General features: G+C 47.4%; 6 protein-coding genes, 1 long non-coding RNA gene and 1 pseudogene across 13 annotated transcripts; 6 read left to right on the top strand and 2 right to left on the bottom strand.

Moving 5' to 3' along the window:
• Window positions 1-488: 488 nt before the first annotated feature.
• KRI1 (KRI1 homolog) lies at window positions 489-23,150 on the top strand. Its single transcript, XM_081894071.1, has 19 exons — window positions 489-635; window positions 1,853-1,926; window positions 3,150-3,255; window positions 3,424-3,526; window positions 4,353-4,404; window positions 4,806-4,840; window positions 5,432-5,528; window positions 7,549-7,626; window positions 10,410-10,540; window positions 11,142-11,262; window positions 11,477-11,572; window positions 13,443-13,613; window positions 14,996-15,071; window positions 16,425-16,537; window positions 17,451-17,592; window positions 19,055-19,185; window positions 20,766-20,830; window positions 21,303-21,398; window positions 22,562-23,150. Exons 1-19 carry the CDS (start codon window positions 551-553, stop codon window positions 22,989-22,991), a joined length of 2,202 nt encoding a protein of 733 aa, XP_081750197.1. The 5' UTR covers window positions 489-550; the 3' UTR covers window positions 22,992-23,150.
• An 848-nt stretch (window positions 23,151-23,998) lies between these two features.
• Window positions 23,999-33,997, top strand: LOC309360013 (galactose-3-O-sulfotransferase 3-like). Its single transcript, XM_081894519.1, has 2 exons — window positions 23,999-25,076; window positions 31,804-33,997. Exons 1-2 carry the CDS (start codon window positions 24,958-24,960, stop codon window positions 32,942-32,944), a joined length of 1,260 nt encoding a protein of 419 aa, XP_081750645.1. The 5' UTR covers window positions 23,999-24,957; the 3' UTR covers window positions 32,945-33,997.
• A 1,333-nt stretch (window positions 33,998-35,330) lies between these two features.
• On the bottom strand, window positions 35,331-48,170 carry ATG4D (autophagy related 4D cysteine peptidase). The gene is made up of 11 exons (XM_081894422.1): window positions 48,012-48,170; window positions 46,236-46,537; window positions 43,694-43,777; window positions 42,385-42,558; window positions 41,579-41,912; window positions 40,568-40,632; window positions 40,278-40,426; window positions 39,204-39,282; window positions 38,230-38,306; window positions 37,358-37,477; window positions 35,331-36,758 (listed from the first exon to the last, which is right to left on the bottom strand). Exons 2-11 carry the CDS (start codon window positions 46,453-46,455, stop codon window positions 36,576-36,578), a joined length of 1,485 nt encoding a protein of 494 aa, XP_081750548.1. The 5' UTR covers window positions 46,456-46,537; window positions 48,012-48,170; the 3' UTR covers window positions 35,331-36,575.
• A 21,554-nt stretch (window positions 48,171-69,724) lies between these two features.
• S1PR5 (sphingosine-1-phosphate receptor 5) lies at window positions 69,725-95,486 on the top strand. Of its 2 annotated transcripts, none has more exons than XM_081894578.1 (2): window positions 69,725-69,923; window positions 93,187-95,486. In XM_081894578.1, exon 2 carries the CDS (start codon window positions 93,410-93,412, stop codon window positions 94,568-94,570), a length of 1,161 nt encoding a protein of 386 aa, XP_081750704.1. In that variant the 5' UTR covers window positions 69,725-69,923; window positions 93,187-93,409; the 3' UTR covers window positions 94,571-95,486. The 2 variants fall into 2 exon arrangements, with proteins under 2 accessions (XP_081750704.1, XP_081750703.1); XM_081894577.1 differs by lacking the exon at window positions 69,725-69,923 and adding an exon at window positions 76,189-76,628.
• LOC309360438 lies at window positions 82,962-86,881 on the bottom strand. The gene is made up of 3 exons (XR_014164149.1): window positions 86,518-86,881; window positions 85,869-86,316; window positions 82,962-83,096 (listed from the first exon to the last, which is right to left on the bottom strand). It is a non-coding gene; the product is annotated as an uncharacterized lncRNA (long non-coding RNA).
• A 2,447-nt stretch (window positions 95,487-97,933) lies between the features above and the next one.
• ILVBL (ilvB acetolactate synthase like) lies at window positions 97,934-115,707 on the top strand. 5 transcript variants are annotated; one of them, XM_081894230.1, is made up of 16 exons: window positions 97,934-98,040; window positions 104,012-104,172; window positions 105,048-105,249; window positions 105,332-105,459; window positions 105,691-105,829; window positions 106,766-106,877; window positions 107,275-107,374; window positions 108,008-108,105; window positions 108,441-108,577; window positions 108,795-108,929; window positions 109,126-109,240; window positions 109,358-109,527; window positions 110,339-110,409; window positions 111,519-111,590; window positions 112,402-112,507; window positions 114,457-115,707. In XM_081894230.1, exons 2-16 carry the CDS (start codon window positions 104,035-104,037, stop codon window positions 114,633-114,635), a joined length of 1,902 nt encoding a protein of 633 aa, XP_081750356.1. In that variant the 5' UTR covers window positions 97,934-98,040; window positions 104,012-104,034; the 3' UTR covers window positions 114,636-115,707. The 5 variants fall into 5 exon arrangements, with proteins under 5 accessions (XP_081750356.1, XP_081750354.1, XP_081750357.1 ...); XM_081894228.1 differs by lacking the exon at window positions 97,934-98,040 and adding an exon at window positions 98,426-98,568; XM_081894231.1 differs by lacking the exon at window positions 97,934-98,040 and adding an exon at window positions 99,587-99,650.
• LOC309360018 (phosphoglycerate kinase pseudogene) lies at window positions 100,869-102,695 on the top strand (annotated as a pseudogene). The gene has a single exon. The product of its transcript is annotated as a phosphoglycerate kinase pseudogene (transcript).
• A 5,740-nt stretch (window positions 115,708-121,447) lies between the features above and the next one.
• On the top strand, window positions 121,448-138,172 carry SYDE1 (synapse defective Rho GTPase homolog 1). The gene is made up of 8 exons (XM_081893959.1): window positions 121,448-121,901; window positions 126,195-126,911; window positions 129,536-130,255; window positions 132,025-132,242; window positions 133,355-133,481; window positions 134,974-135,131; window positions 135,669-135,897; window positions 137,174-138,172. Exons 1-8 carry the CDS (start codon window positions 121,811-121,813, stop codon window positions 137,608-137,610), a joined length of 2,697 nt encoding a protein of 898 aa, XP_081750085.1. The 5' UTR covers window positions 121,448-121,810; the 3' UTR covers window positions 137,611-138,172.
• Window positions 138,173-140,322: the final 2,150 nt, after the last annotated feature.

The raw sequence follows: 140,322 nt of genomic DNA, 5'->3' as shown, positions 1-140,322 counted from the left end.
AGTAGTAATTCATAATGTGTTTCCGTGAGTGAGTTTTTTTAGAGCATCAGACTTGCAGGTGGAGAAGGCAGAGACTGAAAAGTTTTAAGACTTGAATAGCTCTGCTTCGTTAGTCACTGCAAAACTATATAATTACATGACAGTTTGACATACAGGCACACACATACATAGTGGGATAAAATCATTATGATTTTATTTACTGCACAACATTTATACTTAAAACGAGAAAGCAAAGAAAAAAATCCGAAACCATACTTTTAAAGCAATCGAAGGTTAAAAATATTTCTGAATCGGCCAGTGTTTGCATGCGTTTTCCTCCACGCCCCAGATCCTCGGCGACGAACCGAATATTGTTTTCCTGACTCCAAGCCACGATTCGAGACTTTTAAATCGGAATTAGCAGAAGCAACCGCCCGATCTGCAGAGAGTTCTTCTCCTCCTGCTTTCCCTTTAACGGGGTGGGCGGAGCAGAACGCGCGTTCCGCAGCCGCGCGCCTTGACCCGGAAGCGCCCCGTGCCCACGTGCGGGAAGACACGGGGCGGAGGGAGCATGTCGGCGCAGCAGGAACTGAAGATCAACGCGGCGTTCGCGGCGCGCTACGGGCGCTACCGGCGGCGAGAGGAGCTGCAGCGGCGTGAGTGGCGGGCGGGGAGGGAAGCGGAGCGAGCCAGAGCAGCTAGTGTTGCTTGCACTGGCCGGCAGCGGCTCCGCGGGATTTCAAGGCAGGGGAGTCTCTCCCAGCGCTGCCTGGGCTCGAACCAGTGCCGGATTTACGTATAAGCTAAACAAGCTATAGCTTAGGGCGCCACTCTCTTGGGGGACCCCCAAAATATTTAAAGGGGGGGGGGAACTGGATGTACATTTCCAAAATATAAGATAAAAAACAAATAAAATAAAACCTACCTACAGCAACAGTGTTTTGTGTTGTGTAGGCTCCTATTTGTTATGTGCAAATGGCTTTAGATACCTATTAGGTCCATAAATTACCATATAGCATATAGTCAACACTTAACATCTTTCCGCAAGGACTGCAAGACAGAGCTGTTCCGCCTGGCCTTGGGTTTGGACTCATCTGACCCTTATGTTTCTTCCGCTTATGGTTTTGATCTATGGGCTACTATTAAAATGAGGCTGCATTTTAAATTGTATTTTTAACCTGTATTTTAAATTGGTTTCCCCCCTCCCTATTATGTTTTTTATTGTAATTTTACTGGTGTTGGGTGGTGCTGTGGGTTAAACCACAGAGGCTAGGACTTGCCGATCAGAAGGTCAGCGGTTCAAATCCCCGCAACAGGGTGAGCTCCCGTTGCTCGGTCCCTGGTCCTGCCAACCTAGCAGCTCGAAAGCACCTCAGAGTGCAAGTAGATAAATAGGTACCGCTCTGGCGGGAAGGTAAACGGCGTTTCCGTGTGCTGCTCTGGTTCGCCAGAAGCGGCTTAGTCATGCTGGCCACATGACCCGGAAGCTGTACGCCGGCTCCCTCGGCCAATAAAGCAAGATGAGTGCCGCAACCCCAGAGTCAGCCACAACTGGACCAATGGTCAGGGGTCCCTTTACCTTTACCTTTACTGGTGTTAGCTACCCTGAGCCCGGCTCTGGCCGGGGAGGGCAGATTATAAATAAAAATTTATTATTATTATTAAAAAACAGTGACAATTTGTTGTTGACAAGAGACAGCTGGACATATAAAGGGCCCCCTTACCTTCAGTAGCTTAGGACCTCATCAAACCTAAATCTGGCCCTGCTTCTGCCTGGGCTTGAACCCAGAACCTTCAGGGGCTGGAGGGGGGTCGCCCTTTGCTGCTCCTCTAACATCCTGCCCGGCTCCTTCTCTCCCTTCCACCCCTGCAGTGCAGGACCGCTATGGGGATGCAGGCGAAGGCGACGGGTCGAGTTCTGAGTCTGAGACCAGTTCCGAAGATGAGGTGAGTCCTCCTTCTGTTTTCAGCTGTGAAGAAGTTTCTGTTTTCTGTTTTCAGAAGTTCTGTTTTCTCTGCTGGGAAAACTTCTGGGTTTTTTGTTTTTTTAAAAAATGGTTTTTCATATTAAAAATTTAAAGAGATTTTTTTCAAACATAAATCATAAAAACAAGACTCCAAGGATTCTCCTGGACTTACATCCTCCCCTTTGTGGGTCCTATTATTAATCGAGAGTTCCGGAGGGTGGCAACACGAGAACAGGGCCTTCTCTGCAGTGGCTCCCTGTTTGTGGAATGCTCTCCCCAGAGAAGTTCACCTGGTGCCTTCATATCTTTAGGCGGCAGGCAGATATGTTCCTTTTTAACCAGGCCTTTGGCAGACCAGATTGACATTCAACACCCTTTTAGACTTTGGGGGAGGGGGCTGTTATTGGGTTATTGCTTTTGGTTTGATTTTATATGTTGTGTTCTTGTTGTGAACCTCCCGGAGACCTCCAGGTATAGGGCGGTGTATAAGTTGAATAAATAATAATAATAATTCCATCCTGCATCTTCTTATGATAAGCTAAATCTTTTACATCTCCATTGTGTCCAGAATTCACCCTACAAGTGATACGCCAATCCCACTAACAATTTTAACTGTTTACAATGTTTATAAATTTCCCCTGTTCCTCATTAAAATTTTGGTCTTCCTGATTTCTGACTCTTTCAGTCATTTTAGCCATTTCAGCATGGTGATGGACTAAGTTGTAACTTGGGGTCTTCTGGTTTATTAATCAACTGTTTCTCAATAACCATGATATTTTTTTAATATCTCCTCTTTGTTTCTGTCTTTTTTCCTCTTTAATATGCTATTCTGCTGCAGAAAGCAACCCCTCATCACTGCCTTGCTGGCGTCCCAAACTATGCCAATATCAGTACCTTTATTTGTAATCAAATCAAAATATTCTTTAAGATATTTTTGAGCCCTTTCAAAAGTCTCCACATTATCTAATAAATTTCCATTTAATCTCCACCTAAAGGATGTTTTATCCTTACCTTTAAAGGCAATTAGTACCGAATTATGGCCAGATAGGGTTTTTGGCAAAATCTCAGCTTTTGTAATTCTTGGACTAAGTTGATGGAAATATTTGGGTTTTGTTCTTATTGGAGGCGGCCAGGCAGGCAGATTCCCCTGAATATCTATTTCAGAATATATCCAATTTTAATTGCGCTCTTCTCCTGCGGCAGGAGCTGGACCCCAGATTGGATCGCGCTTTTTACAGCACGCTGGCGTTGCTGAAAACCAAAGATCCCCGGATTTATCAGAAGGATGTCACGTTCTACCACGAGGAAGGTAATCACTCATCCAGGTTATGATTTCTTGCCTTGGGGGCAACTGTGGAACGTTCTGGCTTGGCCCAGGGAGACTTTTCGGAGCATTTTCTGATCTAGTTTGGGTCCCGAGAGCAGCTTTTTTTCTGGAATTGTCTGTTGGGTCACCTATGGTTGCTTCTGCCTTCAGATTCTTCTTCAGACAGCGAAGGTGAGAAGCCACCCTCCAAGAAGAAAGAAAAGCCCATGTTTCTGAAGGACTATGAGAGGAAGGTCATTCTGGACAAGGCAGGGTAAGATTTACCAACCAAAAGAAGAGTGGCAGATGAAATTACTGGACTATGCCAAACTGGCCAAACTGACCGGAAAAATCTGGCACCACCAGGATCCGACTTTTCTGAAAGTCTAGAATAAATTTGTGTTATATTTGAAAGACAACTGCAAACAACTAACATCGCTAGTAGGGTTACAAGAAGTTTGTAAGGTTAAATTTATTACTTATTACAGTTTATTTAGTATGCAAACAAGATTATGATCTAACAGCAATAAGTTATACAAGAAAATGCAGTACATAGAGAATAGGTTTGAAAACCATCAGTCAGGGAGGGGGGAAGTCGCAGGCTGATGAAGCCAAAACAAAAAACAAATATCTCCTCCCTCTGTCCGTCAGTTCATCTCCAGCAGAGATTCAAAGATAGAGGGAACAGCATCCCTCTCCTCTGTGTGAGACTTGCTTTGGAGGGGGCGCTTGCCTCGCCCCCCGACAGATTATTCTTTTGCCTGGCCTAGATACGTTTCCGACTGTCCCTTTCGCTTGATTTTTATTTTGTTGGTGATGATAGCATTTGATCTCATTTTATTCTGATGCGAGTTCCCTGCCACCGCTCCATGTTTATTTCTTAATATTGAAGGTGAAGAAGATGACGCAGACAATCTCTGCACTTCACTCAGTCCCAGCTACAGTTAGGGTCGCCCCCCCTTTCCTCTGATTTGTACATCTTGCTGACTTTTTACAGCTGTCGTCTCAAAAATTAATTAAGATGCATTTTAAAAAACACACACGCTTCCCTGTGTTGTACAGAATGGAACTATCATCTCACTATCCCTCTTTTCCTACAGCAAATATGAAGATGAAGAAAACGATGAAGGAGAACCAGTTAAAAACAGAAAGGTGAGTCTGGGAATCTGGAGATCCCCGCCTGAGAAACAGTTTTTATCCAAATGTGATTTTGGTTTTAAATGCAGTGTAAGGTAGTCTCTGTAGCAGTATATTGTATTTAATTATGGGGTATCAGAGTTTTTAGGGGGTTAACCAGGCTGGGATAGCAGGGATAGTAGGCTTGTTGGTTTTTGAATGTTTGATGTAGATTTTTTTCAATTTCGTTGTTCTGTATGGGACAATGACAATAAAGATTATCGTATCGTGAACTGGGGCTTGGTGCGGCAGTTGCTGTGCAGTTCTTGGAAAATTGTGCTGTTTCTGGCCAAGGGAATTCCTGGCCCATTCTAGGAAAGGTGCACAGTTGTGGCACGGGGTATTAACCTTCTCCCTCCCCCCCCCCAATTTTTCAGAGTTACGTAGAAGAGCAGAAGCAGCTTAAGGAGAGGTGAGCTGAGAACTGTGTCGGAGGGGAGATCCAGACACGTCAACATAACAGGCTTGCGGACAATATCTCCCCACCCCACTTTTGACATTCCTCTTTGAGTGTGCCATCTTTTTCCAGCGATGAGGTGCATAAGGGATCAGGCCTCATTCCCAAATACCATACATGGGGAGAGTATGCTGCCATTACATAATGTGTGTGTTGGGGGGAATCACTGCAAGTCCACAGCAGCCCCTTGTTGTTGTTGTTTTCAGAAAACAGATTCTGAGACTGAGAATAGACTCCTTCCCTTCTCCTGAGCTGGGCTTTCCCCATCATCCCAACTCCCATCATCCCTAGCTAACAGGACCAGTAGTCAAGGATAATGGGAGTTGTAGTCCCAAAACATCTGGAGGGCCGAGTCTGGCTATCCCTGATCTATGTTGACTGTCCCTGTGCGCCATGCGCACGCACAGAAGCAACACCTCTAGTTACATATTTTTTGGGGTGCGCATGGCACCCCAAAATGAATTAAATCTGTAACCAGCGGTACCACTGTATATCTGAGTTTTTAACACTCTTTCTAAACCTGACTTTGCCCCCCCCACTATGCAGCTTCCAAAAGTTTGTGGCCGACAGTGATGAAGATGATGATGAAGGTGGAAGCTTGACATCCTTGCTGCAGAAACGGCCCAAAAGTAAAGAGGAGAAGGTGTGTGTGTAATAATAATAATAATAATAATAATATTTATTTATACCCCGCCCTCCCCAGCCAAGGCCGGGCTCAGAGCGGCTTACAAGCAATAATAAAAACAAGTAGAATGATTACAACTTAAAAACAAAATTAAAATACAACATTAAAATATTGAAACATTAAAATATTAAAATGTAGCCTCATCCCAGGAGGAGAAGGAAAGGAAAAAAGAAAGAGAGGGAGGGAATCAAATTGGCTCCAAGCTAAAGGCCAGGCGGAACAACTCTGTCTTACAGGCCCTGCGGAAAGAAATCAGACCCTGCAGGGCCCTGGTCTCGTGAGGCAGAGCGTTCCACCAGGCCGGAGCCAGAGTTGAAAAGGCCCTGGCTCTGGTTGAAGCCAAACTAACTTCCTTAGGGCCCGGGACCACTAGGGTGTTGCTATTTATGGACCTTGAGGCTCTCCGTGGGGCATACCAGGAGAGGCGGTCCCGTAGATACGAGGGTCCTAGGCTATGAAGGGCTTTAAAGGTCAAAAGCAGCACCTTAAATCTGACCCTGTACTCCACCGGGATCCAGCGCAGTTTGAAAAGCGCTGGATGAATATGCTCCCACGGCAGAGACCCCGTGTAGAGCCTCACTGCAGCATTCTGCACCCTCTGGAGTTTCTGGGTCAGCTTCAAGGGCAGCCCCGCATAGAGCGAATTACAGTAGTCAAGCCTGGAGATGACCGTCGCATGGATCACTGTGACCAGGTCGGGGCGGGAAAGGTAAGGGACCAACTGCTTGATGCAGCAAAGGTGGAAAAATGTCGCCTTGACTGTTGCTGTAACTTGCACCTCCATGGAAAGGGAGGCGTCAAGGATTACACCCAAACTCTTAACGGAAGGCAATGGCACTAATTGGGCCCCCGCAAGAGAAGGGAGATGTAAAAGAGATGCTTCAAATTGAAAGGCTAAGGGTGGCAACTTCTTCACCGTCCTATAGCAGTAGAAGTTGCTTTGCTGGCGATGCTCCAAAATTCAAGCTTGAGCATTAGCAGGCATGCTGTAAGATGACCCTGGTGATACCTGGCTTTTGATGGCCCTGTTGAAGACATCTTTCTTAATGGGAGCAGGAGGTGAGGGGCTGAACGATGGGTATACATATTTTAATAGCCACTAAACTTTGAAATGGGGGACGCAGGTGGCGCTGTGGGTTAAACCACAGAGCCTAGGACTTGCCGATCAGAAGGTCGGCAGTTCGAATCCCTGCGACGAGGTGAGCTCCCGTTGCTTGGTCCCTGCTCCTGCCAACCTAGCAGTTTGAAAGCAAGTCAAAGTGCAAGTAGATAAATAGGTACCGCTCCGGCGTGAACGTAAATGGCGTTTCCGTGCGCTGCTCTGGTTCGCCAGAAGTGGCTTAGTCATGCTGGCCACATGGCCCAGAAGCTGTCTGTGGACAAACGCCGGCTCCCTCGGCCTATAGAGTGAGTGTGCAACCCCAGAGTCGTCCATGACTGGACCTTACGGTCGGGGGTACCTTTACCTTTAAACTTTGAAATTTTAATGTTCAGATAAATGTAGCTGCCTTTAGTCAAGGTCAGGGTGGTGTGTTTTGGTTTTGTTGTTTAGATTTATATACTGCGCTTCGTCTTAAGTTCTTGGGGTGGTTCACTGAATAAAATACAGGATAAAAACAAGCACATAATCTCACGTTGCCACCCTCTAGACCTCATGTGGAGGAGGCACACAAAGAAGGGCCTCGGATGATAAACAGAGAATCTGGAATGGTTTATATGGGGACAGGTGGACCTATAGGTATTGGGTTCCTGAGCTGTTTAAGGCTTTATAGGTCAGGACCAGCACTTTGAATTGGGACCAGAAGCTAGTTGGCTGCCAGTGCAGTCAGCCAGGATCGGTGTTCTGTGCCCAAGCCAGTGAGCAACCTGGCCTCCAGATTCTGTACCGGGTGAAGATTCTGAATAGTTTTCAGAGGCAGCCCTGTGTATAATCCATGACATTGTTGTCTCGGTTCTACTGTCTCTTCTGTTCTCTCAGGAGCACGAGGAGGCAGACTACATCAGTTGGTTAAAAGGTCAGGAGAAGCCACAAGCAGAGGAATCGCTCCAGGACTTGGTATGTATTATTATTATTTTTTAATATATATATTTTTATTTATATGCTGACAAACAAACATAAAACACATAGATGTACAATATATTACAAACAAAATACAAATGCTATATAAATGTAAAAATAAAAATAGAAAAAAGAGCAAAAAGGGAAAAGCAAAGAACGTATCTCAAAAATAAGATATGTATTAACCTAAATTTGAATCCATTTTCTTTGTTGACTTCCTTCGTCCTCTACATGGGTCTAATATCCACCATGGTAATCTGCTTTCTTTAATCTTCTTCTTAACTTACTTTCTATTTTGATTGTCCTTGTTCTAACCATACATCAGTGTACAGAAGTTAATTAAAACAAGTCCAAGAAGTAATATGTGGGCATTGCTTCTTCAGATAATCACTATATCACTACAAAAAAATCACTACAAAAAAATTGTACCTAAAGATTTTCTTCATTTCTTCAAAGACCAAGTCCCAGAAGCCCTTAACTTTTTCACATTGCCACCACATGTGTATAAGTGTGCCCTCTGATCTATTGCACCTCCAGCATAAGTTGGATTTAGTTTTATACATTTTTCAGATTTTTGTAAGGTGTCAAATACCACCTGGTATGCAATGGGCTTGGGGACCCGTCACTTTGGACGACACTGAAAAATGGGCTACAATGATTGGCAGCCCTATCTGGCTCTGTATGACCACTCTCTGGTTTGTGGCTTCTTCCTAATGAATTAAGGCACTGTTTCCCTCAGACCTAGACAAGATTTTTGCAACAGGCTCCAGGAACAGCTGCGACTCCCAGAAATGCATGATTGGGGTTGCAGTGCCTCTCCCAAGACGCTCAATGTGCTGGTCTTGGTCTTGAGAGTCTCAAGTTAGCTAGGAGAAGGGATCCGACCATTTGCTGTTTCCTTAAAAGGTAAAGGGACCCCTGACCATTAGGTCCAGTCGCGGATGACTGGGGTTGCGGCACTCATCTCGCTTTACTGGCTGAGGGAGCCGGCGTACAGCTTCCGGGTCATGTGGCCAGCATTACTAAGCTGCTTCTGGCAAACCAGAGCAGTGCATGGAAACGCCGTTTACCTTCCCGCCGGAGCAGTACCTATTTCACTAGTTGCACTTGACGTGCTTTCAAACTGCTAGGTTGGCAGGAGCGGGGACCGAGCAACAGGAGCTCACCCCGTCGCGGGGATTTGAACCGCTGACCTTCTGATTGGCAAGCCCTAGGCTCTGTGGTTTAACCCACATTTCCAGCCGCCTCAATAAAGTAACGGAACAGAAACAAGCATCTTGACACAGAAAGGATTGGGCTCCGTTAATTCCTGAGTCCTGCTAAATCCACACCTCGAGCTGTTTTCTGCTAGTCTGAGGCTAGCAGAACATTTTTCTGCGTGAGCAGGCGCTTCCCCACGTTGCTCCAGGAAAGCATGTGTCTGCCCCATTGATTGATTGATTGATTAATTGATTGATTGAATTTATATATTGCCCTATACCCGGAAGTCTCAGGGTGGTCCACAGAAAAGGTCACAGTATTTAAAATTAAAATAAAAGCAATAACCCCATAACAGCCCCCCCAAGAAAGATCCACATTTTAAAAGGGTATGGGATGTCCATCAGGTCAAAGGCCTGGTTAAAAAGGACCGTTTTTTCCTGATGCCTAAAGGTGTATAATGAAGGCGCCAGGCGAACTTCCCTGGGCAGAGCATTCCACAGACAGGGAGGCCACTACAGAGAAGGCCCCGTTCTCATGTTGCCACCCTCTGCACCTCTCGAAGAGGAGGCACACAAAGGAGGGCCTCATAAGATTATCCCAGGGTCCGGGCAGGTTCATACGAAAAGAGGCAGTCCTTGAGGTATTGCGGTCCTGAGCCGTTCAAGGCTTTATGGGTCAAAACCAGCACTTTGAATTGGGCCCGGAAACTAATTGGTAGCCAGTGCAGTCAGACCAGGATCGGTGCAGTATGCTCAAACCGTCTTGTTCTGGTGAGCAACTGAATTCTGCACTTGCTGAAGTTTTTGAACCGTCTTTAGAGGCAGCCCTACTTATAATGTATATCACACACCGTTAGGATGAAATGGTCCTTTGTTCTGAAGAAACCAGAGGCCTTCCTTCTGGGCATTGTCGGCCAATTGGTGTCAAAGAAGGACAGAACTTTTTTTATGTACGCTACAACAGCAGCAAGAATACTTATTGCAAAGTATTGGAAGACACAAGATCTACCCACTTTGGAAGAATGGCAGACGAAGGTGATGGACTATATGGGATTGGCGGAAATGACTGGTAGAATCCGGGACCAGGGAGAAGAGTCGGTGGAAGAAATTTAAAGACTATCTACAGAAATATTGTAAAATTAATGAATGTTAGATTGATGTTGGATAGAAATTAAGTGATTTCCAGCTGTAATGCTTTAAGAGAATATGAAAAAAGGGTTATAAACAGGTAAAAATCTAATGGTAAGGATTTGCTGAACCTACAATTTGAAGTGGAATACAAAAAAGGGAGGTATGAGGAGGTCCGGGAAACAAGCTAAAGGAAAACTAGCAATAGAAAATCTGTGTGTTTTTAACTATTTTTATTTTGTATTTTTGTTATTTTTTTCATTTTTATTGTAATACTTGAAAAAAATCTTAATAAATATCCTATTAAAAAAAAGGATGAAATGGTCCTTTGGGGGGTTTCTGCACTGTCCCTGTCTTCCAGAGGAGTCTTTGGGTGTGGGCTTGATGGTATGGTGAGCCTTGCTCGGGTCTTGAGGCGGGTGACTTCATTTCGGGTTCCCTCTGTTTCCCCAGGCTCCCCTTAAAGAATACTGGAACGACCCACAACTCGATGAGGGGGAGCGGTTCCTGCGAGATTATATCTTGAACAAGCGCTACAAGGAGGCAGATGATGGAGGGGAGGAAGAGGAGGAGGAGGACGATGGGTGAGTGCCGAAGGATGGATTTTTGAGTTCCTTAAGGACAGGGCATAACTCTCCCTGGTGTGTCTCCCCCTGTCCCCAATCCAGGTGAAGGTAGATGGAAAGGAAATTTAATTTGTTTAGCTCCCCTCTTCCCCCATTCACTAATAGTGCACCTTCATGGGCAAGATCTAACACAATGTCACTTAATGGAGGTTGATAATCTCTGGGCATGCCTTCTATAGTGACACCAGGATAACCTTATTCTTCCCATCTTTATTGGTAGAAATTAATTTTATTTTTTAAAAAATAACTCATCCATGCTCACATGGTCTAGAGGGTGGTGTTCATGGGTCCATGGGCTAAATTATTTGCACAGTGTTCTTTCCTCTTAAAGTTTTTTATTTTCCCCAGCAATACCAGGAAAGATCATGCTTACTAGCTGCTTTGCTTCTCAATATTCTCTGGTTGGCCTCTGTTATTTTCTCCTACCGATAGAGAACCTACCTCAGGACTCTATACAGGCTCTTGGGTACCCCATAAGGGATAAAGTAGCAGTTATTTCTTATAACACTGTCCTTGCGCTATATTCCCTCTTCCTGCTCATGTGCTTCCGTCTCCACAGGCTCCCCGGAGCGCAGCTGGCTATATCGGATTCGTCGGATGAGGGCGAGCTGTTCTTCAAGAAGCAAGAGGATTTCGAGCGCAAGTACAACTTCCGCTTCGAGGAGCCTGAGGCCCAGTTGGTGAGGGGAAACGTTCTCTGCCTGCACAGGCCTGGGAAGTTAGGCTTTCTTCTCGGTGTCCTGGCGCCATTACGTTATGAGTGACAAGAGGGACGTCCTCTCTCTGTGAGGAGACTGGGGTGATGAAAGGGGGTGCTGCTGGGATCTCTGCTCATCTGAAGAACGCGAGGCTGAAGAGTTGTTATTTCCTTTTCTCCGATACCTGTACCGCCAGATGAAAACATATCCCCGCAACATTGCAACCTCGGTGCGCCGGAAGGACGAACGCCGTAAAGAGAAACGGCAGGAGACTCAGGAGCGCAAGAAGAAAGTGAGTTCTGCACAGCTACGAGCAGAGGATGTTCAGCACTATTGGGCTGCCTAGGAGGGCTGAAACTTTTGCCTATTATTATTATTATTATTATTATTATTTGAATTTATATACCGCCCTATACCTGGAGGTCTCAGGGCGGTTCACAGAACAAAATCAAAATATAAAACCACAAAATATATAATCAAAACGAAAACAACAACCCAATAACACATCCCCAAAACCCCCACATTTTAAAAGGGCATAGGGCTTGGGTAGGCAACCTAAGGCCCAGGGGCCGGATCCGGCCCAATTACCTTCTCAATCCGGCCTGCGGACAATCCGGGAATCAGCGTGTTTTTACATGAGTAGAATGCGTCCTTTTATTTAAAATGCATCTCTGGGTTATTTGTGGGACCTGCCTGGTGTTTTTACATGAGTAGAATGTGTGCTTTTATTTAAAATGCATCTCTGTTTATTTGTGGGGCATAGGAATTCGTTCATTTCCCCCCAAAAAATATAGTCCGGCCCACCACATGGTCTGAGGGACGGTGGACCGGTCCACGGCTGAAAAAGGTTGCTGACCCCTGATATAGAGTGTCAAATCAAATCAACCAAAGGCCGGGTTAAAACGGAACGTTTTTGCGTGGTGCCTAAAGGTCTATAATTAATCATTTCATTTCTGTACCGCTTTACATTTTTCAGAAAAGAGCTCAAAGCGGTTTACAGATCTACAATAAAACATCAAAAAAAGTAACCCAGAATAAAACGTTACTGAAGAAAGTCATAGATAAATTATACATTCCAAGCAACATACCGTATTTTTCGCTCCATAAGACGCACCTGACCATAAGACACACCTAGTTTTTAGAGGGGGAATGCCAGAAAAAAATATTCTTTAAAGGGAGCGCTGAGCAGAGCCTGTATGCATCCCAGACTCTGCTCAGCGCTCCCTTTCAAGAGCTCCCTTTCCCTTTTTCCTCGGGGAAAAGCCCCCAAGAGCCGCACACACACTCCCTTTAAAGGGAGCGCGGCTCTTGGGGGCTTTTTCCGGGAGGTGGGCGAAGGGACTGACGGGCTAAGCCAGAAGCTAGAACAGCAAGAGGAAGTGCTGCGCAGCGGGATGAAGGCTCACTGCTGCCCTGCAGAAGCTTCGCGTGGCTAAGCCAGAAGCTAGAACAGCTGCGCAATGATCCCTCTTGCTGTTCTGGCTTCTGGGATAGCTGCATAGCCTGCATTCACTCCATAAGATGCACACACATTTCCCCTTACTTTTTAGGAGGGGGAAAGTGTGTCTTATAGAGCGAAAAATATGGTAAATAATGGGAAACTAAAATATTAAAGATTTCAAAATAAAATATTGCAAAGAAGGTAAACTACGGAGCACACGTTTAATGCAGCAAAGTTAACCCCCCAAAAATCTGAAACATTTCAAAAGGAAACATTACTAAAGGAAGTCCAGTATAAAATGCACACTTAAAACAGCATAATTAGCAAGGAAATAAAATATAACCATAAATGTGGAGCATATCTGCTGCTTTTGCTGCCATTTCTGCCAGTGGTGGTTCATGGTGGGCGACAGCAATGGAAGCTCAGGCTCAGTGACCTGGGTCTGCACTCAGACAGCCAAGGTGATCTCTGGTCTCTTCAGCAACCTCAGCTTTTGTAGCTGGAGTCAGTCCAGACCCCGCCCTCCCAGGTCAGGTGGGAAAAGTCCTGCAAAGCGGGGAGCAGGTCTCTCAGGACTCCCAGTGAAGTATAGGTGGGTTCAGGCATGAAGGCGCCAGGCGAACTTCCCCGGGGAGAGCATTCTTCAGACGTAGATCTGGGTGCTGGATGCGCCAAATAATGGCCTCCTCCCATAATACTGTGCTTTTCTTCACCCTAATAGGAGAAGGCTCAAAAACAGGAGGAGCTGAAGCAGCTGAAGAACCTGAAGCGCCGGGAGATCCTGGAACGACTGGGGAAGCTGCGTGAAATCACCGGCAGTGCAACCAGCACCTTCCAGGAAATGGACCTCGAAGGGGACTTTGATCCCACCCAACACGACCAGCTCATGGAGGTGGGTGCATGTTGTATACCAGTGCCAAGGGTTCTGGCTGGCAGCCAGAAGACACTGCCCCAGCCCCTCTCCAAAATGGTAGGGCCATGTCAGCTGAATCCCCTTCTCCTGCCACAATGAGAAATTGAGGGAAGTAGATTTGGCTTGTCGTTTAACAACAGCTCAGTGAATTGGTTTGAAAATGGGGCAGTGCTTTTGCCCTCTAGGCAATAGCCAACTCTTCTTTTTTTTTAGAAATCATTTTTATTTGTTTTTACAAATATCAATTTATAGCATTCCAAATGCATATCCATGTATAGAGATTACTCTGAATCTCAAGACTTCCCCCTCATCCCCTTCATGGGCCCTGTGGTCAACATTTACAACTGCATATTCTTCTATGCAGCCGTACCTTGGAAGTCGAACGGAATCTGTTCCAGAAGCCCATTTGACTTCCAAAACATTGGGAAGCCAAAGCGCAGCTTCTGATTGGCTGCAGGAGCTTCCAGCTGTTTGGGGACAACAAATCTCATCATCCGTGTGCACTGGGCCTGTTAGCCAGGGATGATGGGAGCTGTATTCCCAAAACAGCTGGAGGGCCAAGTTGGGCCATCACTGCTTTAGGCAGTAGCCAATGCTTGAATTGAATTGTAGAGCTGGAAGGGACCCTGAGGACTGTCTAGTCCAGTGTTTCCCAACCTTGGGCCTCCAGCTGTTTTTGAACTACAATTCCCATCATCCCTGACCACTGGTCTTGCTAGCTAGGGATGATGGGAGTTGTAGTCAAAAAACAGCTGGAGGCCCAAGGTTGGGAAACAGTCTAACCCTTCTCCCGGTATGCCCCACGGAGGACCTTAAGGTCCACAAATAGCAACCTTAAGGTCCATAAATAGGTCCCGGGCCCTAAGGAGTCAGATTAGCCTCAACCAGAGCCAGGGCTTTTTCAACTCTGGCTCCGGCCTGGTGGAACGCTCTGCCTCACGAGACCAAGGCCCTGCAGGATCTGATTTCTTTCCGCAGGGCCTGTAAGACAGAGTTGTTCTGCCTGGCCTTTGGCTTGCAATCAACTTGATCCCCTCCCCCTCTTTCCTTTCTCCTTCTGCGATGGAACTCCTATTTGGGGACTTCCCTGGCTTTTTCCTGGCCCACGTAGGACCAGTCTGGATAGTTGGCCTTGGTGAAGACTTGATGTTTTCATCCCCCCAAAAGTTTTTGATTTGAGTTTCTACTGAAACGAGGCTGCATTTTAATGTTGCATTTTAATCTTGTTTTAAAGTTGTATTTCAATCGTTTTTATACCTGATGTTAGCCGCCCTGAGCCCGGTGGGGTGGGGAGGCCTGGGTATAAATAAAATATTATTATTATTATTATTATTATTATTTTATTATTCTGTTTCCTACAGAAATTATTTGGGGACGAGTATTACGGAGTTGGTGAGGAAGAGAAACCGCAGTTTGAGGCAGAAGAAGGAATTGACGGTATGTCTAGAAGATGCCCTGGCACATGGGCAGCTTGCCCTTGGTCTGAAAACAAATTTGCTTGTGAGGTCAGCATTGGGATCCCCAATTCTAGAGCAGCCCCCCCCCCCGCCCCTTGACCTGGTGCTGTTCTGGGTGAGGATGGCAGGATCTGTTTGTCCAAACCATCTGGAGGGCACGAGGTTGGGAATGGCTGCTTTAGACGGGCACCTGCTCAGGTGGCTTTTAATGATGTGTTTGTGGGGTGTTGCATGAAACTGGATCTACTCTGGCTTGATCCAGCAAGGTTCTTGTTAGTCTTCATTTTGGCACATGGAAAATTGTTGCAGAACCGGGAGATGTTTTTGGCTGGGAGAATTTTTGCTGAAGAAAACATGACTTGGGGACATGAAAGGAGAAAGCAAAAGAAGCCGGGAGTATTTTGCAGAAGCTGCCCACGTAATCTGGAATCCGCCAGGAATGTTAAAATGACTGCTGTGCTTTAGATATCCTCAGGAGTCATTTGGTGTATTCTTGCATGACACTTGTTTCTTTTTTTTAATTTATATATAATTTTTATTAAATTTCTGATTTACATTTCAAAATATTCATTTAAACAACCTTAAATCAATGTCTTCTCTTCTTCTCTTTCCATGGTTCATTTTGCGTACCACCCATCCTTCATATTTTACATAAACTAAACCATTCAGTAATCCATTGTTACATCCACCAGAACTTATTTTCACTGTTGAATTTATCTTAATGCTACCAGCATTCTTTACTTAATATATGGGTGAAAATTGTGTTCATTTAACATTTTCCAGTCTTTTTCCAGTCTACATTCTTTTTGTTCCCTTATTCTATATGTTAAGTCTGCAAGCTGCATGTATTCCATCAGTTTAAATTGCCATTCTTCTTTGGTTGTTACCTTCCTGGTTTTCTATTTTTGGGCTGACAAAACACGAGCCGCAGTCGTAGCATACATAAATAGTCTTTTTTGACGCCTGGGAATTTCCCTCTGAATTATTTCCAGCCAAAAGGACTCTGTTTTTTGTTTGTTTTTTGGAAAAGTACTTTTAAACATTTTTTTCAATTCATTATATATTTCCCAATACTCTTTTACCCTTTTACAAGTCCACCACATGATAAAACGTACCCTCAACCTCATTACATCTCCAGCACGTGAAGCTCATTTCATGCCTACAGATGCCTTAACAGGGGGACGCTATTTCTTTATCCATCCCAACTTTGGTTGAGGGATTCTTGGGCATTACTGCATGCCGGTTCCTGGGTGAGGTTCAGAAAGCAATGGGACCAAAGGAATCGTTAGCTTAGAAAGCAAAAATGTCTTTTTCGTCTTCATCCCGAATGCAGATGAGTGGAATTGGGACAAGTGGACAGGAGGGGATGGAACTGAAGCAGAAGCTGACCTGGGGCTGCAGGACGACGAAGAATACTACCCCCACTGCGAGGATCCTGACTTTGTGGTATGTCTGGCTTGCATTCTTAACCAGGGGGCCCAGCTCTGGTTGCTGAGGTGGTGCGGGTCTTAATAATAATAATAATAATAATAATAATAATAATGATGATGATGATGATGATGAAGCGATAAAACATCAAACATTAAAAACTTCCCTAAACAGGGCTGCCTTCAGATGTCTTCTAAAGATAGTTGTTTATTTCCTTGACATCTGATGGGAGGGCGTTCCACAGGGCGGGCGCCACCACCAAGAAGGCCCTCTGCCTGGTTCCCTTTAACCTCACTTCTCGCAGGGAGGAAACCCCCAGAAGGCCCTCGGCACTGGACCTCAGTGTCTGGGCTGAACGATGGGGGTGGACATGCTCCTTCAGGTATACTTACGGGACCGCCTCTCCTGCTATGCCCCGCAGAGGACCTTAAGGTCCATGAATAGTCATAGTTTACAGGTCCCAGGCCCTAAGGAAGTTAGATTATCCTCCACCAGGGCCTGGTGCATTTCCGGGGTGCGTACTATCCTGCACTATCTCTGCAGCTTTCTTATGGCACCTGGAAGCATAGATTTGATCCAAGGTGGGAAGAGTGCACCCAATTATTCTCTCCACAGTCTTTACAACCCTGGACAACATTGTTTTTTAACTGACCGTGCAGCTCCCAAACCACACACACAGACCATAAGTTAATACACTCTCAACAGTACAATGGTAAAATGCCATCAACAGGTCCTTTGAGAGGTTATTTTATGAGGGCGGGGGCTTATTGCTGTATGTCTGGTTGTGTTCTGGTCTTGTTTTCCCTGCATGACTTTTGGCACCAGGGGAGAAGGGAGGCTGGCTCTGCTCTCCTCCCGGGGTTTGCGACGCCTGCGTGAAATGACCCTTGCTTTTCTCCTCTCTGCTCCCTTCCACAAACCACCTCTTCAGATGGATGCCGATTATGACCCCACCCAGGAGCCAGGCCCCTCCAGAAAGCAACGGAGGCTGGAGGTTCCCCTTCTGGGCAAGAAGAAACGCAAGTCGCATTTTGCAGAGGCTGTCAGTCGGGAGAAAAAACCCTTTGACCCTGGTAAGGGTGGTAATAATAATAATAATAATAATAATAATAATAATAATAATTATTATTATTATTATTATTATTATTATTATTATTATTTATTTATACCCCGCTCTTCCCAGTTCAGAAAACCGGGCTCAGGGTGGCTAACAACAAATTTAAAACACTTAATTGATGCAACAAAAAACAGCATAAAATACAGTATAAAACGTGAATAACAATAAATTCAGAATTCAAAAATCAGTTTAGGGGGGAAATCCATCCAATAAACATTAGATGGTCACCAGGGCTAGCTGGTTAAATTAGTCCTATTTGGGCCAGCGAGGAGACCAGGGGAGAATTAGCTGTGGGATCCCAGAGCGGGTAAGATGGGCAGGCCTTACTTGCATGGCGACTTTTGCCCATAGAACCTCTCCCAGGCCAGGTGGCGTCAATTGCATTTGAGAATTGTTGGAACTGAGAGAGAAGGGGACTCTCTCTCGCTCTCTTTGGGTGATGGAGGCTTCAGTGAGAGAGTGAACGCTTCTGGGCATTTTTCAGCTTCCCCATTTAGTGAAAATCTCCTTGCCCAGCCAAGCTTATTTCTCTCTTCCCTCCCCCCGCTCTCTCTTTTTAAAATTATTTATGCTTCTCAGGTTTATACATTTCATTAATTTCACAATCATTTTAACGTTTCAAAATTTGACTTCCTTTGGTTCCTTAAATTTATTTTTAATACCTTCTGCATATCCAAATTCACCTTAATTTGCTCGATTATTTATCTACTTTAAATACTCTTATAAAACTGCAGCTTATTACAGTAATCCTGCCGATGTTCTTATCTATTTAAAATTTATCTGTAAATATTCAATAAACCATTTCCATTCTTTTATAAGAAGTTTGCTATCTTGATTTCTTATTATTCTGGTAAGTTTCGCCATTTCTGCATATTCCATAAGTTTTTGTGTCCATTCTTCCTTTGCTGGGACTTCTGCTTCTTTCCATTTTGGTGCGGGTAACATTCCTGCTGCTGTGGTAACATACATAAATAAGTTTCTTTTTATTTTATTTTAAAAAATATTTTTTCTTAAATTTTATTTAACAAATTTAAATTCAAACATTAAACATCCACATCATCATTTAAGTTTCTCTGAATCCTTCAACTCTCCTCCGCCCTTCCATGGTTACAGTTACCAATCTTTTTTCCAACTGCTTCCCTTATATTCTTTATTTTTTAAAAAAAGAAATAATCCGTTTTTTACCATAGTTTTTCGTACATTACAAGCATTATTGCAATCCTGCCAAAGTTTTTAATTGTCAACAGTGTTCTCTTAAATACATTGTAGATTTTTTACATTGGGGAAAAATACGCATCAATAAGTTTCTATACAATTTAGGTATTTCTGTCCTTAAAATTCCCCAAAGAAAAGCTTCTGGTGTTTTTGTTTTGTTTTTTACAAAAATTATTTAAAACTAACTCTCTTTCTCTTTGCAGAGACAAAGACCTTTGAGCAATACCTAGATGAATTCTACCGCCTGGACTATGAAGACCTGATAGGGGACCTGCCTTGCCGTTTCAAGTACCGAACCGTGGTCCCCTGCAGCTATGGCCTCTCGACCGAGGAGGTAGGTAACTTTACCCTTTGGCAGAGACTCAGAGACTGAGGCGGATTTCTTTTCTCCCGCTGGGGTGGGGAGGACCGTTTTCTGTTTTGGTAATACAGGGGTACCTTAGGTTACATATGCTTCAGGTTAAAGTCTCCGCTAACCCAGAAATAGTGCTTCAGGTTAAGAACTTTGCTTCAGGATGAGAACAAAAATCGTGCTCCAGCGGCACAGCAGCAGCAGGAGGCCCCATTAGCTAAAGTGGTGCTTCAGGCTAAGAACAGTTTCAGGTTAAGTACGGACCTCCGGAACGAATTAAGTACTTAACCTGAGGTACCACTGTATATTAGACGAGATCCAACAAACTGAAGCTCAATCCAGAGAAGATTGAGGCACTGTTTGTGGGCGGTTTGGTAGACTGGATGGATGGAAGATGACCTGCTCTTGATGGAGTTACATTCCTTTTGAAGGAGCTGGTATGTAAGCTTGGGGATACTTCTGGACCCATTGCTTGAGACTCAGGTGGCCTCAGTGGCACGGGGTGCCTTCTGTCTGCTTCGGCAGGTGACCCACAGATGCCCCTGTTTGGACAGGGATAGCCTAACATCTGACATCTAAGCTCACGTAACCTCCGGGCTAGATTATTGCAATACGTTCTACATAGGGCTGCCTCTGAAGACGATTCAGAAATTTCAGCTGGTACAGAATGCGGCAGCCAAGTTGCGCAAGACCAGGGCTATGGGCCAGTCCACCGTCCCTCAGACCATGTGGTGGGCCGGGCAATATTTTGAAGGAAAAAATGAACGAATTCCTATGCCCCACAAATAACCCAGAGATGCATTTTAAATAAAAGCACACATTCTACTCATGTAAAAACACCAAGCAGGCCCCACAAATAACCCAGGGATACATTTTAAATAAAAGGGCACATTCTACTCATGTAAAAACACGCTGATTGGTGCAACATTCGGACTACCTCACCAGAGTGGTGCATGCTCTGGTTATCTCTCACTTGGACTACTGCAATGCGCTCTGTGTGGGGCTACCTTTGAAGGTGACCTGGAAACTACAACTAATCCAGAATGCTGCAGCTAGACTGGTGACTGGGAGTGGCCGCCAAGACCACATAACACCGGTCTTGAAAGACCTACATTGGCTCCCAATAAGTTTCTGAGCACAATTCAAAGTGTTGGTGCTGACCTTGAAAGCCCTAAACGGCCTCGGTCCAGTATACGTGAAGGAGCATCTCCACCCCCAACGTTCTGCCCGGACACTGAGGTCCAGCACCGAGGGCCATCTGGCAGTTCCCTCCCTGCGAGAAGTGAGGTTACAGGGAACCAGGCAGAGGGACTTCTTGGTAGTGGCACCCGCCCTGTGGAATGCTGTCCCACCAGATGTCAAAGAGAGCAACTACTACCAAACTTTTAGAAGACATCTGAAGGCAGCCCTGTTTAGGGAAACTTTTAACGTTTGATGCATTACTGTATTAATATTTTGTTGGAAGCCTCCCAGAGTGTTTGGGGAAGCCCAGCCAGATGGGCGGGGTATAAATAATAAATTATTATTATTCAAATAAGAAATGAATGATTCTTTCTCCCTAGATCCTGGCAGCTGATGACAAGGAGCTGAACCGCTGGTGTTCTTTGCGGAAGACCTGTATGTACAGGTGAGGTGCAGGAAGGATGTGGTGTCTGTCTACACTGGAAACCGAATAAAAGTGGGGATCCTGCTGTGTGCAGTGTGGCTTGGGGACCAGGACTCCTGGGATCTAGCCCAGTCCTGGTTGCGCTGGTCACCGCGACTCGTGCTTCAGTTTTTTCGAAGAATTCAAGATTTTCTGGCAAGTGACAATGAACAAAGGGGCCTGCAAGTTTGGGAATGGGGCGGAGGTGTCGGCTTCTGAGTCATAGAGCAATCCACCGCAGCTCCAGTCTCTAGCTAAGAGGAATCTTTGCAAAACCTCTTGGCTTTTCGGGGGTTCTGCACCTGCACAAGGCGTCATCCACTACCTGCCATGCTGTTGTCTACGATGAGATGGTTTTGTTCCTTGCTCTTCCCCTCCCACCGCCATCAGGGTGGGAAGGCAAGGGAGGAGGGCACCTTTCATGTGGCACCTGACAGGTGTATTCTCCATGCAGGTCTGAGAAGGAGGAACTGCGAGACAAGATGGCCTATGAGCAGAAAGGCCAGAATACTTGGAAGAAGAAGCAGGTTCTCAAATCCCTTCAGTCAGAGTACGTGCTCTATTCTATATCTATCTATATTACTATTTTATTTGGTTTCAAGATTGCATTTTAACACTCAATAATTATACTCTTTCAATGCTAATGACTTTCTGCTTGTCCATCCTCAAAGTTCATAAATATAATTTCACGTAACTGCATTTTAAAGTACCCTCATGTCAAGCTTCATCCTCTTTAACAGGTTTCTTAATATAATCTACTATTTTTTTCCCTTAAACTTCAAACCCCACTGTGGACTTCATGTATAAAGAATTACTTTTTAAGTCAGGCATGTCTAAAGTCCGTTTTGAGGGCCTAATCCCGTCCACCGGTTGGTTTAATCCAGTCCCTGTGGCAGTTTATTTCCTGAGGTAAAATCCTAAAAAAGGCCAACAACTTTGCTCGGCCCTCACAGCATCATCAAATCTGGCCCTCTTTGAAAAAAGTTGGGACACCACTGTTTTAAGTAAACTTGGCAAGGGTTTTCCTGTCCTCTTTGCAAGGATCTAAGCTTGAGTCTCTTATCGGTGCCATCAGTTTGGTCATATCTGCGTATTCTTTTATTTTTGTCAGCCATTCTTCCTTGGATGGTATTCTTTCCTCCTCCCCCTTATGAGCATAAAGATTTATTGCCACTGTGATTACTGTATTTTTCGCTCCATAGGGCGCACCTAGTTTTTAGGGGGGGGGGAATAAAGGGGAAAAAATTAACCCCCCCTCCCCAGCCCCCAGAACAGGCTGCTATCCGCAAGCCTTCAGAGCCCGAAGGCTTGCGGATAGGTGCCTGAAGCCCGGGGAGCGCAGCAGGAGTTGGTGCTGCGCTCCCCGGGCTTTAGGCTGCAGGTTGCTCTCTGCAAGCCTTCGGAGCCCGGCGGGAACTCCCACTGTGCTCTGAAGGCTTGCGGATAGCTGCCTGAAGCCTGGAGAGCGAGAGGGGTCGGTGCGCACCGACCCCTCTCGCTCTCCAGGCTTCAGCGAAAGCCTGCATTCGCTCCTTAGGACGCACACACATTTCCCCTTCATTGTTGGAGGGGGAAAAGTGCATCCTATAGAGCAAAAAATACGGTACATTCCCTCCTGAGGCCATCTCTTTCACTCTGCAACGCAGCAGTAGCCCTCCGAGATCCGCACAATGTTTTCATCCTATTTCATTCATCCGTTTGCTCCCCTTTCAGGCCGGAGGAGCTGGAAGGCAAAAAGAAAACACCAGGCAAGAAAGGAAAGAAGGGCAGGGACAAGGCCAAGCGCCAGGAGCTGCCTGCTAAAGAGCTGCAGCCGCCCAGCGCCGAATGCGAGGAAGAACGGCTCCTGCTTCCCAAGGGAGATCCCGGACCGAAACCAGCGCCAGCCACAAGCAGCAGGGTGGAGACTGCCACGCCACAGGACCCCCCTCCTGCCCTCCCCAGAGTCCAGAGGCCGAAGAAGAGAAGCAGGAAGGGGGTGGCGCGGGTGCGTGTGGGCCGCTTGGAGTTCAGCCGCCAGCGACTCCAGGCCTACGGCCTCAACGCAAAGCGCCTGCACTTCCGCCAGCTTCTCCGCGAGAAAAGGCGGAGGAAGCCTAAGGAGGGCACTCAAGACCACGCCAAGAAAGCAGCTCAGGCCTGAGCTATCCTGCTGTGGCTCATCTTCGGAGCAAAAGTTTTCTTTCCTTGGACAAGCGACCTGTTTGATGGCTGCAAGCAATGGCCCAGAAGGTAGCGCTTGGTGCCTCTGGGCTTCAGGGCAGGATTTGTGCAGAAGAATGATTCAAATACATTGTCGGTTGATACCTTTGTCCCTCTTGGCATTTTGTATCGGCTCAATTGCGTCCTTCTGTTCGTCTACCCCAGTGTTTCCCAAATGGATCTCCAGCTGTTTTGGACTACAGTTCCCATCATCCCTGGTCGCTGGCCCTGCTAGCTAGGGATGATGGGAGTTGCAGTCCAAAAGCAGCTAGAGACCCAATATTTGGGAAACCTTATTGTAGCCTTGTAAGTCTGGGCTCATCACAGTGTCTGTTTTCTCGTCAGTCCTTATACAGCATCCAGACCATTTCTTTCCAAGACCTGATTGGGGTTGGTGAGTTTCCTGTAAAATGCAGTTGCAGAACCAGCTGGGTCACATGTGGATTGGCAAAATGCTCTCGAAACTTTTCAGAGCTCCTGTGACAATAATGAAGCATTCCTCTCTTTTTCTCTTCTTCCTCTTCTTCCTCATCAGTATGGTTGTTGGTGAATAGCTCATTAATTTGTCCTTTAATATCTCTTGAATTCCACTATCTCTTTCTGCAGGGACGTGGGGGCCTTTAATTCCTGGTTTCTTTTTCCATTTTATTTTTTGGATAGCTGAATAGCAGTATTTTTAAAAGTGGGGGAAGGAACCGTGAATTAAAACCCACAGAAACTGATGCTGACATTGGGGCAACGGAGAGGCTGTCACCAATTGGTACCTAGCTACTTGTTGGGAAGCAATAAAACCAGGCTGTGAACATCACCAAGGCTTGCTTGAGAGTTAAAATTACAGAAGGCTCATGGTTGTGAGGGAAGGGCATTGCTGGATGATCTGCTGAAATAAGTACTATGTGGAGCCTTCATTTTAAATTTGCTTTCACCTAATTATAGAAAATAAATTCATGGGCAGTGCAAAAGTGAAGCAGATAGTATTAGATATCTAGTTTCAAGTTGCAAGCAAGTCCTGCAAGCTGTTCTCCTTTTGTAATTTGTTCCAAAAACCATTCAAGAGGAAACTATTTATGTACGCAGCCACGGCTGCAGGGACTCTCTTAGCCCAGAAATGGAAAGATGAGAAATGGAAACTCTGATCAAAGAAGAGTGGCAAGACAAAATTGATGAACTATGCCGAGTTGGCAAAGCTTACAGCAAAAATTGGAAACCAGGAAGAGGAGGTCTTTAATAAAGAATGGGGAAATTTATAATTCATTTGAAAAGCTGCTGTAAACAATTACATATGTTGGTAGGATTGACAGAAAACTTGTAGTAAAGAATTGAACTATGGATTGACAAAGGATTTATAAGAAATAGAGTTATGCTAGAGGTGCAGAGGGGAAAATTGTTACATTAAGATCCACAGTTGGGGGGGGTGAGTCAGAAGGGCTTATATGTTTATGTGTTTAACTCATTTGTTTATGCAAAATAGAAAAGGCAAAAATAAAATTTGTTTAAAAAATCAAAAACCATTCAAGAGGCTATGCTCAAAATAAGATGTACATGTTTTCTTTGCGGGAAGGCCAGGAGGGTCCAGAATTGGCTTCCACAGTCACTTGAAGACTCCCTGTTAAGACCGTGATCACGGAAGACAATCTTGCTCGGCCACGAGTGGTCACCAAGGAAAAGAAAATATAGTTAATGAGAGGCGAGCAGATCAGGAGCTGTGTGCCCTGGACACTCGATCACTCATACACATACAATCTGCAAAACAAAGATGGGATTCAATCTAGACTCTGTTCAGCCCATCTGGTTGGCTGGACTACATGAAATCAAAAGAAATCTTTTCTTAACAAACCACAGAAGGCAGGCCTCTCCCGCTGGCTTCTCTAGTTTGTGACCTCGAGAGAACTTGCTAAGGCAGCTTGATGCTGGCATTAAACATGTCCTTGGGATCTGTAATCCTGAAGTGGGTGTATTGCTCCACAGGGGGAGGCCAGGGCAGAATGCAGAGAGGAAAATGCCACGTAGATGGGACCCAGAACAGGTCAGTTCGGTTCTTGAAATTCAACACGTAGCATCTTTTATCGGAGGGCTGCTGTGCGCTGCTTTTCCCTGAGCGTGTTCTTATGCTGTGGTTAGACCACTAAGTCTTTTAACTTGCCTACAGCTATGCATTTTGTGTTTTTTATATTGAGATGTGCTCTTGTGCACCACCCTGAGGCCTGCAGGTATAGGGCGGTATACAATTTTAATAAATAAGAAGAACAACATCTGGACAAGCTTCTTTTTAATTCTTAGTTTTATTTTGACAAAGTAATAATCATAAATGAGAATAAAAATGTGCACCTCACCCCCAAGACCATTCCATTGTAACCAACCTCCCAAAATTTCAACACCTCTTGCAATAGTTTTACCCCTTTCCATTTTAACGGTACAAATTCTACAAACGCCCCCTAAACCTCCTGAAAATAATTTCTCCTGCATATTCCCCCGTCTTACCTTAATGGCACATGTTAATTTATCATTAATAGCTATATTCCCCACCTCTTTATGCCATTCTTCCCTGTTATATTTTGCTTGCCCCTTCCTAGCTATTATAATCCATGCAGCTGTGAATAAATTTGTGAGCAAGTCCTTCATAGCCTGTGAACCTTCCACCCCATCGTAAACTGATGATAATGCTACCTCTGGACTTTTGGTCAGCTTTAACCTACCAACTTCTGAAGCGTTTTGAGAATGTGCATCGGAATCAGTTCTGCTTTCAGGGAGCTGGGCAGCTGTGGGATCCTGAAGCTTGTGCTGACATGAAGGTGGAAACTGGGTGTGGTGCTTGGGTTTGGCAACAGGAATGGGGAACTGGTGACAAGAACCTTCCCCCCACCCAGCTGCTGTTGGGCTCCAGGCCCTATTCTCCCAGACCATGCTAGCTGTTGGGAGTCTGTTGGGAGTCTGGAGGACCACACAATTCCCACCAAATCTCTCTTTTATATATATATATTTATTAAATTTTCATTTTACAATTTAAAATACCGTACTCATTTTACATCCTTAAGATATCAATGACTTCCCTTCTCTTTCCACGGTTCATTTTACATACCATAAATCCCTGCATATTTTACAAAAACTATACCATTCAGTGCGACGCAGGTGGCGCTGTGGGTTAAACCACAGAGTCTAGGACTTGCCGATCAGAAGGTCAGCAGTTAAACGGGGTGAGCTCCCTTTGCTCAGTCCCAGCTCCTGCCAACCTAGCAGTTCGAAAGCACGTGAAAGTGCAAGTAGATAAATAGGTAAACGGCGGGAAGGTAAACGGCGTTTCCGTGGGCTGCTCTGGTTTGGCAGAAGCGGCTTAGTCATGCTGGCCACATGACCCGGAAGCTGTACGCCGGCTCCCTCAGCCAATAAAGCGAGATGGTCGCCGCAACCCCAGAGTCGGTCACAACTGGACCTAATGGTCAGGGGTCCCTTTACCTTTATACCATTCAGTATTCCATTATAGCATCCATCAAAACTTGTTTACGCTGATGAATTTATCTTCATGCTGCCAGCTTTTTCAGCTGTACACTGTTATTTCCCATATATTCAATAAACGTTTTCCAATCTTCTCTAAACGTGTGTTGTTCTTGTTTTCTTATTCTATATGTTTTAAGTCTCTGAGTTGTTCATATTCTGTCAACTTAAGTTGTCATTCTTCTTTGGTTGGGATCTCATTCGTTTTCCCCTTTGGGGCTAACAAAACCCGGGCCCCAGTACAGTCGTATCTTGGAAGCCGAACGGAATCCATTCCGAAAGTCCGTTTGACTTCCAAAACGTTCAGAAACCAAAGCGCAGCTTCTGAAGCTCCTGCAGCCAATTGGAAGCCACAGAAGCCGTGCCGGATGTTTGGCTTCCAAAAATAGTTCTCAAACTAGAACAGTCACTTCTAAGTTAGTGGTGTTCGGGAGCCAAAATGTTCGAGAACTAAGCTGTTCGGAAACCATACATAAATACATACATAAATAACCTTTTTTGATTCCCACCAAATCTCAGCACTCTGGTTTTTTTTTTGTTTTTTTTTTACTGAAATCATTTCTGTCGCTTGCAGCCTTGCAGGTATTATTTTCAGGGCACCTTTTCCAGGACCTGGGGCGCCTGTTCCCTGAACTGCCCATCTCCCTTTTCTGATGCCTTTCAGATAACACGAAACCCTCCTCACCCAGGGAGGCTGCGTTACTCCTTTGCAACTCAGTCTGCATTTTATTCAAAACTTGGGGCAAGCTGCTGGGTTATTTAATAGCTTTTGGGTACCGCCTTGCCATGTTGGGTGAGATGTGTCATTCCTTAGCCTCTCACGAAGGGGGCCAGGCTGCTGTCCTGTCCTTTGGGTCCCCCTCCTTAAGAAGCCTCGGCCCCCTGTGCCCAACAGCTGCTCTCCTGAGGCCAGGAGACTTTGACGTGTCAGATCTTCCATCTGCTTGTTTGGCTGCTTCGTATCTCGTAATAGTCTGTGGAAGTTCTGAGCCGCTTTAGGGAGGTGAGGCGAGGTAAGACACCCATTGACTGAGAGGCTTAACTTGGCCACTGGGCGAAAAGCGTGATTTGGTGACTATTCGGAGCTGAGCTGCGCTGAGCGTGGGGAGCCTCTACCCCAGGCCCTGAAATTCCAGAGGGGTGCTGCCCTGCCTAACCACTGCTCTGAAGATGAACTGCTTTTGCCTCTCGGTTGCCATCTGGAGACACCGCTCCTTGCTCCTGGGTGCCATTTTCCTGCTTCTGCTGCTGCTCCTCAGGCAACTGACCAAGCAGTGAGTATTGGTATGTGGGGTACAAGGGAGCTTTGTAGAGAGAACTGTCTTGGTAGTGGTACGATCCTGACCTTGAAAGACCATTGCTCACCTCTCTGCTTGATTTCTGAAAAAGGGGTTCAGAGCCAACGCAGAAGAGATGTGTTTTTGAGCAGGTGTTGCGGAATAACCACAGCCAGCTCCTTGAATCTGGTCCCAGAGGGAAGGATTGCCAATCTGCAAGAAATGTCTTCCATCCTCACTTTTGTGTGTGTGCGTGTTTAATAAATACATCCCTATCCTGCTCTTCCTCCCAAAGCAGCTCAGGGCACGATTAGAAATTAAGCCTTGTGTAAGAAAACCGACAAATAAATTAGTCCTTGGTACTGAGGTATCCTTAACAGTTGCCCTCTGCAAAACTGCCTTTTGGGTTTGTTGGTTCTTTTGCATAGCTCTAGAGATGTGCTCTAGAGATGGCACTCTGTAATTTTCGGTTCCAAGCGTCCAGATGGTCTCTTTCTGGTCCATGTGTGGAGCTGGTTGTTGGCCCAGCAGTTCTGTAAAAGGCTCTGCAATTTATCACTAGGTCGATTCATTACCTGCTCCATCTTTCCTTGAACAATATTGTTTCTTTTTAAAAAAGTGTCAAATAAAAATATGAACTTCCAGTTGATAGATATAGATGATAGATAGATAGATAGATAGATGATAGATAGATAGATAGATAGATAGATAGATAGATAGATAGATAGATAGATAGATGATCGATAGATAGATGATAGATAGATGATTGACAGATAGATATAGATAGATAGATAGATAGATAGATAGATAGATAGATAGATGATAGATAGATAGATAGATAGATGATAGATATAGATAGATAGATGATAGATAGATAGATGATAGATAGATGATAGATAGATAGATAGATGATAGATAGATGATAGATAGATAATAGATAGATAGATGATAGATAGATGATAGCTAGCTAGCTAGATAAATAGATAGATGATGATAGATGATAGATGATAGATAGATAGATAGAAAGAAAGATAGATAGATGATAGATAGATAGATAGATAGATAGATAGATGATAGATAGATGATAGATAGATAGATGATAGATAGATAGATAGATAGATAGATAGATAGATAGATAGATAGATAGATAGATAGATAGATAGATAGATGATAGATAGATGATAGATAGATAGATAGATGATAGATAGATAGATAGATAGATAGATAGATAGATAGATAGATAGATAGATGATAGATAGATAGATAGATAGAGATGATAGATAGATAGATAGATAGATAGATAGATAGATAGATAGATAGATGATAGATAGATAGATAGATAGATAGATAGATAGATATAGATAGATAGATGTAGATGATAGATAGATATCTCAAAGGGTTTCAACCTTTTTGGGTCCACAGCTCCCTTGACCAACTCCATTCTTTCTGCGGCACCCCTGTGGGGCTCAGGAGCCCAGTTATGTCACCCCTTTCCTGCAGAGCCGGCAGCCTCTCACACCTTTTTGAACACCCTCCCTCAGCCTCCTGTCCCCTCTCCTTGGGAGTCTTCTGGGCAGCTGCCCTGCCCCAAAGAGAGGTGCCTCCTCACACTGCCCCACAGGGGCCTGGGAAGCTCCCCCTGGCCAGCCCCAGGGGCACCATTCACCTGGGAAGCTTGTAGCCAGTGCTGCTGCAACCAACAGCTCTGCAAGCCTTTGGAGGAGAGAGACGCAAGAGGGCATCAAAGGAGGGAGGGAAGGGAAGAGGGACAGAGGTCAGTGTTGCCAGCGGCGCCCCTGACCATCATTCAAGACACCCCAGGGTGCCACGGCACACTGGTTGAAAACCACTTATATATAGATCAGTGATATTTGCATGTCATCCTTGTGCAAGGGCCACGCTGATCTTCTCTGTATCCTTCCAATTTTATTATATGTGTTGCCGACGTAAGTAGCAGTCTCAAGATAATTGAAAGGAAGATGCACCCAGCAGCTATTGTAATGAGCACAACAAGCCTTGTGTTGGGCGTGCCACCATTCTCTCTGCAACACAGCTCCCTGCCTGGGTAGGGCCATCTGAATATGGGGAGAGCGCAGTGTCGGAAGCTAAAGTTTCGCAGATCACTTCCCCATTTAGCTTAAAGTGGCATAAAATAGTTCTTTTTTAAGAGACGTTATTTTTGCCTTTTCCCCTTAGGGTAAATTACAATACTAGTAAACTACTGGAGAGCATTGTAATTCACCCCAGCTCTGTTCCTGGGCTCAAATTTCTGTCTGTGGAGGAGAGCAATTGCTGTCAGGAGCAATTTCTTCATGTGAAACCCAGTTTACCCAACTACCAACTTCTAGATACCCAGTAGATCAGTGATAGGAAACGTGTGGCCATCCAAATGTTGGTAAGCTCCATCTCCCGTCAGCCCCCTCCCCACCATGGCCAAAGAGTTGTACTAGATGAAAATAATTTTGTGTGATAAGATTTCCAAAATCCTCCGCCTTAGGGTTTGCTTAACAAGAGATTGATTAAACGAGGCATTCCCAACTTGGGTCTCCAGCTGTCTTTGGACTGTCAGGCTTTTCAGGAATAGAAATGGAGCTGCACATGGTATCTGTTGTCATGGATACGGGGAATGGAAAGTATCCAGGTAGGATTGTCCAAGGCCTGTAATGTACACAAGGGGCTAGTTTAGAAGCATTTAGCACACACCCTCCTGAAGGCATTTCCCAGTTAATAGTAGATCACAGAACTGTAACACGTGGCATTGTTCATTCCTGACCTAGGAGCCAGAAACATTTTCTGTCTTTCTTTGGAGATCATTTGTAGCAGAGTAAAGATTGTCTTCCATGAACACAGGTTTAACAGTGAGTCCGTAAGTGACTGTGGAGGCCAATTCTGGATCCACATGTCCTTCCACAGTGGGGACATAGGTTTCTGGGTGGGAGTCAATCACAGTGAGGGTTTGCCAAGCGTTCCTTCCTCTTAGCACGTTTCTTCCCTCCCGAGTTTGAGCATCTTCAAAGCCCATGACACCTTTGGTAAAGGCTGTTCTCCAATTGGAGTGCTTGCAGGCCAGTGTTTCCCAGTTGTTGGTGTTTATACAGTTTCTTAGATTTGCCTTGAGTCTTTAAACCTCTTTTGTTGATCCACTGACGGAGGAAGAGGAGTGCGGGGAGAGCGCACTGCCCCCGGCAGCGCGATCCTGGGGGGGTGCCATTGTGGCTGCCCTCCCCCATCCCTGCTGGATGCACACCTCTGCAGGTGGCGTGCCACAACGCCAGGACACGCGTCAGCCCCGCCCCCGCCTGCTCTCTGCCCCCTCCCCCCCGGTGCCAGAGCTTGAAGCTCCACCACTGTGTTGATCACCAGCATTACGCTTTCCATTTCAAAGTTTTCTCTCTAACCCACTCAAGACAAGCATCAGATCATTTCTGGTATGTACAGCAAGGAGTTTGGTCATTCGGCCATCACCGAGGGGCAGAGTAGTGTAAAGTAATCCCAAGGCTGGCCCTACTTATACATTATCCTTAAAACGACTAGACAGACGATTACAAAAATATCCTAATACCCCAAAGATCCCTACCCCAAGCTGTGCTGCTGTGGCCTCTTGCTGTGGCACTTGTGGGTAGCACTGCGGTCTAAACCACTGAGCCTCTTGGGCTTGCTGATCAGAAGTTCGAATCTGTGCAATGGGGTGAGTGCCTGTTGCTCTGTCTCAGCACTTGCCAACCTAGCAGTGCAAGTAGATAAATAGGTACCACTGTGGTGGGAAGCTAAAAGGCATTTCTGTGCACTCTGGTTTCCGTCACGGTGTTCCATTGTGCCAGAAGAGGTTTAGTCATGTTGGCCACATGACCCGGAAAGCTGTCTTTGGACAAACACCAGCTCCCTTGGCCTGAAAGCGAAATGAGCACCGCAACCCCATAGTCGGCCTTGACTGGACTTAACCGTCCAGGGGTCCTTTACCTTTGTTTAAACCTTACCTTTCAGAGAAATATTGCGGATCAGCCCTGCAGAAGAACTGCTGAGTCTGCATCGGAAAAACGCATCCACTCGCTCTCTGGCTGTTCAGCAGCTGCAGGGGAAGACGGACTCAGAGGAGCCGGCGGGCCTTAATGTTGTCTTTCTGAAGACCCACAAAACAGGTGGCAGCACGGTGCAGAACATCCTCTTCCGGGCTGGAGAGCGGCGGAACCTGACCGTGGCCTTTCCGCTCTATTCCTACCAGTTTGCCTACCCAGAGGCCTTCTCCAGGACGTTTGTGGAAGACCTCCCCACTGGGGCCACCCATTTCAACCTGCTCTGCAGCCATATGCGGCTGGCGGTTGGCGAAGTCCAGGCGGTCATGCCGCCACACAGCATCTTCCTCACGATCCTGCGCCACCCCGTTCAAACGTTCGAGTCCGTCTTCTACTACTACCTCAACGTCGTGCCTGCCTTCCAGATGCTGGCCAACCACTCCAGGCCGCTGATGGCTTTCCTGGAGGCATCGGATCGCTATTACGATGCCAGGGATGCCAGCAATGGGCTGGCCAAAAACCCCATGGCCTTTGACCTAGGCCTGAACGCCAGTCAGGAAGAAGCGCCGAGCGGCCGGTGGCTGGGAGAGCTGGAAAGGCTGAATCGGACTTTTCAGCTGGTGATGATCGCGGAGCACTTTGACGAGTCGCTCCTCCTGGCGAGGGAGCTGCTGGGACTGGACATGGAAGAGCTGGTGTACGTCAGGCTCAACGTGCGCCACAAAGAGGGCGGGCCTCTGCCCAAGGCGCTGGTGCAGAAGATCCAGGCCTGGAACTGGTTGGACATGCAGATCTACAGGTTTTTCCAGGGCATTTTCTGGCACAAGGTGGAGCGCTATGGCTACATGCGTATGAAGAGGGAGTTGGACGCCTTCCATGCGCTGCTCAGGGAGACGGGGGCCAGGTGCCTGTCGGGGGAACCTGTAGGACCTGAGCGCATGACCGATGAGCTGCGGCCTTGGCAGCCGGGCAGTGTCACCATTCTGGGCTACAGCCTCAAACAGAACCTCACCTATGCCCAGTACAATGGCTGCTTCCGTATCATCCTGCCTGAGCTCCAGTATCACACTTACCTCTATTACAGACAATATGGGAGGGACATGCGCCCTTAGTGGGTTCCTGGCTATTATTTGGGGGATATTGGGTACAATCCTGCTCTCCTCTCTATCCCTTGACCTCACCTCTTACTCATTTGTTTTCCATTGGTTCTCTTGGGTGCGATTCCTGCATTGCAGGGGTTTGGACTAAATGATCCTACGGATCCTTTCTGACTTAACAATTATACCCCACCCATCTGACTGGGTTGCCTGAGCCACTTTGGGCAGCTTCCAACCTATATAAAAACATAATAAATCATTACACTTTAAAAAGCTTCCCTAGACAGGACTGCTTTCTAAAGGTTATATAGCTACTTGATATCTGATGAGAGGGTATTCCACAGGGTGGGTGCCGCTACCAAGAAGGCCCTCTGCCTGGTTCCCTGTAGCTTCACTTATTGCAGGTAGGGAACGGCCAGAAGGCCCTTGGAGCTGGATCTCAGTGTCTGGGCTGAATGATGAGGGTGGAGATGCTCCTTCAGGTATACTGGGCCGAGGCCATTTAGGGATTTAAAGGTCAACACCAACACTTTGAATTTTGCTCGGAAATGTACTGGGAGCCAATGTACTGTAGGTTTTTCAGGACCAGTGTTATATGGTCCTGGCGGACACTTCCAGCCACCAGTCTAGCTGCCACATTCTGGATTAGTTGTAGACTCTACAACTAAGCAAATGTCAAAGATACTCCTGGGTAAAACACTCGATCCATTTCAATCTAGTGCCCTGCTATACAGAGACAGAATCCAAGCTTCTCTTGGACGACCAAAGAGAATTGGCTTTTCTTCTACAGTTCTCCACAACATACTGTTGTGAACAGGGATTTTCAGATATGAAAGATCAGAAAAGAGAAAGGCTTCTTTGTGCTGATGAGTGTTTGTCTCAAATTGAGATTACCTGACAAATGATTACCTGACAAAAGCAAGCTCACGCCTCTGATTGAGTTTGTATACCTACATGAGGGACATTTGTAAGAGGCTTGTTTGTTATTATATTATATTCATGTTATTATGTAGCTGCACTGTTTTATACTCCCTGGATGTCCCATGATCGTATTATAAAGTAGTTGTGTTCTATGTTATAAATCAAGCACTGATAGTTGTCTATTTTTGTTTTCCAATGTATTTTTTAAATGTATTTTTTTCAAATTTTTATTCTGAAAGTGTGGTCCAGATGAAAAAAGTTTGAGAACCACTGACCTGAAGTCGTCTTCTGCCACCTCTGGTTAAGAACCCTTTAACACTAGTCTCTTGTTCACCAGCACAGAAACTAATTGTGAAAAATCTGAAGTTCTAATGTTTAAGTCCAAACTCTTATCACCCACAATCCAGCCTGCAATGCAGTGCATTTGCTTCCTCTTTGCCTTCCCAGCCTATTCACCTAGATTCAGAAAGCAAGGGACCATCATGTCAATTCCAAAGCGATTGGCTTGCCTGCCTTGGAGAACTTTCAAGGACAAAGAAGTGCATTCAGGAAGATGGGCAAAGTCTATGAGTAGGAGGAGATATTGAGGCTCCTCTTAATGGTATTTCTGATTACAAGGAGTCGATCCCATTAGGAATCTAACAAGGGGCAGGATTCAATTAGGCGTCTGCACTAGCTGGTCCCATGCTCTTCCCAAACTGGCACCATGAATGGGAGAGAATGTTTACCTTAGTGCTATGCTGAATACAACTTGGCATAAACACTTCTTCATTGCAGGCTTCAGCTGCGGCCTATGAACCACCCTAATATGGAGGCAAGTAGCCAAAGAGCTCTTCTCTTTCACAGCTAATATAGCCGATAATTTGCTTTGCAGGTACCACGAGTTTGGTCATGGTCTGAACTCTACAGGATGGGAGTTTGGAGGGAGGGCATAGGAAGGGGGGACGGTCCACCCCAGGTGTCATCCCAGAGGCGGATTCCTCTCCCTGAGGTGGATACCCCCGGGCGGATTGCTGCCGCACTGATCTGCCCCCCGTGGGTGGTTTGCCCCACCCCTGGGTGAACAGCATGTGTGACGCGCAGGGTGTCCGAGCGGCTAGCTCCACTGCTGGCTTGTACCCTGTTTATGGGCATCTATGGTGTAGTGGTTAAGAGCGGTGGACTTGTAATCTGGTGAACCTGGTTCGCTTCCCTGCACCTCCACATGCAGCTGGTGGGTGAACTTGGGCTAGTCACACTTCTTTGAAGTCTCTCAGCCCCACTCACCTCACAGTGTTTGTTGTGGGAGAGGAAAAGATAAGGAGATTGTTAGCCGCTTTGAGACTCCTTAGGGTAGTGATAAAGCAGGATATCAAATCCAAATCCACTACAAGAACAGGGGGTTGGACCAGGCAGTCTCTGGTTTGGAGAAGCAAGGATTTTTGCCAGTAAACTGGTTCCTGAGTCGTAGCCAGGTCAATGAAAAGCTACACCGTAAAAGTACACCTGTTGGAGCAGAGCTTTTATTGATCAAACAGATCTGGAAGGAGGAGTGTTGCCTCTGAAGGGGGGAGTCTGGGTTGCCAGCAGAGTCATCCACACAGCAAACGTGGCTGACCACAAACACACCTGAGTTAAGAAAAGCAGAAGAGCACCCAAGCCCACTTCTGAGAGTTGTCAGTCTAACCTTTGCTTTAGCAGCTGCTGAAGAAAGACTGATAAGGCAGAGGAAGTGCAGGGAGGGGAAAGAGAATTCAAGCAACTGTCTCCAGGGTAAAGTATACAGGTGGTTGTTTAATACCCTTTTGCCATGGATCTCTCAACCAATATGCAAGGCTCTATCTATCCCAGGGATGCATCTCTGTAGGGAATCCTATTCTCCCCCGATACTAACCTGAACTGTCCCCTCCACTCTTCTTTAGCCTCCTTCCAAAGGGAGACCTTCCTCTACACTTTGAAACCATGTCATAATACTAATTATTCAAGTCCACCCAATACATCATTAACCAAACAGGCCTTGTGTCTCTTTTGTTCTTCCCCAGCCACCTGTTAAGCAGTGAACAACCTCTAGCTTGTAAAGTCTTCATCCCTCAATTTAAGTGAATACAGATTTGTCTCTATACATACACCTCAGTTAAAAAATAGACAAGACAAGCTGTGCCCCTCCCTCTTCTTTTATGGGCCTATGGAGTGCACTGAAACAAATTGATGGGGAGAAGCAAGCACACAAGCAGAGTAGCAAAGAACCTCAACTTGAGCGCAATAATGCACGGGTTAATAGCCTGGCCCTGAGTTCAGGACTGAGTTCTCTGTGTAGTTAATGAAGTTGCCTTGAACTCTCAGTCGAAGAGACAGAAACCTACTTTTAGAAAATCAACCCAGAACCACCTTGCTAAAGGTTTCCCTCTCCTCACTGTGAACTGCCTTGGCTCTCGCCATTGTACAGTCATTTCAGTGCTCAATATCGCTTGCCCATGTTCTGCGGGTTATTCCAGTGTCTTGACTTCCTTTTAGCAGCATCCTAACGATCGAGGAGTTTGGTAACCCCCACAAGACATTTCAATTGCAGCCTCTGACATGGAGTGCTACCTGACTGCTACAGGCTGGAGTAGCAGAAGACAAGTCACTGCAAGAGTGACACAGGGACTCTCCCTCTCTCCTGGATCAAAAAGGGAGAGGGCTGCCGTAGGCATCTACATAAATAAAAATAAATATGTCAGTGGTGTTGGGGCTGCCTCGCCAGCAATCATAAGACGACAAAATCCTCTGTGGTTGCCTTTTTCGCCCTGCCCCTCTTGCTGGGCCGCTGCCCTTGCACAGTTTGCTGGGAGAATCGGGAACAGAGCTCTTCTAAACCATAGTCCTGAGCGCAGCCATCTACAATGGAAAACATGGGGTATTTCTCTTTGGCAGCCGCAGAATTGAGGACCTGCAGTAGACACAAAGGAGGACAATTGGCACAATCCGAATACTTGAGGCAGAGAGAACATGAGAAGGTCTCTATGCCGGAACAAAATATAGCTAGAGTCTATTTCTTCTCTGTTTTGTGATAGTCCAAGTACAGTGTAGAATTACAGGGATCTAACACCTTGAGGTAGAACCCCTGTACAAAAGAATTTGCACATCTTCCTCTCCGTTTGTGAGTTATCATTAGGAAAAAAAACCATAGCTCACAATTCCCATGTACAGGGAACAGGGAAGCTCCTGAAGCCACGGAAGCCGCGCTGGACGTTCGGGTTCCAAAGAACGTTCGCAAACCAGAACACTCACTTCTGGGTTTGCAGCATTCAGGAGCCAAAATGTACATGTGCCAAGGCGTTCGGCTTCCAAGGTATGACTGTACTTCCATCATTGCCTCAAATCACCTCAACCAGACCCTCACCCTCAACATTTCCACATTTCAGAATTCTGCAAACCCTGCTCCCACTAAACCCTAGCAGTGTTGAGTTTTTTCAGATCCACACATCAATTCAAAGCTGGCCCCACTGGCAGGGCTTGGAGTTGCCTCAAGGCAAACATAACCCTCACCTGTGTCAATTCCACGCACAGGCCCTCAAACTCTCTTCTGTGGCTGACGTAGAAGCCAATGGTGCAGCTGGGATCCACCTTGCTGAAGGCTGTTTTCCGGGGTGAGTTGCAGTGGAAGGACTGGAAAAAGAGGATACAGCAAAACGTGACGTTCACAGAGCTGTCTCACATCAAGGTGACCCAGAGACTATGTATTTAGTACCGCCAATTTATACATCACTGATCACCGTAGCTTCTAAGTGGTGTACAATGAGGTTGCAAAAGATCAGTTAAAATCATCCATGAAGTCAGAAAATCTTGTTCAAAATGCCTGCTGGAATTTCAGAAAGTATTCACCAAGTGCCTGAAGTTCAACCAGGGTGTGTGTGTGTGTGTGTGTGTCCTGTCTGATCTCAGCCAAGAAGGAAAATCTAGTGGAGAATTTATCTTGCACAAGTAAAGCCTTCAATATCACCCTGCATCTCAAAACATGTTTTAAAAATGCATCTGTAGCATATAGACCCAACGATTCTCCTGTTTCTCCTCCACGTAGAGAATTTATAAGTATCACAACTGACCTTGAGGGAAAATTAAAATGCCTTTAGTTTTTTACTCCACTGATGAAAATATGCCTTGCCCAGTTTTGTCTTTCTGTAAGCGTCAGAAATGTAACACCAGCTCTTGCTTTGACTACTTACTTTTTACCATACTTCTCTTAAAAGGGCTATTATGCTTCCTCAATTTTTAGCAACAAAACACATTTATGTTTTGGCAGTTAAGCTGTAAACTCTCCACACCAGATGCAAGGTTAACTATTTTGTCACAGCTGTGCCTAAGGTTCAATGATACATACTGGCTCCCATGCCATCCTGGAGCTCTAAGCAGCTGCTTACCTCCAGGGGGAAATTCTCCTTAGTGGTGTCCACAAAGAGCTGGCAATAATGCGGGTCCAGGAACAGAAGTGTGTCGTCTGGAAGACAAGAGAAGTGGGAGATCAATTATGGATCCTATTTTGTCTTATGGGAGGACAGATCCTGAAGCTGAGGCTCGAATACTTTGCCACCTCATGAGAAGTGAAGACTCCCTGGAAAAGACCCTGATGTCGGGAAAGATTGAGGGCACAAGGAGAGGGGGACGACAGAGGACAAGATGGTTGGACAGTGTTCTCGAAGCTACCAGCATGAGTTTGCCCAAACTGCAGGAGGCAGTGGAAGACAGGAGTGCCTGGCGTGCTCTGGTCCATAGGGTCACGAAGAGCCGGACACGACTAAATGACTAAATAACAACAACATTTTGTCTTATGAATAAGTGTGGTGGGGGTATGAGGGAGGAAGGGACACCTTTAAACTGTGCACCACTAGGAAATGTTTACGAATGTTTACGTACCTTGGTTTTCAAACAGAATGCGTTCCAGAAGTCTGTTTGACTTCCGAAACGTTGGGAAACCAAGGCACGGCTTCAGATTGGCTTAAGGAGTGTCCTGCAGCCAATCAGAAGCCGCACCAGACGTTCGGCTTCCAAGGCAAAGTTTGCAAACCAGAACACCTACTTCTGGGTTCGAGTTCCAATGTTTGAAACAATGACCAATAACAAAAATGGCAAAGTTCTGCATGTTAACTTACATTCAGTAACTTCTGCAATTGCATTTTGGTCCATACTGAGCGTATGAGTGACCAAGTATGGATGAAAATGTATGCAAATTACAGAAATGGATGAATGTCATGCTAACAATTTTGGTGAAGCATTTTGGTGGAGAATTTGGGGTGCCTGCCCTTGGGGAAAAGCAAAGCAGCACATAATAACCCAACATCTGGAGGAGGAGAGGGGAGACCAGACATTTCTGCACCTCCGCAGTGAAGTCTCTTACCTTGATATCCAACGAAGTACAGGGAATGCCTTGGTTTTCCTCCAATGATCCCAATACAGAAATCCAGCCTCAGAAGTTCCTGCACAAGAAAGCAACTTAAATCACACCACCTTTGACCAGCTCCCTTTCCAAGGGGGATCGCCCAGTGATGTAAGGAAACAAATAGCTCAGTTGGTAGAGCATGATACTCTTAATCTCAGGGTCATCGGTTTGAGCCCCATGTTGGGCAAAAGATTCCTGCATTGCAGGGGGTTGGACTAGATGACCCTGGTGGTTCCTTCCAACTCCATGAGTCTGTGATTCTACTCTGTGGTATGCCCTGATGCAGAATGACCAGGAGAGACACCAAACACCACCACCCACTTTGAGCATTACGCAGGGCAAGAGGAATGCAACTGGTAAGTGCACTTGGGTGGGCAGGGAAGTAGTCAAACATGTTTAATTCACTGCTCTTCTTGAGTAGCTGCATTCATGAGAGCCAGTTTCTCTGTCGTGGCTACACAACTTGGCCATCGTTACGCAGCAAAGGAACTTCCCACCCCACCCCTCCTTCCACAGAATGGGCACAATCCTCCTTAAAGAACTGTTACATTTTCATTCTATCCCATAGAGCCAAAGACGTGAAGGACCCATGGATGGTTAGGTCCAGTTAAAGGCGACTATGGGGTTGCGGCGCTCATCTCGCTTTCAGGACGAGGGAGCTGGCGTTTGTCCACAGACAGCTTTCTGGGTCATGTGGCCAGCAGGACTAAACCACTTCTGGTGCAACAGAACACCGTGACGGAAACCAGAGTGCACAGAAATACCGTTTAGCTTCCCGTTGCAGTGGTACCTATTTATCTACTTGCACTGGCGTGCTTTCGAGCTGCTAGGTTGGCAGGAGCTGGGACACAGCAAAGGGAACTCACCCCTTCATGGGGATTCGAACTGCCCACCTTCCAATCAGCAAGCCCAAGGGGATCAGTGGTTTAGACCACAGCGCGACCCGCGTCCCATAGAGCCATCAGCCTGGATTCCAACAAGGATGTGCCCATTTGAGTCCCAGAGTCCATCTCACACCTATTCCCAAGTCACCTTAACACAGTCCACGTAGGCAGGGTTAAACGTCTCTCCCCCTAGCCGCATGGGCACCAGGATGATGACTGCTTTCCATTCGGCGCCAGGGTCCCACGCAGTCCTGTCTTTGCTTCTATTGGCCAGGTTTGCCACATCATCTTTGTACACTATGGGAAGCAGCAGAGCAAGGAATTCAGGTCCTGCAGCCAAGGGGATCTCAGCCCAGCTACCTGGGCTATGACCTCCCAGGTGCTTCATGAACCACAGGCAGGGCTGCTTACCCCCCACCCCCCTTCAGCTCCTTTTACCTGTGCAGTCCTGAGACACATACACCGCCAGGTTGCCTGCTTCCGAACAGCAATCCACTGCTTTCCTGCAGGGGGGAGAAGGTGCACTTCAGTTGGACACAGCGTTGCCTCCCAACCCCACTCTCCAGCCAGCCTCATCCCTGCAAGACCACCACCAGAGGATTGAGGACAAAAGGAATAAGCTATAGATTTCTAGCTTCCGAGGTCAGCAAAGCAAGTGGAGCAGCAGAACAGCCCGTCTATCAGCTTCAGGGCTCCTTTGCTTTTGATGCTTGGGAAAAATTCCCTCAACACCCCCCCCCCGGCCAATACAAACAACAACAACAACACCAAAGTGCTAAAGACTCAAAGCAGAAGGCAGGCTGGAATCTGTGCCCCTCCCACTGACTAAACACTGCTGGATCAACACACAAAAGAAAGAAGGAAGGAAGGAAGGAAGGAAGGAAGGAAGGAAGGAAGGAAGGAAGGAAGGAAGGAAGGGAGGGAGGGGGCAGAAAAGACCGACTGTTCCTTTTGCTGAAACTTCTGGGTCAGGACCACATACACACACAGTGCAGAAATATGCAATTTAATATTCTGGAGGGACACACATTCTCCTTTGATTGCAAACCTTGGCAGCAGGCCAAGACTTGTCTCTTAATTTTAATGCTGTGGTCTCATAGCCCCATTCACGAGATAAAACCTTTGCCTGTTCTCATGGCTTAAACTTTGAATCGCCTGATGCCATATGCAGTGAGATGATCCACACCCCAGTCAAAATGGGGTGGCAGAGGCAGGCCAGTTCTGGATGTTCTGTAGATTGGAAAGCCTTTGCACTGCCAAATCTCGAAACACTAAATATTCTTGGCCGAGCAGCTTGATTTGAGCTTTTACAACAAATATAGGTCTCCTGACCAGAGCTGGCAATTCGCCCCAGACCATTGCACAAATATTCCTGGTCAAAATCTAACACCCCTACCCCCACTTATTTCCTGGAAGTCAAATCATTTCTTGTGTCTTATCACCTCTCACCTGATTATGTGGGCTACAATAGAAGGCCCATACCAGTCCCCTGCTTTCTTCCCTGAACTGCGCCCCAGATCAACCAAACGGTGAATTCCAAAGGGTGTTTGAGGCCGATCAGCAAACCATGAGATAATCTTCCGGTGGTAACGCTCCTTTTCCAGTTCATCAGGACTGCAGGTGCGCCTAGGGGCCTGCAGCTCCCAGGGTCCCCTGCTCTTGTCAGTAGGGATAGGTGGGACCTGGCGCAGGTTAGCTGTGCTGGGGCAGGGCAGAGGGGTGGCTTTCATGGGCTCCATCTCCACCAAACTGGGGGTATAAAGGGCATCTGACCAGGTCCAATCTGAAAAGCGGAATAGAAAACCAAAAAGCAGGCTAAGGACTAGGGCACCCTTCATTCCCATTAACCACCCAAACATTGAAGCATCCCAAATGTGACGCCGTTTCACTTGCTCAAGATTGCAAATAATTATAGCCTAAATTTTGATTGGGATGGCGGTTGAATCTGGTGGGCTGAGCCATTTGGCTTTGCAAGTAAAATCAACTATGCACAACTCGTAGTGCTATTTGTTCTGCAAAAAACTTTTCCACCGCTCAACTCTCTTTCAATTATCGATTTTGGGGTAAGGTGGCAGATGCAATGGGAGGAGGGGCTGTTCAGACTAGATGGCTCTTTGGGACGTTACGTGATTCTGGGGCACACTGCAGATACCTGCATGCGTGAATGCATGCTTTAAGATGGGACAGGGGAATGGGAAGGGGCGGGCAAGAGGGATCCCCTCACGACATGTCACACACAGAGCTGTGCCTCTCACCTCTGCCAAGGAAATGGACGACAAGACCCTGAGCCAGCAGCATCTGACCACTGCGCAGCATGCAGCCCCAGCCACAGTCCGTGGTCCACATAGTGCCTTCTAACTGTTGAAATTCCCGTCGGTAGGTTAGCCAGATGCGTGAGGCAAAGTCCTTCTGAAAGCACTCCACATCCTCTGTAAGGCAGAACAGAGACCGGTAAGGAAGAGGCCTGGCCAACAGCAGCACACAAACAAGCCCAGAGGCAGAGCTTTTCCTTTGTGCATCACAATGCCCCCAGCCATATCTACAGGGAGATCCTCTAGCTCACAGACGGGGGAGTTCAGGCCCGGCACAGGTCTCAGTTTGGCCTGTGAGGCTGTTTTCCCTAAACCATGCTCACCTGCCCCACAGCTGACATCTTATGGGCAGGTGGAGCTGTGGCTGCCAGTGCACAAATGTGAGTCCCAAAGTCCTGATTGTGCACTGGCTAGGCTTGCTGTGCTACAGGCGGTCAGCCAGTTCCCAACAGGGCTCTCACCAAGTCCCGACAATTCAGAGTACCCGTCCCCTAATGCGGTTTTTCACAAGCCTGTGGTCAGGGATGATGGAAGCTGTAGTCCAACAACAGCTGGACCAATGAAACATTGCCCTAATGTCATTGCGACATCAGATGATCATCAGGTGGGTGACCATGTCCACTTGTCAAATCTGGCCCACAAAGGATCTGTTGGCAGATCCAGTTCCCCACCCCCTTTCTCTAGCTGTACTGTCAAGATAATCCTCTTCATCTAAGTCAGGCTTCCTCAAACTCAGCCCTCCAGATGTTTTGAGACTACAATTCCCATCATCCCTGACCACTGGTCCTGCTAGCTAGGGATCATGGGAGTTGTAGGCCAAAAACACCTGGAGGGCCAAGGTTGAGGAAGCCTGATCCGAGTAGTTAGGATAAATGAATAAGGATCAGAAGAAACTATACATCTCAAACGTTAAGGAAATAAAGGGCAGGTATGAGCTTGTAATCCCTCCTTGGCTATCCAAGACAAAGAAGAGGCAGAGGGAGAAAAGCAACAAAGGACTTCCTGGCCTTGATCTTCAAAGTCGCCATCTCCTATCCGTACTCCTGCACTGCTAAGAGGATTGGCAGCCTCTTTCAGAAATGCATCCATTGCCTTCGACTGAGGGCTTTTACACCAAATCAATAGTGTCTTGTTGAGGGTCAGAGGAAGAGGCAGGCAGAGGTTGCATGAAGGAACTGCACAATACCATGGCAAAACGAAAATGAACCCAAGTTCTGGGAATCCCCTCCACCCTTCCTCCCAAGCCGCTCACCTTCACGTTCAAAGCGGTAGATGTGTCCAAAGAGGTAGACTGGGGAAAGCTTGCTGAAATTTGTTTTGGTCTTGACCGTCCACCCTTGGGAGGAAAAGGAGACAGGTAGGTTTGTTACAAACCATGTGGCATTCAACACTGGGCCTCCACTTCCTTCCTGCAGATTGGTACGGAGATCCAGCCTTGACCTAACCTCCAAACCAGTGGCCTCCAGTGGCAGAACTCCCCACACCCAGCCTGACTGCATAACACTCTGCCGAGGGAACACCTTTCCCTGCACATTTCTGCTTAAGATGTTGCCTTCCATAGAGCTTACCCACCAATAAACATCCACCAATGGACTAGAAGCCACCCCTCAAATGTTATTTATTGCAGTTTGCGTTCTCACATTCACCTCAGTCCTCACGTGCGTGAATGCATGGCTGTAGCTGGGAGCATCTATCCAAGAATAGCCTGCATGAACAGATCTCGTTCTCCACATGCAACAACTTTGTTAAATCTCACCTGGTGTTATTTAGACAGGCCTTTGAAATGGGAATTTTCTTTTAACCAAACACAACTTATGGAAGTTTTTACTGATGCTTTATTGACATTCTTATGATTGTATCTTTTGTATGGTGAACACTGGCTAGTAATTATAATTATAATTATTATTACTACTACTACTACAGAAGTGTGGTTTATAAATACTTAAATGAACAGATAAAGTATTCACCAGCATGTGCCTGCAATGGGGAATTCTACAATGTGCTGAAGCTCAGTGCTCAGGTGTAGAAAGAGCACTATAAATGTTTTATTTTTTTCAGCCCCTCGACTACAGATTAAAAGCAACCCCATCCAAATTGCCCCTGTTCATTCCTGACAAGAGAAGCTACCTGGAATCATACAAAGCAGGTGCTCTCAGTGCAGGAGAAAATACAGGGAGGGAAGAAACAGTGGATTTCTGCTCCCATCGCCAGAATAAAGCAATCAAGTAAAACATTACACAAAAAGAAAGCAGAACTAAATCTCTCCAACCCCACCCCTGCCTCTTGGATTAGTTTTTAAATGCCATGGGGTAAGATATGAAATCCTTATCTGTAAACACAAAACACACAATCAGGGTTGTAAGTAGAATTTAATAGGACATTTTCACCAACCCAGATAGTTCTGTGCTCACATTCACTCTCCACAGCCATGATTCAAGGAGCTAATGCAGAAGTAGAAGCCGGCAGAGGAGGTGTTCTCAAACCAACCAGAAAAGCATGTAAGAGGTGACAGCTTTATTAGCCCAGCAGAGGCTAATGACAAGATGACAAGAAAACAGAAGTAGAACCTGCTCTCCAAATCATATTATCTTCCCCACCCCATGACCAGTAAGGCTAGCCATATTTGTTCAAGGTGTGTAAGCCTCCTACACACATTTGCTCTCTGCTCTTTTCGTAAAAAACACACTTAGCAGCTGTTCTCAGAAACAAATACTGACATATCAAAAGCTTGTGCTCAGCCTCCAAATCTAACAGGGATTTTGGGTAAGCTTGGCATGAAAGTGCCTTTTGTGAATGAATGAATGCTTTTGTTGCAAGACCTGGAGATTTGCCATATCCCAGAGGACATGGCAGAATTCCAGATCTCAACATATGGAGGAATTTCAGAGGAACTCTTGCAGCACAAACAAAGGAAGTCACTCCATGGCACGACGAGTCGTGCCAAATAAAGGAAGTCACTTCATGGCACAACAAGACAAAGGCCAACATGAGAATCAGGCCTCTCAAGAGTGCAGGCTACAAATTGTCTTGAAGTTTGGGGCCATCTTGATTCTCAAAGACAACATCAACCCACAAAGCCTTATGACACTGAAATCTGGGGATATCCTGGGTCTCCCAAAATCATACAAAGCCAAATGCTAATAATTCTACTGAGTACTCCCAGAGCCATACCTTCAATGCCACTGTAGGCTAAAACTAGCACACTGCCAATTTAGTATTTAATTCCATAAAATTAATATACCACTTGGTTGCAAAAAACAAACACCTTCAAAGTGGTTTAAAAACAATAAAACAAAATTAGTTCAAAGCAACTCTTTAAAACATTTAAAAAATAAATTAAACATTAAGTTAAAAACCTGATTAAAACACAATTGAGATGCATACATGTTTAATTTCTGGTTTAAGATTCTAGACATAGATGATTAGTGGCTAACAAAGCTTTCTCAATAAACAATTTTCAATTGTTCATTTTTTAAGATAAGGATGCACTGTTGAAAAAGAGAATCCAACCACTATCCCCTTTTTTTCTTCTGACTTAAAACCAGAAACTGCTACTATATTTTGGAATATTGGGGCTAGAAGTTTATGGTTCATTTTTTCTAGCTTTTAATATTTTTATAATATTAAATATTTTTATAATTGTACGATTCTGTAATTTAATTGTATGCCACCTTTGGTGGGGTTTTCCCTCTTAAAGGAAGCACAAACATTATTTAAACTTGTCAAGTGGAGGACTAAGCAGAAGAAGGATAATTTCCCTTAATTTCCATGCAACAACCGTAAGTCTGACTCACCATATTTCACATTGTTCCAGACAGAGAAGAGCTTGCTTTTGATCTTGTCCACTTCGTCAGGCTCGCTATGTTGGCTGCGTGCGGCACCCCCTCCGGGGAAGAGCCCTGGGTAGTTCCCCCCTTGACTGCTGGACCTGGGATTAAAGAGTTGCCTTCCGTCTGAGTGGCGCAGCTCATCCTGGCTTAAGTACTGCACTGAGGTGGGTGACACGGAATTCATTTAACAACTGGGACCAGTGCAGGCTGCGTCTTCTGTGGGGGATTGGGATGAAACTTCCATGTGCCTCGCCAGGGAAGCAGAACTGCAGAAGCATCAGAAACAAGGGTGAGAATCTCACTAAAAAAGCAACTAAGGAAGCCCAAAGGCCCCAAACATTTTAAAATACAAATCAATGCATTTGCAAACAAGACTCGTGTTACCCCCACCTCCTGCTCTGTCTGTCTGTCTGACTCAAACCTTCATGCTCAGCTGTATGAGATGTGTCAAGGGAAAACATTTAAGGGACGCTAAGCTGTAAAGAGCAAATGGGAGAATTCACCCAAACTCTTGTCTCTTTTTCAAACAATGGCTGTGAATCCCTGGCATCTCCAGTTTAAAGGATCTCTTGCACCAGGACTAAGAACAACTGTGCAGGTGGCTCATCTTAGACTGGACTAACAGAGTGGAAAGGAATCAGAGAAAATCCTACAGCTCCCCCCCTTCAAGCACCCTCTGCCTCCTTTAAATGAAAGCTGTGTAAACCAGGGGTCAGCAACCTTTTTCAGCCGTGGGCTGGTCCACTGTCCCTCAGACCATGTGGTGAGCTGGACTATATTTTTGGGGATGGGGTGGGGGGAGGAATGACCGAATTCCTATGCCCCACAAATAACCCAGAGATGCATTTTAAATAAAAGGACACATTCTACTCATGTAAAAACACGCTGATTCCGGATTGTCCGCGGGCTGGATTGAGGTGATTGGGCCGCATCCGGTCCATGGGCCTTAGGTTGCCTACCCCTGGTGTAAATCATGGTTTTTGTCAGTCCAGAGACTGACCACCTTCATCCCCCCCAGCTGAACCTTTTAGAGCAGCATACAATATTCTGAACCAGTAACAACATGGTGGGGGGAGACAGTGAAAGGCACCATATTTCAAGCAATATACAGTGCTACCTCAGGTTAAGTACTTAATTCGTTCTGGAGGTCCATTCTTAACCTGAAACTGTTCTTAACCTGAAGCACCACTTTAGCTAATGGGGCCTCCTGCTGCCGCTGGAGCACAATTTCTGTTCTCATCCTGAAGCAAAGTTCTTAACCCGAAGCACTATTTCTGGGTTAGCGGAGTCTGTATCCTGAAGTATATGTAACCCGAGGTACCACTGTATTGGGAAGTCTTTAATGTCTGATGTTTTATCGTGTTTTTAATATTCTGTTGGGAGCCGCCCAGAGTGGCTTGGGAAACCCGGCCAGATGGGCGAGGTATAAATCTTCTTCTTCTTACTATTAATAATAGTATTATTATTTCAGCAGGCATCGCCTGCTTGATCTCCATAGGCAGGGAACTCCCAAATGCAGGCGATGCCCCACTAAGTGGAGAGACCTCGCAGATGCAGGAGCGCCGAGGGACCTTCTCCCCCTCTCTCCCTCCCAACCCAGCAAGCGCGGCCCTAGCAACCCAACTCTCCCCCAGCAACCAGCGCCCATTCCACCGCCACGAAACCCTTCCCCTCTCCCTCCTGCAGCGACACACGGCCCAGGCGAGCCCCGCTTCCCGCCCGGACCCCGTCACACCCAACCTGGGTGGGCATGGGACGAGGTAGCCCGTTTCCCCGGGGCGAGCCGCTGCCGTTCAGTCCGCCATGACTTGGGGAGACCCTTCCGCCGCGAGCGGCAGCGACAGCGCCACCGCCATCTTAGATCCCCGGAAGCAGCTGAGAAGCACCCGACGTCCGGGCGGAAATGGTCCTGCGCCCTCAGACGGCTGCCGGAAGTGGCTGCTCTCCCCTTGGCGAACCTAGAGATAGAAAGGTAGAGGAGGAAAAGCTCAACCTTGGAGAGCCTCACCACCACAAGACTACAACTCCCATCATCCTTAGCGGGAAGGACTAGGGAACAAGGATGATGGGAGTTGTAGTCCAACAATATCTTGGGAGGCTCAAGGTTGAGCAAAAATCATAGAATTGGAAGGGATCCACCAACCTCCTGCAATTTCAGAAATCATAAACTATATATATATGATTTCTGAAATTGCAGGAGGTTGGTGGATCCCTTCCAATTCTATGATTTTTGTTCAACCTTGAGCCTCCCAAGATATTGTTGGACTACAACTTATTTAACCTTGAGCCTCCCAAGATATTGTTGGACTACAATTTATTTATACTTTTCAAGTTTATATGTTTCATTAATTTTATACATTGCACTAATTTTGCAATCATTTTAACATTTCAAAACTTGACTTCCTTCCCCCTCTTTCTGCCGTTCCTTAAATTTGTTTTTAATATCATCTGCATATCCATATTAACTTAATTTGCTCATTTATTCATCTTTAAATATATACTCTTATGAAACTGCTGGTTATTGCAAAAATGCTGCCAATGTTTTTATCTGTTTATCATTTATCTGTAAATATTTAATAAAACATTTCCATTCTTTTATTTAAAAATTATTATCTTGATTTTTTATTCTTCCTGTAAGTTTCACCATTTCTGCATATCCATAAGTTTTTGTATCCATTCTTCCTTTGCTGGGACTTCTGCTTCTTTCCATTTTGGGGCAAGTAACATTCTTGCTGCTGTAGTACCATACATGAATAAGCTTCTATACATTTTAGGTAGTTCTGTCCCTATAATTCTCAAAAGAAAAGCTTCTGGATTTATTTTATTTTTTTGCAAAGGTTCTTTTAAACATCTTTTTCATTTCATTACATATCATTTCAGAAATCTAAGCTGATGCATCTATGACAGAGAGACAGCTGCACTAAAGGATGAAATCGACACACAAACCAGACTCACAGTGTACCCTGTTCAATTTGAAACCTCTCTCTCTCTCTGCAGTCATACCTCAAACCCCTTGGCTCCCAAACAAATCAGTTCCCGAACGACGGAAACCCAGAAGTGAGTGTTCCAGTTTTCGAATGACTTTTGGAAGCCAAACGTCCAGCGCACCTTCTGTGGCTTCTGATTGGCTGCAGGACACTCCTGCAGCCAATCGGAAGCCGTGCCTTGGTTTCCAAATGGTTCCAGGAGTCGAACAGACTCCCAGAATGCATTCTGTTTGAGAACCAAGGTACGTCTGTATATATTTTCGCATGGGGGCTGGGGCTGGCCCAGGCTGTGGCACACCATAAGCTCATGTCTGGAACAGGGGTGAATGGCCAAAGAAGGCCTCAAGGGGAATGGCCAGGAGGCGGATCTGCCTGATGCTGCTACTGTTACCCTCCTCCATCTGCTGCCTGAGGCAACTGCCCCGCTCTGCCTAATGGTAGAGCCAGCCTCGGACACATCATTGCTTTCGCCAGTGCACAGAAAAGTCCATGAACTGTAAATGGGAAGTCTGTGTGGAGCTCTTCAACCCTTTCTCAATGACCGGAGTTCTTCAATTTAGTAATAGGGAAATGAAATCCTTGGCTCCATTGTCGGGGTTGGATAGGGAAGTTCTGAACATGGCCTTTGGTTCTTCCCTCTCGCTTCTCGAAAAGGACAGCTGAGGACAGGCTTGCATTGCAGTATTTCCAGAAGAGTGACTATCACACTGTGGTTGCAGTGCAAAGTCAGAAGGCTTTCCTCTGCTGGGAATACGGTCGCTGATTTCTTGTAGTTCAGTCAGTGTACAGTGGTACCTCAGGTTAAGAACTTAATTCGTTCTGGAGGTCCGTTCTTAACCTGAAACTGTTCTTAACTTGAAACACCACTTTAGCTAATGGGGCCTCCCACTGCCGCCGCACCGCCGGAGTACGATTTCTGTTCTCATCCTGAAGCAAAGTTCTTAACCCGAGGTAGTATTTCTGGGTTAGCGGAGTCTGTAACCTGAAGCGTATGTAACCCGAGGTACCACTGTACAGTCAAAATTGTGGAACTGAGGCACAAGTCCCCAGTAAGAATACCACAGCCATCGTGTTGCTGAAATACTGTGTTCTTATCTCAGAGAGAAGATGGGAATTTGGGAGTTGATTAACAATTCAGATTTAGAAGTGGGACCTGCAACAACATGTTGCAGTATGGGACGCTCCTTGTCAGGTTTCTAGTAAGCCAGCTATGCCTTTTTGATAGCCAACCCACCCCATGGCTTATTTAATTCTTTCTTGTGTTTCTTTCTTCTTTGGCGATCACTCATAGCCGAGTAAGATTGTCTTCCATGAACACGGTTTTAACAATGAGTCCATAATTGACTGTGGAAGCCAATTCTGGATCCACATGTCCTTCCACAGTGGGGACATTGGTTTCCGGGCAGGTGTTGATCACAGTGTGGATTTGCCAAGAGTGCCTTCCTCCTAGCACGTTTCTTCCTTGCGTCCTGAGTTTGAGTGTCTTCAAAGCCCATGACACCTTTGGTAACGGCTGTTCTCCAACTGGAGCGCTTGCAGGCCAGTGTTTCCCAGTTGTCAGTGTTTATACTACATTTTTTTTAGATTTGCCTTGAGATAGTATTTAAACCTCTTTTGTTGACCACCAGCATTATGATTTCCATTTTAAAGTTCGGAATAGAGTAGTTGCTTTGGAAGACGATAATCAGGCACCTGAAGAACATGACCAGTCCAACGAAGTTGATGTTGAAGAATAATTGCTTCAAAACTGGTGATCTTTGCTTCTTCCAGTACACTGATATTAGTTCGCCTGTCTTCCCAAGTATGTGTAAAATTTTCCGGAGACACTGTTGATGGAATCTTTCGAGGAGTTGGAGATGGCGTTTATAAGTGGTCCATGTTTCACAAGCATACAGTACAATAGCTTTGTAAACAAGCATTTTGGTTTCCCTGCAAATTTCCCCATCCTCAAACACTCTGCACTTCAATCAGGAAAAAGCTGCACTTGCAGAGCTCAGGCGATGCTGGATTTTGGCATCAATGTTGGCCCTTCTGGAGAGATAACTTCCTAGGTAGGAGAAGTGATTGACATTTTCCAATGCTACACCACTGAGTTGGATTTGTGGCGCTGCGGAGGAATTATTTTGTACTTTTTGGTGCAGCGCTTTGGTTTTTTGGATGTTGAGTGACAGGCCAAGCTTTTTGTAAGCTTCTGCAAAGATATTTAGGATGGTTTGGAGGTCATCCTCTGAGCATGTGCACACTACGTTGTCATGAGCATACTGAAGCTCTAAGATGGAAGTTACGGTAACCTTACTCTTTGCTTTCAGCCTGCTCAGATTGAAGAGCTTTCCATCTGTTCGATATATGATTTCTACTCCGGTGGGGAGTTTCCCTTTGACAAAGTGTAGGATCATGGCAATGAAAATAATGAATAGAGCTGGGGCAATAACACATACTATAGGCTGTATAAAATAGGATAATTCTTGGTGCTTGAACAGGGGTAAACGGTAGTCATTTTAATAGTATAGTCCCATTGAGTTCGGTAGGATTTATCCTCGAGTAAATATGCATAGGATTGCTATAGCAGCCATTACCTTTTTTGCCCTCTTAGTGGTACACTGCTTGGGATTTGCTTGCTAAGCCTGGGAAAGCTCTGCGTCACAGAAGGGCAGTGAAGTCTCCTGAACAGGTTAGCCTGGAAGAGCTAACTATTAGTGCTGGATAAACAATTAAAACAGAGATATATATCAGTGGGGGGGAAGATCAGAGACATGTCATCTGTGTCCTAAATAGCTGTATATGGCTTGGTCCCAATTAGATAGCTTTATAGAGATGTAATCTGCATCCTTAGCTGGTAGAGAGGAATTGAACACTACCCTGTTATCAGGATAACTTCCTGATAGCATCTGAGGGCAGCACAGACTTGTTCTCTGCTAAGCCCTTCCTTTGCTTCCTCCTCGACAGGCGGGTTGTCATTACCTTTTCTAAATATCTGCTTGTTTTTCTTCCTTGCACTTTCTTTGTATCAACACGTCTTAGAGACAGAAAAAGCTCCAAGGGCTTTCTAGTTAGACATCCGCTGACTTCAACATCAACCAATAGCAACCCAAGTCAGTCCTTCCTGGTAAGGCACTTGGGGCCTGTTTCAAGGAATTTCAGCTTATTTCATTTCTGAGCAGGTCTGACAGTGTTCTTTCCGCCTGTGACCCTCTTTGTTTTTGTTAAGTTGTGAGTGAACATATCAGACGACACAGCGATTCTTCAAACAGCTCTTGTTTATTCACAGGCCAGAACAGAACTGGGCTGAAGGGTTCGGCCAACCTGCTTATATAAAGCTCAACTACAAAGCAACAGCAACAACTTTCTGTAACTATCCAATCACTGAACGTCACTTTCAATTCCTTATTTGCATATGTGGACCTGAGTGAAAACTATCTACAGTATCCCCCTGCTGGCCCAGGCTGAGAACTTCAGCACATAACAGTTTTCTCCCATCTTCATGCATGTAGCAGTCACTGCAAAGGACTGTCCTTCAGCTAAAGTCTGAATTGAGCCACAGCAGGGGTGCCAACTATAGGGGGCAGAAGGGGCTTCAGCTCCTTCAATATTTGTGGGTAGGGGGGTGAGCCCCCCATTATTGAAGGGGCTGCCATCCCCCACAGCCCGCTGCCACTGGGCAGGGGTGGAACATGCAGAGGGGCACATGACTTGTATGTGATGTCATGTGACCTCAGGTCCCCTGAGTGTGGGGGACTCGTTGTCGCCCCTGACCCAGAGACTTCCCACCCAATATCCATTCTTTGAGGGCCCCAAAGTCCTAAAATGTCTGCGGTTATCTATCAGGTTCTGAGTCATATGCAGTTGAAAGTGAGCCTCTCTGGAGGACTGAAATGATTCATTCCAAAACAAACTGGGTCATCTCATTACAGCCAGGATTCAGAAATTGTTTTTCTATTGCTTTTAGAAATTGTTTGTTCCTTGTACTCTTATAGATATTATGCAGGTTTTATTATGATGCTACATGCCTCTCTGAGTGCTTTTAGTAAAAGAGCACAATAATATATTGTTACTATTATTAGTAGTAGGAGGAGGAGGGGTATTGTTAGTATTATTTCTTAGGGCAGTAAAACATGCTGCAACTCTAAATCAGTCCTGTTACCTAACGATCCGCTGAGGTCCTCTGATATTTTTCCTTCCCCATCCCTTGCTCTGGAAACATTTGTCTCCCACAATCGTGTGGATCAAGTTTTGCCATAAAATTCTTTTTCTGCCCAGCATGTGGTTTGGTAGGGTAGAAGAGATGAAAAATGAGAGGGCTGAAATGCTTTCATACCATCATGGCTACAGCCAGATATTGAGCCCAGCAAAACAAACAGGATGACATCTGCCAGAAAGTAGGAGACTATAATTAAGCCCAGAGTTCTAGAAACAGCAAAGGCCCCAGGAAACTATCTGAGAGTTTTTCAGAGCGAACGAACGAGAGAGGGACTCTGAAGCTGTGTTTCATGGAAGTCTGGGGGAAACTGCTTTTGTGAATGTGTATCATGTGTGTACAATTTCTGCCTCTTAAAAGTACAGGAGAGTCAAGATCCATTCCTAGTTAAAGGGAATATGAAGGGATCTCAAAAGGAAGCAGGCTGGGATGCGTGAGATCCACTTACACAGTTTGTACACTCTCTAATTTTGAGTCCCCAGGACTCAGCTAGACTGTCAATTATATTTTTAACAAAAATTTTAAAATCCTTCCAATAGCACCTTAGAGACCAACCAAGTTAGTTATTGGTATGAACTTTCATGTGCATGCACACTTCTTCAGATATAGCAGACCAACATGGCTGTTGTTGTTGTTTAGTCGTTTAGTCGTGTCCGCCTCTTCGTGACCCCATGGACCAGAGCACACCAGGCACTCCTGTCTTCCTTCCACTGCCTCCTGCAGTTTGGTCAAACTCATGTTGGTAGCTTCAAGAACAATGCCCAACCATCTCGTCCTGTCATCCCCTTCTCCTTGTGCCCTCAATCTTTCCCAACATCAGGATCTTTTCCAGGGAGTCTTCTCTTCTCATGAGGTGGCAAAGTATTGGAGCCTCAGCTTCAGGATCTGTTCTTCCAGTGAGCACTCAGGGCTGATTTCCTTAAGAATGGAGAGGTTTGATCTTCTTGCAGTCCATGGGACTCTCAAGAGTCTCCTCCAGCACCATAATTCAAAAGCATCAATTCTTCGGCGATCAGCCTTCTTTATGGTCCAGCTCCCACTTTCATACATCACTACTGGGAAAACCATAGCTTTTACTATACGGACCTTTGTTGGCAAGGTGATATCTCTGCTTTTTAAGATGCTGTCTAGGTTTGTCATTGCTTTTCTCCCAAGAAGCAGGCGTCTTTTAATTTCGTGACTGCTGTCACCATCTGCAGTGATCATGGAGCCCAAGAAAGTAAAATCTCTCACTGCCTCCATTTCTTCCCCTTCTATTTGCCAGGAGGTGATGGGCCCAGTGACCATGATCTTTGTTTTTTTTTTTTTTTATGTTGAGCTTCAGACCATATTTTGCGCTCTTCTCTTTCACCCTCATTAAAAGGTTCTTTAATTCCTCCTCACTTTCTGCCATCAAGGTTGTGTCATCTGCATATCTGAGGTTGTTGATATTTCTTCCGGCAATCTTAATTCTGAAAGAAATATCAACAACCGGCTGCCTACCTGCGATTATATTTTTATAAGTGTGTTATAAACATGTGGCAACAGGTGGCACCATAGAGCAGCCCAAATTGCCTCTGGGATTTTACATTATGAGCTTTGGAAGGCGTTTCCCTGTAATTTATTTTTTAATGGGCCTAGGGCTAGATCTAGGAAAGGATCTGCAAGTCTTGAAATGTGGGTTCATGAAGCAAAACATTTTAGGGGTGTCTTTGGTAGGGCTGCCATACGTCTGGGAATCAGGGTGCGAAATGGCTTCCGGGCGGATTTTTGCTGAATTGGCAAAATGTCCGAGGAGAAGCTCAACAACTTTTTTTTAAAAAAATAATATTTATTAAAGTTTCAAAAAAGTTACAAAAATAAAAAAAAACAAAATACAGAAAAATAAAAACAATTAAAAACAAGTCGGTCTTTCCATGTCTTGTCTTTCATTTACTTGTTTCCCTGACCTCCTCACACCTCCCTTTTTTGTATTCTAGTTCAATTAGTTATTTCAGCAAATCCTTTCCATTTTTGTTTTATCTAAATAATTTATCTTAATATATTGTAACTTTCCATTCTCACCTGTTAACAATCCATTTTTACATACCCCTTTGTAACATTACTGCTAAAACCACATAACTTCATTCCAGCATCCTTCTAACATTCCTTAATTTTACAGTGTTTCTGTAGATAGTCTTTAAATTTCTTCCAATCTCAACAACTTTGTCCAGATTTCCGCATTTGGCAGCTCTGTCTTTGGAGTCTTGTTCCTTGTTGTTTGAGGCCATTGCAGCAGTCCTGCATAAGTAGTGTTATCCACCTCTAGGTTTTTGGGAAGGCAGATACAAGAAAGAGGAGAGAGGGAACCCTTTCAACCACTGTAAAGGAAGAAAACTATAAGGCAATTGAATGGCCGGCCCTTCCAGTTCCCCTTTGCCTTCCATAATCCCTTTTTTTTTTGCTTGCTATTTTTTGCTTTTCTAATTGGAATAGAAAGCGGTTTCTCTGTCCCCATCTTTCTGGTGGCAGCAGCTGTCCAAGTTGTGTCACAAGCCACCAGGTGTCTGTATAACTTTGCTGCCTCCCATTCCCTTCAGACTTCCGGGCGGAGTGAAGTGGGATTGTCGGCTGAGGCTGATTCTCTTGCACCGAGGAAAAGCCTTTGTTCCCATTGCCCAGTCCACAGCTTTTGGTTCTGTTCCATAAGCTTCATCCTGCTGGCTCACAGCCCTGTTTATTTTGGCACATCATGCAGTCTTGGAAAGGTCTTGTTGCATTGGCCTCTCTTAACTGTTCTGCCAAATAAGTAAAACTTGGGGAAAGAAATTAAGCAAAAACAAAAACAAACCCAAACCCTGAGAAATACTTTGGCTTCCAAATCCATCATTGAATACTGTAATTTAAGGAAAGGAGAGGGCAGTCATCTGAGATAGTTACAAAGGAAGCTGTCTTCTGCCAAAGGAGACCGATGGGTTCCTCTCCCTCAATAGACTCTACACTGACTGTCCAGCGTTTCAGACAGGGAGTCTTTTCCAGGGGTATCTGGAGATACCAGGGATCAAACCAGGACCTTCTACAGCCAAACCTGATGTTCTGTCACTTGTTGTTGTTTAGTCGTTTAGTTGTGTCCTACTCTTCGTGTCCCCATGGACCAGAGCACACCAGGCACTTCTGTCTTTCACTGCCTCCCGCAGTTTGGTCAAACTCATGCTGGTAGCTTCAAGAACACTATCCAACCATCTCGTCCTCTGTCATCCCCTTCTCCTTGTGCCCTCCATCTTTCCCAGCATCAGGGTCTTTTCCAGGGAGTCTTCTCTTCTCATGAGGTGGCAAAGTATTGGAGCCTCAGCTTCACGATCTGTCCTTCCAGTGAGCACTCAGGGCTGATTTCCTTAAGAATGGAGAGGTTTGATCTTCTTGCAGTCCATGGGACTCTCAAGAGTCTCCTCCAGCACTATAATTCAAAAGCATCAATTCTTTGGCGATCAGCCTTCTTTATGGTCCAGCTCCCACTTTCATACATCACTACTGGGAAAACCATAGCTTTTACTATACGGACCTTTGTTGGCAAGTTGATGTTTCTACTTTTTAAGATGCTGTCTAGGTTTGTCATTGCTTTTCTCCCAAGAAGCAGGCGTCTTTTAATTTTGTAGCTGCTGTCACCATCTGCACTGAGTTAGGTCTATTCCCCATCTGGATCAGCTATGGGAGGTTCTCCAACTGTCCCTGCCTGTTCTGTTCTTTCCCCTTGCTATCAATAGCATCTTCTTACCTATTCAAGCTATATGATGCATTTGGAGAGGGAGCTGCATGACAGCATATCCACTTTATGTGCATCAACAGAAGGTTGAATTTCTGTAGAGAAATACCTTGGAGGAACAAGCAATCACACCAAGACTTTTAATGGGAAAATAAGAAAGATGGTTTCGTTACTGGACATAGATATTTTGAGTAGAGAAGATCCCTAGCCTAGCTAACTAACTTAGTTGGAGAAACAAAGGCACCCACACTTCCCCCTTTGTTCTCAGGAGAGCTAGATCCCAGATGACCTTGTGTTGAGGTCCAAAGAGAGGAGGGAGAGTGGAAGTGGGGGTGATGCAACCTGAGATTTCCATTCTGCACAGCACAAGATCAAATATACTGAGACAGTCTAGGAAGCTGGAGGTCTCCTACTCCAGGCTTCCTCCATCTCTGCCCTCCAGATGTTTTTGGCCTACAATTCCCATGATCCCTAGCTAGCAGTATCAGTGGTCAGGGATGATGGGAATTGTAGCATCAAAACATCTGGAGGGCCAAGGTTGAGGAAGCCTGCCCTAATCAGTCTGTCTTAACCTCTTACAAACCCCATATCTCAGCAAACTGAGTTGCACCCCACTTCCAACAGTTCATAGACAGAGAGATGTTCTTTGTGGCACCTCTTACTTGCCAAACATGTCTCTGAGCCTTGTTTGGAAGTGTTACAACAACTTCTTTTAAAGCTGAATCAGGAAAGCTAGGGATTAGTATGTTATTATTTGTGGGGAGTTTTTAAATGTGTCTTTAATGAGATATTTTGGATCCATAGTTTAATAATTGCCTTCAGGTTTCTCAAAAGGAGAGACTACTATAAGCAGTTAAGATTAGGTACCTCAAGAAGAGACCACAGAAAAACAAAGGAAATTATGAGAGCTGCTGGTTCTCATCACTATCACATCAGTTGAGGATACAAACATAGCAATTCAATGATTGGCAATCCATCCTTAAATGGGAGACTGGCAGGTCATCACTTGGCATCCAAAACCGAACCACCCGGCTACTGAAAATGGCACAAAGACTGAAAAAGGCACAGGTTCCCAATCAGCATCAGTCAAAATTCAGCTGTCACGTTCAGAATTTGAAATAGTTTGCTTCCATCTCAGGGCGTTTTACTGCTTGACAGAAGCAGAATTCAAACAATAGTTCCACTGGGCATTTTATTCCCCATAACAATCCCGCAAAGCCTAAGGGCAAGAGCCAAACACGCGTTTACTCAGAAGTCATGTTCAGCAAAAGCTCAGTTCACATAGCTTTCAGCCCTTTAATTAGTTGCTCGGTCTTTGTTCATTTGTTTTATTGTGATAATACAATTGCGATGATGATAATGTAGCTCTGGCTACAAAGAGAAAAGTACATACAGTGGTACCTCGGGTTACATACGCTTCAGGTTACATTCACTTCAGGTTACAGACTCCGCTACCCCAGAAATAGTACCTCGGATTAAGAACTTTGCTTCAGGATGAGAACAGAAATCGTGCTTCAGCGGCGCGGCGGCAGCAGCAGGAGGCCCCATTAGATAAAGTGGTGCTTCAGGTTAAGAACAGTTTCAGGTTAAGAACAGACCTCCGGAACGAATTAAGTTCTTAACCCGAGGTACCACTGTAATTAAAAAGCCCACCAGCAATGACAAGCCAAACCAGGAATCCCCAGGCCAAGACTGAATGGAAGCAACTAATCTGAGAATTAAGATGTGTACACTTTTAAACTAGCATAGCCCTTCCCTCAAAGAATTTTGGGCACTGCAGTTTACCCCTCACAGAGTTGCAATTCCCAACAACCCTTAACAAACCATAGCATGAAGCAGCTGAGAAACAGATGCTGATTTTAGAAAGGGCAAGGATGGAATGCTGCATCAAAGTGCTTAAAAGCAGAGAGAAGCCTCTGTAGTGCTTTGCCGGTTCACACTAGTGATCCCGCTGAACCCTGTAATTGCTTAATCCAAAATACAAATATGACACATTTGCATACTGCCCCAGTGTTATGAACTGGGCCTTCGCCCTCAATGGAAGTTCTCTGGCACAGCTCACAATAGCAATCTTCCAAGAATGGGGGTTGTGTGTGTGCGCTTTGTGACAAGAAAGTAGGTGAAAGGCGAAGGCAGATGATGAAAAGAGGAAGGAGCAAAGAGTTAGGGAAAGAACCTTCCTTTCCTCCCTCCCTGCCTGCCATTCCCATTACAGCGGTACCTCTAGTTATGAACTTAATTTGTTCCAGAGGTCCGTTCTTAACCTGAAACTGTTCTTAACTAGGGGCGTGCTTTCGCTAATGGAGACTTTTGCTGCTGCTGCACCGCCAGCACACAATTTCCGTTCTCATCCTGAGACAAAGTTCTCAACTCGAGCTAACTCTTCCAGGTTAGCGGAGTTTGTAACCTGAAGCTTTTATCACCTGAGGCGGTTGTAACTCGAGGTACCACTATACTTGCAAAGGAGGAGGAGCCAATGCCACAAAAGCAGCCAGGCAAAGGGGATTGGTGCCTTACTTTGGGGTAGGAATTCAGAACCTGAAACACCACTGATGATGTCACCGGGGGCATAAAAGGGTTTGAATTGTGCTGTTTCCTGATCGTTCAAGGGGCGCACAGTGTCTCTGATGTAGTGATGTGACAGGGCAAGAAGCTAACCTGGGCAGTCCCAATAGAGGTCTGGAACACCAGAAAATAAGAGGAAGTGTTCTTCCCATTTTTAGGGTTCCCATATGTCCAGATTTTCCCGGACATTATCAGGATTTCAAAGGCAGAATTGACGTCCGGGTGGAATTTCTGAAAGGCGGCGCTTTGTCCTGGATCTTAGGCAAGTCAATCGAAAAATCGCTTCTTCTTCTTTTGGGGGGCATTTTTGTTAAAAAAAGGGGGGAGCACAACTACTTTGAGGGTGTCCCGGTTTTTACTTATTGAAATACGGCAACCCTAACCATTATCTCTATCTGGAATCCCAGACTGAAACCATGGGAAGCACATCTTCTCTCCTTTTCTATAAAGGAGCGGTGCTTTGAGAAATGGGACAGGGCTCCTGGGTTCGACGCCTATTTGTGTGGTGCTGTGGGTTAAACCACAGAGCCTAGGATTTGCCGATCAGAAGGTCAGAGGTTCGAATCCCTGTGACAGGGTGAGCTCCCGTTGCTCAGTCCCAGCTCCTGCCAACCTAGCAGTTCGATGAATAGGTACCGCTCCGGCGGGAAGGTAAATGGCGTTTCTGTGCGCTGCTCTGGTTCGCCAGAAGCGGCTTTGTCATGCTGGCCACATGACCCGGAAGCAGTATGCCAGCTCCCTCACCCAATAAAGCGAGATGAGCACCGCAACCCCAGAGTTGGTCACGACTGGACCTAATGGTCAGGGGTCCCTTTACCTTTTGCTGCTTCTGCCTGTGAAGCATTCTGGGACTGCATCTGTGAGGCAATCTGGGATTTCATCTCGCACCATTATTTAATTTCTTCCACATGGGGCCAGAGATCTTCTAAGATGCCCCTAAAAGGACAACAACTGAGTGGGCAGCCAAAAATATGGTCTGTTACATCCACAGTAGGAGACTCTGTGTTTCCTGACCCAAGACCCACATGATGGCCTTCAATGTAGCACAGATGCAGCCTGGGAAGATTTCTCTCCCCGGTCCCAATAAATCCTGTTTCTCTGGATTTGATGTGAACTGATGGGGGTTTAGCGTGTCAGTTGCTCAGGCACTCATTTTTAGCCCTGTCGGCAGCAGTGATAAAGAGGCTCGCAAAGTCCTGCTGTCGTCATCCTGAGTGCTGCAAAATATGCTCTATGGCACGCTCTCCCTTCTCCAAAACCACTCAAATAAAAAACAGAACACAAAACAGACCCTCTCACTCCCCTCTGATACAAGTATGCAATAAATCTCTTTCTCAAACGCAAACACACATAGGAGCTGCAACCCACCACACAAACCCCTGCCCTTAATGTACACAAAGGCAGCTCCGTAATGAAAATGCAAGCTGTTTTCTGTCTGCTGGTGGACATCTCTGCTGAACCCAGCTGTGCAATGGTCCCTAGAAAATATGAGGTCCTCAGCAGTTATATGGAGCTGTTGTCTCAGGTTCCAGGAAGGTAGCTGTGTCTTTTCTAGAAAACCCCCCAGCAAAGAATAATTCCTCACAGGAAAGTCCTTCAGTGGTTTGGGTAACCGGTCAAAAGAATCCTAGCCTTTTCTTGTGCCTTTTAACATTAGCCAACTACAGACTGTGAAACTTTTGAAAATAAACGTGATCACCTACTAATACCTGCACACATTTTGGCACCTGAGGTGAGCCACAAAATGGCGCCCCCTGTAGGGAAGAAGGGGTGAGCGACGATCCACACCTTAGCAAGGATGGAATAAAGATCTCCATCGGGATCTGCTACCCCTATTGATCCTGTCACAACCCGAGGTGGTCACCTCACCTCACTGTCTAATAACAATAGTAAATAGTATTTATACCCCATCCGTCTTGCTGGGTTTACCCAGCCACTCTGGGCGGCTTACAGCATATCTAGAAACATAAGAAAAACATCAAGCATTAAAAACCTCCTAATACAGGGCTGCCTTCAGATGTCTTCTAAAAGTTGTGTAATTCTTTATCTCCTTGACAACTGCTCGGAGGGTGTTCTACAGGGCGGGTGCCACTACCGAAAAGTCCCTCTGCCTGGTTCCCTGTAACTTGGCTTCTCAGCAGCAGCAGACCCTTGGAGGGTGGTCTGGCCCTGTCCGCACATATTGCTAAAGGTGGTTGACTGAAAAAATTGGCAAGCCTGTCCTTCAGGAAACTTACTGCTTCTGTGAAGTTTCAGAGAGTCAGACAGTGCTGAATTTAAACCTGATAATCCCGAGTTCAGACCCCAGAGAGCTCAAATAGGAAATACCTCAGAGCTGTTGCAAAGATGAAACGAGCTAAGAAAATATAGTTTCTCACTCTGGGACTCTAAGATGAGGTAGCGTCTAAGCAAAGAAAGTGATAAGATGTGGAGGTTACTACTGAAGCTGCTTGCTGAGATTAACAAAACTGGACTAAGATGGTGTAACCACAAGGTGAGGCAATGCTGGAATGGGGAAATGCTGACACTCAGAATGTAGGCCACAAAATGTGTGGTGTCATTTAGGGACCTGAGAACTTTCAACTTTAAAAAAAATAAAAAATGGAGAGAGAGGAAATTAGAAACAGAGAGAGACACTGAAGCGTACCTTCTATCTGCTGTGCTGTAGCTGCCAAACTTGTCGAAATCTGGACGGACAAGAAAATCTTCATTCATAACCTGCATTCAGTTTCTGAAATTCAGCACCGAAAATTCATTACTGGCACCAAACGGTGACTCTCAATCCTTTCCGTGTTTCCTTCTTTTTTTAAAAAAAGAAAAGAAAACTATTCCAGCCATTATGGCGCTGAAATGCGCCTGTGTGTCAAAAAAGAAAGGAAGAAAAAAGTCTGAAGTTTTTGTTTTGTTTTTTAAATAGGTTGATATCACAAAATCTTGTGGCAGTGAGTTACATAAGCTGATGTTGTGTTTGGGAAAAATTTACCACTAGACAGTTTCACTATTCTCTCTTCCTACCATTTATGCCGCCTGGTGTTGTGGAGGTTTAGACCTCATGAAGGTCATTCTGAGCGATGTACGGTACTTTTTATTCCAATGACCCCCAACAACAAGGAGTCATCCCCTTGGGGTCATTCCAAAGAATGAGGGGTCTCAGAGTTGTTAATCACTGTCCCTACTTATTTAGGTTCTTCACTCATTTAGGCTGTAGTCGTAACATAACAGGAGTAACCTGCTCCATGCCCACTAAACATTGTGGCACTTTACTTCTGAGTAAACACTGGATGAAGTTAATGGTTGGATGTTTCCCATTCCTTCTCCCTCTGTACCCCCCTGATAATCTCCAGATACTCTCTTCCCCCAAAGTCCCTGGCAACTCATCCCACATTGTTGAGGACACAGCAACTCTTCAGAGACACTTAGCTGGGTGCTCCAATTCATGGCAAAGTTGTAGAAAGCATGGATCCATTTACTCAGGGTAGGACTGCATCTCTCCTCCACTCACCACCCACAGGCAGATGGGCAGATGGAGTGCATTCAGCAGAATCAGGAGCAGTACATAACTATCCCTTGCCCACTTTGCATCTCGCACTTATTTTAGTCTGTGTTTCTGGTTATTACATCCCATCTTCAACCTTACTCCTTTCTTGATTCTTGCAGACGTGCAGATGCACCAGCTGTGGACGGAAATTTTAAGAGAACTGCATGCAGTGCAAACAGAGCTCAGGGAATTGCTATGCTAAGCCAAGAAATCATGCAAGGTTTCTTGGAAAGATAGCAAGAGAGTCTTGAATCATTAGCCTGATCCAGGGGCAAATGCTTGAGGAGTAGGAGAGAGAGAGAGAGAGAGAGAGAGAGAGAGAGAGAGAGAGAGAGAGAACTACGTATACATATTTTGCGAAATGCTAAGTGGCACTGCCTGTGTTTGTGTTTCTCAAAAAAACAACAACCCCCGAGCTTAGTGCAAATTCACACGTGGTTAGGAAATTGCCACCTAACATGCACTGTCACACCCAGAAGGTCCACAGCATTGATTGCTCTATCTATAACCGGATGTGGGCTAATTTGCAAGCGTCTCGAAAGCAGAATATATTGGAGATGTAACAAAGGTGGGAAATAATTTCTCACGCTGCAGCAATCTATAAATGGAGGCTGGGACTTTACACGTGCTAACCTCAAACACTTTGCAATTTGCTACGACAGCATCAGCCGCAGAGGGAATGGCATTGTGGCATGATTCCGTTGCAAGACTCCCAGCATTGTTCAAAAGATACACAGAAGCCAAAAAAACAAGTGAACCGCTGACCCTAGTGAGGTTCATGAATGGTCAATATCTGAAGGCAGGGGGGCAAGGGCGGTGAACTATTGAAGCGTTAGTTCTCTGTATAAAGTGAAGCAAGAGAGTTTGCACCAGTTGGCTGACCCAGGAGCAGTGCGTGGGGAAGAGAAAAACAAGATTACAACTCCTACATACATACATTTGATATATTATTATACTGGCTTACTTTACAGATTTGTTGTAGAGATTACAGAAATATTTATCTCAGTAATTTTTACAAGGAATCAGTAAAGTAGGCCAGTATTATAATCCCTGTATTGCACATGACCTGGCCAATGTGTGCATGACACAATTGTCCAAGGATCCTGACATTGCAAAAGGGCACCCAATAGGGTTGCCACCTTTGGTTGGGCAAAATATGGCAAACTAATACCAGTGTACTGGAAGAAGCAAAGGTCACCAGTGTCAAAGCAATGATTCTTCAACATCAACTTTGTTGGACTGGTCATGTTCTGCAGGTGCCTGATTATCGTCTTCCAAAGCAACTACTCTATTCCGAACTTAACAATGGAAAGTGTAATGCTAGTGGTCAACAAAAGAGGTTTAAAGACTGTCTCAAGGCAAATTTTTAAAAATGTAGTACAAATACCAACAATTGGGAAACACTTGCCTGCGAGTGCTCCAGTTGGAGAACAGCCTTTACCAAAGGTGTCATGGGCTTTGAAGACACTCAAACTCAGGACGCAAGGGAGAAACGTGCTAAGAGGAAGGCACACTTGGCAAATCTACACCGTGATCACCTCCTGCCCCACTGTGGAAGGACGTGTGGATCCAGAATTGGACACATTTGCCGACTTCTACTTTTAACTAAGGAAACAGGTGATGCTGTGGTCTAAACCACTGAGCCTAGGGCTTGCCGATCGGAAGGTTGGCTGTTCAAATCCCCGCGACGGGGTGAGCTCCCGTTGCTCAGTCCCAGCTCCTGCCAACCTAGCAGTTCGAAAGCCCGTTGAAGTGCAATTAGATAAATAGGTACCACTCCAGCGGGAAGGTAAATAGGTACCGCTCCAGCGGGAAGGTAAACGGCGTTTCCGTGTGCTGCTCTGGTTTCGCCAGAAGCAGCTTGGTCATGCTGGCCACATGACCCGGAAAAACTGTCTGCAGACAAACGTCAGCTCCCTCAGCCAGTAAAGCGAGATGAGCGCTGCAACCCCAGAGTCGTTCGCGACTGGACTTAACTGTCAGGGGTCCTTTACCTTTACCTTTTACTTTTAACTACTGATCGCTATGAAAACTCTCATTTTAAATGCCTCTACTATATGTAGGCTAGAAAAGCTGTGTTATATTGCTAGTAGTAATGTTCATAACTTTCAACAACAAAATAATAATAATAGATATTGCTCCCTCACTTGCCACATGAAAGTATTTGGGCTCATGTTCACATCTTTGTGAACATAATTGTGCACAGAACAATTTATTAAACTGTTTAACATGTACATATGGACTCTCCTTAAGGGCAGGGGCATATTAACTCTTGCCCTCCCAGACTCCTTCTCCAAGATATTGTAGCTGAGCCAGCATCCTTTTAGTTCAGCCACAAGAGAAGGGATTTATACAATATGTAGCTGGTTTAAGATGTTGCTTTGTTGTGATTCTCTGCTGCAGACTAGCTTAGTCAGGTGCCTTAGATCTGAGTCTAATGCACCAGAAAAAAAATTCTTGGGTTACTGTAAACAAACAGAAAACCCCTGGACATTTTGCCAAATTTTAAAAATCTACCTGGACAGAAATTTTAATCCTGAAAAAGAGGACGTAGCTGGGGGAAAAGAGGACATATAGCAACCAGACCTGAAAAAGAGGATGTGTCCTGGAAAAAGAGGACATATAGCAACCAGACCTGAAAAAGAGGATGTGTCCTGGAAAAAGAGGACATGTCGCAACCCTGCCTTACACCAGCCTTCACCAAGCTGGTGCCCTCCAGATTTTTTTGACTATAACTTCCATCCGCCCCAGGCAGCATGGTGAGGGATTATAGGAGTTGCAGCATGGGATTATGGGAGGTCACCATGTTGGGGAAAGGTGCCTTAAGCCTTCTGAGAGTGTTTTCATACAAAGGAAAACATTTTGACTAATAAGACGGTGGAGAAACCTGCCTGCTGTATCCTGAGGCTCTGGACCTGCTCCCAAACACACCACCAAGCCTTCTCCAATGGGATGCACCGCAGGAGCCAAGGCCGCTTCAGGGTGGGAACACCCCATTCCCAGGACATAATCATTCAGCCAGGCTGCATTCCCAGGAGAGAACAAGGCTCCTAGCCATTCTCCTTCTGCTGTGATAAAATCATCAGTATTCAAGGTAGCTGCAAATAAGCATTAATAAAATTACCAGATGACTTCATCAGGGCACTGGGAAGTACAGATTTGTCCTTTGTTCCTTGAAGTTGTCTCCCTGTGCTTTTTTGTTGTTGCCGTTTTCAGGGGTTGAAAATCTCTCTCTCTCTCTCTCTCTCTCTCTCACACACACACACACACACACACACACGGGTTCAAAATAGGAACAGGAAAGTAAGTCATGCCTCTCTCCCAGGGGTCAGCAAACTTTTTCAGCAGGGGGCCGGTCCACTGTCCCTCAGACCTTGTGGGGGGTCGGACTATATTTTGAAAAAAAATATGAATGAATTCCTATGCCCCACAAATATCCCAGAGATGCATTTGAAATAAAAGGACACATTCTACTCATGTAAAAACACGCTGATTCCCGGACCATCCGCGGGCCGGATTGAGAAGGCAATTGGGCCGGATCCAGCCCCCAGGCCTTAGTTTGCCTACCCATGCTCTCTCCATAGAGACTCAGTTGTAATTTTAGGAATAGAGCTTGAATTTGCAAATGTAATTATCCCAGCTTCCAAAGAAGGTGGGAAGAAGGAAACATGTCTAGAGGAATCTGAAGCAGCCAAACACACTCACTTGGCGTACTGATAGAAAGCTCTCAGCCAAGCAACCAGCCAACTACATTCATCATACTTTAAAATGATATAATATGCTCTCCTCTTTGAGAGCTACATGACCTATAGGGGGGTCACCCTCGTCATCTTTTTTTCTCCTTTCCTTCTTCCTTCTCTTCCTCTTCTTGCCGCTGTGTCAGCAACAACGAAGCTCTTCTACTTAACACTGAGGCAACTTTTATTTATACAGCCAAGCAGCTCACCCCTTTGTTGAAGGGGTTGCCATTCTGTTGGCACCTACAAACACATGTGGTGGAGCTGCCCTCAAGTTGCAGACTTTAGGATGAAATGGTTTAAGGAAATCACCTTAATAATGACACAGACAGTCATGGCTTCTCCATATTTAGCTCTTCTATGTCTATTTTTGGAGTCACAAGGACAGTGGCGGACCTGGGGGGTCTCAAATTTCAGCAGTGCCCTGTGTGGTGCCAAAATCAATGCCTTCCACCTCTTGGCTTCCCTTCTCTCTCATAGCTGCAGCACTCCCTGAGGCGCCCCCGAGACTCTGTGCCCAGTGCAACTGAACCAGTTGCGCTCCCATAAATCCACCTCTGAGATAGAGAATTGGAAAAAGTAAGGAACTCACCTCGCCTTTTTTTGGGGGGGGGGACAGCGTCAAGAGCATCTGTGGCAAAAATTTTGAAACCTTTGATCTGAATAATTTACATTATTAGTATTTGAAAGTCTGGCAGACAGCCTTGCTTGAGAAGAATTCCCATAAACTTAAGGGGGATATAGTAAGGAGGATACATTTATTGCAGTGTGGGGCAATTTCATTTCAAATGTGAATGTGGAGGCAGATGGAGGGAAGGTTCCTTCAGCATACACTATGGTGTGGAATGCATGAAAACAGAAAAGTTTTTGTTTTTTTTAAATCCTCTTTCTTGGATAAAACGGAATCTTGTATATAAAACACAGGAGGTCTTTTTCTATTACTCCCCCCCTTTTTTAATAGTAATTTGGGTAATCTGCCAAAAAGTATATTGTTATATTTTTGCTCAGAAGGTTCTTCATCCAGTCTTTTCTTCTCTTTTCACTACAATTCCCATGGTCCCCTGATTTACTTCACACTGACAAAAGAAGCACACACAGAATCCTGTAACAGTTAAGAGGTAGAACTAATCACCAGAAGCTTTTCTTTTGGGAATTGTAGGGGCAGAACTATACAGAAATTTATTCATGTATGCAACTACAGCAGCAAGAATGCTATTTGCCCAAAAATGGAAAGAAGAAGGAGTCCCAACGAAAGAAGAATGGCTACAAAAACTTATGGAATATGCAGAAATGGTGAAACTTACCAGAAAAAAAATAAGAAATCAAGATAACAAACTTTTTATATAAAAAAGAATGGAAATGGTTTCTTGAATATTTACAAACAAGCTGTAAACAGATAAGAACATGGGAAGGATTATTGTAATAACCTGCAGTTTTATTAAGAGCTACATTGAAAGAGTTACATTTAATAAATGATTTAGTTAATTTGGAATATGCAGAAAATATAAAAAAATTAATTTAAGGAACCATAGAAAGAGGGGGAAGGAAGTCGAGTTTTGAAATGTTAAAATGATTGCAAAATTAATGAAATGTATAAAATTAAAAACCATAAATAAAAATTTAAAAAGAAGAGGTATAACTGATCTGTGCTTGGTATTCCTGAGGGCACACTCTTGCTCAAAAACACAGCGACGTGTTTTGCCTGGTCCAAGTGTCACCTTGTCTCACATTCTTGCCATGGGTCCTAACAGCCAGCAGCTCCCTGAGACCATCCAGTGGTCCACCGACCTCCCTTCTCCTCATCCCAGTGCTAGACAGCAGTTTGAGCATCACCTGCTCCAGGAATCGTGTCTTCTAGCAGGCAAAGGGAAGGGGGCGGGGAATTGCTACGGGCCTGGACAGCTCACCTCTGCTGTGAATAGTGTGGGAACCTTCACCATCTCCTCTTGAAGTCTTCAATTGTTTAGGGAGGGCCCAGCTAATTAACGGAGCAATTTAAGTTCATTTTGTGGCCATTTCATTAAGAGGAAACTAGTTTGGTTGGACAGCCACATGTGATGTCCTTTTTAAATGGAGGCTGAGAAACTTCCCCTCTCCAGAGAGCAACAGCAGCAGCAGCAACAGCATTCAAAGATCCATTCCCCCTCTGTCTTCTCCTCCTCTCAACAGCCCTTCGGGTGGTCCCTCGGTCCTGCTCTTCCTGGCATCTCCATCTGAGGTCCGTAACATGTCTACCCAGCAAGAAATTCCCAAAGCATCCCTATATGCCTCCAGTGGGCTGCAGAAGCACTGATACACTGAGAGATACACCATCAGAACAGGAGAAGGTGGGAAGCAAGCTCCATCGCAGACCAAGGTAATGCTAACACACATCCTTTCCTTAAGCTCGGCTAATTGTCTTGCAGGCTGCCAGCAGCCTTCTAGATTGGCAGGCCCAGGAAGCCCAAATTTGCTGAAGCTAACATGAGCTACCATGGAGTTAGGAGGCTCCCTTGGTGTGGGTGCTGCAAAGAGGGAGAGCAGAGGTAAGCTTAGGGGCAATGCCAAGGCAAGGGTGTGGCTGGACCAAAGAGCTGGTCTGAACTTGCAGGCTAGGCTTGCATGAGAAAGCGGGTGAGGACCGAGCTGAGGAAGCTGCCCTGGGGATTGGGACAAGCAGAACCAGTTCAGCAACAGGCCAATCACAGCGTTTGGAGACTGTGGATAAGGAGCAGGGTCCTTGGCAGCGCCTGTAGAATGCAGAAAGCGGCAGCATCGCTCCTGACAGAAATACCACTTCCAATCAGCAGCACCGCTTAGCCTTGTGAAATTCTGTCAGGGGCAAATCAAATGTCAAGGAAGGCAACTGCAACCCGGAAACTGAAAACGGAAGCATGTATGCAAATGTCGGTGACATTCGCCCCGGAGCAGTGAGTAGACTGGTGAAGAGATGGAAATCCCATTCAGTATTATGGCTACTCGGTGTTGCAGATATTAAGCTGTGCAGTTTGGGGGATGATAATGATGACACTACTACTACTACTACTAATAATAATAATAATAATTTATACCCCACTCATCTGGCTGGGTTTTCCCAGCCACTCTGGGCAGCTCCCAAAATAATAATAATAATAATAATAATAATAATAATAATAATAATAAAACTGATAAAACATAAAACATTAAAAACTTTCCTAAACAGAGCTGCCTTCAGATGTCTTCTAAAAGTCAGATAGTTATTTATTTCCTTGACAACTGATGGGAGGGCATTCCACAGGGTGGGCGCCACTACCAAGACGGCCCTCTGCCTGGTTCCCTGTAACCTCACTTCTTGCAGTGAGGGAACCACCAGAAGGCCCTCAAAGCTGGACCTCAGTGTCCGGGCTGAATGATGGGGGTGGAGACGCTCCTTCAGGTCTACCGAAGAGACTGCTTTTCTTCGCCACACCCCCAAATCTGTGCTTCCTCCTCTTCTAGTGTCCCAGTTGTGAGGACGACCAACAGGGTAGTCCATGAGGCAGAGTGAGGCAGCAGCCACAGGTGGCAAATTCTGTGGGGCAGAAGGTGGCTGGAAATGTGTACCAGGGCAGCTCCTAAGCTGGCTTGCTGCCCTAGGGTGTGGTAGAGGCCTCTGCTCCATCACCAGTGCTGAGGTAAGATCCACCTACCTGTGTGGTCAGATTTTGTGTGCACAGAATGGGAAACACCCCATCCTGTGCTTTGCCTCAGGCAGCAAAATGGCTTGGGCCTCTCCTGACTACCCAAGCCATAGATCTTGGCTGGACCACCTCTGCTCTGGGCGTCTTGCAGTTCCCCTGTTGCTCTTATTAATCTGTCCGCAGTCAGTCAAGGGATTCATTTCTGAGAACCATTCCAGGGAATGATTATAACTGCATCATAAATGGACAATTATTGTGCCATTATTGCTGGGATCTAGAAAACCTTTCCTTTTCCCGCAAGGCAACACTGTCGATGATGGAAGAAGAGGGGTGGGGGGTTTGTTTTTCCAAGACTCATTGCATTTTAAGCACACACCCAGCAAGGGCCTTCTTGCAGAATCTGACTGCATGAGCGTAAAAACAGGAGTTTTGTGGAGCTGCTAGCCTTACTTCGGCTGCAGGTTTTACAGTATATTATGCTTACTGAATATTATGCTTACTGAATAAGGGACGCGGGTGGCGCTGTGGATTAAACCACAAAGCCTAGGACTTGCTGATCAGAAGGTCGGCGGTTCGAATCCCCGTGATGGGCTGAGCTCCCGTTGCTCGGTGGCTGCTCCTGTCAACCTAGCAGTTCAAAAGCACATCAAAGTGCAAGTAGATAAATAGGTACCGCTCTGGCGGGAAGGTAAACGGCGTTTCTGTGTGCTGCTTCGGTTCGCCAGAAGCGGCTTAGTCCTGCTGGCCACATGACCCGGAAGCTGTACACTGGCTCCCTCGGCCAGTAAAGTGAGATGAGAGCCGCAACCCCAGAGTCGGTCACGACTGGACCTAATGGTCAGGGGTCCCTTTACCTTTATGCTTACTGAAGCACTTGCAAGAACTGAAGTCTTGCAAATGTAAAAGGGATTGCGAAAGAGAGTCGGAATCTACGGCACCAATTATTTGCCACTGGCACATCATCTCTGCTTTAAGGGCACTGGCTTTCTGGCTCTGAAATATTTGAAGTGTGAACAATTTGGCAGATGGTAATAGGCTGTATCTGGAATCCCAGAAGGCCCTATACACTTCGTATAGTTGGTGCCTGCAAAAGGAGTCAGAGCATGCTGGTGCTGCAGGGTTATTCAAACCTCCTTCATGACTTTAGTCACATATCACCCCAAACATAGCCAGACCTCTCTTCCTACCAAGACGCCCCAAATTCTGCAAAACCCCAAAGCATGGTTCAAAATAAACCATGAATATCGAGTGAGCTTTTGCAACACCTCCTTGCATAACTGCATTGGTTGGCATAATTTGTGGGGTGGTTTTGAGGGGGATCCAAACTATTTGACTTATAGGGTGCGGAATGAAGTCCATGAAAGTTGATGTCATAATATGTATGGTAGACTGTGCACATACTGTAGCTTTAAAGCACATTTGAAGTACGTTCCTTCCTTCAAAGGACTCTGGGCACTGCTGTTTACCCCTCTCACAGTTCCCAGCAACTTTTAACAGACTCCAGTGTCCAGAATTCTTCAAGGGAAAGAATGTTCTTCAAATGAGCTTCAAAGGCATCCTGCGCTACAAAACACTGCAGAATAATGGTGTCCATTCCTCCCGCTACACATTTTATATGCTGTTCCCCCCAATATCCACATTCTTTGCAAGCCATTTCTCCTAATACAATGCACCTTTAAGGTGTTTTTGCCAAGATATGCATTTTCACACGTTCTCCTAATGTACATACAGTGGTACCTCGGGTTAAGAACTTAATTCATTCTGGAGGTCTGTTCTTAACCTGAAACTGTTCTTAACCTGAGGTACCACTTTAGCTAATGGGGTCTCCCACTGCCGCCGCCGCACGATTTCTGTTCTCATCCTGAAGCAAAGTTCTTAACCCAAGGTACTATTTCTGGGTTAGCGGAGTCTGTAACCTGAAGCGTCTGTAACCTGAGGTACCACTGTATTTTTGTGCACATTTTGTGATTGGAGAGCTGTACTGCAAAGTTTGGGCAGGTTTGAATTTCTAAGGATAACTGCTTTTGTTTGTGTATTGCTTTAAGAAGTGTGAATTAGGTCAAACTGAATTTCTCTGCCCTCCCCCAGCATCTCCCCTCTGGCAGATGCAGAATATGGACAGAAGCAACCAACACAGGGCAAATCTGTATATGTCTTAGGGGTGCCTCTCTTCCAGCAAGTACACAGCACATTGTTAGGCCTCTGGCTCAAGTCTTCTGCCTTCTCAAAGCCGCTAAGGAGCTGGGCCACAGGAGGAGTCCAGGGTGGCTCTCAGCCACGTCCTGCCATGTCCTCCAGCCCATGTTGCTTGTGGGTCCCAGCATTGGAGTTGGCCTTTCATTGTCTCCGCATTAGGCATGGCTGCTGGTCCCTCTGCCTGCCTCAATGGGGCATTGTTCGTCATGCCGAAGGGAAGCCAAGGGAATGCCTGTGTGGAAGCAGCAGACCATCCCTAAGCGTTGAACTGGGAATGGGGACTGAAAGTCACCGACAAAACTGAGGACTGGCACAACTGCAGGGAATGAACCAAAAGCCCATCTAACCCTGGCTGAAACTGGGTTTAAGCAGAAGGGGGTTGCCAGGTGGGGCAGAGCTGATATGCGCTTGGAGACATTGGGACAGCACCTGAGAGTCTCCTGCCATGCAGAGCAAATACCAGATATCCAGTCGCTTATGATACTTCCTCCCTAGAGAGGCTAGTCCAATAGTCTTTTTCAGTTTGACCCTGAAAATGATGAGGGTTATGTCGAATCATTATGAACATCCCAATGTAAATATGTTGCATGTGGCGCTGTGGGTTAAACCACAGAGCCTAGGACTTGCCGATCAGAAGGTCGGCGGTTCAAATCCCCGTGTCAGGGTGAGCTCCCGTTGGTCAGTCCCTGCTCCTGCCAACCTAGCAGTTCAAAAGCATGTCAAAGTACAAGTAGATAAATAGGTACCGCTCCAGTGGGAAAGTAAACGGAGTTTCTGTGCGCTGCTCTGGTTCACAAGAAGCGGCTTAGTCATGCCGGCCACATGACCTGGAAGCTGTACGCCGGCTCCCTCGGCCAATAAAGTGAGATGAGTGCCACAACCCCAGAGTCAGTCACGACTGGACCTAATGGTCAGGGGTCCCTTTACCTTGGGTGGGCTATACTACCAAAAGGTGGCATATAATTCTTTTTATATATAAATAAATAAATAAAGGGTTCTTCCCAGTGTTCATTCTACTCAAAGCAGACCCACTGAAATTAATGGAAATTAAGCAGATGTGCTTTGAGGAGAACTTGGTTGGAGGCAACCTGAAACAAAACTAATAAACAGATCCAAGTCTGGGGTGTCCCTGCTTCCCTGTGTTCTCACATAAGTCAAAACGGGCCCGGGAAAGAACTTACAATTTCATGGTGAGGGTGATAAATGGCAACAGGCATAATACGCTTCTTGCACAAAGTAATTGCTCCCTCGGATGGTAATAATATTCCCGGTGCCGGTTACTGTGAAGGCCATCAGCTTGTATGGCAAACTTGTTACCTGGATCAAATAATTCTAAGCCCAGGTTCTCTAAGCCCAGAGAGCCAGCGTGGTGTAGTGGTTAAGAGTGGTGGACTTGTAATCTGGTGAACCGGGTTCGATTCCCCGCTCCTCCACATGCAGCTGCTGGGTGACCTTGGGCCAGTCACACTTCTTTGAAGTCTCTCAGCCCCACTCACCTCACAGAGTGTTTGTTGTGATGGAGGAAGGGAAAGGAGAATGTTAGCCGCTTTGAGACTCCTTCGGGTAGTGATAAAGCTGGGTATCAAATCCAAACTCTTCTTCTTCTTCTTCTTTAAAGGTTTCACATTTAACTAGAAGGAGTAAAACCCCTTGAAGTCAGCAGGGCTTACTTCTGAGTACATATGCACAGGTTTGCACCACATGTTTTTTAAAAAAAGGATTTGAGGATGAAGCCCAAAAAGTCTCCTGCCCAGATCTGTTCTGTTGCATTAACATGATATCACAAAGTCAATCTCCTGTTCCAAATAATATTGCAGATCCTGCAGCAACTCAGCTCTGCTTTTACAACTAGTTCTTTCCTACGCTGAACAACATTTTGGAAATAGCATCATCCATGATGCTTTTGACTAGTAATTCAGAGAGTGCCTCTAGCCAGGCACCGCACCCTGAAGCTGAAGAGATCCTTGGATATCTGCCATAAATACTCACAAGTGAAGGAATTAACATTTCATCAGCCTCCTGTGCTGCAAGGCTTTTTGCCTTTCTTCCCAACTTTCCATGTTTTCCCTTCTCTAGCGGTGGCCTTTTCTTCCCTTAACCACTGAGTTGAGCAAGGCTTCCTCCAGACGTTTCATCAGCCTCCTGGGACTGATGACCCTCCTTGCTAGCCTATTAATAATTATTCCCAGCTCTTTAGGGGGAAGGGAGAGGACTTCTGCATTCTCCCATTGCCATTTCTGGGAAAGGAGTGGGCTTTAGTGATTCAGCCACAGGCAGCTGCCCACCAGGAATTCCGAATTCATTTGCTAAGCTGCCCTGAATCACACAAAACCACCTGGAGAAGTCATGTTTCCAATGGCCACCAGTGAAGCTACCATGTGCCAGCCCAGGAAGCATTGCACCCCAAGAGATCTCTTGCAGGGCGATGCAGGAAAACACCCCCTGCAACAGTGCAAATGATCTCTTGACTCATACTGTACCCCTGAGAAGGAGGTGCAGGGTGAAGTGTCCTGGGCCAGCACAGCTACTTCTGGGAAGGAGAGGGACTGAGCTTGGCGTCTGGCAGGGTAGAAGGGATTTGAGTGGGGAGGGAGACGCAGAAAATGTGCAGCAGAACTCACCTTCCCCCCGCTGCCCTGTCTCAAACACTTAAGCTTTGCAGTGCAGGGATTGAATCCCAAAACATAAGAGCTAACTCCTAGGGGCCAAGGTCCCCCCCATAAAATATTTGAAGGGGCCAGCTCCTCCCCCCCCCAGTTGAAGGGCATTGCCATTCAAATTGTGTGCATTTTCTTGTGATCGATTATGCAGGGCGGGGGTTACCTGCAACTCCCCCAATATTTTATCCAAGTTGGCACCCCTGTCCCAGAACAGACGAACCCTGAAGCTGGCTCAGGCCACAGGCTCAGCCGTCTGTCTCTCAGAAACCAGCCCGCGAGCCGGGGTATAGCAAGAGCGCCCCTGAGAGCGCGCAGAGTGCCTGTCCCTCAATGCAGCCCGTGGCACCAGGGGCCGGGATTTCCGGGCGGTCTTAAACATCCCCCCCCCCAAGCCCGGTCAGACCAAGCCCTCGAACCAGATCCTTGTCCCCGGCCTGCCCATTCCTGCGCGGCATCAGACGTGTCCCGGCTGGCCCCGGCCCGCTGGGCTGGCAGAGACGTCTCTCCTCGGGCAGCTGCGAGGGAGCGCCTCTCTCTCGCGCTAAGCCCGGGACAGACGGCCCGACGGAGTGGGAGCGCTCGGCGGCTCACAGCCAGCTCTCTCTTCCCCACCCCGGATCGCGGAGGGTCCCGGCTCCACCCGCAGCTTGCTGGCTGCCCCGAGCTGTCGGCGCTGGGAGCGGGAGGTGCTGCCAGCGGCCGCCGCCCCCTCGAATCTCAGCGGAGACGGGGAGCTCTTGCTGCGACCCGAAGTTCTCCGCAGCTCTTCTGGGTTGGGGGAGAAAACGCAAGGGAGCCCAGCCGGGGCCGCCTCTCCCGGGCGCGGTCAGGAGCCAAGACCCAGGGGGCGCGCCGACGGACGAGAGCAAGCTGCTGCTGCTGCTGCTGCTGCTGCTCCCCAGGCTCCCCGTCCCGCCTCAAGAGCAACTCGGGTAGTAGCCGGCCATTATTTCTGACGGTCACAGACCAGCAAGAAGAGCAACTCAAGCAGGACTTAGACGGGGCGGACGCGTTGCGCTCCCCGTGGGCAGGATCGCCAGCTAGAACTTGCAAGGCGGTCCTGAGAGGCGCAATCCAGGATTCGCAACCCTCCTTCTTGCGCTTCCCACAACCGCGCCAGGTAGGTGACGGAAAACCTTTCACCATCCAGGACTTGGGCTGGTTAGCATTCCGTGTTCTTCTAAATCCGTATGTGGGAGGGAAGGTTATTGGTTTTGTTTTGCTCTTTCTTTATTTAACTGAAAAGTATTTTCTTTTCTCTGTCCTGAACTTCCCAACATTCTGCTTCAGGGTGGGGGGTTATTATTTTTCTTTCTTACTAGGTTATGGTTACCAGATTTTTTTCAATGAATCCGGGACACCTTTTTTAATTTTATTTTTTAAGCTGAGTAGCAACAGGGAGTCAGTAGTGCGGATGGTGAGGCAAAAGACCCTGGACCCAAGCATATAGTGGTACCTCGGGTTAAGAACTTAATTCATTCTGGAGGTCCGTTCTTAACCTGAAACTGTTCTTAACCTGAGGTACCACTTTAGCTAGTGGGGCCTCCTGCTGCCGTCATGCCACGCAATTTCTGGAAGTTAAAGCCAAAGGAACTCAATGTGGCTTTGCTTCCGTATAGATACACTTAAGTCTGAGCAGTAAATCTCCTGGTTGGGAGTGTGGGGCAGTGGGTGGGGGTCAACCTTGAGGCACAACTCATTTAACTGTTTGGAAAAAAATGATAGTGAGGTGTTCTCTCCACACACACACCATTTCCCCCTCTTATAGGTTTAACGTTTGCTGGTAACTGATCACAACCCCCTGCAGCTATGCTTTACACAGCACAAGTGAAAGAAAAGGAAAAGGAGGGAGAAGGGAGGGAAATATTGGTCTCTGCTGCGATGAGCTTACAGGCTATAAAGTTGGACAGTGTCAGGAATAAGCGGTTAGCTGGGGAAAGAAAGAATGTGTAGCATGGGAAGAATGGAAACAGATGCCGTTGGGAAGGGGCTGGGAAATTCAGCAAATGGACTTCGTGGGAGAGGGATTTGCAGGAATTGAGATCGAGAGGGAGTTGCAGCCAGCAGAAGGGAAAGCAAAAGAAGTCGGTCCCCTTTCTGCTTTCTCTCCTCCTGGCATAGCTGCTTTCCTGCAGAGGCTCTCCCCCCCCCCCCAATTCTCTAAGAGAAAAGCAGCTTCAGGAGGGGGACAATGGAGAGCGGAGAGAAGAGGGTGAGGAGAAAGGACCTTTAACCCTTCCCAATGCCTGCCTGCCTTTCCTGGAGGCTGCTAGCAGCCCTGCAGCTCAGGAAATCCAGACTTCTCTTTGCATGTCCCATCCAGTTCAGGAGTGCTGGAGCCGGTGCCTAATGCCCCCTGGGAAACCCCAATCGTCACACGCATCAAGCCTAATGGTTTGTTCCGCATCTGCGCAGACTACAAATGTACCCTAAACAAGGCCCTCACGGCATACCCAGTGCCAGTGGTCAGCCATGTCCTTGCCACCCTGGCTGGGTCGAAAATTTTTGGCAAGCTGGACTTGGCCCAAGCATATCAACAGCTGCCAGTAGATGAGGCCACAGCAGAGGCACAGGCGATTGTGACGCACAGAGGAGCGTTCAGGGTAAAGCGGCTGCAATTCGGTGTCAGTGTGGCACCAGGCATATTCCAGAATCGAATGGACTCGCTCCTTAAACGGATTCCTGGCGTCACCCCCTTCTTTGATGATGTGTTGATTGCCGGGCCCACACCAGAGGAGTTTGAGGACCGCCTCCGCACCGTTCTGCACCGTTTCCAGACGGCGGGTCTCAAGGTGAAGCGGGAAAAATGTCTACTAGGAGTGCCTCAAGTGGACTTTCTGGGATTTATGGTGGACGCAGAAGGGGTCCACCTGATTGGGGACAAGGTACGAGCCATTTGTGATGCCCCAGCGCCCAAGAGCAAGACTGAACTTCAGGCCTTCTTGGGACTATTGAACTTTTACCATTCCTTCCTTCCCCACAAGGCGGCAGTAGCGGAGCCCCTACACAGTCTCCTGGACAAGTGGGCCCCTTGGGTGTGGGGCCAGCTCCAGGAGGCCGCATTCCAGGGAGTCAAGGACTTGCTTGTCTCAAACTCGGTCTTGGCACACTTCGATGAGAGGCTGCCGGTGGTGCTAGCATGCGACGCCTCGCCCTATGGCATCGGCGCTGTCCTGGGACACCAACTCCCGGATGGAAGAGAGGTACCGGTGGCATACTTTTCCCAGACACTCAACGCATCCGAGCAGAACTACTCGCAAATCGACAAGGAGGGTCTGGCAATCGTGAAGGGAGTAGAAAAATTCCACTGGTACCGTCCACTTCTACGTCCGCAGCCATCCGGGTACTACGCAGGCTGTTTGCAACCCACGGGCTCCCTGACACTCTCGTCTCAGACAACGGGACTGCATTTACGTCAGGAGAATTCCAAACCTTCACAGCGCAGAACGCCATCCGCCACATCCGTTCGGCGCCATTCCACCCTGCCACCAACGGCCAAGCAGAACGCATGGTGCGGACCACCAAGGATACCCTTCACCGCATGACGCAAGGGGATTGGGAGTACTGCCTTGCCACATTCCTTCTAGCACAGCACAGCACCCCCAGCTCAATGACTGGCCAGAGCCCCGCTGAACTACTACTGGGTCGGCGCCTTGCAATCAGATTGGACCACCTTCACCCCAGCTCAGGATGAGGTAGTGGTGGGGGAAGGCAGGAACCCCCGGACCTTCGAGGCCCAGGACCCAGTGTACGCAAAGAAATTTGGGGCAGGCCCAGCATGGGTACCCGCCACAGTCACCAGGGTCACTGGCCCCGTGTCGTACGAGGTGCTAATGGATGGGGGGCAATGCTGGCGCCGCCACTGTGACCAGATACGGTGACGATTCCCGGGAGAAAACCAGGAGGAGGACAGGTAAAGGAGTCCCAAGGGAACAGTGGGGCAGTGAGGCCCATAGAGCAGGAGGGGCCAGCAGGAGAGGCAGAACCAGTAAATACAGAGAGGACCCGCGAGGCCGAAAGGACACCGGAACCAGAACCACGACTGAGCAAGCCGGTTGCGCCAGACCAAACAGCCCCATCACAGCCGGCATCCTTGGAACATGAGCCAGAACCTGAACCCCGGACCAGGGAACACCCCAGGCCACAACGCACATGTAGGCCGCCGGCGTACCTTTAGGACTATGAATGCGACCTCCCGGGCAGGACTGGAACTTAGAGGGGAGGGGTGTTATGTACTGAGTTGAATAGGATCCAAACTGCAGCAATCTGATTGGTCCTAGAACAATAGGATCCAAAATGCAGCAGTCTGATTGGTCCTAGAACAATAGGATTCAGAATGCAGCAGTCTGATTGGTCCTAGAACAATGCAGCAGTATGATTGGTTGGCAGGAACCACCCAATCATGCTCCAGATAGAAGTGAATCTACAACCTGATTGGCTTACCGTAGAATTCCGGAATTAGCCAATCATGTGCGGCCCATTGTGTAAATAATGTATATAAAGCAGATACTTTGAGGGGACATTCATTCATTCCTACTCACCACTATGAGCTGAATAAAGAGCATGAAATCACTTTGCGACTCTGAGTATATTTCAGGCTCCATCGTGGGCATGGCAAGATAGGCAACCAATGTTGAATGAATGAATGAATGAATGAATGAATGAATTTATTAATACGGTCACAGACCAGCATCAACAAGGCAACCAATGTTCAATGTATGCAGGGACAAAACGGAGAGGTTTGCCAAGCCAGGTGAATCACTCTGCCCAGGATTATGTCTCTGATTGCGAGGCTGGCTTCGGCTTCTCTTGAATATCTTGGCCTTCCTTGTCCATGATTGACAATCCTCTGTGTGTGTGTGCATATCATATAGTGCAGGGGTCAGCAAACTTTTTCAGCAGGGGGCCGGTCAACTGTCCATCAGACCTTGTGGGGGCTGGAGTATATTTTGAAAAATAATAATGAACAAATTCCTATGCCCCACAAATAACCCAGAAATGCATTTGAAATAAAAGGGCACATTCTACTCATGTAAAAACATGCTGATTCCTGGACCGTCCGTGGGCCGGATTGAGAAGGTGACTGGGCCGGATCCGGCCCCTGGGCCTTAGTTTGCCTACCCATGATATAGTGTGATGCCCTGCTTCTATCCTGCCAGGATCTGGGTCAGTTGTTCCTCACTGACCTTTGGGTGGAGAAGCTGTTGCACCTCCCTCTGATGGTGTGAAAAGGCTCAGCTAGCCTGGATCCCAGTGTGGAGAGAGCGAGTGTGGTGTGGTGGTTAAGAGCAGTGGACTCGTAATCTGGTGAACTGGGTTCAGTTCCCTGCTCCTCCACATGCAGCTGCTGGGTGACCTTGGGCCAGTCACACTTCTTTGAAGTCTCTCAGCCCCACTCACCTCACAGAGTGTTTGTTGTGGGGGAGGAAGGGAAAGAAGAATGTTAGCCGCTTTGAGACTCCTTAAAGGGAGTGAAAGGCGGGATATCAAATCCAAACTCTTCTTCCCAGTTTTGAGCATGTTTCTTGGAAGTCAGTCCCACTAGGGATTACATTATGAGTGCAGAAGAGTAGCAGCCATAGGTTGAATTTCCATGTCCATTGTCTAAGGATGTCAGGACATAGAGCTATCCCCTTCTACTAGCCCAATGCTAGCTATGGCTCTCCAAGGTTTTGCACTAAAGGCATTCCTGGCTGTTTCCTAGGATCCTAGACATGCAAAAGGGGTGCTATGCTGCCGAATTAAGCTGCACACACTGTACAATTGATTTTTTTTGGGGGGGGAATCAATGGTAGGTCTGTGCCTCCCCATTTTAACTTTCACTTTGTGATCACTAATGACACTTGGTGAGAGTCTGCCATAGTTCCATGCATTTAACTGCTGGGTGGTAGTTTTGTGTACTGGTTGCAATTCCCTCCACCTTCCACCTCCCTCATTCAGCCGTTGTATATCAAATTGTGCAAAGTCAAGGGCAATTCCTCACAGCCTGGCTTTGCAGCTTTTTTCCATAAATCACGGCAAATGTTGATGGCTTCTGTGGGGCATTTCCCCCATACTTTAGAGCAGAGAGCGCCTGTTGATCTGTTTGAAGCCATCAGGCTTTGCAGGTTACAGTTCCCAGCCTGGGAATCTCTCCTCATCGCTCCTCTCACAACCCTCTCTGAAACCTCTTTGTCTCTCATCCCTCAGAAATGACCCCATCCTGAACCCAGTTTCTGGGCTTATGAACAGGAGGATCACCCTCAGATTGATTACATTGCTGCCTCACCCCCCTCCCTTCCATGAGGCCAATGTGGGGAGAGTTATTTCACAAACTCTTATTCCTCTACATGGAGGAAGAAAACCCCAGACCTCACAATGCCCAATGATCACACACCCAAGTCTGCTTTGCCCAGCATTGGGAAGCTGTGACTGGCAAGCTGCAGTGTGTGTGTGTGTGTGTGTGTGTGTGTGTGTGTGTGTGTGTGTGTGTGTTTGGATAACCAGTTAAAATGAAAGAAAGAATGCTACATCTCCATGACCAACTTCCAAGATGTCTCTAATCAAATGGCTGCTGGTTGGGGGTAAAAAAAAAAGCACATTGCAGATGCTGCATGGAACTTGTGGACTGCAATAGGAAAAGCCTGCTGACCTAGACCTGCAATGGCAGCGGGCCCTTGGGGAGGGAAGGCAGAGAGCAGAGGTGGATTTAGGGGAGAGCAACCAGTTTGGTCGTACTGGGTGCAGAGCCTTGGAGGCACCACAGTCCTTGGGGACGTGGGTGGCACTGTGGTCTAAACTACTGAGACGCTTGGGCTTGCCAATCAGAAGGTCGGCGGTTCAAATCCCCACAACGGGTGAGCTCCCATAGCTCTGTCCCAGCTCCTGCCAACCTAGCAGTTCGAAAGCACACCACTGCAAGTAGATAAATAGGTACCATTGCAAAAATGAATGGCAAGATCTTGTGTCGCTCTGGCAGAAGAGAATTGCCTTCTAGATGAGAAACAGCACATTCTGTGCTGCTTTTGGCTTCGCCAGCACCATTCCTTGAGAAAGTTTTGCTGGAGAAGTGGTGTTGAGAAACAGCCTGCAATTCATAATCTATCGAGGATCAAAGACTTTGTCCGGTGAATCCAACTCCTTTCCCTGTCCAACCAGTATTATCTTGATCGTTGCTTTATAGAAGCAGCCCAAAATGAGCTACTGGGAAGCACCATATGCATGCACAAACCCCTTCTTCTTCTTCCTCTTCCTCTTCTAATATATTTTTATTACAGATTTTTTAGTTAAGAGAAAGCGCATTGTCTCTTTTTTCAAGTTGTGTTTTCTACTGATCAGTTTCATTTGTTGTGAGACATTAGTGTTGCATGCAGTGTTAGGTTAGGAAGAAAAGAGGGAGGAAGAGGGGGGATAATGAGTGGGGTGGAGTGGCAATGCGTCTATTCTTATACTTAGTATATGTGTGGGGTTTTGTGTCAGTGTCACTCGTGTGGGTTCTCTTACTACAGTATTCGCTTGTTGTAATTCCTTGGTGGTGAAAGAGGTTGGGGGTGGCCTAGGGTGTGGTTGTCTGTCTTTGGTTATCTGTAGTGAGATTTTGTTTTTGTGTCTGAGTAGGGCAGTGTTTCCCAACCGGTGTTCCGCGGCACACTAGTGTGCCGCGAGAGGTTGCCTGGTGTGCCGTGGGAGGGAGGCGGGCGAGTCGGGCGGCACACGCGGGGCGGCGAGCGAGCTCCCTCCCACATCCCATCGCCGGCTCTGCACCAGGCGGTAGAGCTCGGCGAAGTCGCCACGCTGGAAGGCCAGCAGCGCGCGCGCCTTGGCCAGGCTCTCGCCTGCCTGCGCCTCCAGGCACGGCGCCTCGGCATCAGGCGGCAGCGAGCCCAGGAAGCGGCCCAGCCGCCGGGGTCGCCCGCCTGCAGCAGCGCCTCGCACACGCACGAGACCTGCTCCGCCGAGAAGCGCGGCGACTGCGGAGGATCGGGCGCGGCGGAGGCCAGCCCCGCGCTTGGAGAGGACGCAGCAGCTGTCGCCAAACCCGATCCTCCTCCTCCTGCTCCGCCGCCGTCCTCTGGCTCTCGGCCGGGAGGAGCCTGCGGCGACGGGGCGGGCGCATAGGCGCCGACACCATGGGGCCTGAGGGGGCCTGAGCCCCCTCAAAAATTTTATTGGGGGGGCTCTGCCCCCCAATAATTAAAAAAATTATCGCGCGCCTTGGCTCCCTCGTCGCGCGCCTTGGCTCCCGCGGCCGGCGAGGGGAGCCCGGGCCGCGCGCAGCAGCTGCCGCCGCCGCCGCCTCTCCTGGGGGCGCCGCCTCCCCGGGCGGGAACGCTGCGGGTGCGCGAGGGAGGAGGGCGGCCCCCGGGGGCTGGGAGAGCCGGGCTGCCGTGGCCGAGAGGGCTGCTCTGCCGGGCGCCGCTGACATAATTTAAGAAAATTATCGCGCGCCTTGGCTCCCTCGTCGCGCGCCTTGGCTCCCGCGGGCGGCGAGGGGAGCCTGGGCCGCGCGCGGCTGCTGCTGCCGCCGCCGTTTGTGGTCATGGCGGAGCTGCCGCCTAGGGAGGAGGGGAGAGGGGGCTGGCGGGGGGGGCAGGCGGTGAAGGGGGCTTGGCTGCCCCTTGCAGGCTCAGGTGTGCACAGGTGGGTCCCTGGCCACCTGCATCTCTGTGTGTTGATCAACTGGAGGGGGGAAGGCAGGTAGAATTTGCAGCCTCTCAGGCCAGGAAGGGGGAAAGATTTGGGGTCTGGTGAATGTCTGGTGCGGTTCTTGTGACGCTCTGGCCATCCTGGGGTGTCCCCGGAGAAGAACTCAGAAAGGCCTGTGGGAAAGATCTGAGCCCTAAACTGGCTTTTCTGGTTCCTGGAGGGAGGCGAGAGCTGAGCTGCCGGTTCTTAGGAATGTCCTCCTCTCTCTCTCTCTCTCTCTCTCTCTCTCTCTCTGGCTCTTCCCGCCCAGGGCTTGTGGGCATCTGCTCTGAGAGGAAGATGGAGGTGACTTCACTTAAAGGTCATGGAATCATAGAGGTGGAAGGAACCCAAAGGTCATCCAGTCCAACCCCCAGCAATTCAGGACTCACAGCTAAAGCATCCCTGGCAGATGCCCCCCCCGACCTCTCCCTAAAAGCCCCTTCCCCTGTCTGACTGCTCTCACCACCAGAAAGGCCTTCCTAATGTTTTGTGGGAATCTCCTTTCTTGTTTCCTTATATTTTATTGAGAGTATTACAAGGAGTTAAATTGGCGGGGGGGGGAGGGGGAATAAAAAGGTTACACGCACTAAAAATAAATAGAAGCAGAGTAAACGAGCAATAACAAAATAGCAATGGAATATAATTAAGCCTACAGAGCTATATATGCAAATGGATCTACTTATTCTTTCCCTTGAAGATACATTGATTCGTTTGTTACTGTGGTTTCGATCAATACTTTCCAAAGATCTTTACATTTGTCCATGCATGATCTTTGTCTGAAAGCTCATGGGTTGCAGGAGTTGTCATAGGAGGTTATATTTTTGACCTTCCAACTGTTATGGAAATTACAGGGGGGGCACATATTTAAAGTTGTTAAATGTTGCAAATATTATGCCTGAATGTACCCTTTCAACTTGACAGCTCAGGGAAGTTACCTAGATAAAATCCTGTAACACAATGTATCAGCCTTAATCATTTTGCAGATGTTAAGGGGGGGGGGCAGAGCCTGCAGCCACCATCCCTTTCCAGTGGGGAGGGGGCAGAGGAAAGACAGGAAGCTTTTCCCTGCAGAGTTAGACCCCTTGGCTGCGTGGCCCTCGGGTCCCTTCAAACTCCTGGGCGTTTTGCTGGTGGGGGGCTGCGTGGGGGCCTGGGCGATGTCAGAAGAGGAAGCTTGCAGGCCTGGTTGTCTGTTGGGGGCAGCCGGGGGGCTCGGCGGGGCCCGCGGGGAAGGGGGCCATGTTCGCGGCGCGCGGGATCGCGGCCCCCCTCGCCCGCCTCCGGCCCGCTCCCCTCCCCCTGCGCGCTGCCCTAGCCGTGCGGGTCTCCTCCCCCTGCGCCGCCGTCCCCTTTCCACATCCTAGGAGCCGCGGTCCGCCTACCGCCCCCGGGCTGCGGCGCGGCTCCCAGCCCGGGCTGGCCTCCGCCTCCTGGGACGCGCGCCCACCCCCGCGGCCCCCCAAACTTCGGAGCAACTGAATGCTTTCCCATGTAGAACAGTCCCTGCAAATAAAAACCTAGCATATTTGGAAGAGGGATGCTAGCCTAACCATTACCTTCTATGCTGTTACTATTTTTTTTATTTTTTTTTACATAAGTAAAAAGTGACCTTTCCCCATCTGGCATGGTGGTGTGCCTCGAGATTTTTTTCATGAAACAAGTGTGCCTTTGCCCAAAAAAGGTTGGGAAACACTGGAGTAGGGTGTGTGTGTGTGTGTGTGTGTGTGTGTGTGTGTGTGTGTTTGGATTACGTTAGCCAGATTGCTGTCAGCGGATTCTTATTATTGTCTTGTTGGGCTGTGTATGTGATAAAGGGGAACCATACCAGGGTGAAGGTGTCTTCTTCTATTTGTCCCCGTATCAGTTTCAGTTTATTGGTTAGTTTTTCTAATAAGGATGTTTTCCCATGCTATTTGATACCATCAGTCCATGCTCATTCCTGACAGGTCTCTCCAGTGTCTGGCTAAGATGATTCTGGCTGCTGAGAGTAGGTGGGTTATGATCTCTTTATGATGTGAGTGGGCATTATTATCACGAAAGATTGCACGGACCCCTTCTGAGCAGATTTTGCACCTCTTCCTCACCTGTTGCTTTTGAAGCAGCCCACCTCCTCCCAGAGTGATGTGGGGAGCAGCTCTCACCTGCTGAAAATCACTGTCCCTTGCTGCTTCACACCCAGTGGCGTAGCGTGGGTTATCAGCACCCGGGGCAAGGCAAGTACTGTAATTTGCGCCCCCTAACCCATGGATTTGCGCCCCCTAACCCGTGGATTTGTGCCCCCTAACCCGTGGATTTCCCTAACCCCCAGATGTTGCGCCCGGTGCGGCCGGCCCCCCCTGCACCCCCCACGCTACGCCACTGTTCGCACCTGACCTGCAGTGAACCTTTTTCAACAGAGAAATGGAGGAATCCAGAAGTCATTGCAATGGCCAGATCTATCACCAGTTCATGGTTTGATTGGGTGAGAAGCAGCTCACAAGCTCCTTCAGTCTGGTGGGGGGTGATGATGCCATTATCTGAGGTTCTGCCCCCATAGCAGCTTGCAGAGGGAGGAATTCCAGACCCTCAGTGTTAAAACCTTGGCCGTCCCTGCACAAGACAACTGAGCCTACGTAGTAGATTCGCTATTCAAATTTGGAAGGCAGGGAAAGGGGTTGAGTATTGCTTTTCTGAATTGCTTTGAATCAGTTGCTTATTTTGGAGAGTCATGCTGTAGAGAGCTCTGCCGAGACAGAGTGGAAACAAAAGCTTGCATGCTGCTGGGTTGTTGTTTTTTTGGGGGGGAGGGTTGCTGCACACAGCCTGGGAACTTATCTGCCTTTTATGTGGCAGGGAGGGGCAAAAGAAGTCTCTGCCAGGGGACTTTTTTGCTCATTAGTGTAACAGTTGTGGGAGCTGTTGTGCCAATTAAGTTTCTTCCAGCTGAAATTCAAAGTGAGACGATTTCTGGCTGTGTGGGTGTAGAAATCCCCAGGACACCACGGGTAGATGTTCCACTGATGGCATCAGAGCGAGCACTGTGAGAAACTAGCCGAGATAGTGTGCATGTGAGGCTTGCAAGAACTTGTCAAATGGGAGGGTGACGTTTCCCCGATGCAGAACAATGTGTGCAAGCATGAAGGGTTCCGGATTTCAGAAACTAAGTACGGAGACAACAGCAGTTCGAAACAAAAGGGCACCTTTCAACCCTGTCCTAACTGATGCTCCTAACGGCCGGGCATTTGTGTGGGATTGTTGGTTCAGACAAGGCGGACAGATTTTAATTTTTGTTATTGAGACTGCTCCATGGCTCAGTGCCTAATTTCCAAAATGAGAAACCCTGGGGCTTGTTTTTTAGCTGACAGGCTCCCGCTAGAGATATGCTAGAGCTACTTGTAAAAGGAACTCTACACATGCGCAAAGGTGCTCTAGCCATATGCTTCAGGGTCAAGTCCTGACAACTGATAAGATGTTCTGAGGCTGGATAATCGTGGCTGTCTCTCTAATGAAGTCTTGGCTCAGGTTCAGATGATAGAGGTTTGGGTGTGACAGAGAGTGTGTGAATGCTTTGGGGGTGATGCATCTCTTCTCTACAAAGTTTCTTCCAGGGCTGTTGTCCTTCATGGTCCCAGACAGCCCTGCTTTCCCCGCTTTTCTCCACCAGCTCGCTTTTAAACACCCCGGTCTTACCAGCAGGGCAGAGTTTATTTTAGATACTGCCTGGTAGGCAACAAAGTCCCCTAAGTCCATGATCGGTCAGAGAAGGATGGATGGAGGCAGCATCCAGTGGAAAGCAAGGCAGATATTTATTTTTCTGTTGCAAAAGAGTTCCCTCCCCTCATTCTAAGGAGAAAGAGACCCTGAACAAAAGCGTGCAAGAACCTTTAAAGACTTTTGACATTGCCCAACCCCCTTAGCCAAAGACCACCCCAAAACCATCATAAATACATCATAGGAGGTGGTCTCCCGGGATACCTGATAACGGTCACTGATTACATTACTTAGGCAGCCTGGCCATTCTTTTGTGATGGTTGTTCCTGAATCCAGGTCACAGGCTCACCCTCTTCTTGCACAAACATGCCCTTAAAAGAGGATTTATAAGCGGAAAGACATGGGAAGGCTTTCGCCATTTGCCTCCCTTACCACAGAGGAATATTTGAGGCCATCGGGAGAGTCAAAATGACTTCAGGATTGCTCTTCTGTACTGTTTCAGACACATGACTTATATATTTAGATATGTGTGCATTTATGAATATTTATTCTATATTTGAGATCTTAAAATTCTTATAAAGGTACCCCCGCCCGTACAGGTCAGTCGTGTCCAACTCTAGGGTTGTGCGCCCATCTCACTTAAGAGGCCAGGGGCCAGCGCTGTCCGGAGACACTTCCGGGTCACATGGCCAGCGTGACGAAGCTGCTCTGGCAAGCCGGCACCAGCGCAGCACACGGAAACGACGTTTACCTTCCCGCTATAAAGCGGTACCTATTTATCTACTTGCACTTAGGGGCTTTCGAACTGCTAGGTGGGCAGGAGTTGGGACCGAAATTCTTATAACACTACGTTAAAGGCAATGAAGTGTCTGTGTGCGCATGTGTGCATGCAATACATTCTCCGGAGTGTGAGAGGTCATTTGGGGGCCTGTCTGGAATGTTTTGTGTGCTCAGCAGAAGACTATTGTTGTATGTGTGAGAGAGAGGCGGGGGGGGGGCAAGATATTGAACAGAGCAGAGCAGAATTCTTAGGAATGCAGGGGAAGGGGGAGGAAATTGGGCAGATGGACAGGACTTTATTACAAAAAGTTTCTTGATTGCAATTGTTTTATCTCATTACTGTACTCTTGACTTTTGGAGGCCTTTCAGAGTTGCAAAAGCAGCAGCAACAAACCTTTCCAAACTTCCTTGTGGCTTGGCTCTATATGACCCTTTCGTCAGAGTGCTCTCCCAGTTCTTTTCGCTTTACGGACTGGTGATGTCTGTAGCTGTATTGGGAGGGTGGAGTGTGAATTGCGTCCACGTAACATTTTCAAGATTCTTTCCCACCTCCGTTCCGCAGGGAGGTAAACTGGGAACACCTTGGAACTGGATGCTCGGGTTCTGAGTATCCTGCACTGCATCGGTATAAAATGGCAAGTCCCATAAATGGCAGGATATCTTGACGATATGACTGATATTGTGCTAAGTGGTTCCCTTTTTAAAAAAAAAAAAATTATTGAAGTTTAACAATTACAAAGAAAGAAAAACAAACAGTAATAATAATAGAAAAGATTACAATACTTCAAAAATACAGAAAAATACAATGCTAAAAAAGAAAAAAAAGGAAAAAGAAAAAAGAGAAAACCCAAAAACAATACAGCTAAGCAATAACATTTAAAAACATTAACATCCAGTGTTTTCATATCTTTATCTTTCATTTACTTATTTCCATGACGTCCTCACACCTCCCTTTTTGTATTCTTAATTCATAATTGTTTCAGCAAGTCCTTTCCCTCTTTCTCAAATTTTATTCCATAATTTATCTTAACGCAATTTAACCTTAAATTTTACACTTTAACCCATTAACAATCCATTTTAACTTAATTCTTTATAACCTTTCTGCTAAGACCATGTAGGTTCATTCCAGCATCTTTCTAACATTCATTAATTTTACAATACTTTTTAAAATATACTTTAAATTTTTTCCAATTTTCTTCCATCGACTCTTCTCCCTGGTCTCAGATTCTGTGCTAAGTGGTTCCCTGGTCATGTCTCACCCCTCTGCTAAATTGGTGAGACCCTCATTCAGCCTTTAAAAGGGACATCTGTAACTTGCATGCAAGACGGATGCTCACGTTGGTGTCAAATTAATGTATTAATTTAAACCATTTCAACCTCGCTATCCACTTTGAAAAGGCTCCCGGATCAATTAAAAAGAAGACAATTCCTGCTCTCAGGCTTACAATATAAAGAACATAATACAAAAGGCAGCTAGCCTTTCACCAGAGCTGCTTCTCTTCTCTTGCTCTTTTTCTCTCCTACAACCTAGTTCTACAATCTTGGCTCCCAAAATTGTCCCTGGTCTTGTAAACAGCCACCTGCCGATTGCCTGTGGTGAATAAAGATATCCTCTATGCAGGGAAACACTGGGATACCAGTGTTTTTAGACCACTGACGTGCTACAAATGACTAATTTCTTTAGGTGTGGGCAGGTGGGCTAGTAACTCGTGGGCCAATAACGGCAGCCGTGCTTGAGACATTTGGAGCTCTGTTGTATTTGCAAAGATGTACTGCTCTCCTCGGACTGCGCATAGGAATGTAAGAAAAGCTTGCTGGATCAGAGCAGTGGCCCATTTAGTCTGACATCCCGTTCTCAGTGTGGCCAACCGGTTGACTATGGGGAAACCAGCAAGCAGGATTCTTGCAAAACACCAACGTTCTGATAGCCATCAGGGAAACAGCAGTAGCAAAGACAGCCTTCGCTACCTCCAAACTGAGAGGGGAAATGTAAACTCAGGTCACCAGGACAATGGGGCAAGATGAGATGTGCCTTCGAGGCAGGAGGAGCGAGTGACTCAGTCATTCCTAAAACAAAAAGATACTGACTACCAAAGTGAATGTCAAAGGGACATTCAAAAGAGAGCTGAAAAGCCTGTGGTTAGGGAGATGCAATGGTTAGAAGAGGGCAAGTTAGAGTTTTAATAGGATTAAAGTGTGAAGAAAGGAATTGGCGGGGGCAGCGGAGTAAGCCAAAGGTGTTTGGACACAGATAATAGGAGCTGGGACATTATTTGTACCCCACCCATCTGACTGGGTTGCCTCAGCCACTCTGGGTGCCTTCCAACAAATATAAAAGCATAATAAAATATCAAACATTGAAACCTCCTTTATACGGGGCCAGTGGTGGAGCAAGCCGTTTGGGTGCCTGGGGCAGCTCCCAGGGCCAGCCGCCCACGGGAGGTGGAACCAGCTGCCCGTGGGGTGGGGTGAACTGAGGCAGGATGCTGTGGGGGGCCTCTGAGGAGTCTGACCGCTTCCTCCCACTCAGCCGCCCTACAACTGAAGGGTAGGCGGTGGGTGGAACGTTTGGGGCAGCGTGGAGCTTGTGGGCACCCAAGCCACCATGTCACTCCCAGGAGAGACGCATGGCTCGGGCACACTGCAGGCTCTGCGGTGAGTGCCGCCTGCCATTTTGTCACCCCCCTCAGTGGTGACACCTGAGGCGTATCGCCCCCACCACACACCCCTTCCTCCGCCCCTGTACAGGGCTGCCTTCAGATGTCTGCTAAAGGTTGTTCAGTTACTTATCTCCTTGACATCTGATGGGAGGGCATTCCACAGGATGGGTGCCACTAGCAAGAAGGCCCTCCGCCTGGTTCCTTATAACTTTGCTTCTTGCAGTGAGGGAACTGCCAGAAGGCCCTTGGCACTGGATTTCAGTGCCTGGGCTGACCGATGGTATACTGGGTTGAGGTTGTATAGGACTTTCAAGGCCAGCAACAACCCTTTAAATTGTGCTCAGAAATGTACCGGGAGATAGGAAGATTGGCAAGCAATAGCTAATGTGAGACAGAGTGAGAGCTGAGATAAGGATTTTAAAAGCTGGACTTACAAAACCTTGTAGAGAGAGAACCAACAAACCGTAGCTGGAGCAGTAATATAAGCCAAGAAGGAAATAAATGGTTAGCTTGCGGAAGAGTTTCCATATGAAGGAGAAGGCAAAAGTAGACTGAAATATGCTTTGCTTTGCTAGCTTTTGGAGGCAGGAATTGCTTGGAGGAATTTGCTTCAGCTGGGCATGAGCAGGAACCTCTTAATGGAGGAAGAGCCTCCTTGACCAGGCCATGGGCTTCTCATGGCTTGTGCTTCCTTTCTGCATCAGGCAAAGGACTACGAGAATGAGTCACGTCTTCAGCGGTCCTCAAACATTTTCCTCTACTTGAAAATTGCTGAGGATCTTGGCAGGCCACATAATTATTTTTCTGCCTGCTGTAGCAACTGTCATGTGTTGTGCTAGAAAGGTTTTTTTTTAATGGTGCTTTTACAGAAATGTCATGAGCCACCTAAATGAAGTTTGCGGATCAGTGGTGGCTACAGTTCTGGAACCCCCCAGGGGCAGAGGAAGGGGTGTGTGGTGGATGTGGGTTGCCCCGGGTGTCACCACTAAGGGGAGAGGTTACAAAATGCTGTGCAGCACTCGCCACGGGGCCTGCAGCGCACCCGAGCCACGCGTCTCTCCTGGGAGTGACGTGGTGGCTTAAGCGTGCGCAGGCTCCATGCTGCCCAAACTGTCCACCTGCTGCCTCCCCCCCCCCCAGCTGTAGGGCGGCCGAGTGGGAGGAGGCAGGCAGACTCCTCAGAGACTCCGCGGAGTGTCTTGCCCCGGCTTGCCCTGCCCCATGCGCCCGAGCGGCTTCCTCCACTGCTGGAACCCCTGATATAGCTCATAAACCTTGTGCTGTGTGTACAAAAGGCACTGGCAGAAAATCCTGGAGATCTGTGATCAGTAGGGAGGCAAGATGGACTTTGATTAAGAAAACTCCTATTGCCCAGCTTCTGTTATGATAGACCCTTTTCAATTCACTGGACATCACCTGGAAACAGTGGCGCTGCATCATTCGCTGGTGCTCAGGCTGCGCATGTGCATACACACGTGCATCAGGCAGGACAAGGAGCTGGGCATGGAGGGTAAATGAAACCTGCCATGCCAGCCCAACCCCAGCCCAACCCTTGCCACTGCTGCCTCTGGGTAGGCGTGGGGCACAGAGGGTTCATGGGGCGACACAGGGAGGAGCCTGGCTAGACGTGGCCCATGGCGGGTGCATTCCCCCAACTGTGACATTCAGTAAGGGGGCCAGGGGCATGGCCGCAAGGCCCCTAGTGGCAGGTAGGATGGGAATCCCTGCCAAGGGGCACCTGGCTTGCACCCCCTTGAAATCATGCCCCCAGGACCTGCCTGGTCCTCTTCACACTACTGGACCTCCCTTCCCACGGGAAAGCTGGGTTGGTTTCATGCTTTTCAAGCGTTCCACTCACAAGTCTTTCTCTTGAATTTCTAGGCTCCCTCTTGGTTGGTCAGAATGGAAAGAGTCTGCTAGTGCTGTGATGGCTTCTCCAAAATGGCCCCCGGTGGACGTGTTAACTACTGACGAAAATTAATCTCATTTGTGAAATGCCAACTTCTTCGGTGTGTGGCATGCGCAGGACTGGCACAGTATGATGGAAAGGACTATGCCGTGCTATGTGAACCAATGAAACTGAAGGTGGAGAGGTGTCCGTGGGATGGAATTTGCCAGCATGGAGACCCCACGCTCTCTGGGCCTGATCTACCGAGAGTACCACAACAACAATGTGATTTCTTTGCACTACAACTACACAGGCAAGCTCCATGGCAGCAAATACAAGGGCAGTCTCAAGGCGGATGCCATTGTGTTCCTGGTGGTGTGCGCCTTCATTGTGGTGGAGAACCTCGTGGTCCTGCTGGCTATCTGGAGGAACAAGAAGTTTCACTTGCCCATGTACTACCTGATTGGGAACTTGACCCTGTCAGACCTGCTTGCTGGCGTGGCCTATACTGCCAATATCGTCATGTCCGGGCCCAACACCCTTAAGCTCACCCCTGTGCAGTGGTTTCTACGGGAAGGCGGGGTCTTTGTCACGCTGGCTGCCTCCGTCCTCAGCCTCCTTGCAATTGCCATCGAGCGCCATGTCACGATGGTCCGCATGAGACTCTACCACGGGGACAAGAAAGGGCGGATGTTCCTTCTCGTGGGGGCCAGCTGGCTGGCCTCCATCTTGCTCGGGGTGCTGCCGATCCTGGGCTGGAACTGCATCGAAAACCTCCCCGAGTGTTCCACAGTGTTGCCCCTCTATTCTAAGCATTATGTCCTCTTCTGCATCACCGTTTTCCTGGCCATCCTGGTCTCCATTGTGGTGCTCTATGCCCGCATCTACCGCATGGTCAAGTTCAACGGGCAGCGGCTGGGCAGCCTCCGCAAAGGCATGCTCAAGAAGTCCCAGAAGTATATGGCCCTGCTGAAGACGGTGACCATCGTGGTGGGCACTTTCATTGCCTGCTGGTTACCCCTCTTCCTCCTCCTGTTGTTGGACGTTGCCTGCCAGGCCCAGGCCTGCAGCGTGCTCTACAAAGCAGACTATTTCCTGGGCCTGGCGATGATTAACTCCCTCCTGAATCCCATCATTTACACCCTGACCAGTAAGGACATGAGACGGGCCATTCTCAAGTTGCTCTGCTGCCTGCTGGTGGTCACTCCTGGCACGGAGGAGAGCCGTGCCAAGCGCTTTGGTCTGCCCATACTGGAGGGCAGCACCAGCAAATCGGAGCGCTCGTCGCACCAGCATGAGGGGCCTAATGTTAGCATGTCACTTGGGAACAGCACCCCCAAAGCCATCAAGGCAATGGTGCTGAAGGCCGTCTACTGAAGACCTTTGGTTATCTTGCCCCAGCGGCCAGTAATGCAGTATGAGCAGGCAGGGGTCAAGAAGGGGGCTGAGGGGCCAAGTCCCAGCAGAGTGGGACTAGGTCCTGAAGGAAAATGCTGTGGCAGATCTTGGGAGGAAACCTAGGCAGGGCTAGCAGGTAAACCAGGAGACTTGAGGAGCGGACAAGGAACCAGGGGTGTCCTAGTACTTGGCACCCGAACCGAATCTGGTTCTTGCCCAGGCAAAGACTGATTTAGAAACCTGGTGGCTAGGCCAAGCTGCCTGAGCGGCTAGATCTTCTTGAGCACCTAGAATGATAACAAAGTCCAGTTACTTCTACCCTGTAGCCTAAAGTAGTTCATCACAAGATCAGGAGGCCCACCCTTCTAGTCCTTGTTGCTCCTGTGCAAAATCAAGGCCCCCAAACCCATAGAAACAACCCTTCCCTCCACCAAGGTCTTGCTAGAACTAGACTGAGTGCCCTGGAGAGATATGAAGATAGAGATAGGCAAGAGCTCTTTTGGAGAACGTCAGTGGCTTCTTTTTGAAGGAAAACACCACCTTTGTGCTGTTTTATCTCTCTGTGGTACTCACTCCAACCTGCCCATTTCTATGTCCCAGCCTCCACCCCCGGGGGCTGGTCCTCCTAATGCCTTCATACTGACCACTTAGTCCTTCATGATGCTGATAAAAAGTGGTGGAAAGACAGATCTAATTCATTATAGCGCTATTGAGGGCAGAGACTAACCTAGCCTGGAATCCAGCCCCCATGAAATGGAGGTCTACATGTACATGTATAAAGTTCAGTGTCTTTAGATAGACATACAAGTGAACTGTATATCCTTGTATGTGAGCTTATGTTGATGATGCCATTAAATTATGTCTCTTTGGGCCAAAAACCGATTCCCGCCCCCTCTTCAAAATAAAGCTGTTTAATAAAAAAAGTTGTCCTGCTGGTTTGGGCCACGTTAAGTGGCTATGGAATGGTTGTAAGTTGCCCTGTTGTTGTCTTGGCTGTTCTATCTCCTACCCCAAAGAACTAAGGAAGAAATATCCCATTCTTCTTCCACCTCCATTTGCTTAAGGGGCACAGTGAATGCAGCAAAAAGGAAGGAAGGAAACCTCCAAGTCTGGTATCCTAACCTTGTATATAAAACTACAACCCACTATTAAAGAGATAAACGTCAGAAAGCATTCGCTGGACTCTCTGAAATATGCAAAAAAAAGCAGCACTTCTCTTTTGCCTAAATCCTTAGTGATGCTAAGGTACTCTGCCAGGATGGGCAAGTTTGTTTGTTTGTTTGTAACAGAAATGACCTAGCAAGCCCCACTCCCACCCCAGCACTCTGTTACTGCTTGCAAAATGGCGCCTGCCATTATGCAGCTGTGTAATCTTTTGCTTTCTTTGACTTACGGCTGTTGCACAAAATCTAGCTACCGTAGATTCTGGCATATTAGGCGATTGGGCATATTAGACGACCCCCCAAATCGACAGCTGCAATTTGGGGGTTCATCTTATAAGCCCAGTTGCCTAATATGCTGCTTCTGAAGCAGCGCGAGGGGCAGGCTCCGCGCCAGGCGGCTTTCTCCCGGCATGGAGTGGAGCCAGCCGCCCAGCTGCTTCCGAAGCAGCAGCGGGAGGGGGGGCCTCTGCGCTGGGAGAAAGCCACCTGGAGTGGAGCAGAGCCTGCCGCCGCCTCTGCTGCTTCCAAGCCACCAGGTGCTGCAGCAGGGAGCGGATACCTGGAGTATAAGACGACCCCCGACTTTTAAACCTCTTTTCCCGGGTTAAAAAGTCGGCTTATACTCCGGAATTTACGGTACATTTCTAAGGTAAAGGTAAAGGTACCCCTGCCCGTACGGGCCAGTCTTGACAGACTCTGGGGTTGTGCGCCCATCTCACTTAAGAGGCCAGGGGCCAGCGCTGTCCGGAGACACTTCCGGGTCACGTGGCCAGCGTGACATCGCTGCTCCGGCGAGCCAGAGCCGCACACGGAAACGCCGTTTACCTTCCCGCAAGTAAGCGGTCCCTATTTATCTACTTGCACCCGGAGGTGCTTTCGAACTGCTAGGTTGGCAGGCGCTGGGACCGAACAGCGGGAGCGCACCCCACCGCAGGGATTCGAACCGCCGACCTTTCGATCGGCAAGTCCTAGGCGATGAGGCTTTAACCCACAGCGCCACCTGCGTCCCCACGGTACATTTCTAGTGACATACAAATTCTAGTCGGACAAGAGGTGATTTAAATAGTATTCCTCCGTCCTCCCTGGCACTTTTTGTACAAGCTGGGTTATGGGAGAGGCTCTGGAATAAAATAAGCAAGACTCTCCTGGCTTCAGTGAAAGGAACCCGAAGCCTTTGGAACGCAGCACGAATTCCCGCTGCACTCCAAAGGCTTCAGGTGGCTATCCCTGAAGCCTCTGGAGTGCAGAGGGACCTTGCGTTGCGCGAAAAAGGCTTCGGGTTCCTTTTGCTGAAGCCGGGAGGGCAAGACTCTCCTGGCTTCAGCAGAGAGGGAGCTGCGCAGCGCCCCTTCAGCGAAGCAGGAGGAGAAATGGAAGGGGCTCCGTTTCTCCTGCCACTTCGCTGAAGGGGCGCTGAGCAGAGAAGGGGATAATTTCCCCCCCTTGTTCTCCCCCTCCTATGGTCTGATACGTCCTATGGTCCGGTGCGTCCTATAGAGCGAAAAATACGGTATATTTGCAGACAGTATGCATAATAACATAACTCTGGAATTAGGCATCATAAAACTTCAAACAGCAGACTTGGACAACAGCCCAGGCTGGAAGATAACAGTAAAAGAAAAGCTGCGCTAGCAAACAGATAAGGGAACATACACACACACACACAGCTGTGCTTGTCAGATGAAAGGATACATGATTGAGAATTGATTAGCCAGGGACTGGGGACTTTCGAGAGTTTAAGATCGGAATGTGGAAATTATGAGATCAACAAGGAGGCAGAAATATAATTATGTGAGATGATTCTTCAGAGGTCTAGAATATGGAAAGTCCGTTTGAAATTTAATAATTAATAATTTGGATTGTAATTTGGGGTATTTTTATTGAATTATGATTTGCTTTGATATTATTTGGATGTTCTTAATGAATTTTTTTTAAAAAAAATAAAGATGAAGAAATATACAATAACTTGAATATAATAGTAAATGTTTGTGCAACCAGTTAAGCAATAGAGAAGCTCCTATAAATATATATAATACAAATACATCTCACTTCTTCAGAGGGAATTAAAAAAATGCGAACCCGGAAGATCTCTACCCAAACATTACTCTATTTCCCTCCCTTTCAACCTCCGTGCATTACCAGACTGCGTTTTGCTACGAGTCGCGACTTGGGACAAGCAACCTGGCGGCTTTCGCCACCCGCTGCCCGCCGCCCTCTCGAGGAATCGTTCGCTCGCCGCGTGACGTCACGCCGTCGCGCCCCCAGTGACACGGCGCGGGTTGCTAGGTAACAGCCGGCGGGGCCTGTATGTGTATATGTGTGTGGGGGGGGGAAGGGAGTGGGGGAATTTTTTTTGGGGGGGGAGCGCTCGTCTGCACGCGCAGTCCCGTGTCTGTGCGGAGGAGCCAGCCCGTTTTCTGCTTCCTAGAAGCAAGGCCTCGAGCCCGTGAGGAGGGGTGGGGGGATGCGCGCGCACAGAGCCCTCTCCTTCCCCCTCCCTCTCTGGCGGCCTTCACCGGCCCGAGGGGCGCCTGAGGCGGGTTGCGTGTTACGTGTTCGTGTGAATGCGGCCTCTGCCCCAGTGCCCCGCCCTGGCCCTGAGGCAAAATTTGCCGGAGCCACCCCGTCCCGTCGCCTGCAGAGAGAAGCGGCTGGCGCTCCCTCAGCAGCCCTTCCCTGGCGGGAGGCGGGCCCGACGGCGGAGGCGGGGCCGCTTCCAGCCAGCCTGCCTGCCTGCCTGTCTTGCCTCTCCCCCTTCCATCCTGGCCCTACTCTCTCCTGGCTCTCGTGGCGGCGACGTTTCGCTCTGGTTTTGTAAGTTTGGGGGGTCGCTTTGGCAAACTTTGGTGGCGGCCAGGGATGGGAAGCGGTGGTGCGGCGCAGTGGTTAGAGATCTGGGCTAGGACCAGGGTTCGAATCCTGACCGCTCAGGAGCCGCAGGGAAGCTTGCTGGGCGGGTGAGCTCGTGCAACGGGGGGTGGGGGTGGGGGTGGGATTGGGCAGTCGTCGCCCCTCTCAGCCCCGCCTACCCACCACCTTCTTCTTTGGCGATCACTCTTAGCCGGGTAAGATTGTCTTCCGTGAACACGGTCTCACTAGTGAGTCCGTAAATGACTGGGGAGGCCAATTCTGGAGCCACACGTCCTTCCATAGTGGGGACATAGGTATCCGGGTGGAAGTTGATCACGGTGAGGGTTTGCCAGACGTGCCTTCCTCTTTGCACGTTAAGAGGAGGTGTAAAGGTGGATTGGAGACAAAGAAGGGGGGTTGGGGTAGGGAGGGGAAGGATGATCTTCCTCTCCAGGGAAAGAAAGTGAGATAAAAGGTTAATATTTGTATATTAATAAAAATCTATAAATGGGGACTAGAAGGACAGGAAATGCCACTTCCTTAGTCATATGTATTAGACAGGGGTTTCATTCATCCATTTAGTGAGCTGTGCTAAAATGAAGCTATGGGCTGTAGCTGATGCTGAGACAGCTCATAGGGGACTTTCTTGTGGTAAGTGGAGTGCAGAATTTGGGTTCCCCAAAGCTTTTTTTAGGGTGCAAAGGTGTACTTGTAAAATAGGTCTGTGGGCGTATATTGAGATTGAAGTAAGACTCTGGAATGATACTAGTTTAAATTAGTTCTAAGGTTAAACCACATTGAGCAATGATTGAGTATTGCCGCTAGGATTTGTTCCAGATCCTATCAGGGGGAAGGTTCCCTGAGTGTACTCTGGACTCACCATTATGATTACAGATACAACTGATTTGGTTATGTTGCTTCACCTTCTGGTAAGATCCTCCTAGCTCTTTTCTTTGCCTTATTCTTTAGAAACTGAATCACGAATTTTTGGCACCAACATTTTGGACAAGTATGAGGATGCTGTAGGGTTCTAATGTGGTAGAAAGGTAAATCTATATAAAACCAGCTACCTAGTACGTAATACAGAATTTCAGGAATAAAAGTGCAAAACTCAATTAAGACAAAAATAGGGTGGAAAAATGGGGGCTCTTACCACTTGTGTGGTAGACATATTGAGCAAATGGCACTTGAGCAAATGGCACTGCTGAAGTAACAGAAGGACTCTCTCTTCCACAGCAGTACAATTCTATGCAAGTCTACTTAAGCACATTTTAGTTCAACAGGACTTACTCCCCATTTAGTATGTGATTCAGCCTCCATGTTTTTAACAAATCTACAATATTTAATATATCTGGTGCTGAAATTTCATTGTTTCTGGTTTCTTCCAACACAGTTCCACAGTTGAGCAGCAGTGTGCATATGTGGTGATGGAGTGAGAATGGGATAAACCTGCTGCTCAACAGGTGGGGAGGAAGGATCAAGGAAGGGGATGGTGGAGTGGATGCTGTCTATCAGCAATGACTTATAATTTTCATTTATAGCAAAGGTGTAGGCATGCCCAGTAGGGGTGGGCGATATCTGGTTTTCAGTATCACAATATATCATCAGCTAAACATAGAGATATACTGATATAGCACGATATCTGAAATAAGATGGAGCTACGCAGAGGCGAACATGGTAATGTCTTGGCAACTGTTACCAAGTCACGGGTCTGGATCACCACACACTGATGAAATCATCACTTTCATCAGCAGGCAAGCCAAAATGCATCTAAACAGGACTTTGGTTTGGGGCTTGGATACCAAATGGTGGTATTCAGGTCCAGGTCCAGGACAATCCAAAATACAGTAATGAGTCATAGTGAACACAAATAATCTGGGAAAATACTGGGACGGGGGATTCTAAACTTGATGCATATAATTACATGAAAATTAACTCAATGATAGCATGCTTCAACTAAACCATTAAATATTTCTGGAGAATATATTAATATTCTATGCAGTTTTGGGGGCAAATTTACAAAAGTAGTAGATTTAGTAAAAATATTAATTAAACTTGCATATGATTAAGAATTTAATCTGTTTTCTACTAATTTACCAGTAGTTTATGCAATTTGCTAGTGTCAAGTGCATCTCCTTCCGCACTCAGAGGGCCAGCTCCAATTCTATGCATGAGTAAGCCCCACTCAGTTCAACTAAACTTACTTCTGCTCTTGCTGCCGGTGAACAAGGAAGAGGTTGCAGTCCATTTGCTCCTGCTGTGAAATGTCTGTCTCCACCAAGCTTACTCTGTCCAGATGTGAAGTGGATGTGAAGGGCAAGCTCGTGGTCATGCGGGTTGACTTCAACGTTCCAGTGAAGGACAATAAAATAACCAGCAACCAAAGAATCAAGGCAGCTGTCCTAAGCATTAAGCATTGCTTGGACGATGGAGCCAAGTCTATGGTGCTGATGAGCCACCTGGGTCGGCCTGGTGGGGTTCCTATGCCTGACAAATACTCCCTGAAACCAGTAGCAGCAGAGCTCAGAGCTTTGCTAAGCAGGGATGTCACATTCCTGAATGAGTGTGTGGGTATAGATGTGGAAGCTGCTTGCGCAACTGGCTCAGTCTTTCTTCTGGAAAACTTCCGATTCCACATGGAAGAGGAAGGCAAGGGAAAGGGAAAGGACGCTTCAAGAACAAGATCAAGGCCAATTCTGCAAAGGTGGATGCTTTCAGAGTGTTGCTTTCTAAACTTGGAGATGTTTATATCTATGATGCATTTGAAACTGCACACAGAGCTCACAGTGTCAATCTGCCTCACAAAGCTGCTGGTTTCCTAATGAAGAAAAAACTGGAGTATTTTGCAAAAGCTCTATAGAGAACCCAGAGCAGCCCTTCCCAACAATCCTGGGAGGCGCTAAAGTTCAGGATAAGATCCAGCTGTTCAAAAACATGCTGGATCAAGTCAATGAGATGGTTATCTATTGTGGGACGGCTTTTACCTTCCTTAAAGTGCTCAAAAACATGAAAATTGGCAACTCTTTGTATGATGAGGAAGGATAAAAAATAGTCAAGGACCTGATGGCAAAAGCAGAGAATAATTGTGTACACATCACTTTGCCTGTTGACCTCATCACTGCAGGTAAATTTGATGAGAATGCTAACACTGGAGAAGCCACTGTGGACTCTGGGGTCTCTGATGGATGGGTTTGGATTGTGGTTCTGAAAGCATTAAGCTGTTGGTGGAAGCTGTGGGCAGGGCCAAGCTGATTGTGTGGAACGACCCAGTCAGTGTCTTTGAGTGGGACAAGTTTTCCAAAGGAACCATAGCTTTGATGGATAAAGCTGTGGAAGTTACATCCAAAGGTACCATCATTGGAGGTGAAGACACTGCTACATGCTGTGCCAAATGGGGCACAGAGGAGAAAGTTAGTCATGTTAGTACTGGAGGTTGGTGCCGGCTTGGAATTCCTGGAAGGTAAAGTTCTTCCTGGTGTGGCTGCTCTGAGCCATGTTTAGCAGTAGATCATGGGATGAATAAGAGTGCCTCCCAGACATGTTCCTGTGCACAGCCTTTAAAGTAACCACTTCTATATTTGTACTGGCAGCGGGGTCAGATAAAGTAACCTGGAAGATTTACAGCAATGTTAAAATGGCTCTTGTCTTGTAGAGTCTGCAGTTCATCTGATGTTGACTGGTCCCCTGTTGCCCCACCTGAGCTACTGTAGTGTTAAATGGTTTTTGTGATATTTAGAGCGGATATATTTATATTTTTTTGCCTTTTGACTGAGGCCAAGTTCCGCTACTCGTAGTCAGTACCTCAAAGCAAATTCCTTCATTCAATCTCAACAGTGTGTTTAGCTACTGCTACTTCTCACCTTTGCATAGTACCACAAGGTGAGGGAAAATGCAGGTATCAACTGCAATGTTAGCTTCTAAATAAATGTTTTGAGATGCAAACAGGAAAAAACCCTAAACTTACTTCTGCTTTCTTGGGAGTCAGCCCCGTTGAATTCAGCAGGGCTTATTTCTGACTTGACGCGCATTTGCTTGCGCTGCTTAACGACAAGCACTCACCCTCCCCATCATTCTCACCTTACAACAACCACCCAATCTCCCATTTAATCATAAAGCAGCAACGGTTAAATCTCCCCCCTTCATTTCCTCATATTGTGACACAGAAGGGCCCCCCCAAAGCCCCTATCCTACCAATCTCTCCCTTTTTATCAAAGGAAAGGAGGAAGGGGAGATGGGAATAAACAGAGCCAACAGGGCAACTTGTTTTTTTTTGCTCTTATTTTAAAAAGGGGAATAGTGCTCCCTGTCCCACCCTCAGATGGGCAGTAAAGGCATCAGAGAGGTTAAAGAAAGCCTTCTCGCATGTGCACACAAACACAGGCAGAAGAGGAGATGGGAGTAAAGAAAAAGAGTTAAAAAACAGGGCAACGTTTTTTGTTCTTACTCTGAAGAAAACAACCTGTTTCTTTTCTCACGGGGGTAAGGAAGGGGAAATAGGGCTCCCAGCAAGAAGCCCTGAGCCAGGCCAGGCCAGCACCTACCAACTTGTTCCACCAGCTACTAGACTGCTGAACCGGGGCTTTCTGCAAAATCAAAAGAAGTATAAGGGCTGATAAGCTGGCTGGCTGCTGCTTTCGCAGCTTTTTTCGTAATTGTCACTTGTGTTTGTAGAGGCAGTTGCACAATCAAAAGAATCGTAGTGACTCCGGCTAAGCCTGCTCTTGTGTGTGAGTCTCTCACTGCTCCTGCAGGAGGCAGCGGAAGCCCTAAGAAGTACATACTAGCCGGCTACACAGTTTTCTCAAAATCGCGATGCTTGACAGACAACATTTTATGAAACTCTTATTGTGTGTGGACTTCATAACCAGTTTTGAACGATATGTTGAAAAATTGTCCAGGTCTAGTGCCCGGTAAGACATCAGTAAATAGAAGTACACATCTCGTTTCTGAGCTTTGGCTAGATAGCAAGGAAGCTCCCTGCACACTAATCATGCTGCAAAGTTACAGAACTGATGGCTGCGGTCAAAGATTGGGTATGTTATTCAAAGCAACATGTGAACGTGTTTCTCTTATCTCTGAAGCTCCTGGCATTCTATATTTTCTCTTCCAATTTTCATTTTTATTAAAAACTCCACCTGGCTTTCTCTGCTGCCTTGCCAGAGACTGAACTGCCACAAATTCTTGGTGCATAACTATGTATTTTAGATAAAACTGAATCACAGTTTGAGAGAATTTGCCCTGCATTTTTTAGATTAAAAAAAATTCCCTTGTCTGTCACCTCAAGAAAACTAGAAATAAACTAAGTATTTGTGTTACAGAATAGAACTGCTACAGCATTGCTGGCGTGCAGCTGAGGCAAACAAGTTACAGAATGGTACTTCTGTGTTTTGTCTTCCTTTTGGGACAGGAGTGCATCTGTAGCTGACACAAATGAATCCTGACGTGCCTGCTGCCGCCTCGGCTCTAGAAAGCTCCTCGACATGGCTGTTGGCACTGCTGGGAAGCCTTACAGTGACTCTTCTTGGGGTAGCTCACAAACTGGGGCTCATCTATCAGCTGTGGCATCAGGTAAAGCATAAATCAGTGGCTGCCTTTAGATGCGGCTTCTTTATCCGTAGGGCAGTGATGGGAAACCCACAACCCTCTGGATGCTGCTGGATTACAAATTCCATCCTTCAATATTCACCGTGCTGGCTGGGGCTGGTGGGGTTGGAGTCCTACAACATTTGAAGGGCTACAGGTTCTCCATCTCTGTTATAGGGGAGCCAAAGGAGAGAGTAGGCAGGTTATGAACAGCTTAGGTCCAAAATGGAATTCTGTCTCCCACCCTCCCTTTGCAAGGATGTATACTGTATTGCTTTTGGGGCCCAGTATTAATTGATTTCTTTTCAGACGATCTTGGTGGTGAAACGTTCGTTGCAGGTGTATTTCACCAGACACCTGGATGTTAAACAACAGTTAGTCCTGTCAATGCCCTTTGCTTTCCTGCGCCTCAGTCCCATTGGCTCTGTATCAAAGGCACAGTAAGAAGTAGTAGAGGAAGGACTGTAGTTAACCAGTAGAGCGTATGCTTTGCATGGGAAAAAGTTGCAGGTTCAAACCCTGGCATTTTCAGGGAGGGTTGAGGCAAAAACCCTATCAAAAATCCTGGACTAGCGGTCTGACTCTGCATCAAGCAGTTTCCTATGCACAAAATTTAGGATGAGAGTGGATTTTGCATTTGAGCACCTCAGCTTCTCATCTTGAAAAGAGTATTGTTTCTGGGAGAAGAATTCATTGGTTGTGGACACCGAATGCTAAAGATTTATGCTTCAGAAGCAGTTTGAGGTAGGACTGGGTACCAGGAGCTGAGGGCCTAGCATCTTCCTTGTTTCTAAGCCCCTGACCTTTTATTGCATTGTTCATGGGAAGCCAGGTCCAAAAGACAGACTTGTCTGTTCCAGGTGGACACGAAGAGCACTCGACATGGCGGAGAAACTGTGGCAGAAGTTCTGAAAGCTCATGGTGTGCGCTTTGTGTTCACGCTGCCTGGTGGACATATCTCTCCCATTTTGGTGGCTTGCGAGAAGCTGGGCATTCGTGTTGTGGACACGAGGCATGAGGCAACGGCTGTATTTGCAGCAGATGCAGTGGCCAGGCTATCAGGTACCACATTTCTCCCTGTTTGTTGCTTGCTGAAGAGGGAGGAGCACAAAGTGACACTTGCCTCTGCATTTTTCTGTTGCAGGAACAGTGGGAGTTGCTGTAACGACAGCAGGACCAGGAGTGACTAACACTGTGACAGCTATGAAAAATGCCCAGATGGCAGAGTCTCCTGTGTTGTTGATTGGAGGGTCAGCAGCCAGGTTGCAGAAGGTAGGCTGCTCGGTCCGGTGGCCCTAGAATCAAAGGACAATGACAGAGTAACTAGAATTTCATGCTGCTCCTGTTTGATTTAAGTAGGGCTTTGGCCTTTCTGTGTTCACTGACACCGACTCTCCCCAGCAGCAGCTTAGCAGGCAATTTTTCTGCATGTGTATTTTTGAGGGCAATTGAGCTGCAGCTGTGTGGAATTGTGAACGAGCTTTCTCCTTTCTCCATCCCCAGGGCAGAGGAGCTCTCCAAGACATTGATCAGTTGTCCCTCTTTAAACCACTCTGCAAATTCTGTGCTTCCGTGACGTCTGTCCGAGAGATTGCTCCTGTGTTGCGAAAGGCCATTGCCATTGCCCAGTGTGACACTCCAGGTATGCTGCCGTGCCGTTGGCTTGCAACAAGTATCTTCCACCCACAGAGGATTGTGGCTTTTAAGGTCTGGCTGTTTTTGTACTCAAGCCAAGGAAGTAATAAAAGTTCAAGGGCTCAGTGTGGGCTATAGATATCTTTCTTTTATTGTCCAATAAGCCTTGAAAGGTTGGTTAGGTTTGAGTAAAAAACGTCAGGCTTTTCTTTCTTTTTTTACTATTTACAGTATTTTTTACTGGGAATGGAAGAGCAAAAAGTTCTCTCTGAATTTTCTCAACACCCAGTAGGCTATTTGCCTACACTTTGGAACAAAATGCTTTCACCACAGTAGAACAGTATTTTGTCACGGAGACATCTCTTCCAGCCTCACTCCCTGAAGGCATCTGCCCAGCGTCCTAATGCCCATGTGCAAGATCTCAGGGCTGGGAGTGTGGGAATAACAGCTTATTCTTAGAGTATCTTATTGGTTCTTACCTGCCCACCTGGCTCTGATGCTGGACTTGTAGAACTTGTCAACCTATCTCCTCACATGAAGCCAATTTTGACCCATTGGAGCTCGCTGATAGGCCACTATCAGCTTCAGCAGCCGTATGTCTGAGTTTCAAAGGCTCCTAGGCTGACTTTAGAGAAGCACTGTGGCTCTCTTCTGAGCATGCTAGGACACTTATTTTTTGATGGATGAGGAATGGTGGATACAGGAATCCTGGGCCGACACTTCTGATATGGGAGATCCTTCTAATTGGGTGCTGCCACGTGGGAGGTAGAGCTCAAGATGTTCGCGGTTTTGTGCCAAAAAAGGTTGCAAGGTCCATGAGTGAGCAAGTGGGTTGGTCTCGGTGCATGCTTCTAACTAGATTTTTTTTCTTTGGACAGTTCCTTGGAACAGGGATTTTCTTTACAGAGTAAGGTGGTTATGGAACTTCCTCTTTGTCTTGTAGGGCCTGTGTTTGTAGAGTTCCCCTTGGATATCCTGTATCCCTATCATCTAGTAGAGAGAGAGATTTTCAAGAACTTCACTTCTAAAAGCCTTTTGGGAAAGATTGTTAACTGGTGAGTGAGCTGCCTTCCACCCTCCCATATCAGCAAAGGTATTAACTGATGAGCGGTTCTGTGGAGGGCCTAGTGATGGAGCCCTGGATAATTTTATAGGTCTCTCTCTTACCCTCGCCCCTCTTTTTAAACTGATTCACCTGCTCCTTAATTACAAGATGCCACAATTCTTCGATCTGGTCCTCTATATCGGGGAGGAAGATTTCTCTTGCTCTTCTGCTGTATTTGACAGATTGCCACCATGAAGACCTTGAGCTTCTTGGTAGCTGGTTGGTGCTCATATTTTGGGTAGCAAGCTGACACCTTGCCTTCTGTGGTATAGGCTACAGCCTCCTCCTCATCACTACCATGGCAAGATCTTGGCCTTCAAGACCACATTCTTTTTGTTGTCACCCAGGTATCTGCGCAGTTACATAGGGAGCCTCTTTGCCGGGGCATGGGAGATGCAGGACCTTTCACCTCTGCCAGTGAACTTGCCAAAGGCTTCAAGGGGACAGGTGAGAATCCATAGAGTCCCAGCTCCAACTGAACGTAGCTAGCAAAGTTAATGTGTGGAGCTGGGAGCATCTTACTTCTCAATTATAATTAAGTCCTACATTTCAGACAAATATTACCTTCCTTTTATGGCCAAATTCTGTGTGATTGCCATAAAACATAGGGAACAAGCTTTGATATCATCATGATTAAGGTTTTAAATGACAACTTCAGGTTATATTTTAGTGACTAAGATCTAATTTATATCTTTTAATTGCTGCTATATCTGTACTGTCCCTGTTATACTGAACTGCAAATTTAGATGTTTCCCTATTGTGTTTCATGACTTCCTATACCTTCTGACTTCCTCTGGCCTTTACTGTCTTCTGTAAAGAGGGCAACTCACTATTCCTCTGGAAAGGGGGGCAAATTGAGACTGAATGATGTAGCTTTCATCCTCTTACCTGTAAAGTCCTAGATTTACTGCCTTTTCACAGTCACCGTCCCCCCCCCCCACCCCAATGAGGAGCTGCCGTTTTCCTCTTTTGAAGCTATTCTCTCTCCTGCCCCCCCCCCCCAGTAATAGCTGTGTTGTTGCTTTGAAAACTTGGTCATTTTTCTCAGACTGACCCTCACCTGGGCATGCCTCTGTGCAGGTGCAACAGTGTGTGGAGCTCATCAGCCGAGCTAAGAAGCCAGTCATCATCCTTGGTAGTCAGGTGACCCTACCACCAACACCAGTAAAGATACTCAGGTGAGGGGTGGTACGTTGCAATTTTGGCTCCCCTCAGATCCCATTTACATTTGTCTGTGGCACACTAATCAGTATCGGCCATTAGCGAGGCTACCCCCTAAAGCTGAGGAGTGCCATCGTTTCTTAGGTGAAGTAGTCTGGGATGGGGTAGCCAAACCAGTAAGGACGTGAGAACTGGGATTGGGGTTGGGCAGGAGTCTGGTGTAATGGGTAAAGCTGGGGCTCTGGAGGGGACTGAGGCTATGGGCCACAGCCGGATAAAGCTGTGCTGTTGCTGGCCGATAATGGAACATTGTTTCTGAAGTCTCTGCAGTGAGATTCTCCTATCCTTTCAGAGATACCTTAGAAGAACTGGGGATCCCGTGTTTTCTTGGAGGCATGGCTCGCGGCATGCTGGGGAAAAATAGCCCACTGCACATCCGTCAAAACCGGCGTGACGCACTCAAGGAGGCAGATGTGGTCATTCTAGCAGGTAGATGTGCTCATTGTAGTTGCCAGTGCTAACCTGTTGCTAAAGGGGGGCTGCCTGGAAGTAGGTGGCCTATTTGGGTGTGTGATGGGTGTCTTTAGTTATATGTGAACAGCCCTAAGATCTTGTGATGAAGGGCGGTAAATAGGTAGGTAGGTAGATAGATAGAAAGCAAGCAAGCAGTTTGTCTCATTGCCATAATTTCTGTTCTGCTCTCTAGGCACAGTCTGTGATTTTCGCCTGTCATTCGGGGGGATCCTAAGTAAATCCAGCAAAATCATTGCTGTCAACAGGAACCGGGAGCAGCTGCTGAAGAACGCACATGTGTTGTGGAAACCCACCGTGGCCATTCAGGGTGAGGGGCCTGCCAGGGTCTGCAATATGGGGGTTGTGAGGGGGTGGCCCTGTTGCTGGAGGGAGAGAGGATGTGCTTCGTGGCATGGCTCGGTGAAGTCAATGACCCTGAGGAAGAGGATACATTGGCTGCATGTGCATCCGTTCCTGGTCAGAGCCTTGCGCTTTTCAGGCCTCCTGCAACTCCTTTCCTACAGGGGATGCTGCCTGCTTCCTGGTGTCCTTGTGCCAAGCGTTGAAGGGCTATTCGTGTCCCCAGGACTGGGTAACAGGCCTGAAGGAGGTTGATCGCATAAAGGAGAAGGCAAACAGGTGAGAAACACATATGTGCACTGTTCCTTTTTCTCGTCCTTGTATAACTGATATTCGGAGAGTAATGCTGGCCTTGGGCATGTCTTGAATTAGTCTGTGGGCCATGTTCCTCCCCAGGGAGAAGGCAGAAAAACCGACAGAGCAGCACCTCAACCCACTGAAGCTGCTGCACCATTTGGATAGTTTGCTTCCTGAAGACAGCTTGTTGATTGCTGACGGGGGTGACTTTGTTGCAAGTGCCGCCTACATTGTAAAGCCCAGGGGGCCACTGACCTGGTTGGATCCAGGTAACACTACATTAGCGAGATGTTGAGAAGTGTAATGTATTCTGGGGGTAGGGGGGTTGATTTTGCTGTTTCTGGTATCTACTTGTCTTATACAGCTTCTGAACTGCTGTTCTGCTGCGATATGAAGCAGCAAAAATGTCTCCTTCCTTTGAGCAGATACCTGTCGTTTTGCTAAACACACATCCAATTTCACAATTCCATAGAAATGAGCCTTGTGGAATAGACACTCCACCCCATCTTCATAGAGGCTGTGGGATGGATACGTCTAAGGAAGGCTGTGCTGTTTTGCTTTCCTGTATTAACCATGGTAGAAGGCACCATCTGGAGAACATAATTTTAAAAAGGTTTTCGAAAGAGCAATTTCCTCCAGAAATTAAAATTGAGGAAAATACCAGAAGGAGTTTCCTAACTTCAAGAATTGTTTTGCATTGACCTAAGATGCCTTTACGAGTTCTGCTTGTCTCCTTTAGGTGGCTCTTCCCTTTTTTTAAATAAAAAAAAGCTGGAACAAGTTCTTATCATCAGGACTGCTTGGATTTTGTGTTTCTTTTCTTGGCACACAGCTCCTTGTCTTTGTTTTATGAAAAATATTAACGTTCAGCCTTTCTGTCTCATGTCTGAGATGCCCAAGGTGACTAATCCCAGCAAAGTTTAATAACAACCATATAATAAAAAACGAACCAACAAATTCTGCTTTTGAAAAAGCTAGAGGATATCAATGCCGGAACGGGTCAGACTGTGGGCTGCTGGGATAGCAAGGCAACCTACTGGCTTCCTTCAATCACTGTTCTTCTACTTCTGCTCGTTTCAGGAGCCTTTGGGACCTTAGGGGTTGGTGGAGGCTTCGCGCTGGGAGCCAAGCTCTGCAGGCCGGACTCAGAGGTTAGTGCACAGTATTGGGAAGCCAAGGATAGAAGCTGTGGTTAAACAACTCCTGTTGCCCCAAAGAGGTCATTGGGCTGATTGCCTGAGTCCCCATTGGGTTAGTGCAAAGTGGGTTTTGTTCCTTTTATTACTGCCCCAATCGATTTAAATTTTTCCAACTGCTTTTTTATTTGTGTGTTTTTAAATTTGGGTTGTTGTTTTTTTTAATTGAAAGGTGTGCCTGGGAAGAGAGGAACTGGGGAGAACAAGGGGAGCCCAAATCACAGTGGTTCAGGGGAGGGGGGCAGGCCAGGTAAGGGTCACACGACACAGGCAGTTAATGTCTGTGCTGTGTGCCAGCCCCTCCTCCAACTTGAGGAATTGCGGTTGTCCTATCAGCCAGCCCTCAAGGACTGCCTCTCATATAAACCGATACGGATCCTGTGATCATCATCTGAGGCCCTTCTTTGTGTGCCTCCTCCACGAGAGGTCCAGAGGGTGGCTACACAAGAATGGGCGTTTCTGTTGTGGCATCCCATTTGTGGAATGCTCTCCCCAGGGAGGCTTGCCTGGTGCCTTCATTGCATATATTTAGGTGCCAGGTGAAAATGTGCCTCTATAACCAGGCCTTTTAAATGTTTTTGTGGAAGGGGTTTTTGGTTTGCTTTTGTTTTATTACGTATTTTGTGTTCTCATCTTGTATTTTTATGTTGTGAACTGCCCTAAGGTCTTCAGCTGAATGGTGGTATGCAAATGTAATAAATAACAATAATTAATAATTTTTGCTTATATGACCCTCCTTCAGATTGATAAGCCCTCCTTCTCTTTTTTTAAAAAAATCATTTTTATTAAATTTTCCACTTTAACAATCCAATCAAATCACATTAAATATTCCAAATTATACATACACATATCAAATAATCTGAATATTCTGCGAAATTGTAAGTTTTTAAATAGGACTTCCCATGCTTCAAGTTCGGAGGGTTCTGATCGATAAGCCCTTCTCAGTGATGGTTGCTTACTTGTAGGAAAATCAATAGGGTGATGAGAACATGTGATGTTGCATTTCACCTCGCCGGCTGCTGCATCTACCCTCACTCACTCTTTAATAAAAAAATCCTTGGCAGGTCTGGATCATATATGGAGATGGCTCCCTTGGGTTCAGCATCATGGAATTTGACACCTTCGTGCGACACAAGGTAACCCTAGCTCTGCCCAATTTGTGTTCTCTCTGCATCTGTGGGTGGGGTTATTGAAAGCAGCTGGAGATGGTCAGGGTTGGAAAGCTGTGGCTGTTGGCAGCTTTGCCAAGAGATCACTTCACTGGTCAGAATCACCTTGTTTAACTAGATTTTGTCTGGCAGCCAGTTTTGGGGGTGAGCTGCCTTGAGAGGCAACAGTAGAGTCAAAGCGTCTTCTTCCGTTACCTATCGTAGCCTGCCAGCAAATCCAGCCAGGCACATTTTCTACCCAACTTCCCCCTCCCAAGTCACAGGAGAGGTTAACCTGTGCATTTCCTAAAACCTGTCTGGGGGGCTGCTGGAGCAAGACTGAGTGATAAGTGACTGCCTCCTTGCTTTTTGGCAGAGATATTTTCCCCCTTCTGTCCTCCCACCCCACCCCCAATATGTCTCAGGAATAGGACAGATAGACAGGTCTTCCTTTCCTCTTGCTTCTGTTTCTTCATCCTTCTCAGCTCTCCTGTTTTAGGTAGTGTGGAGAGATGAGGATAACAGGCTGAATTGGGCCCATGAGCCACATGACAGAGAATTCCCTCTCTTTACACATTTGGGCAACAGGTGGAGAGGGCTTAGTTCAGACTACAGCCAAGATTGCAGTATAGTCTCTCTTCCTTCTCTCTCATAGTAGGAGCTCTGGATAATGGCCTCATCCATAATTTCTTACTGTCCTTTTGTCACTGTGCATCCTATAAAAAGGTAGGGTAGAAGACTGTGAGTACCCTTTCTTAATTCCTGTTTAGTTCTATAACATTTTGTTCTGCTCTATCAGACACCTGTCATCGCCCTGGTGGGGAACGATGCTTGCTGGAGCCAGATTTCCCGGGAGCAAGTTCCCATGCTTGGCAGCAATGTAGCCTGCGGCCTGGGTTATCTAGGTGAGTTAACAGCCTTATTAGTGCCGGATATGGCATCCTGTACACAAATTCATAAGTGGATCTTGGCAAAGTTGAAGCAAAGAAGCTTGGCTGTTCTTTTAAGCAGGGCAGGAAGATAGTGTCTTGCCTGGTCTCTGGGACAGAGCAAATTCTGCTTGTAGGGCGATTCCCCCTCATGCTCTGTGTCAGAGAGATGCAATTGCTCCGCTCTTGTGAGCACACCCAATTGGAATTTAAACGGATCATAATCCGATTAGACTTTCACACTTGCACCTCAGATCCACAGGCTGCCCCCACTATCTCCCTTTTCAAAACTGGGTTTAAGCTCTGCCAAACAAGTGGCAAATATGGCTCATTTGAACAGAACACAGTATAATGTGGTTCATTGTACTTAAAGTGCATGTATGTGCTTTTCTGCCGAACAGCTGTGTATTGCAAGTGTAAATTAGTTTGCAAATCATCCATGTGATACACTTTCTCATAGCCTACATTAGCGTTGTCATTAGGGTTACTTGTGAGTTAATTTGCACAGTTGCATCCTTATGGTAAAAGATCAGTCATACAGGGGGAATATTAATCAAACATATCTGTTCCTAAAACTCTTTGCTGTGCAAGCTAGACAGAACCCATCATTGATTGTTTACAATGGCATATGAGATGTCTATGAAGACATCACCTTCAAATGTCAGCATAACTGGTTTCATCTGTCAACAATTCTTATGCTGCAAATTGATTATTTTTTTAATACTGTATTTTCCATTTCTGTATGTGAGCTGCCCAGAGAACATTTTATATAAAATGCCATAAATAAATAGTTAACCTCTAGACGAACTTTATTCCTATACTGTACTGAAAGTCAGAATGCATGCATTGGTCCAAATATATGCATATTTGAACCATTGTGTATTTGGACCAGTAGAAAGTATTGACACATGCATTAGTTTTAACTTGGTATATCCCTTTCCCAGAAGCTGAATTTGGAGACATCCACATCAACAGTTAGCCTTTTAATATAAAACTCATTAAATTTACTCACAAGTAATTTTACTGATTTCTGGCTTAGCTGCTTCATCTGTGTCCAGCAGATGATTTATTGGGATGCGGGTGGCGCTGTAGTGTAAACCACAAGTCTCGGTGGTAAAGTTCGAATGCCCGTGATGGGGTGAGCTCCTGTTGCTTTGTTCCAGCTCTTTCCAACCTAGCAGTTCGAGAGCATACCATTGCAAGTTGATAAATAGGTACGCTGCGGCAGGAAGGTAAGTGGCATTTCCATGCGCGCTGGCTTCCATCACAGTGTCCCGTTGTGGTTTAGTCATGCTGGCCGCATGACCTGGAAAAGCTGTCTGTGGTCAAACGCTGGCTCCTTTGGCCTGAAAGCAAAGATGAGCACTGCATCCCATAGTCAAATTTGACTGGACTTAACCATCCAGGGGTCCTTTACCTTTACTTTTTTTACCCGCATGATTTGCAAACTACACCTGTAATACGCATTTGCTAGCCTGCGTAACGCAGTTACTACAATAAAAAGGGGATGTATGAAAAGCGAAAGCCTTTAGAAAACCAGTGGAAAATATCACAGCCTAATTTATATTTTCTGTAATGATAAGAAAAGGAGACACACATTTTGTTAGCATTCAGGAATTTTGAGTCCAACTGAAGGAGCAGGCAAGGAGGTCAGTTGCTACAAGCCCATGAAGCTCAGGGTAGGTAACTTAGGTTATTAATTTGAGTGAACCATTGCTTGACCTTTGAAGTGTTCTGTCACATGCTCTGGAATATAAAAAGTAGAAGAGAGCTTTTGCATACTCCTTGTTGAAGGGTAAATCCAGAAGGGTTTCTAGGGGCAGCAGCAGCAGCCTTGAACTCCAGCCCCTTTCATTTTAGGAAGAAAGTCCATCTTCCCTTCCGTATGTTTTTCCTCCTTGCTCATGTGCTGCTTTTCTTTGCAGATTACCATGTGGTGGCAAAAGGCTTAGGAGGGAAAGGCTTCCTGCTCAGCCGCGAGAATGAGGATCAAACGGAGGAACTTATCAGGACAGCACAGTCTGAATGCAGGCAAGGGCACCCTGTCCTTCTCAACGTCCTCATTGGGAAAACAGACTTCCGTGAAGGCTCCATCGCCGTGTAGGGGTTAGCTTGCAGATACAAGTATGTGGGATTTGGCTGGACAGCAAAGTGACTGCTTTGCATGGAAGATATGGTTCATCTGAATTGATCTCAAGCAAAGGGAGTCTTGGCAGTCCTGAGGTCTCATGCCCTCCCTCATTGGGCTTCCTTGGGGTAGTTCTTCAGATACCTGGTTTCCTCCACTTTTCAACTCTTGTTTTGCTGCTGAAGCACTAGCTCGTGTTCCACCTCCACCCATCACACCATGGCTGTTGTCTGAAGTGGGAGCAGCAAAGCAGGTCTTTGTGAATCATTTTGACTTGTTCCTTTTGGTTATCATGTCTAACAGGTTGGCTTCACTAATTGACGCAGCTAATACATTAATAACCATAGTTGGGACGAAAGAACACACGCCTCTCTAGTTTGCCATTCCTTCATCTGAGGATTTAGGTGCACCCTTTTTCTTTTCTTTTCTAAATAATTTTTATTAAGTTTTGCATTTAACAATCCAATCATATTACATTAATTCATCGGTGCACCCTTTTCCAACACCGGTAGATACTTACCATTCCCAAAGGAAGTGCAAAAGTGAATCTATACTATTTGGTTTGAAACAGAAACTATACCTTTCTGTCATCCCCCTACCCCACCACAGATGAGGACCTCAATTTCCACCTTGGACCTCAGAAGGGTCCTTTTGCTCATTCATCTTTGGTGCATGTGACCATCTAGCCATGCTAATTCAGCTGATAATACAGGTTTCTAAGTCCCAGCCTTACATTCCCTAGGGCCGTATAGGCCTGTAATCCTAGTCCCATCCTCACAATTACTTTAATGCCTCAGCAGTTGCTCATGTTCTGTTACAGGGCAGTGTTAGTCCTGTGGTTAATTTTCTCTTAGACTGTACCCCCAAATCTATTTAAGTCTAATTTTCCCTGCCACTTTGGCAAACATTCTCAGGGGAGGGGGCAGCAGGCAACACATGAGTGAGTGTCCAGTAATACTTTGTGGACTGCTATATTTGCCTCTGTCCCTGCAGAAGCTACAATGCAGCGTTTTGCAGTGCATACAATAAAGGGATATAATTCTTGCTACCTTTGGAGTGTTGTCTGTTCCAGCTTTGCATCAACGCTAGGGAGCTGTTCTTCCATCAGTGAATTCACAAGTGCTCACCATCTCTTTGGAACATGTGGCAGGCCTGATGCCTGCATGTCCTTGGGAAAGGACTGAAACTGCCTTGGTCGCATTGGTCAATGATCTCTGGTGGGCTAGGGACAAAGGTGAGAGCTGTTTCCTAGTTCTGCTGGATCTCTCAGCGGCTTTTGACACCATCGACCATAACATCCTTCTGGACCGTGTAGAGGGGCTGGGGGCACTGTTATACAGTGGTTCCGCTCCTTCCTCCTGGGCAGTGTTCAGAAAGTGGTGTGGGGGATGAGTGTTCAGACCCCTGATCTCTCACTTGTGGGGTGCCTCAGGGTTCTGTCCTCTCCCCCATGCAACATCTACATGCAGCCCCTGGGAGAGATCATCAGGGAGTTTGGGCTGGGTGTTCATCAGTATGCAGATGATACCCAGCTCTACCTCTCTTTCAAATCAGAACCAGTGAAGGCGGTGAAGGTCCTGTGTGAGTGTATGGAGGCGGTTGGAGGATGGATGGTGGCTAACAGATTGAGGTTGAATCCTGACAAGACAGAAGTACTGTTTTGGGGGGGAACAGGAGGTGGGCAGGTGTGGAGGACTCCCTAGTCCTGAATGGGGTAACTGTGCCCCTAAAGGACCTGGTGCGCAGCCTGGGAGTCATTTTGGACTCCCAGCTGTCCATGGAGGCGCAGGTCAATTCTGTGTCCCGGGCAGCTGTTTATCAGCTCCATCTGGTACGCAGGTTGAGACCCTACCTGCCCGTAGACTGTCTCACAAGAGTGGTGCATGCTCTAGTTATCTCTCGCTTGGACTACTGCAATGCGTTCTACGTGGGGCTACCTTTGCAGGTGACCCGGAAACTACAACTAATCCAGAATGCGGCTGCTGGACTGGTGACTGGGAGTGGCCGCCAAGACCACATAGCACCGGTCCTGAAAGATCTACACTGGCTCCTAGTATGTTTTCGAGCACAATTCACAGTGTTGGTGCTGACATTTAAAGCCCTAAACGGCCTCGGTCCAGTATACCTGAAAGAGCGTCTCCACCCCCATCATTCTGCCCAGACACTGATGTTGAGTGCTGAGGGCCTTCTGACAGTTCCCTCGCTGCGAGAAGCCAAGTTACAGGGAACCAGGCAGAGGGCCTTCTCGTTACTGGCACCCGCCCTGTGGAATGCCCTCCCATTAGAGGTCAATAAACTATAGACTATTGTATTTTAATATTTTGTTGGAAGCCGTCCAGAGCGGCTGGGGAAACCCAGCCAGATGGGCGGGGTATGAACAATAAATAATTATTATTATTATTATTAAGGATTTGTCTTACAGCAATGATCTTGTGTATGCTTACTCAGAAGCAAACCGTGTCAAACTCAGTAGAATTTAATTCCAAATAGGTCCTCTTACTGGGATAAGGAGAGAGCAAGAACAACCTATAACGACCCTGAAATTCTTCCCGCCACTGACTTAGTTGCAGGGGAATTGAATCCTGTAACTTGCTTAGTGTTCTTCCAAATCAATGGAATCAATATGAAAATATAATGCTGGGGTTTCTGATCTAGTATTTACTGAGGCAGAGTGCTGGGGCTTAGTGCATTTGTCTCCTCTCTCCCCCCACCCCCTGCTTCCTTCCCCCTGAACAGCTGTTTGGTACAATTGTTGAATTTTCTTACAGCGCTAATGCCCATGCAGCAGCTGGGTAGAGGCCAAAACGTACTATTAAAATACCTCTCTGAGGCAGCCACAAACCAGACACACTGAAGCCAAGAGAATGTAATGGAAATGTGCCAGGAGAGTCTATAATCCTCTGAATGCTATGAGGTTGGTTTCCATGCAAATACAGTCTTTGAGGAGGATGAAGAGGCAATTCTCAGCTGCTGCTATACCAGCTAGTTCTCCGTGGAGAGCATTTGGTGGAAATGTAGGAAGCACTCCTGTTTCCTTCTGGCCTCTGGCTGGTTTCTCATAATTGTGAGATTACAGCATGCACAAACAGCTACCTACCTTTTAATGTCCATAGAGGGAGATTCCGTTGAAATGTGAAAAGCAAATGTAAACTGTCTCAGAGGCTCGAATTAAGGGAAATGCATGAACGATGATGCCCTACTAATGGGCAGGGAAGCTTGCCACAGGGGTGTTTATGTGATTAAAAAACACACTGAGAGTTCAGGAGCTAGTGTTTTCTGAAAAACATCTATCCCATATGAAAAGTAAAATGTGTCCGTCGCAAGTGTCTTCCCAGCAACATTTTTTCAGCGGTAGGCAACTTAGCCCACAAGCATCATGAGCTAAGGTTCACCTGGTGGCTAGTCTATACAGGTTCAAATATATTTATTGTAGCACAATCCTAGCCTTGTTAGCATTTGGCTCTCTGTGTATGCATGTACAACTGCATAGCTATAGGACGTGGGAGACATAGCTTGGCAGTCATACGTGTGAAGAGGAACTCTAGATTGTAGGTGATGAAAAGTCGAACAGAAGCCAGCAGTGTGATGCAGCTGCAAATATGCTAATGTGTATTAATAGGACATAGTTTACAAATCACGGAAAGGAATTCTTCTGCTTGATTCTTGCAGTCTGTCAGCTTCACCTTGTGGAGTGGGTGCAGAAAGGCTGGCAGGAGGTGACGTGGGCCTTATCCAATTCCTACCATCAGTCCCAAACAGTCTGTCTAGCCCTGCATTCTGTTTCCTTTAGTCGTTAAGCCGAAGCTTCCAAGAGAGCCTGTAGGAACACAACTTGTCCTGCAACTGGGAGTAGCTTGTTGCCTTTGATACTGGAGGCAATATATAAGCATCATGACTAGTAGCCATTTATCAGATCTCTCCTACATGTATTTATCCAGTTCCCCTTTAATTTAAACTAGTGACAGTCACCATCTCGTAGCTGTGAATTTCATTACAGGCGTATCAAAATGAAGGTCTAGCAGGCTTGCATGTTGAACATGCTGCTTTCCTGTAGCGAGACATGCACAACTTATCTCTCACTTGGACTACTGCAATGCGCTCTATGAGGTCCAGTGCCGAGAGCCTTCTGGTGGTTTCCTCACTGCGAGAAGCCAAGTTACAGGGAACCAGGCAGAGTACCTTCTCGGTAGTGGCACCCACCCTGTGGAATGCCCTCCCACCAGATGTCAAAGAGCAAAACAACTACCAGACTTTTAGAAGACCTCTGAAGGCAGCCCTGTTTAGGGAAGCTTTTAATGTTTAATACATTATTGTATTTTAATATTCTCTTGGAAGCCGCCCAGAGTGGCTGGGGAAACCCAGCCAGATGGGCAGGGTATAAATATTTATTATTATTATTATTATTATTATTATTATTATTATTATTATCTGCAAGGAGTGATGCCACATGCACTGCGTCAGGAAGATTTTGGGCAGATGTGACACGAAGGCTGGCAACATTAACCCTGCCAGCTGGGGTTCCCTTGCAGACGAACACAGTACCTGGTTGTGTATCTGCAGCAGTGAGCAGTGGAAGAATGGCCACTGGGAGGAGTGCAGAGAGAATGCATCTGCATCAGCACAACCAGATACCTTCAACTGCCCCTTCTGCAACAAAACATGTCTCTCCTATATCAGTCTCTAGAGCCACAGCAGGCGCTGTAACTCTGCAAAGGTCTGACTTCAGCCCCGAAGGCACACTCTTCCGTTGTCTCCTGAGACAGATGCCAGCCAGAAGCCTATCATTTTGACTCTCCTGCCTGTCAGCAGTCCTTGGAGGATGCGGTGCTTGAAAATTGAGAGGGAGAACAACTTTCTACAGTATCTCCTTTCTCCACACTGTGCCTAATTTTTTTTATAAACTTTCATTATGTCCCCCAAACACAGCCTCATCAGTTGCTGCATGCCAAATCTGGGCATCATTCCTGCAAAAATTCTCATGACTGCTGAGTGGAGTGCTGATAATACGGCTGTGGTGTGTGCAATGTTTGGCAACATCCCAGAGCAGCTAAGTGGGCCAGAGTGCATATCAGTGGGTCTTTGTGTAGGTTCGTTTACTTGCTTTTTATTACAGAAGGAACCATGTGGCCCAGTTCATGCTTACCAGAACAGTGGTGGTGGTCGCTTTCCTATGACTGGATCCCAGTTAGTATGGATGCCATCTGAATTATGTGAAATGGGTTCACTTTTCATATCAGCCAAGCTTTTTTGAGGGAGCATCAGTGGAAAGCATGGACTTTCCATAATGTCCATCCCAGGAAAGAAGTTTGTGTGCTGTAGGGTTTTGCCATGGAAAAGAGTTAACTCTGTCACACCAGTGGTATGACTGAAGCTTGTGCAATGGCATGGAGAAACGGAGTTTTCTCCATGCTGCCACAAATTGCCCATTTGTGTGCCCTGGGTGGCACTGTGGGTTAAACCACAGAGCCTAGGACTTGCCGATCAGAAGGTCGGCAGTTTGAATCCCCGCGACGGGGGTGAGCTCCCGTTGCTCGGTCCCTGCTCCTGCCAACCTAGCAGTTTGAAAGCACGTCAAAGTGCAAGTAGATAAATAGGTATCGCTGCAGCGGGAAGGTAAACAGTGTTTCCGTGCGCTGCTCTGGTTCGCCAGAAGCGGCTTAGTCATGCTGGCCACATGACCTGGAAGCTGTACGCCGGCTCCCTCGGCCAATAAAGCGAGATGAGCACCGCAACCCCAGAGTCGGTCACGACTGGACCTAATGGTAAGGGGTCCCTTTACCTTTACCTGGAGGCAAAAAAAATTTGGGTACATAGGCGGAGTTCATAACATGAATTTCCTACACCAGAATTGTGCCTCTGAACAACCGGCAGAGAAAGGCACCACATTGTGGGCTCCTTCAATGCTGGTGTGTTCATCCATTGCACTTTGGGTAATGTTTGTGGTAGGTAAGTCCCCACACCACCCAGGTGTTCTGCGAGGGGTGTTGCTGGCATGAAAATGATCCACTAAGTATATATGAACTGAGACAAGTGTGGATTTGCCCTGCAGATTTTCTGTGGCCGAGTCGAAATTATACAGTCGCACTTGGAGATACCTGGGGTTGCTTGCAAAAGTTAAGGAAAAAGTGTTGTGCCTGTTTGAACAAGTCCTCTTATTTTTAATAATTATAATAATATCAACAATTAATTATATGCCACCTTTTTAGGTGGGAGGACTCAGAGCCAGTTACAGATTAAAATATGAACTAAAAATATAGGGAGGGGGGACTTAAAATAAGTAAACATTGATAATTTTATTTCTATCTGTTGATCTATTAAAACCATACAAATTACTTCTCCGCCCAATTGCTTCTGTGTGTCTCCTTCCGTCTCCACGGTGGGTTTTCTCCGCTTCCCCGTCTGCCCCCTCCCCCAGCATTGCCCCCTCCCCACACTTTTCTCTGCGGATTCCCTGCCCCACTCGGATCTAGCCTGCTGATCTACCCTTGCGGGCCCAAGTAGCAAGCGGACGGGGAGCCCGGGGGTGAGCCCACGGATGGGTCGCCGGCGCGGCAGCCCCTTCGAGCTGCACGGTCGGAGGTGATGCCAGCTGGGCACGCTTTGCCCCGGGCGGCGCCGTCCGTCCCGCTTGGGCTCCGGGCATGCGGTGCGACTGCGATCGCCGCCGTTCTCCGAGGGCAGCTTGGATCCGCCCACTGGGCGCTGCTGCCTCTGCAACTGTGGGTGGGCTGCAGCGGGGCTGGCGGAGGGATGGTCCTGAGTCCTGCGACCGCCCTCCTCTCCTCCTCCTCCCCGGCCCAGGACGGCGGGCCACCCTCCCGCCTCGCATGGAGCCTGGGAAGGAACCGGGCGCCCCTCGGGACGCCAGCGGAAGTGGCTTCCCCTCGCCCGCTCCTCGGGGCGGCTAGAAGCCCGAAAAAGAGGCCTGGGCGACCCTCCAGGCTGGGCGGGCTCCGGGCTGAGTCCGACGGGGCGGGCGGGCGGCCCTCCTCCCTCCTCTCCGCCTCCCCCGAGTCGCGGCCGCCGGAGCAGCTCAGGGCTCGGCAGGCATCCGAGGAATTCGCTCCCGCCGAGCGCGGCGCGGGGTCCGGGCGAGGCGGGGCGACGGGGCCGGAGGAAGAGGGGGGAGGACGCCGACGCCCCGTCGAGTGATGGCCCAGCCTCTGCTGCGGAAAACTTTCTCCCGCCTGCGGGGCAAGGAGCGCCTGGGGCGCAAAAAGGCGGCGCAGCGCAAAGAGCCAGGTAACGGCGCCCCGGGGAGACGGGGGTGGGGTGGGTGCGCCCCTGCGCGGGCGAGAGGCGGGGGGTCCGCTGGAAGGCTGGGGCCAGAAGGCATCTCCGGCATTTCCTCTGCCGTTGCTGCTAAAATAGGCAAAAGGAAGCGAGGGGAAGGAGCTGCCAAGGATGGATGGATTGGCGGCGGATCCCGTCTTTCCTTGTCGGGGGGCTCTTTCCTCTTCAGGTGGAGGGACACTTCTGCCGGGATCTCCCCCACCTACCCAAAAAACAGGTCACGGATCCCTCCAGATCCCACCTTGACAGGCCCTGCTCAGAGTTTGGTCTCCCATGTCACAAACTCGCCCGCCAACTTCTCATTTGCCTGTTTGGGCTCAGCAGTGCCGCCTGAGGCTAAGGGCAAGATGGTCCCCAGAAGAGGGTCCAGGAAAGCAGGAATTATGTTCACATGTGGTGGGGGTGTAAAATGTACTTCTTTTTTCTTCAAAGGGTGTTTAAGGAGGTAATAGAAATTGCTGGGTTAAATCTGACTGAAAGTCCCGAGATAGCATTATTTTCAATTTAGGAAGGTTATGAAGGACTTGCAGGAGTTCTTCTAGCTAGGAAGTGGAAGGGGCAAGGTGAATATAAAATGGAAGAATGGTATAAAGAGGTGTGAGATATAGCTATTAATGATAAATTGACATGTGCCATTAAAGTATGATGGTGAATACGCAGGAGAAATGATTTTGAGGAAGGTTTTTGTAGAATTTGTACTGTTAAAATGGAAAGGGGCCAAACCATCCCAAGAGGAGTAGAAATTTTGGGAGGTTGGATAGTTACTATGGAATGGTCTCCGGAGTGGGGTGCACATTCATATTCTTATTATGATTATTACTTTGTCAAAATAAAAATAAAATTATATGGGGAAAAAGATAGTCCCCTCCTTGCTTCTGAAGGTGACTGGGCTGAGAGATGATTCCGTCTTCAGCACAGGCAACAGGACGGCAGCAGTACCCCTGGCACACCCCTGAGGGCTGCCGGCTGGTTTAGTGGGTGCAGGACAGGCCGTCTGGCACACCTGCTTGTGTGCCCTCCAGCAGAAGAGGCAGAGCTGCCCCTCAGCAACTGCTGCCTGAGGTGCTTGGCTCCCTCTACCCAGTGGTCCTGCTGGCCTTGTGTAGCACATTCCCTGAGCAAAGTGGAGGGGCTGGCCCAAGGTGGCAGCTTAGAGGGCAGGGGCTGGGGTGGCAGAAAACGGGGAGGCGGGCGAGTCAGGCAAGGGCCAGGCAGCCTGGGGGATACAAGAAGTGCTTTGTCGCTGAAGTATCATGTCTTTACCCCAAGGACAGAGTTGTGCAGCCCCAATCCAGGTGAGCAGGATGGTGCATGCAACTGCTGGTCACCTGATGGACACAAGAGCACCACATGATGCCAATCTGGCCGGGCCATGGTGTAGTTTTGTTACCACAAATGCATTTTTTCACACACTGTTTTTGTGGCTGCCTGGCAGAAGCAGAATCCTGCACATGGCAGTCGATGCGCCCACGGCTGTGTGAAATGTACCATTCAGGTATTCAAGCCCCAGAGATGTCCGCTGCCGTTTCCTTTAATTGGATTTATAGGCAAACCATACAGATGAGAACAACCTTCATTTGGTATCCCTGCAATATTCAGTCCCACGGGCTCAAAATCCTGGGAGATCTGTGTTCACCTTGTTTCTTTCTGGAAAAGCCTGTGGGGGAAGCCGCACTTTCTCACCCTCAGTTCTCCTCCTGTAAAATGAGAACAACAATCAGACTTGCAGGGCTGAGATACAAAGGCATTCTGGGGAAACGTATTTTCAGCGATGGCAGTCTGCTTGCAGAGCTCTGTTGGATCTGGGTCTGCTACCCTTTCAGTGCCAGGCAAAGATCTTACCCAGCCACTGGGAATCTCTTTCTGAAGTTCTTGTAATAGTTGCCAATTTCTCCCTTCCCCTTTAAGTTAATTGCTGTTTCTAACTTTGTACTGTAGTTTTATGTTTTTATTGTTTTATTTTATGACTGTAAACCTCCCTGAAAATTCTAATGGAACTGAGGGGCTGGATAATAACTTTTTTAAAAAAAACCAAACACCCTATAATAATCATTATTTTATTATTTTATTTAAAAAGAAGGTTTCCTGGAATCTTTCCCTCGGGTTGTTGATTATGTGGCATAGTAGTCCTTCTTACTCCCAGTTGTGCATCTGAGTGTGTCTTTCAGTGGCAGGTAAAAACTCTGGGGAAAAGAAAAAGAAGTATTCAGATATAAGGTTATAGGAAATGAAATAAGGTTTCATTGAATATAGGTTTCATTGAAAATAAGGTTTAATTGAAATAAGGTTCTCTAATGCATCTCTTGGGAGCAACGCGTCCCAAAGCAGCATCTGGGTAGCTCATTTGGTCAGAGAATGATGCTAATAACACCAAGGCTGCAGGTTCGATCCCTGTGTGGGACAACTTCATATTCCTGGATTGCAGGGGTTGGACGAGGTGAGCCTCAGGCCGCCTTCTAACTCTATGAGTCTTGTGTTCTGTGATCGTTTGCTGCTCCTTCCACGTCCCCCTTTGCTCCCCAGCTGCCTTCTCTGTGGCTTGTATGTTCGTTCTTGGGCTGCTCCCTGATCAATGGAGCTCTTCGTGTGCCGAGTTACTCGTGGACCTACAAAGGGAGCTCTGTGTCTTGGCCGGGGAGGGGACTGTGCAGTAAACAACAGGAAATCCAACTTGGCACCGGGGCTGAGCAGCTGGGAGATGGGAGGGACCTCCTGGCCTCAGCTGCATTGCAGGCCGTGGCTGCATGTCTTCAGGCCAAGCCCGGGTAGGAGTGGGCTTGAACCCCTCCAGGACCCTTTCCCCCATCACCTTTCCTCTGGTCCCCCCCCCCAAATTGGTCCTCTCCCAAGGCTTCTGCTGATTCCCTCGATCCTGAGCATGGATGCAATACTCTGAAATCTGCTTGTGCCTGCTGCTTTCTTCTGCTGGGGGCTCCTTTGCTGTCTGGATGGTTTCAGAAGTTTTCTCCAGAGTTTAAACAGAAGCCCTCAAGGCTCAGTGAGCTCATCCCTAGGAACATTCGTGCATATTAGACAGTTCGCCTCAGCAGCCCTGAATCCCTTAATAGTATCAGACTGTGGAGAAAGGCTGAGTGCTGGAAGGGAACAGAGTACAGTGGTACCTTGGTTCTCAGACTTAATCCGTTCAGGAAGTCCGTTCCAAAACCAAAGTGTTCCAAAACCAAGGCACGCTTTCCCATAGAAAGTCATGCAAAACGGATTAATCCGTTCTAGACTTTTAAAAACTACCCCCCAAACAGCAATTTAACATGAATTTTACCATCTAACGAGACCATGGATCCATAAAATGAAAGCAATAATCAATGTACTGTACTATAAAATAAATAAGGCAGTATTGTAGATGATTAAAATTTTTAAAAATTCTTACCCGCACTGATGATAGTCGTTGTTTGGATGGGGGGCTTTTATCCATTTCTGCAGTCACACAATCTATCAATCAGTCCACACAGTCACAAAAACAAATTTACCGAAAAAGCCTCAAAAACAAAAACGGAGAATAAATAGCAAAAGCCAAAACGCCAAACTTAATCTGTTCTGGAAGTCCGTTTGACTTCCGAAATGTTTGAAAACCAATGCGCAGCTTCTGATTGGTGCAGGCGCCCTGGGAACAATAGCCGACAGCCTCATCGGATGTTCAGCTTCCGAAAAATGTTCAAAAACCAGAACACTTCTGGGTTTTCGGCGTTTGGGAACCAAGGCATTTGAGTACCAAGACATTTGAGAACAAAGGTACCACTGTAGTGGACTTTGAAGAGAGACCCAGAGTTCAGTTGGCACAACCCTTTCTTATTGGGTGAGGCTTTTTTTAAGCCTAATTCCTATGTGTCTGTGTGCGCGGAGGGTTTCACAGTACATGGGGAGAGGTTGACCCTCCCCACATCTGCTTCAGTGCCCTGAAAATGCCCCCATGTGGCAGATAGGCTTCAAAACAGTCTGCCCTATGTCTGCATGGGGGGTAGCCTGAAAAGGGGAGATGAGGAGACCTCATCTGTTGCACCTGGTCCACAGGCCAGCTGTTCTCCTCCATCCCAAACAGGATACCTGGCACCTAAAGCTTCCCTAAGAGCTTCCTGTGCCAAGTCTCTGTTCCCTTCCACTTGCGAACTGCCTTATTGTTCAACAAGGCCTTGCCTAATGTTTACTGCAACAACTTCAGTGTGTTCTGAACTCGGGCGTTACAACCAGGCACAAACACAACATGCTGGTTTCTGTTCTCCGCAGATTCTCCTTCCGAGGCGCCATCAGCATTGGAGTCCCCCACAGAGTGTGGACTTCTCCCACCGGGTGATGGACACGCCAAAGGGGCCACCGTCACCGTGTCAAGGAAGCAAACCTGGGCCAAGTTTGCTTGGACCAGCCAGGAAGACCATCGCAACAGGAAGCTGAGCTCTCCACATGCTGCACAGACACCCGCTGACCTCGGCGAAACACTGTCCCCAGAGAGCCACCCCCACATTGGCTCAGCGGCAACTGGGCCCAAGGACGCCGCTGAACCATTGGTCGGCCCAGCAGAGACCCGTACCTCCAGCATCGGTGCCAAGTGCAGCAGCCAGGGGGCCTATCTGCAGAGCCTGGAGAGGAGCAGCCGCCACTGGGTGCTCTCCTCGGGGAAGACCCAGGGGGCAGAAGAGCCGGCGGCCGGCTCCAGTATGGAGCAGGAGCCCAGCGTGCTCTGCAGCAGCGAAGGGGATATCTGGTACAATCCCATCCCGGAGGATGAGGACCTGCAGCTCCCCAACCTTGACAAGAGGTGGGGCAGTGGCGCTGAGAACAGGAGCAGGAAGGGGAAGCCAAGGGAGGCCAAGGCTGCGGGTGAAGGTCTCCATTTGGCTGACTCGCAGCAGGCAGGTGGCGATGGTGTGCGGACTTCACCGAGCCATGCAAGGCCAGCGAAGCAAGCGGAGGAACTGAGCAGCAGCCACCAGTCCCGGGCCTTTGGTGAGAGATCATTTTTCTAAGACAATCCCCATGTTTTTACCATAGGGGTGGGAGAGCTGTGGCCAGATGTTGTCAGATTCCAGCCCCCGTTGGAGCCTGCACAGACACCTGCTGACCTCAGCGAAACGCTGTCCCCAGAGAGCCGATGGTCAGGGATGATGGGAGTTGTAATAATAATAATAATAATAATAATACATAATAATATTGGCCGTTGGCCGATGGTCAGGGATGATGGGAGTTGTAATAATAATAATAATAATAATAATAATAATAATAATAATAATAATAATATTAATATTAATAGTAGTAGTAGTAGTAGTAGTAGTAGTAATAAATTATTATTTCTAACCCGCCCATCTGGCTGGGCTTCCCCAGCCACTCTGGGCGGCTTCCAGCAAAATATTAAAATACCGTAATACATCAAACATTAAAAGCTTCCCTAAACAGGGCTGCCTTCAGATGTGGAACTGCTCTTGGATGAACCACTTGCCCTGGTTTAACAGGAAGGCTTTGCTGCTCAGCCCCTCTGGCCCTTTCCCAGCCTTCCTTTCGGCTTGATGTCTCATTGCCAGGGAGCTGCCCTTCTGCCCCCGTCTTCCCCACAGTCCCAGCCTGGCAGCTGCCCGTTCGCATCTTACAGCACCCATTGCACTACAGGCCAGCTCGGTCTAAAGCAGATTTTAATAGACTGCTTTATTGTCCGTTTAGATCAGTGGCTCACAGAGTGGCTGGCACTGCCTCCTGCGAGGAGGGGGGGTTAATTGAGGGCCACTAAGAAGCAAGGTGCCTGGCGTGCTCTGGTCCATGGGGTCACAAAGAGTCGGACACGTCTAAACGACTAAACAACAACAACAAGAATCAAGGGGGTGGCGGGTGGCACAGGAGGTGTAAATGACTATCAGACTTTGAAAAGCTGGTATCACTGGGTCACTTCAGTTCTGCTGAATTAATTTGTTTTGATCGTATTTTGAACAAATGTGCAATTTGTTGTTGCTGTTGTATTGTGTTGCTTTATTCCACGGTGGATTGTGCATGCAGACCTCTCTTCTGAATAATGTTTCTTGTGGGGTAGCAGAGGGGGCCCTGGGGATGAGTTTATGGAACCAAGGGGGCAGTGGCTCAGAAAAGAGTCTCTGGTTTGGATTACAATGGTACCTTGGTTCTCAAACTTAATCCATTCCAGAAGTCCTTTCCAAAACCAAAGCGTTCCAAAACCAAGGCACGCTTTTCCATAGAAAGTAATGCAAAATGGATCAATCCATTCCAGACTTTTAAAAACAACCCCTAAAACAGCAATTTTACATGAATATTACTATCTAACGAGACCATTGATCCATGAAATGAAAGCAATAAGCAATGTACAGTGGTACCTCAGGTTACATACGCTTCAGGTTACAGACTCCGCTAACCCAGAAATAGTGCTTCAGGTTAAGAACTTTGTTTCAGGATAAGAACAGATATCGTGCTCCGGCGGCGCGGCGGCAGCAGGAGGCCCCATTAGCTAAAGTGGTGCTTCAGGTTAAGAACAGTTTCAGGTTAAGAACGGACCTCCGGAATGAATTAAGTACTTAACCCGAGGTACCACTGTACTGTACTGTAAAAGAAATAAGACAGTATTGTAGATGATAAAAATTAAAATTACCGTATTTTTCACTCTATAAGACGCACCAGACCATAAGACGCACCTAGTTTTTGGAGGAGGAAAACAAGAAAAAAATATTCTGAATCTCAGAAGCCAGAACAGCAAGAGGGATCGCTGTGCAGTGAAAGCAGCAATCCCTCTTGCTGTTCTGGCTTCTGGGATAGCTGTGCAGCCTGCATTCGCTCCATAAGACACACACACATTTCCCCTTACTTTTTAGGAGGGAAAAAGTGAGTCTTATAGAGCAAAAAATACGGTATTTCCCCCCCCCCCCTTACCTGCACTGATTGTTTGGATGGGGGGCTTTTATCCATTTATCTGTCTGTCTGTCTGTCTGTCTGTCTGTCTGTCTGTCTGTAGCTGAACTGGGTTCCACACAGTCACAAAAACAAATTAACTGAAAAACCCTCAAAACCAGAAACACAGAATAAATAGCAAAAGTGCCAAACTTAATCCATTTTGGAAGTCCGTTTGACTTCTGAAATGTTTGAAAACCAAGGCGCACCTTCTGGTTGGTGCAGGTGCCCCAGAAACAATAGCTGACAGCCGCATTGTACGTTCAGCTTCCGAAAAACATTCAAAAACCGGAACACTTCTGGGTTTTTGGCATTTGGGAACCAAGGCGTTTGAGTACCAAGGCACCACTGTATTTGAGTATTTCTTTGAATGAATCTTTATTAAGAAGCTGCTGATACACCTGTTAATAATAACCATTGCCCGTGAAAATGGTCTTGCGATGCTGAATTGTGGATTCTCTAGTGCGCATTTTGTTTGGCTCTGGCGTATTCTTCTTTGCAGTGCCGTTGTAACAGAGACTTTGCCCGCGTTGTGCCCTCCTGGGGTCTTGGACTACGGCTTCCACCAGCTGCAGTCAGAACAGAACCCCAGAGCCCAGCTGCCACTCTTTCCCCCGCCTCGGGGTTGATACCCACTGGGTGAGTGGCACTTGGTTTGACCTATCTTATACAGTTTCTCTCCTCAGGGAAAGTGGCAGGCGCTAGTGTGGAGCCTGAGGAGAGGGCTGCGGGCGCCGTGTCCGTGGCCCAGAGCCCCAGTGCCCCCAAGAAGGGCCACTCCCTCTCCAAGGCCAAGTCCCCGGGCCCCGTGCGCAGCCTCTCGATGAAGATGAAGAAGCTTCCGGAACTGAGGCGGAAGCTGAGCCTGCGCAGCTCCCGGACCAGAGAGGCGGACGGAGGCCCCTCTCCCAAGGAGTCGGGCAACGTCATCAGCCGCTACCACCTCGACAGCAGCGTGGCTTCCCGGCAGACCCTGGCGCGGGTCAAGGCCGCCAGCAAAGGGGGCTACCTGAGCGATGGCGACTCCCCAGACCTCCTGGCGAAGCCTGAGGCCTGCCTGGGTCTCGAAGGGGGGTCCTTCCAACCGTACAGCTTCGCCGAGCAGCCCGGCTGCCTTCAGCACCTGTCCGGCCTGGTCAGCATCCACCTTCTAGGGGTGCAGGACTTCAGGCCCCCCAAGGCTGAAGCGAAGGAGGTCTTCTGTGTCCTACAGGTGGACTCGGTCAACAAGGCCCGCACGGCCCTCCTGCCTTGCCAAGCAGCCTTCCTCAGTCTCAACCATTCCTTCCAGCTGGAGCTTGAGGACGCCCAGCTCCTCAAAGTCGTGGTCTTCTCGTGTGACCCTGCGGTGGGCAAGAACCGAGTCTGCTGCCACGGCTCCATCCTTCTGCCCCATGTTTTCCAAGGTGATTTATTATCTTCTCCCACCCCCCACCATTGAGTTTATAACCCAGCCTTTTTTCTCCAAGGAGCTCAAAGTGGCTTGTGTGGTTCTTCCCTCTCCTTATTTAACTCCCACAACAACCCTGTAAGGTAGGTCAGGAAGAGAGGCGGCGACTGGTCCAGGTTCACCCAGTGAGTTTCACAGCTGAGGGGGGCGGGGGTCCAAACCCTGGTCTTCCACGTCTAGCATTTTAACCACTACATCACAATGGTTCTTTCTGTTTAGGGAAGTCTTTAATGTTTGATGTCTTATCATGTTTTTAATATTCTGTTGGGAGCTGCCCAGAGTGGCTGAGGAAACCTGGCCTGATGGGCGGGTATAAATAAATAAATTATTATTATTATTAAGCAGCAGGTGGATAAGTCTGTTTCTAGGGGGGCAAGCAGAGAGGTTTGAGGGACGTAAATGTACTATTATTAATTATTATTATTCTATTATTAATATATTACAGTGGTACCTTGGGTTACATACGCTTCAGGTTACATACGCTTCAGGTTACAGACTCTGCTAATCCAGAAATAGTACCTCAGGTTAAGAGCTTTGCTTCAGGATGAGAACAAAAATCATGCTCCGGCGGTATAGGAGCAACAGGAGGCCCCATTAGCTAAAGTGGTGCTTCAGGTTAAGAACAGTTTCAGGTTAAGAACAGACCTCCGGAACGAATTAAGTACTTAACCCGAGGTACCAGTGTATTATTACTTGCACCTCCTTGGGCATTGATACACTGCAGAGCAGAATCCTCAACAAAGGCCAGCGAAATAATTCCTGCAAATAACTCTCCATTGTATTTTCAACAATGACAGCATACCCCCCCAAAAAAGGGACAATAAGAAAATAATAAAACAGAAAAAGAAAATTCAGAGCTAGATTGAAGAGGAAGGGTGGGGACTGTGTCCCTTTCTCCTGAACCTTCCTGAGAAGAGGAGGACAGTATAGATTTAGAACAGTGGTTTGCAGAAGGGCATAGTTCAGAGGCTGCAGAGGGGAGAAGCTGGAAAATATTGGGAGGGGAACAGCAGGAAGACGAAGCAGCGGCACCAGGGGAGAGACAGCTGACAGACTCAGTGTCTTTAGAAAGCATTCCTGACCCCCCTTCTCCCAGGACCAGGCGTGCATTGAGAGTAGTGGAACAGAAAGCTCAGAGGCAGAAAGCTTAGATCAGGGATGATGTAGAATAGGAGAGACGGAGGGGGTGGGACTTCTAAGAGAGACTGCATTCCTTCGCCTCTCTCTGTGAATATTGAATTATGTACTTGGTAAGAACTCTTCTTTACCTGCTTCTTGGCTACCACCATGGGAGGGATAGGATTCCCCGAAGCCTGACATCTTGGCTCTGGGGCTTGGGGAAGAGTGGATTTGAACTGGTGAAGCCAGACCAGGCAATGTGTTGCCCCTGTATGTGAGCTGAGATGCCCTTGATGGCCAGAGGGAATGAATAGCCTGGGTCACAGAAGCTCCATGTTTGGGCCAAACATGACCAGGTAGGGAGTGGTGGCAGATTCTGTGGCAGGGGGGGGGGGCGAGGACAGATCCAGATGTGATCACATACCCTGTTTTCTGTCCAAGGTGCTGAAGTGCCTGGACAGGCCTCTTCCATGGTTGTCGCTTGACAAAGATGGATGTCACTGGAGCTGACCTGATAGTGTGGCTTTGCCAAGGGGAAGGGTGTGGGGTGGAGTTGAGGGACCTGGCCATCCTCACAGCATCTCTCTCAACTTCCCCTCCTTCCAGGTTGCAGGAGCCAACAGCTTGCCATGCAGCTGGAGCCACAGGGCCTCCTTTACATCAAACTCACCTTGGTAGACCAGTGGGATCCAGCCAGCAACCAACAGGAGCCCCAGGTCTTTGGAGTGAAGCTGAGCCAGCTGGTGGAGAGGGAAGGGGCTGCCATCAAAGTGCCATTGCTGATCCAGAAGTGTGTTGCCCAGATTGAGAAACGAGGATTAAAGGTAAATGCCTTCTCTCTCTCTCTCTCTCTCTCTCTCTCTCTCTCTCTCTCTCTCTCTCTCTCTCTCTCTCTCTCCCCCTCTCCCTCTCCCTCTCCCTCTCCCTCTCCCTCTCCCTCTCTCTCTCTCTCCATCCACCCATCTCCACTCCGCCTAGGTTCTTCCCAGAAGGCATAGAATGGGCTATTAAGGGGGTGAAACCTAATCTTTGCAAATTTTTGTCAGTGAGGAGTCTTAAAAACACGTTTTTGGGTGTAAGGAAATCAAATCTGCTATTATTTTTGTGACTGGACAACTTTTAGCTTGGTAGGTCTACATTTGATTAAGAAGCAGATAAACTCCTCTTGGAAAACCGAAGGATTTTGATTTTAACTTCTGAAAGTGTCAGGTAATGTAAAATACAGTATGATTTATAAATAATACTAATACAAAATAGGCTGTCTGAATTGTGTATTGCTTCGCAACAATTTGTTGGGTCTCTGGACCGTAATAAAGATTGATGATGAATATAAAATATAACTCCAAGCATTGGGTGATTTTAATGATTTCTGTGCACAGTCGTACCTTGGAAGTCGAACGGAATCTGTTCCGGAAGTTCGTTCGACTTCCAAAATGTTCAGAAACCAAAGCATGGCTTTTGATTGGCTGCAGGAAGCTCCTTCAGCCATTCTGAAGCTGCGGAAGCCCTGTCTGACGTTCGGCTTCCAAAAATAATTTGCAAACCAGAACAGTCACTTCCGGGTTTGCAGCGTTCAGGAGCCAAAACATTTGGGAACTAAGCTTTTCAAAATCCAAGGTATGACTGTACTTCGATACACATTTTGTTGACCAAATGAAACTAAATTGATTTAACCAAAATATCTTTTGGATTCCCAAGTCACGTTACAACATTTAGCACCACTCACCTTGGAAATTTGAAAAATGAAAAACTCAGCATGCCCTAATGCGCTACTGAACCTGCCAGGGAAATGCCTTAAGCCAATGGGCCTCAGGTTTCGGGCCAGACCTCCTCCCTGTCTCCCAGGTTTTCCTGCAGCCAGGTCACCTGGCCTATGGAACAGCCCTCTGGAGAGGGGGCCCTTTTGCCCAAGTGACCGGCTGTATCCTGCTTGTAGGTTGTGGGCCTGTATCGCTTGTGCGGCTCAGCGGCGGTGAAAAAGGAGTTGCGCGATGCTTTTGAGCGGGACAGCACTGCCGTGGTTCTCTCTGAGGACCTCTATCCAGACATCAATGTCGTTACAGGTCAGTGTCCTTGACCCCCAGCTTCATATTCTCCTCTGTGGGCCCTGCAGAAACCAAACTCTGGTTGCTCCATGGAGTCTTTGGGGACAGGTAGAGACACATCTATGCAGCTGTGCTTCTTGTCTGCTCCTGGCTGGAGATACTGACAGGCACTCCTGGTTTTATACTGCTTCCAAAGTCAATTATGGTCCTTTAGGAATTGCCTTGCTCCCTATTTGCATGCATTTTGACTTCTGGGGGGCAGGGACAATGAGGGAGTCCTCCAGGGCATCGCAGTCCTTTGCGGCCCTTAATACTTCTGACCGAACCTCAAGTGCCGAAGGCTTTGCACATGTGATGTCGGAGAAGTGGCCTGTTGGCAAGCCTGGAGTATGGCGGGGCTTTTCTGAGAAGGCAGAATCTGCCAATTGTTCGGATCCTGGGAAGGGGAAGGGGGAGGCAAGCTCTAAATCATAGCCATTGGAAAGGAACTCGGAGGTCATCCAGCCCCGAAGTGCAGGATGCAACTACGTCATCCCAGGCTTTACTTAAATGCCTCGAGCAAAGGGGAGCCCATCCACCTCCTGCGGCCGTCTGCCCCCCTGTGTCAAGCAGCCCTGCCCATTTTGGACGGTTTCTATGTTTCTCCGACGGTTTTGCTACCTTGCCATTTCCACCCGCTGGTTCTCCTTCCACTCTCTGGAGCTCCAGAGATGGTGAGGTGAGAGGTGGGGCAAAAATCTCCCCAGCACAGGGGGAGAGGGAGAGATTGAGAGATTATGAGCAGAGGGCCAGGAACTTTAAAGATGAATGGGAACCCTTTACAAAGTATTTGAGGACACAACAAAATGAACTGGACTCCTTGGCAGGTTTTGAATAAACATTCACAAGCTTTTTATTGATAATAATCAGCTAAATAGTTTGAGGATCTATACAACTTTGTAACATGCAGAAAACAGCAGTCTCAGAGAAACCAAGACTGGAACTGAGGGAAGTCAGGGGGTGGGTGAGGGGTGTTTGTGTGGGAGGGTGGGGGGAGGGAGGAAAAATGGGGGGGGGGAACAAGGATGATATGTTTTTGGATAATGTGTCTTGTTTTAATTTTGAATAAAAAATAAATAAAAATAAATAAATAAAAATAAAATAGAAATAAAAATAAATCAAAACCATATCGTCCATCTGTTTCCGTCTGGAAGAGCAGCTGTGTAGGTCTGTAGCAATAAAGGGGTCTGGCCTGGCCCCTTTCCAGCCCTCCTGCCTCCCCCCACCTGGCCCTGTGCCTCAGTCTTTGCATCCGTCACCCTCACAGTCCTCCCTCTGTGAAGGAAGCTTTTGCCTGAAAATGTCCCTTATGATGGGATAGGGCAGTTTAAGGTGTGGCAAGAACAAGTCAGTACCATGATGACAGGAGCCCTCTCTAGTCAGGACTGAGTATGGGAGGGGACCCGTGGTGATGGTTAAATGGACTGAGGTATTTTCTCCTTTCCTCCTTCCCACTTGTCCCCCCCCCCAGGAATCCTGAAAGATTACTTGCGTGAGCTCCCCACACCTCTCATCACTGACCCACTGTACCAAGTGGTCCTGGAAGCCATGTCCAATCGGGCGGCTGGGCAGGAGGCGAAAGAGGCGACAACGACAGCTCTCCTGGATTGCCTGCCAGAGGCCGAGAAGGTGAGGACCCCCCAGAATGGCAGCTCTTCTGAGCCCAGGCCTCTCTGTTTGTGCCAAGGGTGACACACCCAGTACTAAAAAAAAAAAGTGAAGGTAAAGGACCCCTGGATGTTTAAGTCCAGTCAAAGGCGACTGTGGGGTTGTGGCGCTCATCTCGCTTTCAGGCCGAGGGAGCTGGTGTTTGTCCACAGACAGCTTTCATTTTGGGGCTAGTGAAATCCTAGCCGCTGTTCTGGCATACATTATGCCAGAATTATACAATATTATACAATATTACATTATTATTATACATTAGCTTATTCCGCTCTTTTGGCAAGGCCTGTCCTGTAATGCCTAACAAAAAAGCTTCTGGTTTGTTTTTTTAAAAAACAAACGTTATTTTAAACATCTTTCTCATTTCGTTGCAAACCATTTCCCAGTAGTTCTTGATTACTTTACAGTTCCACCACATATGGCAAAACTTTCTCTTTGCACTTCCAGCACTTATTAGAACTTTTCCTATACATTTTGGCAATTTTCTCTTCTTCCATTTTCTAGGCCACCCTGACAATGCTGTTGGATCACCTCAGCCAGGTAGCTGCTTTCCATGCCTTCAACCGCATGAACGCCCAGAACCTGGCTGTGTGTTTTGGTCCTGTGTTGCTGAGCCAGGGAGCAGCGGGGCCGGGCCCCTGTGGCCCCAGGCACCACCACCGCACCATTGCCAGCACCATGGACTTCAAGCACCACATCGAAGTGTTGCATTACCTGCTGCAGGCCTGGCCAGGTGAGTGCCAAGTGGGGAGGCCAGTGGGCAAGAGAGGGCAGGTGCCCAGGAAGGGGCTGGCTGGAGGCAGGCGGTGCTCTGGGTTTCAGTGACATGGAGGGTCCGGCACCTGCCAGTGCTCACCCTGCAGTAATAATAATTTAATAATAACAATACAGTCATACCTTGGATCTCAAACGCCTTGGCTCCTGAAGAAATGGGCTCCCGAGCAATCGAAGCCCAGAAGTGAGTGTTCCGATTTTCAAACAAATTTCGGAAGCCGAACATCCGGCACGGCTTCCGTGGCTTCCGATTGGCTGCAGGAGTTTCCGAACGTTTTGGAAGTCAAACAGACTTCCCAAACAGATTCCGTTCAACTTCTAAGGTACAACTGTAATGTTATTGTATATATGTCGCCCATCTGACTGGTTGCCCCAGCCACTCTGAAACATTAGCAGGATTTTAATCTCACTTGTAATGTAACAAATACAGTGGTACCTTGGGTTACATACGCTTCAGGTTACAGACTCCGCTAACCCAGAAATAGTACCTCAGGTTAAGAACTTTGCTTCAGGATGAGAACAGAAATTGTGCTCCGGCGGCGCAGCAGCAGGAGGAGGCCCCATTAGCTAAAGTGGTGCTTCAGGTTAAGAACAGTTTCAGGTTAAGAACGGACCTCCAGAACGAATTAAGTTCTTCACCCGTGGTACCACTGTACTATGGACAATATGGATAGATACAAAATATAGATTACAAAATATTATGCAGTTGAAAATGTTTACAATAGGATCTATGGATGGGATGCGAGGGGAAGTCTAGAGATTCAGAGTAATCCCTTTATATGGATGTGTATTTGGTATGGTTATAAATTTATATTTGTGAAATCAAAGAGAAAATAATAATAATAATAATAATAGGAGTTTGGATTTGATATCCCATTTTATCACTACCCTAAGGAGTCTCAAAGCGGCTAACAATCTCCTTTCCCTTCTTGCCCCACAACAAACACTCTGTGAGGTGAGTGGGGCTGAGAGACTTCAGAGAAGTGTGACTGGCCCAAGGTCACCCAGGAGCTGCACGTGGAGGAGCAGGGAAGCAAACCCGGTTCACCAGATTACGAGTCCACTGCTCTTAACCACTACACCACACTGGCTCTCCGAAAATTAAAGAAACTGGAATGGCTTCTATAAATCCAAGACTGTCCCTGGAAAACAGGGACACTTGGAGGGTCTGTGCCTCAGGCCTTAGTGAACCAGATGCATTTGGTTTTCATAACTTGCTTTCCCTTTCCCTTCAGCCCCACGCAGGGTAACCGAAGAGGGGGGCGAGTGCCCCCTGCCCATCAAGCCACCCCAGCGCCACTGCCGCCCTCCCTTGGACCTGCCGCTGCTGCAGACCACCGTCGTGGCTCGGAGCCGTCCTCGAGGCCTGGAAAGCCCTCCCAGCAACCGCTACGCTGGGGACTGGAGTGTGTGTGAGCAGCAGTTTTCGGCGGGGCCCAGGCCGGGCGGCGACACCGACTACGACGAGGTGGCTGGCAGCGAGAGCGACAACGAAGAGGACAACAGAGAGGTGACTCTGCCGCACCACAACCGAGCCGTCTTCGTAGGGGACTTCGCCTTGGTGGAAGACTCCGAGGCTCCCTTCAGCGCGAGGCTCAACCTGAAGGACTTTGACGCCCTCATCTTGGATCTGGAGCGAGAGCTTTCCAAGCAAATCAATGTCTGCCTGTGAGCCGTTCTCTCGGGGCAGAACATTGCGAGGCCTAAGGAAGGGCCGAGTGCGCCTCTGCCGGGCCCTTCGGACAGCCAGGCTGTGACCGAGCCAAGCTCAGGCGGTTGATCCTGCCTCCTTATCAGTATTCTTTCGGATCACGGTACTTCGAACCAAGTGGTCCGTCTTTCATTGTTTTCGTATGTCTTTTCCCAAAGGGAGGTGCTTTCGCTCTGACTCTGGCTACCAGAGTGCAGTTTGTCGAGCACTTTCAACCTCCTAAATTCCCACCGTGAAATTTATTGTGCGGGGACAGGAAGGAAGAGTTTCTTGTTCCTGCGTGTCGGCGGTTTCAAGGAAGAGAGGAGCTGACCAAGATGTTGTTTTCTTTGCTTGATAAACATTGAATCGGTAGTATTTAAGTAGCACATTTCCCCTCATCATCCAGAGCACTTCCAACCAACCCTCGAAAGTGGGTCAGTATTATTACCCTCCCTTTATTATAGATGGGAGCCAAGTTTGTGAAGCTGTCGCTTGCCAAAGGCAAACTCCTCTGCGAGTTTGTGCCTGAGCTCAGGTTTGAGGGATGTGTTGGTTTGCAAGCCCCCTCCATGGAGGCTGGCCCCTCTCACTGTCCTCGGAGCTTGCTAACCGGTAACCTCCTCTGGCTGATATCCAGACAGACCAGGGAGATTTTGGTAGGCGACATTTTTCCCAAGCGTGGGTAAAATGCACAACCCCTCCCTCCTGCTTCCGCAGGGGAAAGAAAAATAAGAAAAATAAGTCAGAAATCTATTTACATGATGTTTATTTCTGACATTACAACACTAGAGAAAAACACGTCCTTTCAGTTAGTTCAGTTCTTCCAGCAAGTCTTATTGTAGCAACCATCGGGCTCTGCTACCATTGTTTATAGTCAAGTTCAGGCTTTCTAGATACACAGTTCCGATCCCGGTCGCTTCCATTTCCTGACCATTGGCCAGTTTCACAGTGAAGCATTGCTTCTCAAACGTTGAAAACAGTTCCCAACACGATGTCATGTGTTGGGTCGCTCCTGTGTCTACAGTAAATGAGTTCTCCACGGATGATGTGGCTTTTAGGGACATCAAAGCCATATCTGGTTTTGTCTGGATATCAGCCAGAGGAGGTTACCGGTAGGCAAGCTCCGAGGACAGTGAGAGGGGCCAGCCTCTATGGAGGGGGCTTACAAACCAACAGGATGCCCTTGGCAAAGTGTCCTCCAGGCCCTCTCTGGGTGGGCTTATCTGTCAGAGGCAGTGGTCTGGCCAGCCAAGAACTTCCATTTCAATTTCCCACAATGCCCCTGAAGGAGCATCAAACTGGAGCTTTGTGGGAAATTAAAACAAGAACTCCAAGCCACCTGGTGCTGATTGGAGCACGGAAAATATGTTTGGGGTGGGGGGCAAAGGCAGGCATCAATGCAGGGGAGAGCAGGGGCATAGTATGGAAGGGGGGGCTGCCAGGGCGATGGCCCTGGGTGCATTTTTTAAGAGGGTGACGCACATTTGGCTGGTCATGGCCCCTTGGAGGTCCCAAGATGGCCCCAGGGCCGCGTTGGCTGGCCAGGCTCCCCACTGTGCAGGAGGGCAGGCAGGGGGGCACTCTGGGAGTGTTGGTGGCAAGGGCTAGGCTGGTGCAGCAGGCTCCATTCACCCTCCAAGCCCCACCCCCCTGGTGCACCCCAGCCTGCTTCAGGCACCAGTAAACCACGCTATGCTGCTGGGTGAGGAGGCTGACCAGTTGGTTCAAGGGGTCTGCATGCTGAGGCCAGGCCTAACCCTGTTCCCCTAATTCTAATTTACGGTTTTTAAAATGGTGCAGCTTTTGTTTTGACTGTGGAACTGGGTGAGCAGTTCATTTTCACTTTCTTCCTGCCTGAAAGTAGGGTTGCCATATTTCAGAAAGTGAAAATCCAGACAAAAAAGTTATTGAGCTTTTTTCTTTGCAAAATTGGATGCTTTTGAGATATTTCTGAGCAAAAATGACACTGCTGACATCAGCTGCTGTACATCCAGATTTTCCAAGACATTTAGCCGATTTCCACCTGGACATTGCTTTGCGGCTACAGCATTCCGAGTAATTCCGGATGTATGGCAACCCTACCTGAAAGTGAAAGGCTAAACTCTATGAAATGCCCAAGTCTTGGGGGGGGGAGGGGCAAGGCAGGAAACCCCAAACCCAGTTTGTTCCTCTGCCCTGGAAGACACTAAAAGTGCAAGGGCTGGGATTCCAGTTCCTTCTCTGAAAATTCTTGCAGCCCCGCCTGTGACAGGGGCTTCAGTGTGATCCTCCCTCTCGTTCTGCATTGCTGTGCAGTTGAGATTCCCCCTCTGGTGCCAAGACCTTTCTACGGCATCATTAGCCCCCTGACTGCTAAATTTCTGCTAAAATGTAGAAATAGCCTACTGCTAAGTGGGATGGGAGAAAAGGAGAATTGTGCCACCTTGCCAGAAAAACAAATAACCCTGTTCCCATTTGCGTCAGAACATGCCCTTGCAGGATCAGCCCACTATCCCATTTAGGTCAGCATCCTGCCCTCACAGTGGCCAACGAGGACCTGAGTTATAACATCTCTCTCCCTGGCTGTGATTCCCAGTGACTGGCCTGTTGCCTCTGGCGGTGGAGCCAGAATGAGGCCATCATGGATATAGAAGCCATTGATAGCCTCATGTTGCATTAATTTGTCTAATGTCCTTTGAAAGCCACCAAGGG

Source organism: Podarcis melisellensis, assembly GCF_964234715.1.
Source record: "Podarcis melisellensis genome assembly, chromosome: 17".
Classification (NCBI taxonomy): domain Eukaryota; kingdom Metazoa; phylum Chordata; class Lepidosauria; order Squamata; family Lacertidae; genus Podarcis; species Podarcis melisellensis.
The sequence above is the reverse complement of the archived record's forward strand: the minus strand, read 5'-3'. Positions and strand labels throughout refer to the sequence as shown.

Bases quoted from the DNA above. Each gene is read 5' to 3' on its own strand.
- LOC309360013 (XM_081894519.1), top strand. From the start codon at position 24,958: ATGCTGGCATTAAACATGTCCTTGGGATCTGTAATCCTGAAGTGGGTG. The intron at 25,077-31,803 runs GTCAGTTCGGTT...CTTACCTTTCAG, and splicing joins GTAGATGGGACCCAGAACAG to AGAAATATTGCGGATCAGCC.
- KRI1 (XM_081894071.1), top strand. From the start codon at position 551: ATGTCGGCGCAGCAGGAACTGAAGATCAACGCGGCGTTCGCGGCGCGC. The intron at 1,927-3,149 runs GTGAGTCCTCCT...CTCCTGCGGCAG, and splicing joins AGACCAGTTCCGAAGATGAG to GAGCTGGACCCCAGATTGGA. The intron at 3,256-3,423 runs GTAATCACTCAT...TTCTGCCTTCAG, and splicing joins CACGTTCTACCACGAGGAAG to ATTCTTCTTCAGACAGCGAA.
- ILVBL (XM_081894230.1), top strand. From the start codon at position 104,035: ATGAATCCTGACGTGCCTGCTGCCGCCTCGGCTCTAGAAAGCTCCTCG. The intron at 107,375-108,007 runs GTGAGAATCCAT...GCCTCTGTGCAG, and splicing joins CAAAGGCTTCAAGGGGACAG to GTGCAACAGTGTGTGGAGCT. The intron at 108,106-108,440 runs GTGAGGGGTGGT...CTATCCTTTCAG, and splicing joins ACACCAGTAAAGATACTCAG to AGATACCTTAGAAGAACTGG.
- ATG4D (XM_081894422.1), bottom strand. From the start codon at position 46,455: ATGAATTCCGTGTCACCCACCTCAGTGCAGTACTTAAGCCAGGATGAG. The intron at 43,778-46,235 runs GTGAGTCAGACT...TTTCCTCCCAAG, and splicing joins CTGGAACAATGTGAAATATG to GGTGGACGGTCAAGACCAAA. The intron at 38,307-39,203 runs GTAAGAGACTTC...CTTGTCTTCCAG, and splicing joins GTACTTCGTTGGATATCAAG to ACGACACACTTCTGTTCCTG.
- SYDE1 (XM_081893959.1), top strand. From the start codon at position 121,811: ATGGCCCAGCCTCTGCTGCGGAAAACTTTCTCCCGCCTGCGGGGCAAG. The intron at 121,902-126,194 runs GTAACGGCGCCC...TGTTCTCCGCAG, and splicing joins GGCGCAGCGCAAAGAGCCAG to ATTCTCCTTCCGAGGCGCCA. The intron at 133,482-134,973 runs GTCAGTGTCCTT...CCCCCCCCCCAG, and splicing joins AGACATCAATGTCGTTACAG to GAATCCTGAAAGATTACTTG.
- S1PR5 (XM_081894578.1), top strand. From the start codon at position 93,410: ATGGAATTTGCCAGCATGGAGACCCCACGCTCTCTGGGCCTGATCTAC.